At 45.3% G+C, this 101,104-nt stretch overlaps 1 protein-coding gene and 2 long non-coding RNA genes across 4 annotated transcripts; all 3 read right to left on the reverse strand.

Moving 5' to 3' along the window:
• Window positions 1-28,147: 28,147 nt before the first annotated feature.
• On the reverse strand, window positions 28,148-86,937 carry notch1b (notch receptor 1b). Of its 2 annotated transcripts, none has more exons than XM_060064529.1 (35): window positions 86,727-86,937; window positions 85,714-85,795; window positions 77,026-77,285; window positions 75,534-75,872; window positions 73,925-74,047; window positions 73,208-73,438; window positions 72,414-72,572; window positions 70,888-71,073; window positions 69,976-70,089; window positions 58,930-59,043; window positions 58,213-58,446; window positions 57,845-57,955; window positions 54,534-54,726; window positions 54,072-54,217; window positions 53,757-53,870; window positions 52,847-52,966; window positions 52,440-52,592; window positions 51,528-51,756; window positions 49,763-49,964; window positions 47,798-47,951; window positions 47,455-47,639; window positions 46,807-46,939; window positions 45,550-45,807; window positions 44,851-44,963; window positions 44,259-44,609; window positions 43,657-43,883; window positions 37,606-38,049; window positions 36,922-37,070; window positions 35,030-35,243; window positions 34,645-34,735; window positions 34,030-34,192; window positions 32,499-32,797; window positions 31,982-32,129; window positions 31,790-31,887; window positions 28,148-30,885 (listed from the first exon to the last, which is right to left on the reverse strand). In XM_060064529.1, the coding sequence occupies exons 1-35, from the start codon at window positions 86,782-86,784 to the stop codon at window positions 29,497-29,499; spliced, it is 7,584 nt and encodes a 2,527-aa protein (XP_059920512.1). In that variant the 5' UTR covers window positions 86,785-86,937; the 3' UTR covers window positions 28,148-29,496. The 2 variants fall into 2 exon arrangements, with proteins under 2 accessions (XP_059920512.1, XP_059920511.1); XM_060064528.1 differs by having other exon boundaries at window positions 34,030-34,195; window positions 86,727-86,936.
• Window positions 38,932-42,641, reverse strand: LOC132467336 (uncharacterized). Its single transcript, XR_009528001.1, has 3 exons — window positions 42,486-42,641; window positions 39,975-41,366; window positions 38,932-39,420 (listed from the first exon to the last, which is right to left on the reverse strand). It is a non-coding gene; the product is annotated as an uncharacterized LOC132467336 (long non-coding RNA).
• Window positions 60,499-68,696, reverse strand: LOC132467340 (uncharacterized). Its single transcript, XR_009528004.1, has 2 exons — window positions 67,689-68,696; window positions 60,499-61,640 (listed from the first exon to the last, which is right to left on the reverse strand). It is a non-coding gene; the product is annotated as an uncharacterized LOC132467340 (long non-coding RNA).
• Window positions 86,938-101,104: the final 14,167 nt, after the last annotated feature.

Genomic DNA, 101,104 nt, shown 5'->3' on the forward strand with positions numbered 1-101,104 from the left:
TAGGGCTGCACTTATTTAGACAAGAGCCTAACCTGGCAATAGCAACTTTTGCTGATTCAGAATTGTTTCCCCCCCCCAAAGAACAATGATATTAATATCTATATCTGTATATTGTTTATCTATACACATAATTATTGTAATAATGATAAACATTTTTAGAACATTTCCTTTTAATTAAAACCAAACTTTATACATTGAACACAGCCTATTCAATTAATTTGTATACATATTTCTACAATTTAGGATAAATTAAATAGGTTGCTGTGAATGTTTTTGGAGTAGTTCTTCCATGGCTTATTTCAAAATGTGTCTATAGGCTACTGTTGACTGCTCTCAGCTCTCTGCAGCTGAAGGACAAGATGTGTCCAGCCAAAGTGGCGGGTGGACTCAATAACTTAAGACTACTTTACCCAGTTTGGCGAGAGTTAATTTTGAGCCCTCTAAGCAGTGTTGTGCATCACTTATGGAAGTAAATCTGTGCCATCGGATTTTGAAAATAAAAACCCATTGAATTCTAAGCAATGCATATTTATGCATTGAAATAACGTGACTCAAAATAAAGTGTTTGTATTATTGGATATTTTGAATAATTATGAGCTATTGCATATATAAACCCACACATGCATAATCCCATTCACAAATATATAGAAGTTTTAACAATACTTGCTACACTTTTGTAGTTGAAGTTATTTATTTAGTTTAATTGATTATTTATGTTTTTTCTTTCAGTGCTATTTTTTTTACATTACATACATTGCACATACTGCACCCCTGAAATCTTCAATATATACATTATTAAACAGCATAAACAATGTTCATGGGGTGAGTAGTGCTGTAACATCACGTGATTCTGCAGTGGGAGCATTATTTGATAGAGGCAATTGGTCGTCTATCCACATACTGTGTAACGTGCGATGGTGTAGGTCTGGGTTAGCATGAAGGAGGCAACATGCAAGATTCTCCTCACGGTACTTTTAGTATACTATAAGCTTTTGACCATACCACGCCAGGTCTCCATGGCACTATATATATTTAACACACAGGTGGAAAGTCCGGGATTCCTGCCTACAACAAATTAGTTACTAAATAACTCATATTAAAAAGGGAGACTTCGATCGTATAGAGTGGCGAAGTCACGCCCCTTCCGGTAGAGCTCATGGGACCTATGAGATCGAAAAATATGAATGGGTGTCAATGGAGAGAAAATAATTATTTTCTGGTCCCAGTCTTTATATGCCCTGAATTACACATATGATGTTTGGGGATTTAAATGATAATTTTTAATGCAAAGAAAACAAAAAATCTTCGTGAAGAAGTTTGATAATTTTAGGTTTTATGTGAGGCCGCTTTAATAATAATAATAATAATACATTTAATTTAGAGGCGCCTTTCAAGACACCCAAGGTCACCTTACAGAGCATATAGTCATCATGCTCAGAGCTTTGTGAACTACAGCTCTTCGCTGCTCTCGACGCATATGAAAATAATTATTTTCTCTCCATTGACACCCATTCATATTTTTCGATCTCATAGGTCCCATGAGCTCTACCGGAAGGGGCGTCACGCCTCTTCCGGTAGAGCTCATGGGACCTATGAGATCGAAAAATATGAATGGGTGTCAATGGAGAGAAAATAATTATTTTCTGGTCCCAGTCTTTATATGCCCTGGATTACACATATGTTGTTTGTGGATCTAAAGGATAATTTTTCATGCAAAGAGTTCAACCGTTTATTGTGCAATTGTTCAGATAAAGGGTGTAGAGAAAACACAACGAGAAAGACTACACGGCTCGTATGTGACGTCACGCTCCCTGCGACTGGCGTGGAGAAGACCGACAATCTTCCCATCGGCCTAACTGAAACTCTGCACGTGCCCCGACTTATAGTGGTTTTCACCTCTTTCGATGCTTTTATCCTCCCCATGGAAAAAGTGGTGAAGTGGAGCAGAGTGATCGCCATCTCTGTGCCGAGTTCCAAGTGCGAGTGTGGTGACGTTTATCATGCGTCGAGAGCAGCGAAGAGCTGTAGTTCACAAAGCGGCCTCACATAAAAGCTAAAATTATCAAACTTCTTCACGAAAATCTTTAGTTTTCTTTGCATGAAAAATTATCATTTAAATCCACAAACAACATATGTGTAATCCAGGGCATATAAAGACTGGGACCAGAAAATAATTATTTTCTCTCCATTGACCTCCATTCATATTTTTCGATCTCATAGGTCCCATGAGCCCTACCGGAAGGGGCGTGACTTCGCCACTCTATACTGCTGTTTATTCTATTCGAGCGGAAGAGCACGCACTTCTTCACTCCACGTTATCTCGTATAACCAAACAAAAGAGGGAGGCGGCTACATATTATAAACCTGACTGTTACAACTGTACCCCTGAAATCTTCAATAAAGACGTTATAAACCAGCATCAAAATATGCCTGTTGACTTGCGCTAGCCTAGTCTCCAATGATAAGAACACCAAGGCTAACTTGGGAATCAGGGGCCTCATTACAGAAACTTCCTAACTCTGAAATCCTATCCTATCTTGAGATAGGAAGGCATTTAGGAGTTTTGATATTACAGAAGGAGGTGTCCTAACTTAACTTAGGAAGAAATCCTATCTTATCTTTAGTTAGGAATTTAGCCATTACAGAACTATCCTAAGTTAGGAATTTCTTAAGTTAGGATCCCTAAGTTAGGTGGCCATACACCCTGTCCTAAATTCAAAATAACTATCAATAACAGAAGAAAATGGTAGCTGCTAGTAGGTCTGTATGACAATGAAGACGAGGAAGATCACAACAGAAATGTGATGGCTAAAAGGGTACAGAGACCGCATAATGATTTGTTACATTTGTATTTTAATTTCATTTTATCGCCTGCAAAGACATTTAATTTTGAATTTGGTGGAAGAATTACTTTACTACTTTATTACTACTTCTTCTTGTTCTCTGTGCCAATACCCGCCATGACGTAGTACTAATGCTACTAGCTTGCCGTCATTAACAAAGATCCTCAACAGTCTCTTTTAACGTTAAAAGTAACTCATTCTATCAATCTCATGCACACTCTGAGTGCAGAAACAGACATAACCTGACGATTGCCGATCGAAAAATCTGTTGAAAGAACAGTTAGGACTACCTAAATTAAGATAAGATAGGATGCCAAAAATAAGATAGGAAACGGCCAACAGGTTAGGAACTGCTTCTTTAGTAGGAAATTAGGATTTTTCCTATCTTTGAGTCCCTAACTTAAGTTAGGATGAGAAGTTAGGATTCTTTCTGTAATGAGGCCCCAGGCCCTATGTCCAAAATTCCGAACTACCCTTATTTTTCAATTCGACGTGCTTCTTATGTACAAGTGTCCGTTAGTATTGTCCATTGCTGAATCTTACAGAAACAACCCATACTAATGGCATATATATATAGAAAAATGTACTCACCGAAGCTGCTGTTGCTGTTGGACATGGCTAAATCTGTTTTGCCTTCCCGCGTGAGAGAGTCAGGTATCCAACGACGCGCCCACTCGTTTGACCGCGATCTAGGATCGATTGCTCTTTCTTGGGTCCCCGGATGTTAACACTGAATTTCGTACATTGAATTTTGATGGTGACTTTGGCGGACTGAATTTTGGGACATTGAAACTATTTGAGTTCAATATTTTAACGTTGAATATTTTAACGTTGAATTTTTTAACGTTGAATTTTTTAACATTGAATAATAAAGGTGAATATGATATATTGAAAATGTAAAGAGTTAAATTCAGAGGCAAAAAATTCAGATAGGTTATTTCAATGCATAAATATTCAGTGCTTATAATTCAATGTGTTTTTATTTTCAAAACCCGATGGCACAGATTTACTTCCATACGTTTCTTGTTGTAAAAAAATTATATTGCATAGGGTAGGCTACCTTATTTCATACCTGATTCAAACAGAGCTGTTATTGCACACATGAGATCGTCATGTGTGCAAAGTCCCTGTATAAATTATCGAAGGTCTGATAGCTTGATGGATGACTTCTCATAAGCTATGTTCGTTGGTTTGACTTTGCCAAATGCGTTCTGTATAGGCCTGGCTATAGTAGCCTATCTACGTTTTATTTCTACTTTTCATTAATGTATTTGCAATGCACTTGCTAAGCCATGTTGTCTATTGACAGAAAAAAGGCGTTCGGACATTCGGATGGAATTGTTAAGGCATTGTAGCCTATATATATATTTTTTCAGCAGGTATTTGTATGTTCTTCAGCTGATTGTTAAAATAAAATATGGAGTAATAACTTCCCTATAATGTCGAATTTGTCATTTGAAATTTTTGACTTTGCAGACCTAGTTGGTGTTTCCATTGCACATATATATAAGCGTCTTAGAGTACCATATTAAGCACTATATACATTTCATTTATTAATATTATTATTCTAATTAGCCCGACATATGACGAGTGTTCCGGATGGCACTTCCAAAGCGCGCAGTAACATTAGGCTATTCGTTTATTCTTAATTCTTACTCACAATTAGTTTAGTTAACATGTAGCTCAAAATATACATGTTAAAAATATATATTATATATATATATATTATATATATATATATACATTGTGGGTGTGGTCATACGCCAGTAGTTTCTGTATGGAGCCAGTTTCCTGTCATAATTCAAACCTTAAAAAAAAAGTTTCAAAGGCTTGTAAGTCTGTTATTGATAACTCAACACCTTGTAAAAAATGTTTAGCAACACTGAAAAAAAAGTTTCAAATCTGGCACTGTTCTAACAGCGTATTACTTTGTTTCCCGGTTTTGAAACCATGTAAATGGGATTCTGCAAACACGTTCATGCATTGAGAAATACGTTTTGAAAGGTTGACTATTTATTTTTAAAAACTTGTAAAGGTGTTAATTTACACCATTTCTATGGCGACACATTAGTGCCATAATTCACTAATGTGATAAAAGATGCATTCGGGCGTATTATATTATTCCACACGCGTAGATATTAACTGCGAGCGCGCAAATTATCTCTGCGCGCGCGCAAATTACCTCTGCGCGCGCAAAACAGCCTCTCGCGCACGCAAATTACCTCTGCGCGTGCAAAACAGCCTCTCGCGCGTAACAGCCTCTCGCGAATGATGTTCTGCTCTCGCGCGCAAATTTAGTTTTGGCACTATGGGGGAGGGAACCAAGGCAGGGCGGGCTTTCCTATGATTGGCCGTTTCTGAAGCGCGATATTTGATTGACAGCCCTCCTCAGCCCTCCTCTCATTCAATTCTGAATTGTACATCGTCTGAAACGATAGTTACGTATTGTAACTCTAGATTCTATGAGTATAGGCGCAGCCTTTTAAGTGTCGGCCTCATTGTCCTTTAAATAGCTGAAGAAACGCTGTTTATTGGGAGCAGAAGGTGAGCCGGCGCCCGACTATATCTGCGAAATGCGGACGTCGTTGAGGCACGCCGCACGCGGACGTAATTGAGGCCCACGCTGTTGGTGGGCGGGGATTACAAATTTCAGTGCTACGGCTCACGCTTAGGGATAACCCAATAGCGATAACGCAATAGCGATAGCCTTAAAAGGCTGCGCCTGTACTCATAGAATCTAGAGTTACAATACGTAACTATCGATTCAGCCATTTACTGTACAATTCAGAATTGAATGAGAGGAGGGCTGAGGAGGGCTGTCAATCAAATATCGCGCTTCAGAAACGGCTAATCATAGGAAAGCCCGCCCTGCCTTGGTTCCCTCCCCCATGGTGCCAAAACTAAATTTGCGCGCGAGAGCAGAACATCATTCGCGAGAGGCTGTTACGCGCGAGAGGCTGTTTTTGCGTGCGCAGAGGTAATTTGCGTGCGCGAGAGGCTGTTTTGCGCGCGCAGAGGTAATTTAAGCGCACGCAGAGATCATTTGCGCGCTCGCAGTTAATATCTACGCGTGTGGAATAATATAATACTCCCGAATGCATCTTTTATCACATTAGTGAATTATGGCACTAATGTGTCGCCATACATTTCAATGTATTTTTTCAGAACTGACTTTTCAGCGCTGACTTTTCAGAGATTTGACCACACAAGCACAAGCTTGTGAGTCACGTGATTATTGGCCGCATTCTGTTGCTGTTTCGTTATATATAACTCATATTAAAAAGGGAGACTTCGATCGTATAGAGTGGCGAAGTCACGCCCCTTCCGGTAGAGCTCATGGGACCTATGAGATCGAAAAATATGAATGGGTGTCAATGGAGAGAAAATAATTATTTTCTGGTCCCAGTCTTTATATGCCCTGGATTACACATATGTTGTTTGTGGATTTAAATGATAATTTTTCATGCAAAGAAAACTAAAACAATTCGTGAAGAAGTTTGATAATTTTAGGTTTTATGTGAGGCCGCTTTGTGAACTACAGCTCTTCGCTGCTCTCGACGCATATGATATACGTCACCACACCCGCACTTGGAACTCGGCACAGAGATGGCGATCTCTCTGCTCCACTTCACCACTTTTTTTCAAGGCGAGGATAAAATCATAGAAAGAGGTGAAAACCACTATAAGTCGGGGCATGTGGAGAGTTTTAGTTATGTGCCATCTCTATGTGCCATCTCTGTGCTTTGTTGGGGTTGATCGAATCGTCTTTATTAAAAATAAATCCATTAATTTTTTGAAAAACAAAGTGAAATTGTCTGAGAACTTAATTTATGCATCACATTTACAGTATGGTTGATTACTATTATGCAGGGGAAAAAAGACAAAGTGTTGATAAACATGTATTTATTTGGATAGATTATTTAACTGAACTTATACCATCCTTCATTCATTCACGCCTCTCAACCAAACGCTCAAGGAGAGAGAAGAAGCGGTCAAACCGCTCCCTTGACTCCACTTCTGTGATCTGCCTGCCGCTGGTAAAGGATGTCCTCCCTCACCAGAAGCAGGAAGGGATCCTCCCTCCCTCTTCTCCCTGCTCCGGCCACTGCTTCACCTGCTCCAACTGCCCCTGCTGCAACTGCCCCTGTTGCGCCCGCTGCTCCTGCCCCTGCTGCGCCTGCTGCAACTGCCCCTGCTGCTGCGTTTGCTCCTGCTGTGGCTGTCGCTGTGCTGGCTCCTGCGCCTTACCCCACTCCTCTCACCTCCACCTCATCCTCCTCCTCCACTCTGACCCTAACCTGGCCTGGTTGGGAGGGAGCCCACTACCACTGGCGGTGACAACGGCTGCTGACCTGCCAATTAGCTCATCCATCAAGCCAAACCAGCGCTATGTCCCTGCTGTTGGACTGCCATCCTCTGTGCCTTGACCTGAGGCAGGGCACTTGCAATCCTGACAATAAAAATATAATAAACAACTAGGCTACTAGCAATCTAATATTTCCCTGTTGTACCTACCTATGGCACAACAAGAAGGCAGTTGTCAAAAAAATATTGCTGTCATCTTGCTCTTCACTTTATATTTACTTTTACGGTTATCCCACTTTTTTTTGGCATGCACTGGGGTCAGCCGTCCTGTTAACTCCATTTGTTCAATCAAAGTGCCACACACACACACACACACACACACACACACACACACACACACACACACACACACACACACACACACACACACACACACACACACACACATATTATTGTCTCACTCATTGTTAAATAAAAAAACTACTATTTCATTCATCCAAGCGTAATGCTTTGTTATTCTTTAATATATTTGATACTTTGTGTATGGCTTAGTCTTAAAAGCATCATGGTTGTGTGTTCAGCTCCTGCCTCATCAGAAGAAGTTGCCTGGAAACTAAAGGCTAAATGGACTGTTGCTACTCTGCTTTCTCAATCGCTCTCTGACCACGGGTAAGTCGTGAATCGGAATTACAAGCAAAATCAAGGAAATCCAATGGTGAAGTTGCACAAAAATGAACATCTTGTATCGTCTTTGATTTCAGAACAGATGTAGTAAGGTTAAGGTTAAGCCACTAAAGTCAGTAGCCTAGTGCTACCCATGCTAACATGAACGTGAAGCTTTCCCTCAGACTTAAAAACGTATCTAAGTAGCTTTCAGTTGTCACCCTACCACTCCAAATGTAAAACTGACATTTACAAATATGCAACGATATTCAGAAAAAGTACTTGGGAATGTTTTTTAATTTATATTTACCATTCAATATTGCAATCGCTGCTGTCAGTCCCATAAAAGAACATGACAGCGCGGCGTGTTTTGGAACTATACAGACTCACATGAACCATGACCACCCTGCCGGCGAGATCAGAGTGTCGCAACTCTTCTCTCTCTATGGCTCTGATTGAAACGTATCCCAGATATGTTCAATGTCAACATATAACACATTGTCATTAAGGCATATTTCCCTTTCGGGGAAAGTTTCATTTAACGTATTTTGTCCATGATTACGTTTTATTGAACGTATCGCCAATACGTTCGTTCTCAGCCTTTTTTGCCATTTATTTACCTCTAGGATTATTTTTAGTTGAAACGTAGCCCAGATATGTTAAATGTCAACATATAATGTTACGCCCCTGTAAGGGGGGTATAGAAAGAACCACGAGGACGCAGTGTTGTAGTCAAAGTCCAAAGTTGTAATGACGTTCACAATATTCAACAAAGTGCATTTCTTATGCAATTTCAAATATTAGATATACCTATTTTTTTTTTCACAATATGCAAAACTAAACAACTTTCAAAATAACATGTAAATAAGCAGCATATTAAAGTGTGCTTTGTTTGAGTACTAAGTACTACATTTTAAAGCTTTTCACCATGAGACATTTTTCCATAGCTATTAAAAAAAAAAAAAAAGATAAACCTCTCAAAAGTATTTTTAAACTTTAACACATTTTTCAATAAAGTATTGTGTAACGGGTCAATGTAGCGCTGGACACAGGTTCTTGCTTCTTCCACCAGGAAGTTCTTTTATTGTCTTTTCAAACGTGTAACCAAAGACAATTGGATCAAGTGTAAATTATATTTTGCTCGACGCGATCTCCGTTGGCGATCGGCTCCTTTCGGCTGCCAATCCTTCCTGGATTCCCCTCCCACTACAAGACAAAAGCAGGCACATAAATACAAACACTCCCTGATTGGCCTGAGTGCCGACACCTGCCCGCACTCAGGTCCAATCCCCCCAGCCAATCCGGTGCTCTCCCAACCTGCCCATACTCCCCCTGCAGGCCAGACGTCGCACGTCCCCCCACATATTGTTTCAGCTAAAACACACTGACAATACTGTCTAACAACACTTAAACAGAATACTGTGCCAGCTTATTCACACATTGGCATATATTTTACACGGTAAATTAACACAGCGCCAACACGCATTGTCAGGAAATGGTGGAAACTTTCTTACCACGCACCTGCCCGTGTGATGCCAAGATGCACGCTACGGCAGAGCGACTCCTCCGTGTTCAAGCCAACTACTTTTTCAAACAATCCATGCATGGCTATAATCTTTTCAGCATGTTCCCTAGCATTAAAACGTAAATACATAAACAATTACACAACCACCTGTAAGGATATCCCGCAAGACAGTATTATGTTCCTAAGAGGCCACCGTAGCTGGAGACTGTGACGTAACGAAATGTTTAATAAAGTTAGTTGAATACTTACCCGCTTAGATGTCAGTCGCATATCATTACATGGTACCAGGTGTAAAAGTATTAAATAGTTAATGTCTGTGTGAGAAAGACGGAATGGATGTCATAAAACCACCAGAACCATTGAAGCTCACGGGAAATATTGATTATGCTGGGAAACAGTTTAAACAGGCGTTTCAACTTTATTTGACTGCAACTGGCGCCAACGACAAGAGCGGTGAGAGGCAAGTAGCATTGTTACTTACGATAGCAGGGACACAAGCGATTGAGATATTCAATTCTGGAAGTTTGATGCATACTGTAGTCCGAAGAAGAATGAAGTATACGAGAGACATGTTTTTCGTTGCCGCGTGCAGCAGTAAGATGAATCGTTTGACTCGTATGTGACTGAGCTAAGGCTGAAAGTGAAATCCTGTAACTATAGCGACATGCAGTCCTCCATGCTACGCGATCAGATAGTCTGATCAGATGGTCAGATAGTCCCATCTAAATGAGGCTGTCCCACCAGGTTTTTCTTTTATTAGTAAACCCCGGGTTAATGGGAGGGGGGGTGGCCTCGCTCCCCTCCATCGTGATAACATCAAAGTCACCACTGTCACAGTCCCCCTTCACTCCTCCTTTGAATGTCTAGCTGTAAAACTCTCAGGCCCCAAACCCACTATCATTGTCACCATTTACAGACCACCAAAACCCTCCGCCGTTTTCCTCAATGAATTCTCATCACTACTTACATCTGTATGTGCAATGTACCCCACTGTTATCCTCCTTGGTGATTTCAACATCCACATTGACAACCCATCCTGTACTTTTGCTAATGACTTCACATCACTTCTGGACTGTCTTGGCATCACACAACATGTCAACCTCCCAACCCATAACAAAGGTCACATTCTGGATTTAATCTGCTGCACTGACATCACTCCCACTAACCTTGATGTCATTGATTTCCCCATCTCCGACCACAAAGCTGTACTTTTTGACATTCATACCCAACTACACAAAACCAAGGAACAACGGACCATCTCCTTCAGAAACATCAAACTTATCAACACCACAGACCTCTCCACCATGATCAGCTCCTACTCCAACCCTCCCCCAGCTTCCTCCCTGACTGACCTGGTGACTCACTACAATAACTGCCTCTCCTCCTCCCTCACCACCCTGGCACCCCAGTCTCATTCACCCACACTGCTCCCTGGTTCACTCCTCATCTGCGCCAGCTCAAAGCCACTGGTCGTCGACTCTACAATAAGACTCAACTCACTGTACACCGCCAAATGTATTCGGACCACCTCCATCATTACAAGAATGCCCTCACCACTGCCAAAACCTCATACTACGCCAACCTCATCAACACTGGTACAGGCAACAGCAGAGTCCTCTTCTCAACAGTCAGCCACTTACTTCAGCCTCCTAAATCCCTCCCTCCAGACATTTCCACCACCCAATGCACTGCGTTCCTGGACTTCTTCAGCTCTAAAATCAACACCATTCACCAACAACTGGCCTCATCTCGCACCCCCTCTGATGACCCACCCTGGATGATCACCTCTGGCCAACCTCTCATCAGCTCCCTCTCTGACTTCACCCCAGTAACAGAACAGACCGTTTCAGAACTCATCCGCAAAGCCAAAACCACCACCTGTCAGCTCGATCCTCTTCCCACCTCCCTTGTCAAAGCATGTCTTCCGTCCATCTCCCCCATGATCACCAACATAATTAACTCCTCCCTCACTACTGGTACTGTACCCCCCACTCTCAAGCTGGCTGCCATCACTCCCATCCTGAAAAAACCTGGTGCTGACCCAACTGACCTTAACCATTACCGGCCCATCTCCAATCTCCCTTTCATCTCCAAAACACTTGAAAGGGTGGTTGCCGCACAACTACAGTCCCACCTCGACACAAACAATCTCCACGAACCGTTCCAATCTGGCTTCCGTCCAAAACACAGCACTGAAACAGCCCTAGTCAAAATCACCAACGACCTCCTCCTTGCAGCCGACTCTGGATTACTCACCATTCTCATCCTCCTCGATCTCAGCGCAGCATTCGACACCATCTCCCACCCTCTGCTCCTGGACCGCCTGGCTGGCATTGGGATCACTGGTGCTGCACTCTCCTGGTTTACATCCTACCTCACCGGCCGTCAACAATTTGTTCAACTAAGCAACCACAAGTCTGGGTGTTCAGGTGTCTCACTGGGTGTCCCCCAGGGGGGTCAGTCTTGGGTCCACTCCTGTTCACCACTTACCTCCTCCCGCTGGGCACACTCCTCCGTCACCATGGGCTCCATTTTCACTGCTACGCTGACGACACACAGGTCTACATCTCCACCAAACCCACCGCTGCGATCCCCCCCACCTCCCTCATAACGTGCCTGGAAGAGATCCGGAGCTGGTTGAGCAGGAACTTCCTGAAACTCAATGGAAACAAGACCGAGGCCCTGCTCATCGGATCCAAATCCACCCTCACTAAATCACAACACACCCCAGCTCCACTCATAATCATCGATGGATTCCCAGTACCCTTCTCCTCCAAAGTCAAGAGCCTCGGCGTCATCCTGGACAACACCCTCTCATTCGCACCCCATATTCACAACATCACCCGGACTGCATTCTTCCACCTCCGCAACATCGCCAGACTCCGCCCATCACTGACCCAATCCAGCACTGAAATCCTAGTTCACTCATCTGACCACATCACCCATGTCCTCATCCAACTTCACTGGCTCCCAGTACACTACCGCATCCAATACAAAACCCTACTCCTCACCTACAAAGCTCTCCACAACCTAGCCCCCAGTTACCTCTGCGACCTTCTCCAAGAATACACTCCCTCCCGCTTCCTCCGCTCAACCTCTGCTGGACTACTATGTATCCCCACATCAAGACTCACTACAATGGGTGCCCGGTCATTCAGCTGTTCAGCACCCAGGCTCTGGAACTCCCTCCCCCCACACATAAAACAGACACCATTACAACCTTCAAGTCACAACTCAAAACTCACCTGTTCAAACACGCACACAACGTCTAACTGATCACTGTTTTGATTGTTTGTTTGTTTTGTTTTGTCTTGTTTTTGTTTTATTTATCTTTTATTTATTATGTTTATTTATTTATTTTTTCCCACAATGTCTTTGTAATGGGTCAATGGAGCGCTGGACACAGGTTTTGCTGTTTCCCCAAGGAAGTTCTTTTATTGCTTTCCATAAACGTATAAACCAAGGGCAATAAGACAGAACGTAAATCAAATTCTGTTTGGCGCGATCTCTGGTGGCGATCCGCTCCTTTCTCCTCCCAATCCTTCCTGGATTCCCCCCCTCACTACAAGACAAAAGCAGGCACATAAATACAAACACTCCCTGATTGGCCTGAGTGCCGACACCTGCCCGCACTCAGGTCCAATCCCCCCAGCCAATCCGGTGCTCTCCCAACCTGCCCATACTCCCCCTGCAGGCCAGACGTCGCACGTCCCCCCACACACCCCCACCGCCCGACACAGGCCGGGGTCACATCCGGCCGCCAACTCACTCCCCCTCCCCAGAGCGGGAGAGGAAGTCCGCCACGGCCATCTGCGCCCCAGGCCTGTGCACGACCTGAAAATTAAAGGGCTGCAACGCGAGGTACCACCGGGTGATCCTCGCGTTGACGTCCTTCATGCGGTGGAGCCACTGGAGGGGGGCGTGGTCGGAGTAGAGGGTGAACGCGCGTCCCAGCAGGTAGTAGCGGAGGGCGCCGACCGCCCACCGGATGGCGAGGCACTCCTTCTCCACCGTGCTGTACCGACCCTCCCGGTCTGATAATTTCCGGCTCAGGTACAGCACCGGGCGGTCGACCCCCTCCACCTGCTGGGTCAGGACCGCGCCTAACCCCCTATCCGATGCGTCCGTCTGCAGGGAAAAAGGGAGATCAAAGTTAGGAGCACACAGGACCGACTTTCCACAGAGGGCTGTTTTAATAGCCTCAAACGACACCTGACATGGCTCCGACCACTGGACTGTATCTGGGGCTCTCTTACGGGTGAGGTCGGTCAAGGGGCTGGCCAGGTCGGAGAAGTTCGGCACGAACTGCCGATAGTAGCCCGCCAGTCCCAGGAACCGCCTCACCTCCTTTTTGGTCCTGGGCCGAGCGGAGGCCGCGACCGCCGCCGTCTTACCGACCTGCGGCCGGACCTTCCCCCGCCCCAGGTGGAACCCCAGATATTGAATCTCCCTCCGCCCGATCACGCACTTCTTCGGGTTGGCCGTGAGCCCCGCCCGTCTCAGCGACTGAAGGACGGCCGCCACCTGCCGCACATGCTGCTCCCACGTTCCGCTATAGATAACGATGTCGTCGATGTAGGCAGCAGCATACGCGGCGTGGGGCCGTAACACCCGGTCCATCAGCCGCTGAAACGTGGCCGGGGCCCCGAACAACCCGAACGGAAGCACCTTAAACTGGTAGAGACCGAGCGGAGTGGAGAAGGCTGTTTTTTCCCGGGCTGCTGGAGACAACGGAATCTGCCAGTAGCCCTTTGTGCAGTCCAGGGTCGTATAATATTTGGCCATGCCAAGCCGGTCCACTAGCTCGTCGATCCGAGGCATTGGGTAGGCATCGAACTTTGACACCGCATTCACCCTACGGTAATCTACACAGAACCGGACAGACCCGTCCGGCTTCCCCACCAGCACGACAGGACTGCACCAGTCACTGTGAGACTCCTCGACGACGCCCAACTCCAACATGGTTGCCAATTCGCGCCGTACCACATCTTGTTTGTGGACGGGCAGCCTGTAGGGGCGTGTCCGCACCGTTAAACCTGGCTGCGTCTCGATGTTGTGAGTAATCAGAGGGGTGCAACCGGGCAGGGGCGAAAATACGTCGGCGAACCGGAGTTGTAGACCGGCAACGTCCCGTGCCTGACTCTCTACGAGACCCTCGCCCTGACCGACCGGGGGGGTGGGGCCTAGGCTAGCTAGGCTAGGGACGTCCGGCCCCAACTCCTCCTTCTCCGGTAACGTCGACGCAAACGCGACAGGGACCTCATCGTTCCACCTCTTTAGGAGGTTGATGTGGTAGACCTGCTTGCTTTCGCCCCTGTCCGTGCGCGCCACCTCGTAATCCACGTCCCCAACCCGCCGTGTGACCACAAAGGGCCCTTGCCACTTCGCGAGTAATTTGGTGCTAGAGGTGGGCAACAGAACGAGGACCTTATCCCCCGGTGCAAGATCGCGTAATCTAGTCCCTCTGTCGTACAGGCGTTTCTGATTCTCCTGGGCTTGGTGCAAATGCTCACGTGACATTACCCCGAGTGAGTGGAGCTTTGCACGCAAGTCCATGACGTACTGGATTTCGTTTTTACTGTCGCTGGACCCCTCCTCCCAGGTTTAATGAGGTCCAGGACGCCCCTGGGCCTGCGCCCATAGAGCAACTTGAATGGGGAAAACCCAGTGGAAGCCTGAGGAACTTCCCGCACCGCAAACAACAGAGGGTCTAGCCATTGATGCCAATTTCGAGCATCCTCCAGTACAAACTTCCGGATCATGGACTTTAACGTCCGGTTAAACCTCTCGCACAAGCCGTCAGTGGCTGGGTGATAGACGCTCGTGCGGATGGCCTTCACCTTCAACAACCCGTAAAGTTCCTTCATCGTGCGTGACATGAAATTGGTGCCCTGGTCAGTGAGAATCTCTTTCGGGATTCCCACCCGCGATATGACATGAAACAACGCCTGCGCAACACTCTTCGCAGAGATGTTGCGCAATGGAATCGCTTCCGGGTATCGGGTTGCGTAGTCGATCAGGACCAACACAAATCGATACCCTTGTGAGGAACGTTCTAATGGCCCGATAATGTCCATGCCCACGCGGTCGAATGGGGCCTCCACCAGAGGAAGGGGCCGCAAGGGAGCCCTGGGAATAGCGGGGGGATTCACCAGCTGGCACTCGGGGCAGGAGGCGCACCACCTACGCACTTCCGCCCGAATCCCCGGCCAATAGAATCGAGCCATTATCCGGTTTACTGTTTTCTCGTACCCCTAATGGCCCGCCATTGGGTTGTAATGCGCCGCCTGGAAAATCATTTCCCGGCGGCTCCTGGGTACCAGCAACTGGGTAAAAATCTCCTCACTCTCGGTGTCACGCCAGCGCCCGAAACCGCCGGCGATGTTCCTCCGGGTAGAGGCCCAGCCGGTCTCGGATGGCCCTGGTGATGGCGTCGTAGTCCCGCTGGGCCCCAGCCGGCAGACTGTGGGCCGCAAGCTGCGCCTCTCCTGTTAGGAGCGGCAGGAGACGGTGCGCCCACTCCGGGCGGGGCCACCCTGAGACCTCGGCCACCCCCTGGAAGGTCTCGAGGAAGGCTTCCGCGTCGTCCGCCTCCCCCATCTTCGGGACGTGTATGTTCGTTGCGGGTCCCGCCCCCCGGGGTCCTTCGCCGCGTCCGCCGGAGGCGAGGAGCTCCCGGAGCATGGCCCGATCGGCGGCCAAGGATTGTGCCAAGTCCGTGAGCGCCTCGTTCTGCGCCTGGTGGAGCTGGCCTTGTCTCTCCGCCATCTGGGCTAGGTGCCCGAGCACGTTTCCCAATGGGGAATGGTCCATTTTCTGTACGCTCGCCCCACTTTGGGCTCCACTGTAATGGGTCAATGGAGCGCTGGACACAGGTTTTGCTGTTTCCCCAAGGAAGTTCTTTTATTGCTTTCCATAAACGTATAAACCAAGGGCAATAAGACAGAACGTAAATCAAATTCTGTTTGGCGCAATCTCTGGTGGCGATCCGCTCCTTTCTCCTCCCAATCCTTCCTGGATTCCCCCCCTCACTACAAGACAAAAGCAGGCACATAAATACAAACACTCCCTGATTGGCCTGAGTGCCGACACCTGCCCGCACTCAGGTCCAATCCCCCCAGCCAATCCGGTGCTCTCCCAACCTGCCCATACTCCCCCTGCAGGCCAGACGTCGCACGTTGTTTTTTTAAACGATTTATGATGACTATATGCTCTGTAAGGTGACCTTGGGTGTCTTGAAAGGCGCCTCTAAATTAAATGTATTATTATTATTATTATTATAGTCTTTGGAATACACAATAAAAAGGTGCGGGAACGCCTGCTAAGGGAGGACAGTCTGACGTTAGAAGATGCAATCCGAATGTGCAGAGCTAGCGAACGGACTGAGAAGCAGATGAAGATTTTTGAGAAGCCATATGTTGCTACTGAAGCACCAGTGGGTGTAGACAGGGTGGTCAGAGCTCGCGCACCTCGCTCAGAGGGGGAACGTTCGAGTAATGCACGTGAAGCAGGATCAGACTACGTCATGAACTGTAGGCGCTGTGGTGGGAAACATCGCTTCAGGCAATGCCCCGCATATGGGAAAGTTTGCTTGAAGTGCAGGGGAAAAAATCATTTTGCATCTGCTAGTGAAAAGAAACAAATTTATATGATGGAAGAGAGTGAAGGCTATGATGAGGATGACATATTCTATACTGACATAGGGCTCGATTAATTCGAGTGTGTAGCTCACGCCGACTTTAGTTCCCGTAGTTCGGAATGGGCTCAGCCCTCCCCCCGCACAGAGCGCGCATTTACCAAAGTGATACACAAACATGGCAGCGAGTGTGACAAGTTGTATACAACAATTTATTCATATATGTATAATCTATTTTGAGGTAAACATAATTCATTTGAAATATATCTGTGTGGTTTAATAATTCGTCGATCTGTTGGTCATTCGTCGATCTGTTGGTAATGCCTCGGGGCTCCAGTAGGGGGTTTGTGCTCCTCTTCCTCATTCAATACAGATGAGTGAAGGAAAGAGCTGCCTGTGTGTTTTTCCTCATTCTTGTCCTGTTACTATTCCCTTTTTTAAGGTAATTACCGTTTGCAAAACACTGTATATTTATGACCAGTGTTGAAAGTTTGAATGTTATGTTGGCACTTTATCAGAAGTCCTCTTATCATTAGTAATATTTTATGTTTACAGAAATATTTTATTTTATATTTCATATATTTTACATTTTATGTTATGTTACAGGTTACACTGTTTACAATGGCAGCGCCTGCCATAATGCTTTTTTATGCATATCGATTTAAATCGGATATCAGATTTTTTGTGAAAAAATCTTCAACGTTGGAAGTTAGTGTGAACACAATAAATGCAGACAAGTGGATTGCGCCACTTACAGTGAATGGCACAGAGATTCACATGAAACTTGACACAGGAGCTATGGCAAATCTCATCACATTGAAAGACTTCAAAGCTCTGCACCACAAGCCGGTCATAAAAAACACAAAAGTGGGATTGAGAGCTTACAATGGACAAATGATTGAAACACAGGGTGTCTGCAGGTTACAAGTCCAGAATAAGCACATCAAGAGAAATCTACCGTTTGTGATAGTCAAGGGCGTCAGTTTGTTTTTAGAAGTGGTGGGGACAATAACCATAAGCTTGAGTGTGGTTTGAAAAGTGCTGGGTACCCTTATGTAAGCTATTCATCCATTCAACGCTGCATTACAATATGCTCTACTACAGTGTATAGTCAGGTGTTGAAAATCCTATTCGAACAATAAGTTGAAAACACAGTTTGTGTTTTGGCTTGTTTTGCAAAACTGCGTTGGAAACACCATGGTATTGGCTCGGGATATGTAATACTAATACACACAGGACAAAGAACAGTGTTGGCAATTTAACACTTATCTTGACATCAACAAAGTTTACCAGACAAACAATGCCAGACTGTAAAGGGGGTACGAAATGAAACGAGGTACTGAGCATCAGCCTTTTGAAGACGAGCAAGGGCTGCTGGTAGCATATGTTATGCTGCATTAAAAAAAATAAAAAAAAACAAGCGCCCAGAGGAGAATTGCATGTAGACTTCACTCATTGCAACATCATTAGCAAATTGCCCGCAGATAAAATCCCCTACAGTTTAGGATAATCACACAGGTTATGCGAGAACATATTTATGTCAGGATAGGCCTACCAGGCTCCAAGTCGTCACATATCTCAATCAGACAAAACAACTATAACCACATTGGCATAGCAATCGCACCGTGTGTAGCTGCTACTAGCTGCAATCTATACAATGCATACTAGCTGGAGCCCCAACCAGAATCAGATCACAATTGCTTAGGACCGTGGGTAACCTTTGGCCAGGTCATCACGAGCAAACAGAACCAGCAGCAAAGTTTACGTAAACCAATTTCTTACCTTATGTGGCCCTCCACATGCAGGCTAAATGAAGTATCCATATCGTGTCACAAACATGCTTTTTACAGGAAGCAAAAGGACCGGCTATTTTCTGAATAAAAATGTCAATTTTGGCTGTCTATCTTGAAACTTCTCCAGTGCGTTCACACCAAACGCGACGGGGCAACAAGATCCCATACAAAGTGAACGTATAGACGCGTATCGGGCGAATTTTTTGGATTTGTTTTGATTTGTCGCGCCACACTTTCGCCGTGCACAGGCGAACGCGTTCACGAGGATTTGTGGCGCGACAAATTCGCTCGAGTTGAAATATTTGAACTTTGACACGAATTTCGCGTGATGACAGCCAATCAGCGTTCAACAGCGTGGCCACTGAGTGACATGTGTCACTCAGTGGCCAATCAGCGTTCAACCGTCAAACTCAGTGCAGTGCAGTCCGGGGTGAACTGCAGCATGGAGGAGAAAGTGATTGTTGCCGTTTGCGACTCTCGGAGCTCTATATATAATAGTATATCATATAATATAATTGTATATATAACATCATGGCAAAAAGCTCTGTGCGCCTCCGGATGGCCGTAGCGCGGGGAGCTCATAGGGATTGGGCTTCTCGGGAGTCTGGGTTTGTTTACCGGCGTTGCTATGGGTTCCGGTCGTGTGTGTTCCAACGGTTTATTAGGTAGGTCTATCTAATAAATGATGTCTTCGTGCGCGCCTATCACATGATTTTAGACTCGACGAATTCGGTTGAGTATGTGGGGATTTTTTCAGTCGCAATTGGTTTGCACATTTTTAAAAGTGGTGGGGACAAAATTCATATTTCAAATAGTGGGGGGGACATGTCCCCCCCGTCCCCCCCGTAATCGACGCCTATGGTGATAGTACCAAAAGGGAAGGACTCCCTACTGGGTGATCAAGCTTGTGAGGAAATGGGACTTGTTAAGCGTGTTCTAAACATTGCCGAGACAGAGAGAAAAGTACAGTCACCGCCGCTGAAAAATACAAGAGTCACCACATCACAAGCAGAAAGCTGGGAAGCGCAGTATCCAAACATTTTTGATGGCATAGGGGTGCTGCCATTCACATACAGCATTAAACTAAAGGATAATGCTAGACCTGTGGTGCATGCTCAACGTCGAATTCCGGTTCCACTGAGACAAGATCTTCGCAAAGAACTGGACAGAATGGTGTCATTAAATGTCATTCAACCCACCAAGGGAGCCACGGAGTGGGTGAACTCAATGGTCTGCGTAAGAAAGCCTAATGGTGCTCTCAGAATATGCATGGACCCAAAAGACCTCAATGAAAACATCCTCAGAGAACAATATCAAATTCCCAAGAGGGAAGAGATCCTGAGTGAGATGGCTGGGGCACAGTGGTTCACAAAGTTTGACACGTCACATGGATTTTGGAAGTTGCAAATTGACAGTGCACCTATGCACCTTCATCACGCCCTTTGGGCGCTACAGTTATCAGAGACTCCCCTTTGGTAATTCCTCAGCACCAGACATTTTTCACTGTGCAATGGAGAATGTGTTTGAAGGACTGGAGGGGGTCAGGGTTTATATTGATGATGTCATAATATGGGCGGAGACCCCAGGACAGCTTAACAGCAGAGTGCACAGTGCGCTTCAGAGAGTCCACAAGTACGGGCTCAGATTGAACAAGGCGAAATGTCAGTTCAGCAAACAAGAAGTCACGTTTCTTGGGGATCGACTGACACCGGCAGGAGTACAGCCGGACATGAACAAAATCAAAGCAGTGACGGACATGCCCCAGCCAACGGACAAGAAGGCGGTACAAAGAGCATTAGGGATGGTCAACTACATGGGAAGATTCGTGCCTAATCTGGCCGCAAAGAATGTTGCTCTCCGCCAGCTCCTGCAGTCAAACAAAGAGTAGTCCTGGCACCAAACACATGACAAAGAGTGGAAAGAAATCAAGGACATTTTAAGCACAGAGCCAGTGTTGGTGTTTTTTGATCCAAGTAAGAAGACGCGAATCTCCACGGACACCTCAAAAGATGGACTGGGGGCCGTCTTGCTGCAGGATCACGATGGAGATTGGAAACCAGTGGCTTATGCTGCACGATCCATGACAGAAACAGAACAAAGATATGCGCAGATAGAAAAAGAGTGTCTGGGGATCTTCTTTGGCTGTGACAAATTCCACTCTTATGTCTTTGGCTTGCCACACATTGAACTTGAGACCGATCACAAGCCACTCATAACTATCAGCAAGAAGCACTTAAATGAGATGACACCACGCATCCAGCGTATGGTGATGCGTCTACAGAAGTATACCTATGAATTGTCATACAAGCCGGGAAAATACCTGGTAGTGGCTGATGCTCTGTCAAGGGCCAATCCAGCACAAGGACTGAACACAGACGGCACAGAGGAATATGAAGCCATACGAGGCCACTTGGATGCTGTGGTGGAGGCTCTACCTGTGAGCTCTACCCTGAAAGAAAAAATAGTTATGGAGAAGGCAGTTGACCGCCAGCTCCATAAAGTGATATGGCACATGCAAAATGAGTGGCAAAAGCAAGCGTGCCAGCAGTACTACTCATTCCAGGATGTATTGGTGGTAGCTGGTTGCCTGCTGCTGAAAGGTGATCAAATAGTCATCCCAACAAAGCTGCGGAAGAAGGTCCTCCAAATACTGCATAAAGGGCACTTGGGCATAGAGAAAACAAGGAGACTAGCCAGACAGACTGTTTACTGGCCAGGCATGAATTGTGACATAGCAGAGATGATCAATGACTGTGCCACTTGCCTTACTTACCATAACAGACAGCAAAGAGAACCGCTGCTCACAGACATGAGGGCAGAGCACCCCTGGGAAAAAATTGGGACAGACCCGTCCCACTTCAAAGGGAGAGAGTATCTACTGATGATCGACTACTACTCCAACTATCCTGAGATGGCTCTGCTCACGAGCACAACAGCAACGGGAGTAGTTAAGCATATGAAGTCCAGCTTTGCACGACATGGCATTCCAGGAACTGTTGTCTCGGACAATGGGCCTCAGTATGCCAGTCAGGAGTTCAAGCAGTTTGCCAGAGAGTTTGTTTTTTACACGTCACAATAAGCCCACACTTCCCACAGGCAAATGGCAAGGCTGAGAAGGGTGTTCAAATAGTGAAAAGTCTTCTGACAAAGGCAACAGAGAATGATGAGGATCCTTATTTAGCTCTGCTCGCTTATAGAGCAGCACCTCTGGTATGCGGGAAGTCTCCGGCTGAACTACTCATGGGCAGACGACTACAGACACAGATCCCAACAGTGAAGAAACAAGTCTCCACACCTGTGCTGGAGGCCATGAAAAAACTACCAAAAAAAACAAAAGAGATACTTTGATCGCACAGCAAAAGCAATGCAACCTCTGCAGGCGGGCAACAGAGTCAGAGTTTTCAACACAGAAAGACAGAACTGGCAGCGTGCTGGAACTAGGGCTGGGACGACGCGTCGACGTAATCGATGACGTCGACGCATAAATTACGAAAAATGCGCGTCGATAAAAAAAAAGAAAAAAAGATGCGCGGCGCCGGAGCGTAGTTGCAACGCGAGTGGCTCCTCAGACTTTCATATGTGCAAGGCGCCACTCACTCGTTCCTCTAAAGTATGGGAATTCTTTAATGTGAAAGGAAACGATTCCGTGATATGTCGTCTTTGCAAAATGGAGATGACTTTCCATTCTAGCACCACGGCAATTCACCAGCACCTGAAGAGGCGCCACCCGGTAGAAGCTGCAGATGACCGAGCACCGTAAAATTCTAAGAATGCATTACTTTGCACTTTTATTTTGGAATTTAAAGGAAATAAACATGTATTGAAATGTTAAGGAATTCATATTTTTTTCATTCAGATATGTAAATCAACATGTATAAATTGCTATTAGTCAATTAATGGGGAGATAATCGAGAATCGAATCGAATCGAAATCGAATTGGACTGAAAAAATGAATCGTTAGATGAATCGATGCATCGAAAAAATAATTGCTAGATTAATCGTTTAAAAAATAATCGTTTATCCCAGCCCTAAATGGAACAGTGCTAAATGAAGTGGCTCCGAGGTCCTACGCAGTCCAGACGGACGCAGGGGCTGTGGTCAGACGAAACCAACACATTCTCACTCCAAACGCGTCGATTTTTGACGAACGGTCAGTGACTTTGGCTTCAGTTTCTGACGCAAAAGGGTACCCTTGCGCTTCTTTTTTCGACGCAGGGGGTTTTCCACTCATTGCAATGTAATCCCTCCACGGCAATATATGAAGCTATGAGCATTCATCCCATTGGCTAACGGAAGAGCCGATGGCTGCACATAGAGACGCTATGAGCATTCATCCCATTGGCTAACGGAGGACCATGTGCTTCTTTTTTCGACGCAGGGGGTTTTCCACTCATTGCAATGTAATCCCTCCGCGGCAATATATGAAGTTATGAGCATTCATCCCATTGGCTAACGGAAGACCCGGTGGCTGCACATTAACGGCGAAGTTACAGTGAAATCTGTGACATTCCTCAACACAACTACACCAACGTGTCCTTGTTAATTACAAAACATGTATGGGTTAAATTTATGGGCATCAGTTGTCCTGTTTTGTGTTTTGATTGAGAGAAACAATCGTTTTTTTGATCAGTGTTGGGTAGCTGAGGTCGTTGCTATAGAGGCCACATCCGTGCGCTTTTTTTGACAACTGACAGAGCAACCCTTTCTCATCAAAATTAAGTTCCCAGAGAACTATTCGGCATTCTCAATTACGTTTGTCTAAAAAACGTATTTTGTCTGTGATTACGTTTTATTGAACATATTGTAATGACCTCGCCGGTGACATAACGATGTCGAGTCATTAGTAATTGAAGGAACTTTTAATGAACCAAAACCAGGTCACTGAAACCCGTAACCAACGGCAGAAATCCCACCCAAAACAAACCCCGGTTACCCCGGCAACCCCCAACACGGTCTCACTCACGTGCAGGCCCCCACCGTCGTGTTCTTCCAAGGCCCTCCCCCAGCTGACCTAATGATTCGCCCCCACACTGATTGACAAGAAGAACATTACAATACATGCACACAGAACAACTGGCATAACGGACAACGAAATACAATGCAACACAAAACACATAAACTATTTAACTGTCCCAGGGTCGCTACAATATCGTAAATACGAATTCGTTCTCAGCCTATTTTTGCCATTTATTTACCGTGTTACTATGGCAGAATAAAGAATAAATTCATGCATTATCATTCAACTTGAACATGTGTTTTTACAGTATAGAGTGGTGGAGAGGGATGACGTATGTTGGCAAACCCGGAAGTGAGCGTCGCCCTCGGTTCCCTTGACAAAAAGCCAACGGGTTTTCCATTGGATTTTGGATTATTGCAGAAAAATCCTCAACTCCTCAAAAACGGAAAATAAATAAATAAATAAAAATAACCGTGCTCCAAAGAACGAAGTGTAAACCAATGCATTCTGAATGGGAGTGTTTCTCCGATTTTTCCATGCTACACAACGAAATGTAAACCCATGCAAATAAAGACTTCATGGTCATAATAATTTAAATATCATTAATCTACTACTGAGTGTGTAGGGAGGTATTCTATTTTTTTCAACGGGGCTGAATCCAGTCACTTGACCGTCATGGTTGCTATGGTGGTTGCTATCGAACGCCCCCTCTGATACTCGTGGCTCTAAAAACCACGCGGCAAAGAAGCTGCCGTCAATTGGGTTGTTTTTGTCGTAAACTAGGGTCCGATGGTTGAAAAATAGACAGATATTCCAAGGTATCCTTAAAAGGCAGCTTGGATGTGTTTATTTTCTGCAGTTTAGACTTCTTCTATAACTAATTTTTGAAAGCAAAACACCAAGCTCATTGATTTAACGAGGGAGGGTTATTTGAAACAATTTATTAAATAAATATTTGTGAGAGGTCATTCCTTCTCCTGATTTTACTTCCTATTTATGTCTAGGGTAAACCCCTACTGTCCACAAGCATCCCCCCCCCTCCCCATATGGATTTGGAGAATTGTTGCCACGTCCCAGTGGTGGAGGTATCATGAAAGAGGGCATTCAATTATAGCCTACTACAATGATCAATGAGGAGGCCTAAGCCCTAAAGGAAGTGATGCAATAGGTGACTGAGTCGACAACATTTAAGTAAGCTGTATAGGGTCTCTTATATATCAAAGGGGGTCTCAAAGGACGCATACGCTTCAACCTGTGGCTCCAGCACTACAGGAAATGACTCAGCAAGTGCTCCATCTCGTTGCAACTCACCCAGCGGCTCGCTTGCAAGATTTTGGCCTGAAGTTCTTCCCAGACCTACACCCTAGCCATCCAACATGCATATCTGAGAATCAGGCCTCTCTTTAATAATGACAAAAAGTTATGAGAGAAACACACATTAACTTTTTGTTATCTCATAAGCGGCGTGGTGCCGGCTCCTTTTGACCTTTTGACCACCGACTTCAAAAACGTGGCCACAGGCCAGCTGTGTCTACACACCTTTAGCCACAAATGTACACCTCCATCACACAAAAAATGGGGACTAGAAACTAACCTCTGTCTTATGTACATTTACTGTACTGTTGGAGGTCACGCCCCTTTGCCGACCTTTCCGAGATAGCTAGGGATGCTAAAATGTTTACACACATTTCCCGGGGCCCCGTGAACGACATATCCGAGATTTGGAGTTCTAGCCCTTAGAGAAAAAAAGTTTTCCCAAATGGAGTGTCATTTGGACAAAGCCCCTCAGAAGTGTAGCCTGCAAGACCTAATGGTTCAGAATGTGGTGGAAAAACTTTTTTTGGGATAGGAAGGTCCTACCGCCCTGAAATTTTAATACCTTATTCTAGTGCCTAACTGGGACCTCCGCACCGAAACTTGGCCCGGTCGGACCCCGAGGGCAGGAAGGGGGGGCCCTTCCTGCCCGAAACTTGGCCCGGTCAGACCCCGAGGGCAGGCCCCCCCTTCCTGCCCTCGGGGTCCGACCGGGCTTACTGTATAAGGGAGATGTAAGGATATCCCGCGAGACAGTATTATGTTCCTAAGAGGCCACCGTAGCTGGAGACTGTGACGTAACGAAATGTTTAATAAAGTTAGTTTAATACTTACCCGCTAAGATGTCAGTCGCATATCATTACACCAACGTTCTTACCTGTAAGGGGGGTATAGAAAGAACGAGGACGCAGTGTTGTAGTCAAAGTCCAAAGTTGTAATGGCCGAGAAGACGGCAAGCACACTATTCCCCCTACAGGCTGAATGAGGCAAAACAAAAGCAATCGAACACAGACCATCGAGAGATTGAACTCAAAATGAGGTGGAATAAAGAAACACTGCAACAATTTTCCTAATTTAGATCTTCAGAATAATGTTGTAGCCAATAAACAATAATGCATTTTTTAGATAAACATGGAAATAAACAAAAACATATTTTACCAGCATCACATTATAACTGAAAAGGGCAGAGCAATGGGTAACAGATAAAAATAGTGAGAAAAGTCAGTTTTTGCATTTTAAAGCATTTTTTTAGTTATTTACTGCATTAAGCATTTTAAACATTTTACTACAACACATATTTATAACCATAACAATAACACATTATTGTCATTAAGGCATATTTCTCTTTTGGGGAACATTTCATTCAACGTGTTTTGTCCCTGATTACGTCTTATTGAACATATGATATTGCAATGGTTCGTTCGCAACATATTTTTTGTTATTTATTCAGGCTACCTCTTGGATAATTTATATTTAATTGAACCCTGTCCTAAATAGGCTACGTTAAATATCGATAACACATTATTGTCATTAAGGTCTGCTATTTAGCGTAAATGCCCTCAATGTAAATGTAAGGTATAGCCTATAGGCCTACCTCTCAGAGTAGCCTACGTTTGATTGTAATGTTAATACACATTAGAGGAGGAATTAGCTGCTGGCGGAGGAACTGTAGGAGCGGGGGTTTCTTCATTGATTTTTTTATCTAGGCCTATAGCTGTAGTCAAAGCGGGAAGTGTGAGTTGTCTGGGCGGCTGCCTGAACTATACAGCGCTGCAGGAAATTAATATGTTCACATGTTTCTTCATTCATTCATGAAGGCTATGCCGCCGAGGCGAACAGTGACGTCAGACTCATGCCCATCTACAAACCAATCAATGTCCAGTATCAGCCTGTCTGTCCTCTCAGAAAATACGACCACGTAGGTCGTTACGACCCATTGGAACTTATCCAAAACAAGCAAACGAGGGCCCTACAGGTTGCGAGAGGTTAGGGATATTTTTCTGTGAAAATGGCGGACATACGTTTTATTCTCGGTGGAAAATATGATATTATAGTATAGTTACGCCATTAAAAGTTTTAATGTAAACATTTTTGCGAGAAATTTGCATTTTACTTCCATAATCATCGCTCGGTGAATGTGAACGATGTTGGGTTTGATAGTTATGACGAAGAATATTTCAGGTCTCGACAGAAATACATGGTTGCTATGATGGTTGCTATGGACGCTGAAACCAGCAGCTCGCATGCCATTTAAACCATGGCTATAAAACCATTGTTTTTGCTGATTATGTTATTTTATGTAACCGCGTAATGATGTTAACAACTTAAAAAAAAAAACTGTGGTTCGGAAAAATACATGAATGATATCGAAAATCTGTTTCGATATAGTTGATTAGTCACATTTTTGAAGTTATGAAGTCTTAAGTAGTTGAAGTGTCATAGAAGGGGTTGACGGCTTCAATGTCTTCCCATTGACTTCCATTGTAAAACATATAAAAGTAGAATATCTTAAAGTTTAAAATATTTAAAAATGTAATGGAAGCGCGTGATTTCAAGCTAATCTGAACATTTTATAATTGTAATAGGAACATTTTGGAAGGAGATGGGTCCCAAAGTTGTAGAGAATAAGAAAGAAAAAGAAAGAAAGAAAGAAAGAAAGAAAGAAAGAAAGAAAGAAAGAAAGAAAGAAAGAAAGAAAGAAAGAAAGAAAGAATAAAACTTAAGAAGAACAATAGTTGAGCGCAGCATGCAGCACTCACCTAATCATTTAATTATTTTGGAAAGGTTTTTATTTGCGCATGAAATACATTTTACCAGCAGTCGAGGCCAATTTGTTACCCTAAATTATAGTTATGGACACATGTCAAGGACCTAGCTTAAGACTCGAGTTTTGATCCACTTACCACAGATTGATTCGTTTTATACAAAACAGTATAGAAAAATAGTTGGTCTCAATCAAAATAATAATATGAAGTGATTTCTTAATTGGTGATCAACTCATACTTTGATGGTTCAAAACGAATGATTCCATGTTATATTACCAAAAGCCTCTTGATAATCAATTGATACTAAATGTATTTTAAAAAGGGTTTATACAAATTCATACAGAAGTTTATATCAGACACCTGAGGTGCCCTTTATTATAACAAGGAAAATCCTCAATTTACAATACAGATGAACATGAGAAGAAAAATATTTCTTGCAAATCAACAGGAGGAAAACAAAAGTATAGTCACTATAAGCTACAGGTAACTTAATTAACATTTTACAAACTTGAGAAAAAAATAACACTTAATGTATTTAATGTAGACCAAATTGCTTCATTACAGAAAATAAAATGTATTCATTTTACCATTCATTTCAGAATAAATGTCTGGAAAAGGCATGTTTTAAATGATATAATTCATGTATACTTTTCATATGTCTAGCTCTGCAGTAGTTAGAGAATCAAAATATACACTATGTAGAAGTACGGCTGTTTACTGCTGTCTCCATCAGAAGGGCATGCCTAACACATAGATTTCTGAAACAAAATCCTGTTTACAATGTTAATGCTTAACCTATTTACAAAAGGATGTTGTTCCTTTTGTAAGTTCTGCCATAGGCTTGAACTTAGTGGAGAAAATGTGAAAGTGAATTTTCCCTCTCAACAATAAACTAACATTTCCCCAACAATAACGTTTTGAACAAAGACCACAGGACTTACAAAAAGACTAAGTCTGTCTTCAAATGCCAGTCTCCAAGATGGCAGCGTAATATTCAACTTGTCACATCCCCATTCCGCAATGTTGCATGCGTGGGAATAATCAATTTGAAGGATAAACATTTATTAAATGTGAAAATGTATAAAACATCTTTACCCAAATTCTATTTTTTTTCCTTATAAATGGGCTGAGGAAGAAATGAAAAGGAAAAAAATAGCTAATATATGATACAAGACATGTGTGAAGTATACAACATATTTTATTATGAACATCATTCAGAAATTATTCGTAATAATAATAAAAAAAACACTACAATATTACCCTTAAGTTGAAGTATCACTGGGACTTAAAATCTTCTCTGTAAAAATGCTCTTTAAAAAGAAAATCACTATAATGATTACAAACAAAGATTACACAAAAAAATATGGAAATATAAACTAAGATTGAGAGCTCATAAAAAGGGCTAAGTCCTTAAACAAATAAATACCCAGTGTGTTAACTGTCTACTCAGGGCAGAAAAGAACGATGCAAAATAACATACAGAGGGCTCCTGCTAAGCAGGTGATGAAGGTATAAATAAGGCATTAATAAATAAGGAGACGAAGGAAGCACGGGGAACCTTGCTGTTAGTATAAAACATGAACAAAGATAAAGGTTGCCTTTCTGTCGTCTGCCGCCAAATTTAAGAGTGCCATTCTCGTAAAAAACACAAATATTCAGCAGTTCTCATGGGTGTCGTAGATAAACACAAGCTTGTTATTTGAACTGTTCGGGTATAAGCCCTATATGGGACTGCATGCTAGTGGGCGGGCTGGATATTCCTTCAGACCAATCAGACATGTTGGAATGTGGAGAGGAGCTTGACCACTGGTCTGGGGAGCCCGGCGAGGGGGTCAGAAAGGGGTGGTCGGGGACCTGCAGCTGGTGGTTGGGGGTGTTGTCCATGGGCCCAGTATAACTATGTTGTGAAGGAGGGGTCAGAAACTGGGCACTAGGCATGGACTGGCTGAGGGAGGTGGGCATGAGGGAGGCGTCCTGGGGCAGGATGGTGTGGATCGGCATATTGGAGCCGCCGGTGCCCTGCTGCAGCTCCGGGGAACCCAGGTCCCCGCCGATGAACGTCTGACCGCCGCCGCTGCCGTTCGAGTTCTGATGCGTCAGCTGAATGCTCTGCTGCTGCTGCTGTAGAGGCTGCTGCTGCTGCTGATGCAACTGCTGCAGGTTCTGCAGCTGCTGCATCTGCTGCGCCTGCTGCTGCATGAGGTGGGGCTGGGGACCCAGCCGGCCGCCCTGCATCCCCTGGAAGGCCAGAATGTGGGACACGGGGTGGCCGTTGTGAAGGGCGCTCATCATGGCGTGCTGCCCCCCTTGGTGCAAGGCCCCCTGCCCCCCAGGAGAGCCCCTCAGGTGGTTGAAGTGGCCCCCCTGACTCAGGCTGCTCTGCATCCTGGAGAGCCACTCACACTGGCCGTTCATGGGGGGCTGGCCCCCCACACCGGACACAGGCAGGTGGGTGAGGCGCGGGGGGATGGTGGGGTCGAACTGCATGCGCACCAGCTCCTGCTTGTTGGCAAGGCCCATGTGGCCGACGGCCATGTGGGCGTCGGCCAGGCCCTGCATGTGGCCCAGAGACACAGAGGGGGACTGCTGGAAAGGTGAGGTCATCATGGGCGGCGAGGCCACGTCCGAGACGTAGCCGTGCGGGGACTCCAGCGAGTCGACGGGCGACAGCACGGCCGAGCTTTCCAGCAGGCCTGCCGGCGGCTTCCCGTCGGGGCTGCACTTCTTCTTGTTCTTCATGTCCATGCCGTCCTTGCAGCCGATGCCCTTGGCACTGGGCTTGCGGGCCTTCTTTCCCGGGCCGTGGGCCCCCTGAGGGCCCTTCATTCCCCCCAGGTAGTTGTTGGGAGAGCAGAGCTGGGGGGGAAGCGAGGGCCCAATGGAGCCACCGTGCATCGGCGGGCTGCGCACCAGGTTGTACTCGTCCAGCAGGCGCACAATGTCGTGGTGCATCCTCTCCCCGGCGATATCCCGGGGCAGCCGATCCATGTGGTCTGTGATGTCCCGGTTGGCAAAGTGCTCCAGCAGGATCTTGGCCGACTCGTAGCTTCCTTCCCTGGCAGCCAGGAACAAGGGTGTCTCCTCCTGAGGACAGACAGACAGACAGACAGACAGATGTTCAGAGCTCCACCCTGAGACATTTAAGTGGATATTCCTCTATCTGCATATTGTTTTAATGCTCTCATAACTTAGTTAACTTAGTTTTAGTAATTACAATCCCTGCTTAATTTTATAAAATTCTTTTATACTATTATTTATTTCAATCATTAAAAGTTGTTTTTGTTGGTATTTCCCTGCTGTGCCCTCCGCTGCGCGTGGGGCCGAACAACGCCTATTAACAGTGGTATAATGAGCACATACCACAGCCTGTCGTGATCTATTGCTTTTATACAACGGTTACTATCATGGCAAAACGAAAGTCATAGACACACTACATAAAAAAAAAAAAAAAAAGAAAGTCAAGTTTTATTAAAGAATACAAAAAAGTAGACGGTCGCTATGCAACACACTTTAGCGGGCAATTTATCCTATGGAGCAGTTCACTCGCCGTGTGCCTAAGCTTTCGTTAGTCTCTCCATCGCCTTGCTCACTCCCGGAGGAACAACATTTACACCCTCTCCATCATTCAACATATTTTTTACTTTGTAACTGTTTCTACTTCCAGGCGTGGAGTCATATGCAAACTTTCACAAAATGATTGGGCGTCATAGCAGTTATGTATATTATGTACATTAGTTATGTACATTATACAACAGTTAGGAACCAATCAGATCGCTGGATTTAAGCCACCCATTGTATCATTCTCTTTAATTCCATATTCTACTTGCCTAAAGATTGGTATTCTGGTTCTATATATAATATCTTTACTTCATGTCATTACCCTTTGGCCTACAAATCTCTGTGTTTAAGCCATATGTTCCCTACACAGGGCCACATGATGGACCATTGAGTCATATAAAGATTGTGTCTCTGTTGCCCTGGTTGTTACCTTGTTATTCTGCATGTCCTTGTTCCCACCGTTCTTCAACAGAACAATGGCCGCCTCCACGTTGTTCACAGCCGCTGCCCAGTGCAGAGCGGATTTACCTGAGCGCCAAATCAAAGACCAACGTTAGAGATGAACAGTGTGTCAAAAACCCAGTTAAGCCGATGTCAGCGCGAGGAGGGAGGAGGGAGTTACCGAAGTCGTCGATGGCGTTTACGTCGGCGTGACAGTTGATCAGCTCCTCCACCATGCCCTCTACCGCCAGTCGCGCGGCCAGGATCAGAGGGGTGGTGCCGTCGTGCATGCGGGAGTCCAGGTCTGTGGCGCGGTTCCGGATGAGGATCTATAGAATCAACAGGCAATCATCAATACTAGAACGGGACGAGCGCCTTAACGTTTGAGAACACTCAGTGAACCCCTGGTTTCAGCTCCAGGTCCAACCCTATGAAAAAAAAAAAATTCTCAGAAGGAGAAGCCGTAACCAAGCCGTCCTTGGTTTCGGCTTTTCTGAAAGACGCTATTATTTCAGTAAGAGTCCCACAGTAGCATATATTCTGATGTCTAGATTCATAGAACACATCCGAACACGTTAGGAACTGGTGTAACTGGCACTGTGTGGCCTTGGAGCGAGGAGGGCCGCGGACGACCCTCCAAACCCCCCTGCAAATGCGTGAAATGTATCAGCCAATGGAGAGAGAGACGGGCGGCCCACCTGGAACACGCCCTGGGCGTCGGCAGCCACGGCCGCGTGCAGCGCCGTGCGGCCCATGTTGTCCTGGACGTTGGCGTCGGCGCTGGCCTCCAGCAGGCGCTTGGCGGCGTCGGAGCGGGCGTAGCGCGCGGCCAGGTGCAGCGCTGTCTCCCCCGTGCGGTCTGTCTGATTGTGGAGGTTGGCGCCCTGGAAGATGAAGTCGTTGATGACACTCGCCGAGACGTCCTCCTCCTCCTCGCTGATACCCGTCTCCAGACCGCCGCCGCTGCATGACGCGATCATCAGGGGTGTGAAGCCGTCTGGAGGGAGGGAAAGAGGGGGAGGACTTTGTTCATTCAATGTTTTGTTATTTAACTGCTGTTATTTAACAGCGTTTTAAATGTTTATTCTCCATATAGAAATGGAGATGGAAAAAAGTGTGAGAGAGACAGAGAGCAAAGGTCAGGGGAATGATGGAGGCTTTGGGTTGCAGGCAGTAAGGCCGTAGCTGGATCTCCGTGGCCGGTCTCAAAGAAACAGAGAAGGCATCACCAGGCTCGAGCGAGACCGACAGCAGCACAGACTTGGGGAAATCAAAACAAAGCAAACAACTGATCGAACAGAGGATTTGACGCCCGCGCCTGGCTCCAATCACTGCAGCTCTCAAACTCTCCAGATAACGGATTCACATCAACGCCCGGTACCTTAAAGAGGGGCTTCAGGGGGCCGGTGGAGCCAGGGAGGGGGAAGGATCGCTAAAGCTATGCGGATGGAAAACGAGGCATAATCATCTATCAGCAGGAGGCGCCCAGTCGCTCCACGTGCACAGGCTTTCTCCTCTTCAAAAGAAAAGCAAACCCAGGCGGCTCCAGTCGATTGAAGCACATTGATCCACCATGGGGGAGGTGGGGGGGGGGGGGGGGGGGAGAGGCAGAGGAGAGTGGGGTTAGAGTTTCTAGTTTTTAAACTCCTGTTACTTTTGATTTCAGTTGGATTTTCTAAAGAGGATTTGGCACTTGAGTTATGTTTTCTTCAGGTTTCGTTTATGGTATTTGATGCCTTTATTGGTCGCATGGAGTACAGCAGCAGCCATTAATGGTTGAAATGGGGAATGTGGGCAGGAATCAATGCTTCCGCCCTCAGGCGACCGGCTTCCAAAGGGCTGCTTTGAAGAGGATACCTCCCCCCAGGGCACAGCATTAGCTACTCCTACACTCTCTGACGCACCCGTGCTCCCCCGCACGCACACACTAACGCGCATACGCGCAAACACAGACACACACTCAAATATAAAATAACAAATAAATTAAATAGTTTTTATTGTTGTGTATAGTTGAGTATTTTTAATTAATTCAGCTTTCTAAATACGATCATATTATATAACGGTCTTCAGTTGGATGTTAAAGAGCCGCTATCGATTCACCACAGATTAATACATTATCCTTCATTCACTCATACATCCAAAACCAAAAAAACACAACCAACTCCAACCCGTTTGGCAACAATAGGAATGTAAATCATTATTTTTTAACAAGCATGGTGAGACACCCACCTGGGCCCCGCACGTTGACGTCCATGCAGTCGCCCTCCAGTTCGCCCTGTGGGGGGGTGGGGGCGATGGAGGGGACTCGCAGGTCTGCGGCGTCCAGGTGCTGCTGGGTCCACTGCCGGTGGTCCGTTTTGTCCTCTAGATCCAGAATGGCCTGCTCCTCAAACTGCTGCAGGACATATCCACAACATACCTTTTAGCTTTGGGAATATATATATATATGTATATATATATATATATATATATATTGAATTGAATAAAGCCATTTAAAATGTACCAATATTTTATTTTTTTTCTTATTTTTGTTTTTGTAGTTTTATTTTATATTATACAATTCTCATATACATGATGATTATCTTATCTTAACTGAACAGGCGATATATATATGGCCTGTTAACCCCTTTGAGACTGTAACTGTGATTAAGGGCTTTACAAATAGACTATATATCAATTCAAAATTAATTGAAAATCGGAGCAGCGATAACATAAAAAAAAATTATATTTCTTTATTTTTTACAATTTTATAAAATTATGTTTTATAAAATTATGTACAAATGCTTGAGATAATTGTTTGGAGGATTCTCTAATTGAAGGTAAATGCGGCGGCGGTCCACTCACCCTGAAGTGCTTGGGGTCGTGGGGCTCCTCCGTGCCCCAGTCGTTGTGGGGGTCCTCCATCAGGGACAGTTCCGACGTGTTCTTCAGCGTCCTGTGGTCAACCATACATCTCAATGAAAACTCTGAACCCTCTCACAAACACACACATCCCAGCCAGTGGCCCCTCGGTGGTGAGCCACAAACCAAAACCCAAAATCTGAATTGATTCTGTGATCTTAGCAGAGCCCACTGTCCCATTTACCTCCAGTGGAGGATCGTTACCATTAGTGATCTATAAAATCCCCAAAACCTGCGCCCCCAATTCCTTATCCAATCTCCCCCACACCCCGACCTCATCCACAACAACAGCCAACTGCCACACAAACAGCCAGCCAACTAGACCTACCTGAGTCCGACGGCGTCCTCCCCGACGGGTTCCCGTCTCTTCTTCTTGCCCGGCTCTCCTGTCTTGAAGCCCTCCGGGAGCCAGAGTCGTCCATGCTCGTGGCGGCGTTTCCGGGAGACCATAACGCCGACGCCGAAGGCGGCCAGCAGCGTGACCACACCCAGGGCGGCGTACACGGTGTAGTGCTTGCTCCCAGGCTGGGGGTCCAGGTCACCTGGGTGGAAGACAGCCGGCATGGTCAGGACCACAGGGGGATAGGACTCAGAGGGAGGGTGTGCAGGTGGTGCAGCTGGCGGTGACACCACCCTAGAGCGCGCCCGGCCCTTCCTAGCCGCGGCCGATGGCTCTCCAGGATCGCCACCCCTGGACGGTCCAACACCAGCCAGTGCCAGAGAGGAAGTGAGCCTCCTTGGGCGTTTGGGAAGCTAGCTACCTCTATCTGCTCGCTAATAATCCCCAATGCTAACCACCTCTCATCATGAAAAAAAAAAGAGGCGAAAAAGGGGATGGGGCTTGATAAGAACAGAAAAAAAGGAAAAGCCAGAACATCAGCAGCTTCCATCTCCTTCACAAGCCAAGGTGTCAGGAGACACCCTCCCCATGCCTTCTTTAAGAAGGGGGAGGGAGGGGGGGGGGGGAGGGATTAATGAACTTCAAATTACTGCACGCCCTTTAAGCTCTAAAGACGAAGGATTTATTAGGATTTTCAAGATAACAAAGACTCCCAACTTCTAGCACACTCCCGATCAATTTTTACCCCTTCTCTTTTATTTTTTTCCCTCCACTAACGATTTTGAAATGATAAACTCCCCCAAGCCGGACCCATAGAGATGCATTAAGTCCCGGTGTTACATCCAGCAGGGTGAAGGTTGCGGCAGCCACTCACACTGGGAGGAAAAGGGTGTGCGCGTATGAGCGAGTGTGTGTATTCGTGTGTGTGAGCGTCTGTGTAGCCTTTTGAATATGTTTTAATGTGGCCTCTCTGTGACTGTGAAGCTTACAGACGGACGGAGTGAGACAGTGATGGTGTTCCGTGAGTAGGGAGAGGGTGCTTGTGGTGGGGGAGGGGGAGGAGTTGATTTACGGCAATTAACCATTTTGAAGCCCGAAGCGGATGGATTTACACACAGAGGAAAGAATTGATTGTTTAGGCCTTGAGATCCCCAACTGCATTTGTTTAGCGCTGAATTAAAAACACACAATCACATACACCGGGGTTAGGACCTGACCGCAGGGCGGGGCCCCTGGTTGGCGTGAATCTGGAGGAACACGTGTCGTTGGTTTTCTGCTTCTGTACGTGTGTGTGCATGTGTCTGTGTGTATTTATAGGCATGTCTATGTGCGTGTGAATGTGTGAGCCGGTGTGTGTGTCTGGGTGCATGTGTGTATGTGTGTGGTCATGCCTGTCTGTGCGTGTGTGCTAGGTTCTGTGGCTGTATGTGTGTTTATGTGTGTGTGTGTGTGTGTGTGTGTGTGTGTGTGTGTGTGTGTGTGTGTGTGTGTGTGTGTGATTGTGCTCGTTCCTGTGTGTGTGTGGGTTTGTGTGTGTTTGTGTGTATGTGTGTGTGTGGGTTTGTGTGTGTTTGTGTGTATGTGTGTGTATGTGTGTGTGCTTGTTCCTGTATGTGTGTGTGTGTGTGTATGTGTGGGCTTGTTCTTGTGTGTGTGTGTATGTGTGTGTGTGTGTGTGTGTGTGTGCTGTGCAAGGGCGTTTTCATGCATTTAGCCCAGACCTTGTTTCTTCAAGAATTACACCATCCAGTTTCTTTGTCAGACATAGGTGTTGTGTATCTGCATCTGTTTCAGCGTGAGTGTGTTTGTATCTGTTAAATAATGATTGGGCATTGGGGGTTACGCGCACGTGTGTTGATCTCAGCCGAGTGTGAACTCACTGTGCACAGCTTCGATGACGTAGGGCATGTTCAGCTTGCCGCTGGAGGCCAGAGCCCCCAGGAAGGCGGCCACGTCCGCAGTGCTCTGGAAGCACTCGCTGGACTGCAGGAAACACTGGCGGTTATCCACCTCCAGGTACACAATGGAGCTGAGGGAGGGACACAGCCGGGGTGAGACCGTTGGTCAACAACACACCAAAGTCCAGAACAGGGACAAAAACACACCTTTCGTCATTGTTTAACAGAGGCCAAGGGAAAAGGAATTGTTAATTCTTCAATGGATGGAATCGACTGATCGTTTAGCATTGAGTCAATTAGCAAACGCTTTTAACCAAATTCAACTTACAAAAACAAAACATGTCATATCGGAGCAGTAAATATCGGTGCTCAACTGGCTAGTCTACAGAGGTAGTCTGTCATCAACAGACCAAAGCTCTCGGCTGGGACGCCCTAACCCTAACCCCTGTTCCATGGTCGAGATCTTTCTGAAACATCTCATCCATTCACACTGATAACATGAACTACACGGATCCCATCACTCTGTCATCTACCCAGCGGCTGACCCAGTGGATGTCCTTTAAGAGCATGTAAGGGATGAGGCTCGATCCAGGAAGCCTACAGAGGGAGCTAATTTCATGTTAAACTCTTTATCGCATAGGCCACATGGACCACATGAACCCTCACCCTTTGATCTGCACGTGGTCCAGCTCCCTGCGCGTGCGGCCAGCTGCAAGGAGGCCTGGTCTGAGCGCCCGGTCCAGGCTCCTCCTCACCAGGTTCAGCACCTCTCCAGGGTCAGCCCACGGCTCCAGGGACCGCTTCATGTTGTGCTTCCTGAGCTCCTGTTCGCTGCCGTAGTACGGGAACACCATCACCTGGCCCTGCTCGTCCCTGCGGAACGCCACGTTGGTGTGCAGCACGTGGCTGAGCTCACGCAGGAAGCCGAAGGAGTTGTTGAGGAGCTGGTCGGGCAGGATGTGGACCACCAACAACAGCTGGCCCATCGCCAGCTTCTCCGGCACGCTGACGGCGCAGTCCAGGCCATCCCACTCGCACTCAGCGTTGTTGCAGCCCTGGTCGCAGTGGCCGTCCGCATAGTGGTCCTTGCAGTACTGATCGTACAGTGGGCTGGGGAGGGGAGGGGGGAGGGTCACAGTGGGGAGGGGGAAAGGGAGAGGGGGAGGGTCACAGTGGGGAGGGGGCAGGTGGTGGGGGGGTAGGGGGAGGGTCACAGTGGGGTGAGAGGGAGTCATTCAAGGTTTTGCTAACTATTTTTTTGCTAACTTGTTTTGCTAGCTATTTAATAGTTTTTTTCATGTAAACATGAACATACAAGTTGATCTATTGACAATGTAGATATAATTATTGTGGCTACAATTGAATCTGTTGTATGTTATAACCAGGGCAGGAATTTCCCCGGCGGCCACGAAGGCCATGGCTGTCATTGCCCCGCTATCTGGCCGTGATGCCCTTCTGAAAATCGTATGCCCATCGGCCACTTTGGCCTTTGTGCCCCACGCTCTGACCGTTTTTTTTTTGCTTTTCCCCCTGCCTCTCTGCCCTCTCCTATCAAGTCCGCTCCGGCCTCGGAATGTTAGTACATGTACTTGATTAGTCAACCTAACAGTAACCTTATCAACAAGTGTGTCCAATAAAAAGTGTTAAAGAGCTCTCGTTGACCGGCTACCCGAGCCATTGTGAGTACCAGATGTGTTCGGCTGCCAGATCGGCTCTGGGTCCTACGCTTACAGATGACGTATCGACACTTGACGTATTGACACAAGCCAACGGACAAAACCCGGAAGGGTTGTTTATAAACGGTGCTCAATTAGTTTTGATTTCATTGAACGGAGCCCGTTCTCTCACAAAGCCATTGGAAACAAGTTTAAAGGCACTGATGAATGCATATTTTTATTTTCATTTTCACATATGTTAAAGTAAGGATTGGCATTGTTAAATTGAGATATTAAGACAGTATTTTCTAGTTTCTATTAACTGAAAATTAAGAACTTTGACAGTCATATGATTGATGAGATTTTATTTGCTCATACAAAACAGAATAAATAAGACAATACATTGATACAACTGAGGAACAGCTAAATGTAAATCCATAAAAAACGGCATGTTTAGATCCCATGATGAATTGAGGATGAATTCATGAATGTGTTCATATTAGATATTCATCCTATTTCTTGAAAATTGATTTTTTTTATGATTTACCAGATGTTCAATGAATTGTATCCTTGCCTATACAACTAATAACAATAAAAAATTTAACATTTTCCTCGTTTCCACCAGGGGTATCTTTGCTCTATAATTTAAAAAACATCTGTAAAATAGTAAAAATTTCAAGGTAGGCCTATAAGAATGTATATAATGTGTTACCACATTCAGCTGTATGTGTGTATGTGAATTGCAGTGTACGTGTTTGGATACACACACAGGCACACACACTGACTTAAGAGCGGAAAAACGCTGACACACCTGCTACTGATGCCCCTTTCACACCGCCGCAAAATCGGGGCCGGTTCCGGGCCAGTTCGGAGCTAGGGCCAGGGCTTTGGTTTCACACCGCCAAAGAACCGGCTCCGGCCCCTAAAAACCGGTTCAACTCTGGCCCCACTTTAGAGCTGGGCTAGAACGAGAACCGCTTTTACGCAGGGGGCAGGGGGCGGGGTTATCCCAGGAAGACCAACGAAGGGCGGCATTTTTAAATCACCGAAGTGAACGATGGACGCTAAGACAAAATCACAGTGGACCGTGGAGGAGACAACCTGTCTCCTTGGATTTTGGTCTTCTGCCGAGGTCCAGAAAAAGTTCCACCATTGTTCTTGTTGTTTGAAACTGCGAGGGTTGCTGGTAAAGCGGAGACGTAAGCAAACGTTTGCAGTGACGTCATGACGTTGCTCTCTCCGACTCCGTGGCTGGCTCTCGCCGGTGTGAAACCAACCGGTTCTTAACTGGGGTAAGGCTGGAACCAGTTTGGAACTGGCCCTAGCACCAGCCCGGAACTGGCTCTCGGTACTTTTTGGTGTGAAAGCGGCATGAGTGACGCGCATGCACATTTAATGACATCGTTTACAGGAAGTGCGTCATTATTGCACATCTAGGACCCCCGAGCCGATCTGGCAGCCGAACACATCTGGTACTCACACCGGTCCGATTCACTTGTTCAAGTTTCCGGGATTTATCTACATAGAACAATCCGGATTTTCCATGTATGGTAATGCTGCAACATGCTCTTCCTGAAGGTAACCAATCACAACGGAGTGGGTTTGGCAGGAGGGGGGAGAGGTGGCAGAGAAGGATGAAGCCGAGTGTTGACAAAGAATGCTGAAAGTGCCCAGATGAGAGGAAGAGTTTCCCGAAAATCTACATCGTTTTTTTGTGCTGTGATTCATGTCAGGTTGCTCTATAGGAGTCATTAATAAGAAATGAAGACCAGAAAAGTAGTATAATAGGAGATCTTTAAAAAGAATAACGGCCAGATTTTCTTGCTACTTCCTGCTTGCTATTGCAAAATGGATCCAGTAGTCACGTGGAGTTATTTGCATAACCGCGATCTGATTGGCCGACGGATCCTGCCGTCGCTGCCTGAAAAGTTTAACATTTCTCAACTTTTTGACGCAGGCAACGGAGCCGACAAAATGGACGGACCCTCAAAGCATTTTGAGAGCATCCCATTCAAAGTCAATGAGATCCGTCGACAGATGGAGGTTGTGTGAATGTACCCTATGTGACGCCTCCGCCAGATGCGGCCAGATTTCCCGCCCGATCTGGCATCACTGGCAACCAGTGTTGCCACAGTTACCTTGAAAAAGTAATCTGATTACTGATTACTAGTTACTCCTTAAAATAGTAACTTAGTTACTTTACTGATTACTTGATTTTAAAAGTAACTAAGTTAGATTACAAGTTACTTTATTAGGTATATTTAGCTGCGAAAACACCCCCTGCCGCCTCAAAATAAAAAATTACCACCGGTTTTGCCGAAACTAACTTTTTTTTCGTTGGTTAACTTAAAGTTGTTTATTTAACCCGGAGCTTGGTGTAATCAATTAAACACTAACAGAGGAGGCAAAACTACAAAAGGAAAAGGACCATTGGGTGCTGTCCAAATCAAAGAAATGAATCTAACCAAAGAGAAGCTCCCAAAATACACGTGCGCCTAGTGTTTCTTAACAAAGGTGTAACTGCGTGTCGGTTTTCGATAACCTTCAACAACCTTACCCTGGCCCAGTTCCCTGGTAGCTAACAAGAGCCTCAATCAAGTAACAAACTAAGCTTTTGAAGACCTAAATGGCAAGCTGCAAATCCGAGACAAGGTGCCGCCCGTATTTTGTCTTCCTGGATCCTCGGCTTTCCGATGCAGTAACCAATCACGTCCGGGGACAGGCACATCAAAACTAACATAATTGTAAACAAATCACATGCATGGAAAAACACTAGAGCCCGACCGATATAGGATTTTTAAGGCCGATACCGATACGAATATTTTGTGATTAAAAAATCTGATATGCCGATATATCGGCCGATATATATATAAAAAAAAAAAATCCAGAAACGTGCAACAAAACAAACAGATTTCCCTAACATTGGTTATTTGTAGTTATCCTTTAAATCCTTTTCACTCTCAACTAACACGTAACAACAGCAAAACTGGACATGGTAGTCATGAATTAAGTCATGCTTATCGACTTTAGAGAATTGATGGGGATGTTCTTTTAATTGTTATTCAAGCAATGTATGTCTTGTGACAGTTGCCAACTTACCATGAACACACTTGCACACATGAGCTGTGTTGGAAATCATTCCCTATTCACTCCCTCACTATTCCCTATATAGTGTTTATGATATAGTGCACTATATAGGGAACGAACAAACGAGAATTCGGACACTACGCTGAACATTTCTAAGCGTCATTTGCGTCAGTAAATGCGCCGGGTATTTGTGTGACGCAGACAGATGCTCCCACATCATGTAAACAAACCGGGCAATCCCGAGGAAAGCTGGAGCTTGTATTGATGTTGAATGCAACATTTCCTTGATCAAGTTTTTTTTATTAATTTTGAATATTACATTTTCTATGTTAACTCCCAATTAAATTGTTGACATCTCTAAACGAAAGCCGGAGACTCCATCATTAAATGTATTAGTTTTCGCGGTTATTCAGCTTCTTCTTCTCCTCCGGAAGAACACTACCGCATTGCATTGTGGTATACGGAGAAACAAGTAGGGAACATCGTATGTACACTCAAATTTTAGTGCATGAAATTAACCACTGAGAATTCGAACACCACTGCAAAATGGCGAGCACCCTATATAGTGCACTATATCCGTGATAGGGAATGATTTCGAACACAGCTATGAACAACACCGATGATCTCCGTCGATCTCCGTCATTCACTCTGCCTGAATCAGCGGGTTTGGGGCGTTACTTTTTTTTTTTTTTTTTATATTCATTTATCGGCCATTATAATGCCGATACCAAATATTTTGAAAAATGCCTAATATCGGCCGATAATATCGGCCTGCCGATATATCGGTCGGGCTCTAAAAAACACATGGTCATTTGCATGGCCATTGACAAACGGAGGGTTTTACCCATGAGGGCGGGGTGTCGGTCCGCAACCGTAACAGAGACTTACACTTCACACGCACACGCACTCTCACGTAAACAGGCAGACAGACAGACAGACGGACAGATACACGCTCCCAATCCAATCGGCGATCCGGTAAAAAAATTGTAACGCACAGTGTCTTTGATGAGTGTCTAACTTTAATCTGATTACTGGTTTGGAAATAGTAACGCGTTAGATTACTCGTTACTGAAAAAAGTGGTCCGAGGCCAGTAACGCGTTACTAATTAATGCGTTACTGGCATCACTGCTGGCGACCCCCATGACGGCAGAGGAAGGGTTATTGTCATTTTTAAATAAACGTAATTTTAATGTGTAATTAAAAAATATATATTTCTTATGGTAAATTCTAATCTTATAGACATAATACAGTTTTAACATTTAACGAAATTCAACAAATTCACTAAACATTATTTCCTTTTGAAAAAGAAGTGGAGAATTATCGCAAAAGGGCCCTTCAAGATGCAGATAAAAACTGCAAAACAATGAACAATTTCTATAGAAGTGTAATGAACACTGTTCATTAGAAAGGCGTTAATGCTTTTAGATATGGATTAGTCTATTTAAGTGAAATTATGTTCATGTTGTGTGTGTGTGTGCTGTGCAAGGGCGTTTTTTCCTGCATTTAGCCCAGACCTTGTTTCTTCAAGAATTACACCATCCAGTTTCTTTGTCAGACATAGGTGTTGTGTATCTGCATCTGTTTCAGCGTGAGTGTGTTTGTATCTGTTAACTAATGATTGGGCATTAGGGGTTACGTGCATGCGTGTTGATCTCAGCCGAGTGTGAACTCAATGTGCACAGCTTCGATGACGTAGGGCATGTTTTTTAACTAATGGCCTTGATGCCCTTGCATATGGCCTCGATGCCCTCAAATGTGTGCCCCTTAAATCACGAATTCCAGGCCTGGTTATAACTTTTGCCTGTTTATGGTGATAGATTATTTGTGATATAATAAAGTAATCTTCTTGCATTGTCCCCAGCTTGCTTAGGACTAAATCCGGGGGTTTATTTTGGATCTATTCGTCTGGTCTTAAATGAGAGGAAACCCCCAAAAAGAAGGAAGCAATCTGGGCCGGTTCAACTTTTGACTTACTTGCAGTGTCCCTCCAGGTTCTGGCAGTCGAAGCCATCGTAGAGGCAACCGGCGCTGTCACAATGGGAGTCACACTTGCCGTCGTTGAAGTAGCGCCAGCACTGCAGGGCGGCCGAGCAGTTCTTCCAGGGGTCGTTGAAGTTCAGCGAGCAGTCGCCGCCGTCCCATCCGCACGCGTGGTTGTTGCACAGGAGGTCACAGAACTTGTTGCCCCGGCGCTCCCCGCACTGCAAGGCAAGGCAAGGTCATCCACTGTTCGAACCCAAGGTCATCCATATTCATGTTCAGCACTTTACGTAGTAAAGGGTGATGGACAATAACTAAAGGACAATAAAGCCATCAGGTCGTTTATGTGTGGATTAAAATCATGAATAATTATGACGATGTAAAATCTATTTTACAGTAGGTAGATGACCTATGATTTAAATGAGAAATGTCAAATTATAGTAGAAGTAGGTCAAATAATAAAAACAAAGTGCTGATTATATACTGTACATTTAAACTCAGAGTTGCATCTGACCGAGATGCTGTCTAAACGGAGGGTCGAGGCGGACAGTTTGCTCCAGACTGAACCTTCTGGGAAGCGAGAGGCGGCTCCTCACCTGTGGGATCTCACAGCTGACGTCCACGTCGGCGGGCGGGGGCGAGATGTCGCGGCCGAAGCCCCCCACGAACACGTGGTCCAGGATTTGGCAGCGCAGCCCGTTGAAGCTGGCGGGGCAGACACAGTTGTAGTAGGGGGCCTCTGAGGTGTACTCGCAGGTCCCGCCGTTGTAGCAGGGGCCCGAGTTACAGGGGCTGTCGGTGGGGAACTGGCACTCGGGCCCGGTGAAGGCCACCGTGCAAAGACACTGGGGGGGGCTCTTCTGGCCCGAGACGCACGTGCCACCATTGCGACACTGGAGGTTGCCGCACACCCGCGCGTCGTTCTCACATGAGGCACCACTGAATCCCTGAAACACAGCAATACGAAGGGATAAAGACCACCAGGTAACAACACAAAAGACCAACAGGACACATCACTGATCTCAATGCAGACAAAGTGTCCACTGACAAACGGTTAGCACCTCTTTCTTCTCGTTGACAGCATGTGATGCTAATAAATCGTAGAGATAGTGTGGGGTGTGTAGTGTAGTGTGAGTAGTGTCGTGTGTGAAGTGTAGTGTAGTGTAGTGGGGGATGTAGTGAACTCACAGGGGGGCACTTGCAGATGAAGCCGTGTGGCGTGTTGCTGGCCACGGCGCAGGAGCCTCCATTGCGACAGGGCTTCCCCTTGCAGCCGTCAAACACTGTTTCGCACCGCTGGCCTGGGGAGCAGGGAGATGTAAGGGCTGGAGACTGGAGGGCCTTTTGGAAGGCCTCGAACAAATAAATAATGCTTAAAAAATATATATATTAAACACTCCAATCCACATGTTATTAACTTAACATAAATTATATTTGTTTGGCCCAATAAAACCAAAGGGGGCCACTGCTATTTTTTTTATTTTATTGAAGTAAATTGTTGCATATTGCTGTGGTTTTATTCGGTGATGATGTACAGTGTGAGCCATGTATGTCTCAAGATGATGTTATGTCAACGCTTGCCTTAGACAATAAAGATATCTGAATCTGGATCCAATGAGACAGCTTATCACCTGCAACAACCCCCTTAACACAACAGCCCCCTGGTCCTCCTCCACACGTAAAGGGATTAATGCAGCTGCTCTATCAGTGCAGTGTGTTCACTGATCTCAGCTCACCAGTGTATTCCTCCTCCTCACATTAAAGGGATAATGCAGCTGCTCTATCAGTGCAGTGTGTTCACTGATCTCAGCTTACCAGTGTATTCCTCTTCCTCACTGTAAAGGGATAATGCAGCTGCTCTATCAGTGCACACTGATCTCAGCTCACCAGTGTAGCCCGTGCGGCAGTCGCAGTGGTAGTTGTTGGTGAGCTGGATGCAGTTGTGCGTGCCCCGCGGGTCGCAGGGGTTGGAAAGACACTCATTGACATCCCCCTCGCATCGCTCTCCAACGTATCCGGCATGGCAGTGGCAGTGGTACCCCCCGACACGGTCCACACATGTGCCCTGGTTGAAGCACTTGGGCTCGTGGGTGATGGGGTCGGTGCCCGGGATACAGTCATCCAGGTTGATCTCGCAGTGCACGCCTGGCCGGTGAAAAGGACACACTGATCAATATGCCCTCCCTGGAAAAGCTGGCCAACTCCCGCTGCCGAAACAGGACCAGTTCCATTCTAAAAGACGCTGCGCACCCTGCTCACCACCTGTTCAATCTGCTTCCCTCTGGCAGGCGATACAGGTCAATGAAACCACGCACCACCAGACTTACCAACAGCTTCTTCCCCTGAGCCATACGTAACTAAACAAACAATAACCCCTGTGCAATACATAAACAACCACATGAACAATCTCCACTACCACTGGACATTCTTCATTATGCTTACCTTCCTGGACCTGCTGCTATTTAGACATATGTGGGCGGGAGGGTTGTTGTCTGGGAGGGAGGGGAGGGTGTCGGACACTTAAATGTGCCTTAACTGGAAGGTAGGGGGAGGGGTTATTGTTGTTATATATTTATTAATATTTCATACTGTATTCTATTCTATTTTTTTTTTTTTTTTTTTTTAAGTACTGAACAAGATCTGCACCTTAATTTTGTTGTGTAAATACACTGTATTTAACCCAATGACAAATAAAGCTTTTAATTCTAATTCTACATAATTTCAACTCTTGGTTAAAGGTGGACGTTTTATGAGATGCATGTTAGATTGTTTGCTCACACATCTATCAAACTATCAAAACTACCAACCCAGCAACATATCAGATATGGGTCAGACGCACATGCACATCCAACTCTATTGATACTTTTGCTGACCTACACGACCCCCCCCCCCCCCCCCCCCACAGTCACACACAACTTAATATACGAGCGAAGTAGACAAATGTATTGAATTGGAAGAAGAGGAAACACTAAATTCATTCTTCTTTTGACACGCTGCCCAAGAGAGGACGCAGAGAACAAGCGTCGAGAGAGAGTTGTTTTCAGATGCCTCGGATGCAGCTAAGCCCTAATTAATTAAGTGTGGAGGATGAGGAAGCAGAGGAGGGCGTAGAGGAGGGGTGTGTGCGGGGTCCAGGGGGCTGACCTTGGGTTCCTCGGGGACAGGAGCATTTGTAGGTATTGATCAGGTCAATGCAGGTGCCCCCGTTCTGGCACGGCTGGGAAAGACACTCGTTGATCTCGTCCGAGCAGTTGGTGCCTACGTAGCCGGGAATACACTGAGAGAGAGAGAGAGAGAGAGAGAGAGAGAGAGAGAGAGAGAGAGAGAGAGAGAGAGAGAGAGAGAGAGAGACTCAATCAATGTCCGAAATGAACAAGGCAGTGTGTTTTTGTTTACCAAGCGGTTTTCTGTGAGGCAGATTTTTTATTCCAGCGGAGATTAACATAAATGATCTCTTTCTCTGCTGTCCACTAACAAACCTCTTCATTAGTCCACCCACTGATGTTGTAAGGAGACGAAGGATAAAGCTCATAAAGCACTAAAGCCTTCTGTATGTTTGTTCATGTGCTACGAGTCGTCCGGTCGTTAGACCATCTTAATAAAAATACACACAGGCAAATGATCTCACGCATAGCAGAGAACAATCCCACTTTGCAACATAGATTACACAAATTAGGACAGATTCAGACTGGTGAGCGATTATCTTTGGTTAATTTTCTTGCAGTACAATGTCTCTGCAACACTGAGGAGTCTGATCAACGGACCGTGTTCAGCTTCCCTTGGGGCCCTCACCTTGCAGGAGTAGCCTCCAAGGGAGTCGTTGCAGGCGGCTCCGTTCTGGCAGGGGTTGGGCGTGCATTCATCCACCTGCTGCTCGCAGTAGCTGCCCGTGTAGCCCACCTGGCAATGGCAGTAGTGGGTGTTGCCCGCGTCCAGACACGAGCCTGAGTTACGACACAACTGAGCCACGTCTACACCTGGACACACAAGGAGAGCATTGAGACATGTTTAATTTATTGACCAGTGATTTGACTTAGGCTGGCTAAGAGGAAGGAATGTTCAAATATGAAATGCATACGATCAAAGACACAACAATCTCCCCCATACGACTGACCCCCACACACACACATGCTACCTCTCTGCTTGGCCGCCACCTCACAGGAAACACTGGGCACGTCGCAGTACAGGCCGGTCCAGCCCGTCTTGCACTGACAGCGGTACGATGTCCCGGTCTGCCAGCAGCTGCCTCCGTTCTTACAGGGCGACGACACACACCACCGCACCAGGTTCTACACACACACACACACACACACACACACACACACACACACACACACACACACACACACACACACACACACACACACACACACACACACACACACACACACACACACAGACATTATGTTATTGCTCAATGTGGATGTCAGCCAGTAAAAAGTTGACTTTGTGGTGGGAAAATTATTCCACTTAATACATATTAACAATCGAAACTATGTGAATGATGTAATCCTTATGGGTCATATTTTAACACTTTTCAATTCAACATTTAAATTTCTTGTCCACAAACAATAATAATCTTTATAATAATGAATTCCATTTATAAAGCACTTTTAAAAGCCCTCAAAGTGCTTTACATAGTGAGTGTCTAGGAGAGTGTTGAGGGGAGGATATATCTACTATTAGTACTATACTACTAACGGGGGGCCTAAATCCAGCGATCTGATTGGTTCCTAACTGTTGTATATGAGCGTATACATAACTGCTATGACGCCCGATCATTTTGTGAAAGTTTGCATATCACTCCGCGCCTGGAAGTAGAAACAGTTACAAAGTAAAACATATGTTGGAAGATGGAGAGGGTGTAAATGTTGTTACTCCGGGAGTGAGCAAGGCGATGGAGAGACTAACGAAAGCTTAGGCACACGGCGAGTGAACTGCTCCATAGGATAAATTGCCGGCGAACCGCTCTAGCCGAGCCTTCTCTCGGAGGGACGCTAAAGTGTGTTGCATAGCGACCGTCGTGCATTTTGAAGGCAGCCAGGAGGGACTACTTTTTTGTATTCTTTAATAAAACGGCTACTTTGACTTTCTTGGTTTCTTTTTAAATGTAGTGTGTCTATGACTTTCGTTTCGCCATAATTATAACCGTTGTATAAAAGCAATAGATCACTTCAGTCAGTGGTATGTGCTCATTATACCACTGTGAAGGGGGTCGCCGGCCCTCCGCTGCACGTCGGGGCCGGACAACAGTGGTATAATGAGCACATACCACAGCCTGTCGTGATCTATTGCTTAAGTGACCAGCAGCTGGTTGCACCAGCAGAACGTAAGGTCCCACTTAGGCTACATTGAACGTAAATCACCCAAACGTTCCGACTTTACATTCTACAAAAAAAATAGCAGTTGCACCAAGCAGATAGTTTCAACGTAACACTAAGTTATAACTTATATTTTACACCTCCCCTCTAGCTGGTGTAAGTTCCATACTAACGATAAAGAACCGTTAAAAGAAAAAAACGTAAAAAGATTTCAACACTAACGCAGGGTAAAGATGGCTATTCGTTTTGAGCAATGGGAAGAGGAGTTTCAACGCGGTTTGCGCCGGGAACGGATGTCCGTGACCATATCGATCAATTTCTTTATTATGATGATGTTGAATTATATGCGCGATTTCGGTTTTGCCGGGCGGAATATTATATTTATTTATTTATTATGAAATCCGCCATCAAATAGCTTAACCTCACGCCTATACCGTCCAAGCAAATTTTAGAGAATAAATGACTGAAACTGTTTTGTTTGCATTTGGGTGCTAACGCGTCTTCACTCGGATAGAAACTTGCCGGTATTTCCTGTTTACATTGTTAGCTGTCAATGATTGGCTTGAAATTATCTAAACGTCATTAAAAGCGACACTGGTACAATTTATGCACTACAAGTAACGTTACAACTTAAGTTATGGTGGTGAAACCAACATTTAGAAGACCTTTAGTTTGACACTAGCTACGTCGAGCGTAGGGTTAAGGCGGACTTTACACCCAAACTTATGATCGGCTTTACGTTCTGCTGGTGCAACCGACTGCAGAGGAGGAGGGGCTACCTGACAGTTGAGCCCGTTGTAACCATGGGGACAGGTGCACTTGTAGGTGCCATAGCTGTCCTGGCAGGTTCCTCCATTCAGGCAGGGCCTGGAGTCACACTCATTGATGTCGTGCTGGCAGTAGCTGCCGGTGAAGCCCGGAGGACACAAGCAGGTGAAGGTGTTGATGCCGTCCACGCAGGTACCCCCGTTGAAGCAGGAGCTACACCGGGGAGACGGGGAGGAGGTGAGTTAAAAGTGGACAGATCCAGCCAAACATCTTTCTCAAAAACAGCATCTTCCCCACTGCGATATGGAAGCTGAACTGACAACATCTTCTTTCATCATTATGACAACTACATTTCCAAAAGAATACACTGCACATCATAAAGTTATGATCTATTTCACACCAAAGGAGGGCAGAACAAGTGAACAACCCTTAGTTGTTAACCGTGGTGAAGCTGGGCAGTGCTTACCATGATGACCGATAACACTCTGGGCCCTATCTTGCATCCGGCGCAATTGACTTAATCACTGGCGCATGTGTCGTTGCTAGTTTGCAACTGCCGCAGAGCGTTCTTTTTCCTCCTGCGCCACGCGTCGGTAAATTAGGGAATGCACCCCATGGGCCGTTCGGCGAAAGGAGGAGGTGTGTTCTGGCGCAAACGTTCCCTGGTGCTATTTTGCAGTTTCAGACACCACTTGCGCCACAAACCAGGAAATACCTGGTTTAAAGTCAGTGGCGCGTTGTTCAGATGCTATTTTAAGGGCGCATGCATAATGTTGCTTGTGCACCTCGCGCATACACTTTGCTTCTCTCATTGAGTCATATACCTAGCCACACATTCTTGGTAAATTATTTGGGAAAGAACAGCTGATACAGCGGTAATAAGTTGTACTTTTAAATCAATGCATCTGCAAACACCGCACAGAAAACACATATTTTCTGGACACAGACATTGTGTACATGCCCATAACTTTTAGGATTGATGAGTATTTGATTGTGAGAAAACATTGTTTTACCGCGAGTGAGTGTTCAAAAGAATGAATATTTAAATGATGTTTAAACACACGCAAACTAAACACGTAACGCATAATACAGTCCATGGCAATGTATATTAACGGGGGGAAACATATTAGGAACACAAGTCGATAACGATAATGCATACAATACTGATAAGAAACGATGTTTATAATGCATTGCGTATATCATTAAATAGAACCACAGTTACCGCACATCATATGTTATATCATATAAGTTTTCTTTGCCGAAATTTATTTGAGGACTCAGTATTTCTGAAGTTGTGGAAGAAAACCTTATTCCATGTGTGAATTAGGCCATATTATTTGGCCATAAACTGAGCCATTTGAAGTTTGAAATTCATGTGCATCTGTCTCATGGGAGACTGCAGACGCGCTGTCAAAATATGAACTTGGTTTATTGCACGTTACGCCCAAACCACACCTACGGGTAATTAGGCTACTTCAGACCAACCCTTTTTAGATATGCGCCAGGCGCTAGAGTAATTTTTTCGCGCCGGTAAACTAGCGACATCGCCGTAGAACCGCCCACAAAGCTACTTGCGCTTGGTGCTTCTCACTTGCGTTTCAGACCGTTAAAATAGGGCCCTCTGTATCAGCTTCACTATAGACCAACAACACAGATTTATAGTTGTTGAAAGACTTGTAGAATTACAACTTGTTCAAGATGTTTACTTTGCTCCAGTATGGATCTTGAACCACACTCCAAAATGGCAGATGATGAACACAACAAGATGTCTGGTACCTCTCTGTGCAGTCGGGGGTGTTGTTCTCGCAGTTGATCCCGCTGAATCCCAATGGGCAGGTACAGGTGTAGCTGTTAACACAGTCGGTGCAGTTGGCTCCGTTCTTGCACGGGTTGCTCTCACACTCGTTGGTGTCCTGCGCACACTTGATGCCCCTGAAGCCTGGCAGGCAGGTGCACAGGAAGCCGTTGACCTCATCCCGACAGAGGCCTCCGTTGCTGCAGGGGTCTGGGAGAGAAGGAAATGAGTTTAGCGTCCACTGTGTCTTCCTCTGGAGCTGATGCTTGCAGCCTAGCGTTGTTGCCCCCTGGGTGGAGGAAACCACTCAGATTCTCCACCTTGAAGCTGCATTCAAAGCTCATACCATCTAATGACCCGGGTGACACTGACCTCTCGAGGCACGTCCAATCAGATCACAGCTCATTTGACTGTCCAGGACCGACAGATCTAAATGACAACTACCATCTTAATTTCTGAACCTTTTTTTCGAGGCCAAACCGCTGAACTCCCATCTGTTGTTTGGCTCATAACACCAAACCAAAAATCCAGCCCACTCTGTGTGGACCACTTCAGGCCTTAACTAGGCTCAAAACCTGGCTTTCACACATAGGAGCTGAGACCAGCAGGTAGCTTAATCTTTAGTCTATTAAAGATATTGAGTAATATTGATAATCTTATCCTATATAAAGTGATCTCAAATTTGACCAGACTGAAGGGAATATATAAGTTAAGCCTTATATGAAACTTTTTAAATGTTGTTAGATTAAACGTCTCAGTGCAGCTGGTTAAGTCCCATCCATGGAAACTAAGTGTAGTCAGAGAGTCGGGCACGGCCCTAATTTACGACGACAGAACCCCCCTCCCGTCAGCTGAAAGTTCTTTGCCGGTTGAGGCAGTAATATAAAACCTACTGGGCCTGCACTCGTCCACGTCGGTCTGGCAGTTGCGTCCGTTGTAGCCTGGTGTGCAATCGCAGCGGTAGGTCCCCATGGTGTTGTGGCACGCGGCGGCATTGCGACAGGGGCTTTTCACACACTCGTCGATGTCCATCTCACACGACTGACCTGAAAGAGGTAGAGTGTGCAGAAATGAATTCAAACGTCTTTCCTCAAACGTTGACACACTACTTGATGGAAGCATTTTGGAAATGTGTGTTTTAGTAGTTTTTTGTTTCTTTTGGGTTACCTTATAACCCTTTGACTCAAGAAAAAAGAAGTGTTCCCATGTGAATACAATCATTACAAGATAGTTTGAAAAGTTACAAGGTCTGGCGGGTGAGTGATGTAACATCATGAAAGTGTGGTCGGTGCGTCTTTACCCTGCCACCCCTCGGGACACACACACGAGTAGCTCTCGTAATCCTCAGACTCCTTGCAGACACCAGCATTTTTACACGGCTTCTGACCGCAGGGGGCCAGCAGAGTCTCACAGTTTTCTCCTGCAAGACACACACACACACACACACACACACACACACACACACACACACACACACACACACACACACACACACACACACACACACACACACACAACACACACACAATATAACTATGCAAGCTCTACAAAAAAAGATGAACCCAATATTTGTTTTCCACTGTTGAGGAAGTCATGAGGTAACCAAAAAACAGTGCTTAAATTTTTCCAATCAGTGCTATCAGAGGTCTCTGTACATGCTAGGGACACACACAAACGCTCCATATCTCTTTGCACAACACACAGCTCTTTCAGGAAGTCTGCTCCGGCTTCCTGCCATTGTCAACCCATTTGCTTTTCTGTGAGACAGGAAGTGCCCAAACAGGATATGTGTCAAACTCCCGTTCCTTCTCCCAGTCACAAGTAAAAAACTTTAATACTGGGAAAGCTGGACGTTTTTGTGTTGAATTAAATCAAAAAGGTTTAGCCCCTGAGGCGCTCCAACATGATCTGTTCGCAATGATAGCAGCATAACCCACCAGAGAGGGGTTATTGTCTTTCTCTGGTTATCAGTGATACCTGACATTAAACAGAGGCCAGCAGCCGCGGGGCAGGGGGCCAGAGGGGCAGGGGCCATAGAGACCCCAGGAAGTCATGCAGCTGAACTTTAATCAAGAGCAACGTCTACCAGCGCACGCTTTTCCTCTCGGCTCGCAAACACAGAACCAACCAGAGGCCTGGGAAGTGTCCCCCCCCTCCCGGCCAAGCGGACATAACAAGAACGTCCAATACTTGTCCTAATATTTCCCTACCGGTGTACGGTAGGACGCAGATGCACTTGTAGCCTGCGACGTCATCGATGCAGGTGCCCTGGTTCAGGCAGGGGTTGGACGCACACTCATTGATGTTGGTCTGGCAGCTGGGTCCTTTGGGTCCACACAGACACACACACAAGCACAGGCGTGTTGGTACTACTGATGAATACAATGATAATACGATATTAAAGAGTCAAATTATTCAATGTACTGCATTTGGTGCAAGTACGCACATGCACGTAAACACACTTACACACACACACACACACACACACTTACACACACACACAAACACACACACACAGGTCTCACCGGTGAAGCCCATGAGGCAGGTGCAGATGTAGCCGCTGGTCATGTCTTTGCAGGCCCCTCCGTTCATACAAGGGTTGGACTCACACTCGTTGGTGTTGAAGTCACAGTTCTTCCCACTCCAGCCAGAGTCACAAAGACACTTGTAACTGAGGATGACAATGGTACGGAAAGCAAATTTTCATTCAGGCATTTGTTTATATGTCAGCTCTGTAAATTTGCATGCAATTCCTGCTAACTAATGTGTATACTAATTAAATCCTAAAAGCTATGCTTGCCTCATATAAATTGTGAATAACTCTTTATTCTACTACAACTAATAGTAGTACTACTATACTTTACTAATTATACTTTTTTACTAATTATAGTAAAAAAGATTATAATCATAAAAATAAATCAACGTGATATTAAGGTGAACGGGACGAGTCTGAGAGGCTCTCCCCCCCGGTGGACGGGTCCACTCACCCATTGATCTTGTCGCCACAGCGGCCGTGGATACAAGGGCTGCTCAGACACTCGTTGATCTGCGAGGAGCAGGTATCGTCGTGGTAACCCTCCGGGCACACACATGTGAAGCTGTTGATGCCGTCAATGCAGGTGCCGCCGCTGTGGCACGGATTGATGGCGCACTCATCCACATTGATGTTGCACATGGTGTCTGAGGAGCATTACGGACAAACGTTACTGCTGACCCCTAACACGACCCACATCTTCACCACCACTGTGTTCGCGTGGCTTTCTAACATCAGGAGAATTACAACTGGCACAGCGCAAGAGAGCCAATGTGAATATCAGAAATATTAGCATGATACATTTGGCATGGAAATAGTTGTTCTTCTAGAATAACTTCCTGTGTCCAAATGAATACCCTGGAGCACTAGGCTTCATCAAGTAGAAAAACTCATTAAACTCTATTCAGTTGATTGCAACAGATATCAAAAGTTCAACGTCAACTGACACATTAGCAACAGAGGGCTGAGTTTGATTCTGGGTTCTCTGTAAACGGATCCATTTTCAGAAAGATTGTGGTGAGTTTGAGTGGCCCTTCGTCGGCCCCTTAAAGCCTTGTCTCCATTCAACCAGAAGAGACGAGAGGAGAGACGAGGGGAGAGGACGGCTCCTAACCTCTTAAAGGATCAACTTTCAGGATATTTTAGGCAATCCTTTCTCTTGATGAACTCCCTGGTGTCTCGATTTGTGGTGTGTGTGTGTGTGTGTGTGTGTGTGTGTGTGTGTGTGTGTGTGTGTGTGTGTGTGTGTGTGTGTGTGTGTGTGTGTGTGTGTGTGTGTGTGTGTGTGTGTGTGTGTGTGTTTGTGTGTGTGTGTGTGTGTGTGTGTGTGTGTGTGTGAGTCAGTGTGTGTGTGTGTGTATGTATGTGTGTATACAGGAGGGCAGCTTGTGTCCTAACAGTGGCAGGTCAGGACAGGGAGGGGCAGGAAAGTGACAACGGGCGAGGCCCAGAGGAGTGTGCTGCTCACTCGCCAGCCATCTGTCCCCCACCACCCATCATCTCTCCCCACGCCTCCATCTCTCTGTCCTGCCTCCACACCTCATCTCTTCCCCCTGCTCCCCTTCCCCCCTTCAAGAGGAAAAAGTAGACGAAGACCAGAATCAGATTCTACTTTCTGAGAAGGTAGTGTAGAAATGAGAAAGAAACAGAAAAACAGGCTGAGACAGAGAGAGAGAGCGAGAGCGAGAGCGAGAGCGAGACAGAGACAGAGACAGAGACAGAGACAGAGACAGAGACAGAGAGGGACGGAGACAGAGAAAGATAGACAGAGAGAGAGACAGAGAAACGGAGAGAGAGAGACACAGAGAGATAAAACGTTTTTACACTGCCAAATATGCCCGTCTTATGCCCGCCTTTTTCCCGGCATGGTCTGCGCATTTTCACTGACCGAGGTAATATTCCGGCCAGAGTTCACATCGTGATCGCATTGACGTAAATGCGATTAGACGGCTCCGCGGTTCAAGGGTAGAGGTGGTGTCTTTAAAACAGAGACAGTGCAGCGATATCAACATGAGTAGTTCTAAGTGGAGAGACGGTGAAATCCGCGAGTTGCTGATCATGTGAGAGAAGGTGATGCAGTCGCATTAAACAAAGCCGGGGAAAGATGGTGCGATCTACGAGAAAGACACAGAGGTACTTTCCTTACGAGGCTTTTGTCGGGGTAAAAATAAGTGGTCAGTAAAATAAAGAATATGCTGGTGTTTTTGCACTTGTAAATATTTACAGTTTTTCTCAGTCGCTTTGGTTCATTTCTCAGATCAGAATTGAAATTCTCAAAACTACCTGTTCAATCTTCACATCAGTGTGTCACTTGTGCACATGAAAAAAACAGTTTCTCATTTATTTGAACACGTTGCAAATGCTTTGGTACATCCATGCACATGATTATGTACAATTCTCTGCTCTTTCCTACATTATCAATTGCTTATGTCTTGTTGATCAAAATGTATTGTAATGGTCTCTATGGAATAGTCTCACCCCCACAACATTTAGGTATCAGTTCATTGCATAAGTCTTTACATGCAAAATGGTTGAACAAGTTGTCATAATATGTCAAGCATATTTCTATACATTTCTATACACTGGCATTAGACTCTTTTTTTTGTTCTTTTTTCTAAATCTGTCCTGAATTGGTCAATTGCTACCAGGTGAATCTTGACTTTCTCTAAAGAAGGGAAATGTGTGAAGTGTTAGATCAACCAACGATCAACCAATAGCTCAAAGGTGCATCTCCTGAACCATGAACTGGCAAGTATACATATAGCTGGAGCACAACACAATGTTACAGTAAATTGTCTGAGAATTTGAGGCCCAACAGACAGGAACGTCAGGAGTTGTAGGATGACTGCACTGTAATTCCGACAGCAATGCATGTACAGTTTACCCTAAGGAGATTTTCCTATGATCACATTTCTAGCAATGACATGGTCTGTCAACAAATTACAGTACAAACAGTCAAAGCGTAAATGTGAATCTTGTCCAGTCTCTTGCAATCAATCTCCCACATACACTAAGGTGTAACTTACAATTTACAATAATGTCTACAAAACTTTAGCCATAGTTTACATCAGAACATCCCTCCTGAGTACACTGTTATATTGACAACATGACTAAGCAATTTGACTGTCTTATACGTAGACAATGACACAAGGACTTGTCATTCTGATGGCACTGACATGTTCATTGAAACAGATATTTACTTTTGAGAGATGAACTAAGGATTTTGAGCAAGAGACTGGCTTTTGCAGGTCATCCATGGTGTTTTGCTATTTGAACACATTGTTTTGAGAAATGCACTAACTGCTTTGCAAATTTAAATTCTGATCTGAGAAATGTACCAAAGCAACTGAGAAAAACTGTAAACACATTTTTTGTATACTCATTCTTTCATGCGAGTCTCTTGAATCATAAAAAAATAAAAACATTTGTAGTATGCAAATTAGACCGAGGGGGATTTGACCCCCTCGGTTTTACACAGGCAAGACAGTGAAATTGCCGGGCGTGCCATTGTAAAAATGCCTAAAGAGAGCCACAGCCAGATACAGAGAGAGAGAGAGAGACAGAGACAGAGACAGAGACAGAGACAGAGACAGACAGACAGACAGACAGACAGACAGACAGACAGACAGACAGACAGACAGACAGACAGACAGACAGACAGACAGACAGACAGACAGAGAGAGAGGGGGGCCATTGCAGCAGAGGCCAACAGTTGAATTCTGCCAGGTTTAAACCTCTCTGGATGTTACAGGGTCAGTCACCCACCAGTGTAGCCGGGCTCACAGGCACACTCATAGCCGTTGATCTTGTCGATGCAGGTCCCCGAGTCACAGGGATTGCTTTTGCAGTCGTCTATGTTCACCTCACAGTTGACTCCTGTGAAGAGATCCGGACAAGCAGGCAACACATGAACTCAATGGTTTTCAATGTGAGTTGTGTCATCATGTGTGTGTTTGTAGGTCTGCACGTTATGTCATATTTTTCATTTGGGCCTATAAGTATTGTTGAGTTTTTGTTGGTTTGTTGTTCATGTGACTTATGTATTTGTGTGTGCAGCATACATGTACGTGCATGTCTGCATATGATTGTGTGAGCATAGCGCTGTGAGCTTCATAGACATAGCGGCCACTTACCCGTGGTGCCCTCGGGACAGTTGCACATATAGGCGTTCTCCCTGTCCTGGCAGGTGCCTCCGTTCCGGCAGGGCTGGCTCAGGCACTCGTTGATGTTGCTGTCACACACGCGGCCCGTGTAGCCGGGAAGACAGTTGCAGGTGTAGGTGGCAAGACCGTCCTGACAGGTGCCATAGTGGCAAGGCCCCGAGAAGCACTCGTCGATGTCCGTCTCGCAGTGCCTCCCGCTGTAACCTGGAGGATCAACCACATGCTTGGTTTCTGTATCTTCTCAAACCAAGATCACGTCTGTTTAAAGCTGCACTATGTCACTTCTCTACTGAAGCTGTTTACTCTATTAAAGAAACATCTAAGCTAAGATGTTTCTCGAGGATAAAACACATGCCATCCGTGAGTCAACCCAAAATAAGTTATTAGTTATCAGAGGATGATAACGCTATATCTGCATCTACAACTCAAGCCACTAGAGGCCACTACTGGGAAAACGCACAACATGCAGGTTTTAAGATCCGAAAAAAACTGGGAAGGTTTGACGCAAAGATTATTTTCTAACTATTAAGGGGTATGAATATTTGTTAAAAAACTTGTGATAAATGCTATGAATCAGATCAATGGTATTTTATCATTTTTTCAATGGGATTAATGTGAGTACTTCTACCTCTTCAAATAAGGTGCGAAAACATTTTGTTTCCCATTTTGCCGCTCTCTTCTCGTTACCTTCAGTGCACTCGCAGGTATAGCGGTTGGGCCCATCGCTGCAGCGGGCGCCGTTCTGACACGGCGTACTGGCACACTCATCCACGTCGTTCTGGCACACGTTCCCAGTAAAACCTGTTCACAGAAAAGGTTTGGATCGACTGGTGTGACTTCAGTATCAAGAGTTAGGGTTAGGGTTTGATGGCCTGCCAGTATACAGGTGTGGGTTTGTCTAGGAAATGGCAAGTTTGTGTGTGTGTGTGTGTGTGTGTGTGTGTGTGTGTGTGTGTGTGTGTGTGTGTGTGTGTGTGTGTGTGTGTGTGTGTGTGTGTGTTTGTTTTTGTGTTTGTGTCATATCCAGGAATCTCGTCAGTGTGGGTGACGCATGTTAATTAACAACTGCATCACGAGTTCCATTTTCCCTTTCACTCTTTTCAGCTCTAAATATAGAACACACATATGTGTTGTGTGTGTGGGAGTGCGCTCGCGCATGTGTATGTGTTCTCAGAGGGAGGGGAATAAATATGGAGAATGAAAGTTGTGAGGCCTCCACTCCTGACAGAGGGGGGTGGGGGTGTGTATGCGTGCGTGTCGGTTCAATGCAAAGCTGAGCCTGCTGCCTCCTTTGTCCCCTCAAACTTCTCCATCACAATGTGCATTCTCCTGCCCTGAAAGCACACTGCTTGACCTTGGGACCCTGTGCTATTCAAACTCCATGTTATTCAAAACAATGAGCGCGCTCGCTCGCTCTCTCTCTCTCTCTCTCTCTCTCTCTCTCTCTCTCTCTCTCTCTCTCTCTCTCTCTCTCTCTCTCTCTCTCTCTCTCTCTCTCTCTCTATATATATATTACTTTCACCAAATTCTCCACAATATCTCAACTGCTGAGATGGGAAGATGTAATTAAATATAAAAACATCTGCCTGGTTTTCAAAATTCTGCATAACACCGCTCCTCCTCCTTTAAAGTAATTCATAATCCAACGTAACAGCAGCAATCAGATCACCAGAAGCGCCACACGGGGTGGCGATGATGATATACATACATATTCCACCTTTACAGCACACCGTAAAACATGGCTGTCCGACAACTATAATTGCACACATTAACTTCTGTCAGACGTGATTTGTGTGTTTGATGTGACATAGTCTTAGTCATTGTTGCTGCCGCTCCATCTCTGCTACCTGCCTGCATGTTCTGCCCTATGTGCTTTTAATGTGATCTTTGTGGCCTATTTTCCCTTGTCTCCTGTGTGTTTGTGTTGTTGTTGCATGAACTGCCTTGATATCTTTGCCATCATCTGTGCTTGCCTGTTTGTTCTTGCTCCAACTGTGTGCAATATGTTTGCATGCTTTTTCCCCTTTTTGCTCAGGCCTGCTGTAATTATAAATGTAATGTATTTTTTTCTAATTTGTTTTACTGTTATGTATTGTAGGTTGCCTACTGACAACTGGCTGGGGACTACAGCTGGAAATTAGCCAAATAGGCTAAAGCTGTTCCTTCTCAAAGGGGACTGTCCACAAAACTATAAACAAATAAACTAAACTAAACTTCTCGTTGGCATTCAGCCCTTGAGGATCCTAATCAGAGGAAGTGTGTGTGTGTGTGTGTGTGGGTGTGTGTGTGTGTGTGTGTGTGTGTGTGTGTGTGTGTGTGTGTGTGTGTGTGTGTGTGTGTGTGTGTGTGTGTGTGTGTGTGTGTGTTTTAGTGTGTGTGACGTGCGTGTGTGGAGTGGTAGGGGTTTGATGAAGAGATAGAGCTTCAGGGCCCCCCACCCCCCCTCTACGGGAACACACAGGTGGTTGGAGCCGGTCTCCGTTGTCACTAAGCCTGTGAGGAAACGTCTGTGTGTTTGATGCTAAGCTAACGTGGCTCTCGGGGAGGTTTAGTCGCGCAGATCACTGTTCAGGTGGCCAGGAAGGTACGCAGACATACACCTCTATGTATACCATCTGTATCTTCTCTTATGTCTCAGTCATGGACCCTACAGAGGTACACCTCTCTGTACACCATCTGTATCTTCTCTTATGTCTCCGTCATGGACCCATTGCTTGCTAAATGTTGCCAGTGTGTCTTATTATGGTTGTTTTCCATTAAACCAGATTCCGCAAAAAAGTGTCAATTTTCCTTAAAGTACATAAGCGCACAACACCACACACACACACACACACACCAATAACAACATAACACACACACAAATATCAACACACCAGTAACACACATACATGCTCAGACACCATGCACACCAGCAACACAACACACACAAAGACATGTCATTGTCTTTGTGACTACACAACCCTAAATGTCTACACAACCCTACATGGTCTACACAACCCTACAGGGTTTACACAACCGTACAGGGTTTACACAACCGTACAGGGTTTACACAACCGTACAGGGTCTACACAACCCTACAGGGTCTACACAACCCTAAATGTCTATACAACCCTACATGGTCTACACAACCCTAAATATCTACACAACCCTAAATGGTTTACACATCCATACATGGTCAATACAACCCTACAGGGTCTACACAACCCTACATGGTCTTCACAACCCTACATGGTCTACACAACCCTGCATGGTCTTGACAACCCTAAAGGGTCTACTCAATCCTACAAGGTCTACACAAACCTACAGGATCTACACAACCCTACAGGGTCGTCTCAACCCTACAGGATCTACACAACCCTATATGTCTACACAAACCTACATGGTCTACACCAGGGGTTCTCAACTGGTCTCTGGGACCGAAATTTTCCCATGGTCATTAAGTCGCGACCCACTTTTATAGTCCTTCAAACCAAGGAAATGTATTTTTTTAAAGGCTTTGAAAACTCAAGTCTTTAACATGTATACTCTTTTTTATTGAGCAAAGTGCATTTCAGAGCACCAGAGAACCATGACAACTACGTACAGAAGTGAATGAAATAAGTATCAAACATGAAGTAACAAAATGGAGACCAACAAAATGAGATATTTGACTTCCATCTCTGCATTCAAAGCACATTCAGAAGAACCTGAGGAGGACCATGCAACAGCATGCAGACAAAAGTGAATATCAAATTGCACAAAATAAAGACCCACAAAATAAAACAAGGTCATTTCACTGCATTCAGGCCACATTAATAAGAAACTGAGGAGTACCATGACAAGTGAATGAAATAATCAAAGGTGTACAAAGTAATTATGGACACTGAATTATATATTTCACTTCTATGTAGGCCTATTCAGAAATAATAAGGAACTTAGGAGGACCACTGCATGGACAAAAAGTATAATAAAATAAATAACAAAAACAATTAAAGATCTACAAAACAGATATGTTCACCTAACCTGTCATTTGGGGAAGTCAGTGAGACAGCTGGGCATGTGGTTTGTTCTTAATGAGAGTTTCAAAGTCTGGGAGGACAGTAGACAGAGCTACCCTCAGATCATGCTCAGTGTCCAGTCTGTTTCTCTGCTTTGACTTGAGCTGCAACAAGGTGGAAAAGCCACTTTCACACAGATAGGTTGTGCTGAATGGTAGGAGCGTTTTGACTGCAAGAGTCGCGAGGGATGGATACTCACTCATCACATCGCTGCACCAGAAGTGGGAAAGGGCTACCTCGCCAAATCTCTTTTTCATTGTCTGGTCACATGACAGCTCCACCAGCTGATGCTCTTCGTTGCTCGGCAACGTGATGCTTTCCATGTCGATGCGGAAGGGGTCGCGTATTTCTCAGGGAAGTAGTGTTTTTTTTTTAAGTCACTTGTGGCGGCGGTGTCCAGCTGCTGTACTTCATAGCAAGCATTGGGAAACATGTCCAGTCTGTCTTTGGATAAGTGATTTACCCAGTGTGATTTTTTTCTTCAACGCAGCGATTTTGTCGGACTGTTAAAATATTTTGTCTTCTTCCTTGCATAGACACGTTTAATGCGTTGAGGTGCTCAAACACATCAGCAAGATATGCAACTCGTGCCAGCCAGATTTCGTTGTCAAACAGTTCAGCATATGGGGAGTTATTCTCTGAGAGGAAGGTGGCGATTTCTGTTTCAAGTTCATAAAAACGTGACAACACCTTACCCCGCGATAGCCAGCGGACTTCTGAGTGATACAACACTTGCATGTGCTCGGAGCCCAAATCTTTACACAGCTTTGAGAAGCAGCGGCTGTTTTTTGCACTACGTTTTATGTGTTTCACCACTTTGATTACATCTTTCATGGCCTCGTCGAGCACCGGCACCATATCCTTGGCCGCCAGCGCTTCACGGTGCAAAAAACAGTGGTTCCACGTCGCATCAGGTGCTCGGACTTGCTTGGACGCGGGCTGTGGTCTGTTCTTTAATATTACAAGACATGTAATAATAATAATAATAATAATAAATTTTATTTATAATGCACTTTATATTCAAGAATCTCAAAGTGCTTCAGAGAAAAAAAAAAAAAAAAATATTAAAAGGGGAACCTCAAAGAAAGTTTAGCTAAATGCTCTTTTAAAGAGATGGGTTTTGAGGTTCCGTTTAAAAAGAGCTGTAGTCTTTGGAGCCCTCAGGTGGTCAGGGAGGGCGTTCCATAGTCTAGGGGCAGCAGCAGAAAAGGCCCGATCACCCATGGTGCACAGCTTCGTATGTCGGGTTTGGAGGGTGTGAGTGGATCCTGAACGGAGTGTACGTGAGTTTGTCGGGGGGGTGAGGAGTTCCTGAAGGTAGAGGGGGGAAAGTCCGTGAAGGCACTGGTGGGTGAGGAGGGAGACCTTGTACTCAATTCTGAGTGGGACAGGGAGCCAGTGCAGTGATTTCAGGATGGGGGTGATGTGGTCACGCTTGCGCACCCTCATCAGGACCCTGGCAGCACTGTTTTGAATGTATTGGAGCCTCTGGATGCTCTTGCCAGGGATCCCAATGAGGAGTGCATTGCAGTAGTCCAACCTGGAGGAGACAAAGGCATGGACGAGCTTCTCTGCATCAGCCAGGGTGAGTGATTGGCGGAGTTTGGCGATGTTCCTGAGGTGGTATAAAGCTGTCTTACAGAGGTGTTTGATGTGGGTGTCAAAATTAAGTTGTGGGTCCATTTTAACACCGAGGTTGGTGACGGATGTGGAAAGGGGGATGTTTTTGCCAGAGAAGGTGATATTGGTGATGGTGGGGGAGCGGAGCTGATGTGGCGTGCCAACAAGGATGGCTTCGGTTTTATGGCTGTTAAGTTGTAGGAAGTTGAGCTTCATCCACGCCTCTATCTCCTCCAGGCAGGTGGTCAGTGTGGATATTGGCAGAGGGGCAGAAGAAGTGGGGGTTGTCCTGATGTAGAGCTGTGTATCATCAGCATAGCAGTGGTAAGATAAGCCATGCCTGCTAATGACACTACCCAGGGGGAGCATGTACAGTGAGAACAGTGTGGGGCCCAACACCGAGCCCTGGGGGACACCGCAGGTGACGTTGTTGGTGTGTGATTTTGCTTTGCCCAGGGCAACGTGCTCAGTTCTGTCAGTGAGGTACGAGGTGAACCAGTTCTTTACATTTCCTGATAGTCCAATGGTGTATTGCAGGCGGTGAAGGAGAATATTGTGGTCAACTGTATCAAAAGCAGCTGTTAAGTCCAGGAGGATGAGGAGAGATGGGGAGCCGGTGTCTGCTGCCATCAGGAGGTCATTTGTGACCCTGACCAAGGCTGTTTCTGTACTGTGGCCATAGCGGAAACCAGACTGGAATTTTTCAAACAAGTGATGTTGTATGAGGTGATCCTGGAGTTGTGCTGCAACTGTTTTTTCCAGAACTTTTGACAGAAATGGGAGATTTGAGATGGGCCTGTAGTTGGAGAGGACTTCTGGATCAAGGGTAGTTTTTTTTAATGTTGGTCTGATGACAGCAGTTTTTAATGCAGATGGGATATGGCTGGCCAGGAGGGAGTGGTTAATGATATTGGTGATGAGTGGAGAGACAGCAGAGATGTTGGCCTTCAGCAGAGCTGTAGGGAAGGGGTCTAGTGCACAGGTGGATGGCTTCATTTTCCTGATGACGTTCTCCACCTCTTCCTTTGTGATGCTGGAGAAGGAGCAGAGGGTCTGGACAGAGTCAATCGGTGGGTCAGCAGTTGGAAGGGGCAGGGCAGTAGTGGTGGAGAGGTGTGAGCGGATGTTATTCACTTTTTGTTTAAAAAAGTTGATGTGCATGTTGCACCTCATGTTGGTGACATCAGATTGGGATGGTAAAGGGGGTTTGAGAAGGTGATGGATAGTTGAAAAGAGCTGTTTGGAGTTACCAGGGCTATTGTTGATTATTGTGGAATAGAACCTGGACCGTGCATTATTCAGGGCTTCAGCATATGCCCTCCTGTGTTCCCTGTATGCCTGTTTGTAAACGGTCAGACCAGAGGCCTTGAGTCGCCGCTCAAGGACACGCCCAGCAGCCTTCATTGTACGTAGTTCACTGGTGTACCAGGGTGCGGAGCGCGAGAAGGAGACTGACCTCGATGTTAAGGAGGCGTGGAGATCCAAGAGACTGCTCAGGGACTGGTTGTATAAGTCCACTGAGTCAGCAACAGAGAGGGAGTCAGTTGAGCCAGAGGAGAGATGTTGAAGGTCCAGGGCCAGGGCATCCATGTTGATATTTTTCACATTCCTGAAGTGGATCTGCCGCTTTGGTTTGGTGTGGGAGGAAGGAAAAGGGAGCTCCATTGACACAACTCTGTGATCCGAGACGCCAAGATCATAGACCTGTAGGTTGCTGATGGGGGCGGAGTTTGAGATGACCAGGTCAATTGTGTGTCCTCTGGAGTGTGTGGGGGCATCAACATGTTGTTGCAGGTTGAGGGAGTCTAGCAGCTGACGAAAATCAGCAGCGGGCTGGCATGAGGGGGTGTCAACATGAATATTTAAATCACCCAGAATGATGGTATTGGCAGAGGTAGTACAGAGTGTTGTGAGGAGATCAGACATTTCCGGGATGAAAGCAGAGTTGGGTTTTGGGGGCCTGTATATGAGTAGAACAGTCATGGGATGGGGGGGCTTGCATGTGAATGCAAGACATTCAAAGGAGGAAGTTGTAGGCAGCACCATGGGGGACAAGTCCAGGTCCTGTTTGTGGATGACAGCTAGGCCACCACCGCGTCCAGTTCTGTGGGCCGCCTCCAAGTAACTGTAGCCTGGGGGACAGGCTTCGTTTAGGGCAGAGTAAACCTCTGGCTGGTGCCAGGTTTCTGTTAGACACATGAAGTCAAGTCCTTTTTCCCTGATATGCTCTTCAATCAAGCTGGATTTATTATTTAAGGATTGAGTGTTGAAAAGTTTAAATTTAACCAGTGACTGTGGAGTTATTCTCTGTACAGGTCGCAGAGCCTTAAAATCCACTCCGCGCAGGTTGGAATCCACTCCATGAAATCTATCCAGCCGGGAGTGCGGGGATCTCGCGATGTTACGTCTTTTGCCCTCAGCCGTCTCAGCGGACCTAATGGATGTGATGAAGCCGGCAGGCTGACCATAAATAAAGTGTCTCCCTGAGCCTCTGTGGATATATCGAGGTCTACGCAATAGTCCTAGCTGCTTAATGGTGGAAATACAGGGTGGGATGGAGCGATTGTTGTACTTCAGCAGCTGTGGGGCGAAGTACGTCAACATCGAACCTGATGTTGAGTGACGTTTGCCTGTTTGTAGCTAGGTACGGACCCGACGCATCTGGGGAAGAGCTGGGAGGCAGTGCAGAAAATCCACGAGACAGTAGAGACAGCTTAGCAGGTTGACCAGGGCATATTCCTCACCAGGATCACCGAGAAAAAAAAAACGCCAGCAGTGACCAGGAAAATGTCACATCAGCTACTTGTTTTAGCCGTTGTTATTAGCCGTTACTAGGGACGCCAAAATAACAAGTGAGCAACACGGCTCTTCACAATAACACAATAACACTGGAACAACTAAAGACAGTCCATAAGCTTGCTTTTCGTCGCTGATGTAGCTTGCAGGGAACCAAGTAGAGATTATATGTCAACAAAAAATCACTTTTTAAAGTAAAATTGGCCAAAATTGGCCCAAAAATTGCTTGGAGAAGCGGCGAACAGACAGCGCCAGCGTCCTCTCCGTTTGTTGCCTGTCAAACACTTACATGTCCTGAATACGTCGAGCTACAGTATCATTGGACAGCGGTATGGTTTTCAACCTGTCTGCCACTGATTGACCCAGCACCTCTCTCACCATATCCATGGCTGCAGGTAAAATAAGCTCTTCGGCTATTGTGTGGGGTTTCTTCGCCTTCGCAATACGGTGAGCTACGTGGTAAGAGGCACGGAGAGCTTCCTCTTGTTTGGAGCAAGACGCTGTCAGACACTTCTGTGAACTCAGCTTCTGGAGGTGTCTTTGAAAAAACTCCACCGGCTTGTCTTTACATGCAGGATGTTTAGTATCCAAATGGCGCTTCAGTTTTGATGGTTTCATGCTCTCATTTGCAAGCACTTCACTACATATAACACACTGGGGTTTCTGTCCCTTATTATCCTCAATGAAGGAAAATCCGCATTTTAAAAACACCAGGTCATATTTACGCTTCGCCATCGCAACACAAATTTAAAGTGAGCGTCAATCAAATGGCAGTTACCATGGCTACCGCGCCTAAGCGGCTGCACGTGTCTGACGCGGGCCTTTCAAAATAAATCATTTTTTTCAAAATAAAAGACATGTCAAACATCAGATGCGCGTTAAATATTATTTACTTTTTTTGACCAGCTGTCCGCGACCCATCCAGAACGGGTCTGCGACCCACTTTTGGGTCACGACCCACCAGTTGAGAACCACTGGTCTACACAACACTACATGGTCTACAGGGTCTAAAGCCGTCCAACCCGGCCACCAAAGCGGACTTTAGCCTCCACCTCTCTGAAGCATTTCAATAAATCCCAGCAGGGATTCCATGGCGATGCCGCATACAGACATAAAAAGCACGGGAGCCGAATCTCAAACCTTGACAACAGTGACCAACAGAATTTACATCTCAAGAAAAAAGCAATGAGGGGACACCAACAACACTGCCTTTTCAACACACACACACACACACACACACACACACACACACACACACACACACACACACACACACACACACACACACACACACACACACACACACACACACACACACACACACACACACACACACACACACAATATACCCCCCCACCCACCCACTCACAAAAGGTTTTTACACTGCCAAATATGCCCCTCTTATGCACGATATTTTCCCGGCATGGTCCCCGCGTTTACACTAGTAAATTGCCGGCTTGAAGTAGAACCCCAATCTACCCTCCTGGACCCTACACACATTGGCGGTTAGACAGCTCCGTGGTTCCAGGAGTGGGACTTGGGTAGAGGTTGCTGCGTTGCCTAGACAGAGACAATGCAGCGATATCAACTAGAGTAGTTCTAACTGGAGAGACTGAAGAATATGTTGACGTTTTTGTACTTGTAAATAGTTAATTGCGTTTGTAGCCTACACTCAGATCATGTATACTCATTCTTGCATGCAAGTCTCTTCAATCATAAGGAAATAAAAACATTCATAGCATGCAAGTTATTCTAAAGAGGTCTACTCTCTCCGTGCATAGCCCCGCAATCTCCAGTGAACCAAGAAAGCCGGCTCTGTGATGACGGGGGATTTTACCCCTCGGTTTTACACAAGCAAGAAGGGGAAATTGCCGGGCGTGCCAAGCTGCGACCTAACTGGCTTGGCAGTGTAAAATGCCTACACACATACAAACCCAAACCATACACACACACCCTTACTTTTCCTTTGCAAGAACCATCTGTGCTCCTCCAAAACCCCCCCTCCCCCCTCCCCCCTCCACACACACACACACACACACACACACACACACACACACACACACACACACACACACACACACACACACGTCCCTCATTCCACAACTTTCCCTCCAAAAACTACTTTCAGCGCCATGGCCCCCCTCAGGTCTCCTCTAAAGGACACACACACTTGGGTGTTCAGGGGGTGCTACTAGTCTGTTATGTTGCGTCTTGTAGCACCCTTCATCCCCTCTGCATTAATCCCTCCCTCAACAGGGTTAAGGCTGCCTTGCTTCACCCGCATGCTTTGATCCGCCCTAACTCTGAGCTGCACTATTTTCCTATACAAAAAAAGAAAAAGAACACAATCTTTTTCTTCCTCTCCTTCATATCAACCATTCAGTTGAGAGCAACAGTAGTCCCTGATGTGATGAGGTGATGAGTGTTCCTTCTCTGTTGGTTCATTCATTCTCGGAATGTTCCCGCTCTATTCACTGGCTACATTCCACCATCCCAACAAAGCATTAACACCATGTCTTTCCTACAAACGGTGTAATTCCAGAGGAATCTCTCGTAGAAAAGACCCAAAGAAAAAGAAAACTACAACAAAATCAACTCACAGATCATTTTAGGCCTGAGCCAGGGAGAATCACACCACAAGAACACATGCACCAACTTAGATCACTGCCATACATTTATATGATACTAGTGGTATCATGAAACAAAAGTATACATACAATACCCAACTTTACTAAAGTGCACTCTCATCAGACTGGAGAAGGGATGAGAGAAAGGTGTTTAAAGTCCAAAGTCGTCTAAGCTTTACCGTATAGATTTATTTTTCCTTTTCTTGCTAACGCTGTCTTCATTCTGGGCAAGCCTGGCCTGCACGAACCTGCCTCAGGCTAGGATTAACCATCAGCCCACTGGGATAGCTGAGGGTGTGTGTGTGTGTGTGTGTGTGTGTGTGTGTGTGTGTGTGTGTGTGTGTGTGTGTGTGTGTGTGTGTGTGTGTGTGTGTGTGTGTGTGTGTGTGTGTACATGTGTCTGTGGGTATCACTGTGTGTCTGTGTATATGCGTGTGCACAATCACATGGCACACTTTCGTCTGCTTCTGGCAAAGACAAATAGAAAGACAGACAGACCAAAAGAGGAGAAACTAAGAGAGAATAGCAAAAAGAAAGAAAGATAGCAAGAAAGAAACTACTGCTCCCCTTTGGCCTCCACCTCCCAACCACCACCTCCTCCCCAGCCACTACCAGCCCTCCCTCCCTCTCCCATACCAAAGTGTGTGGCTCACCAGTGGGGCACTGGCATTGGAAGGCATTGATCTTGTCGATGCAGAGGCCGTTGTTGTAGCAGGGGTTGTTGGCACACTCGTCTATATTGATCTGGCAGAACGGGCCTTCGTAGCCTGTTTGCCAATTAGCCATCGTCAAGGAGACAGAGGAGACAGAGGAGCAGCGGTTAAGCTAACAAAACAACCATTCAACCAAGATAAGACAGTTGTAATTACACGGCAGTAATGGATATATATTTTTTAAAAGACTAAAAACTACGAAAAAAGGCCTGAAGAGCGAACACTGGGATTGGAGGCGCTGTCATGCCAAATTTGTACCGGGCGCGTCATCCATACGTAATCCATTCCAAACCTGCATGGCAGCAGATGATCGCGTTGTCCGTTGCCGGGCAGGTTTCAAAAAACATTTGCGCTCATGTTGCCAAAGGCGAAATAACATAATACAGTTAACGGATCGCTAGATAACACTTGTTTTTACTTTATATTTGTATTGTATTTAATTGTTTAATCAAATTGAGCTAGTAAACTGAGTGTTTAAAGCGGGTTTCAAAAAACATTCACGCTCATGTTGCCAAAGACGAAATAACATAATACAGAAAACGGATCGCTAGATAACACTTGTTTTTACTTTATCTTTGTATTGTATTTAATTGTTTAATCCAATTTAGCAAGTAAACTGAGTGTTTAAAGCAGGTCAAGGACGAAATAGCACAATACAGATAACGGATCGCTAGATAGAAGGTTTGCGAATGTTCGTGAACCTTTCACGTCATTCGACACGATCGTCCGTTGCCAGGCAACGGACGACGCGATCATCTGTTGCCAGGCAGGTTTGGAATGGATTACGTATGGATGACGCACCCGGTACAAATTTGGCAGCCGGTACAAATTTGGCATGACAGCGCCACCTACCTGGCATGCAGATGCAGTGAAAGTAGCCGATCTGGTCCAGGCAGGTGGCCTCGTTCAGGCAGGGGTTGGACATGCACTCGTTGATGTCCAGCTCGCAGCGTGCGCCCACGTAGCCCGGCTGGCACTTGCACTCGAAGGATCCTTTGGTGTTCAGGCACTTCCCAGCGTGCTCACACGGGTTGGAGCCTGGAGGAACACACTGAGTAATGAGGACTCAATAGATACCATAAGCGTAAAAGTGTAAATTTAAAGTGTAATTTATAGTTTTAGTATATTCTGACATTTCCATGGGAAGTGATTTACTTAAAGGTCCCATGGCATGAAAATGTCACTTTATGAGGTTTTCTAACATTAATATGAGTTCCCATAGCCTGCCTATGGTCCCCCAGTAGCTAGAAATGGCATTAGGTGTAAAACGAGCACTAGGTATCATGCTCTGCCTTTGAAAAAACAAAGCTCAGACGGGCCGATTTGGAATTTTCCCTGTATGCCGTCATACGGGGACATGTTAGCTCCCCTTTTCTCTGCTTTACACGCCCAGAGAAATTGGACCGCCAAAGAGACAATGAGCTACGACAGTGCGAGCGCCACATGTGTGTGTGTGTTAATACACACACTGTAAGACAAGTGTTGGAAACTTCTTTGTTATTTGGATAACCGTTCTGCTGTTGGTGTTATGGCGCATAACACGTCTGGTTCTCTGACGTCTCTGGTATTTCCAAAACGAGACTAGTGGGGGTTATCTCAGCCATGGTTGAGAAGGAATTGGGGGAAAGGAACTTTGGCTTTGACTCCCTGAAGTACATGAACCGCGACATGGAGGAGAAAGGGATTGTTGCCCGCCATTGTCTTCCGCCGGAGCCTCGCTGCCCGCTGCCCGCTGCTGAGGCACCACCGCCGTGAGGCAACACCGCCGCAGGGAGTGGTGCCTCACCGCTGCCTGTTGCCCGCTGCCAAGGCGGTGGTGCCTCGGCAGCGGGCAGCTGGGCTCCGGCGGGAAATAATCGCGGCCAACAATCGTGGGCAACAATCCCTTTCTCCTCCATGTCGCGGTTCAGTTTACTTCAGATTGATGTGGAACCAGAGAAGTCGGAGAACCCGACTCACTCCTTTGAGATTCATAATATCGTCTGGAGGCGCACACAGCTTTTGGCCATGATAATATCTATTATATGATATAGATATCTATTCATAATATGATATTATTTAGATAAAGAGCTCCAACTCTCCCGCTGGAGCATCCTGAGTGTTCTAGAATATTAACAGAACAAGGCCAAAGCTGTGTGCGCCTCGCCATTGCGATACATTCACTGTAAAAACGAGCGCATGGTACCGTGGTCACAAGCTGCTCAGGGCATGTCAAACTTTCTATTATTAATGACATTTTCTAGACTAAACGATTAATCTGTAGATAATCAATTATGAAAATAATATATTCTTTATAAAATATATATATAAAAAAATAATAATATCTGATGTATCAATGGCCATTGTTTCGGATTTGATTGGCTCCAGGTGAATTGTACCTAGGGCACACTCATCCACGTCCCGGTCACAGGAGGCGCCCACGTAGCCCGGGGGACACGTGCACACGTGGTTCCCGTTGACCGGGTTGGTGTCACAGTTAGAACCCTTCTGGCACGGGTTACTGATGCAGGCGTCATCCAGCTGACACAGCAGGCCTGGTACCCGGGAGGAGGAGGGAGGGAGGGAGACAGAGGGAGAGGGAGATGGTAGAAAGGAGAGAGGGATGGAGAGGGACAGGGAAAGAGACATAGATGGTGAGGGAGAGGGATATGGGGAGGGAGAATGAGAGGGAGAGATACAGAGGGAGTGGGAGAGATACAGAGGGAGAGGGAGAGAGGGAAGAAGAGAGAGATGGAGAGGGAGAGATACAGAGGGAGAGGGAGATGGAGAGAGGGAAGGAGAGAGATGGAGAGGGAGAGGGAGAGGGAGAGGGAGACACAGTAGGTGAGGGAGAGAAGGAGGGAGAGATACATAGGGATAGGGAGAGGGCGAGAGAGATGGAGAGGGCAAAGGAGAGAGAGAGGGAGATGGAGAGAGGGAAGGAGAGAAACGGAGATAAGGGAGATACAGAGGGTGAGGGAGAGAGGGAGGGAGAGATACATATGGAGAGGGAGGGGCAAGAGAGAAGGAGAGGGTGAGAGAGAGAGAGAGAGGGAGACGGAGAGGGAGGGAGAGAATAACATATTTATATAAAGTACTTTAATATTTTACTCTTTAGAAGCTGTTAGGAGAATGAGATGCTTCCTAATAAAGTCCAAATATAGAAAGTAGAAACCAGACTGGTTCCTACCAGTGCGTCCCAGCAGACACTCGCAGTAGAAGGAGGCGACCCGGTCGTGGCAGGTGGAGCCCTGGTGGCACGCGGCGCTCGCACAGTCGTCAATGTTGTCGCTGCAGTCATCCCCGGTCCAGCCGTTCACGCACACACACTGGTAGCTGCCGTAGGTGTTGTGGCATGTGCCTCCGTTCTGGCACGCGTTGGGCATCAGCTGGCACTCGTCAACATCTTCTGTGCACTGCTGGCCTGCAGCACAGAGGCAAGAGGGTAGTCAGACTCCATCCAAAACATGGACATTATGGAAATAGAAAGGTTTTAGACCATGTATAGAACCATGCCTTTAAACAGTGTACACCAAAAGTGAGTTCATTAGTACGATTTCTACAAATGATTTAACTACTAAAATTGGTCACTTAGTGTGAGATGGTGTTGAAATGATGCGTGTGGAAGCAAAGAAGTTGATCCTGCAAGGATTTTCATGTTTTCATTTTCTGAATATTGCATTAAAAATGTGTCTAAGGGGTGAGGGTTTTCAAGGGGAGCACGTTTTTAAGGAGAGAGGGTTCCTAATGGGAGGTAACAAAGGGAAGAGGGTTTCTAAGGGGAGAGGGTTCCTAAGGGTAGAGTAACAAAGGGAATAGGGTTTCTAAGGGGAGAGGGTTCCTAAGGGGAGAGGGTTTCTAAGGGTAGCGTTACAAAGGGAAGAGGGTTTCTAAGATGAGAGGTACATACCGGTGAACTCTGGTTTGCATTGGCAGTTGTAGGTGTTGACTCCATCCACACACAATCCATCATTAAGGCACTGATGGCCGGGGCAATCGTCGATATTTTGGTCGCAATGCTTTCCAGAAAAACCTGGTTGAGGAAAGAAACAGCGATGCTTCTTAAACGTATGTCAAACGGCATTGTGGGTAGTAATATTGGATTATTTCGGGTACATTCACAATACAGGGTTAGACAAAGTGTCGGCAGGCACAGGTTTGTGTGGCGCCCCTCTCAAGCAGATGATAACATTCATGACCTAAGATATGAAGAAATCTTGCCCAAGATATTCAGTAGGGCTGCTCGATTATGCAAAAAATCATAATCACGATTATTTTGGTCAATATTGCAATCACGATTATTCTAACGATTATTTTTGAGTTAAAAAACATGAAGTATTTATTCTCTCCCAAAAAACACTTTGTAACTGAGAACTTTGAAATTTGGCCTTAAAAAAATACACAAAATGGTAAAATAGAAAATGTTCAAACCTAAAATAATGTACCGATATGTATCCAGCTGTTCCATAAACATTTAATGTAAAAAGTAATAAGAAAAGAAAAATCGTTATGATCGTTTGATGATAAAATCAAAATCGCGATCAAAATTTGATTAATCGCCCAGCTCTACTATACAGTCACATAAAGAGTCTAGGCACTTGTAACCTTCAAGCCGGAACTAAACCAGCCCATTGGGGTATTATGTGAAGGTACCACAGACACACTAACAAACCATCTCTTATGGTTTCAGCAAAACACTTTCCATAGTAAGAGCAAGGAAGTGAAACTACTCCACAGTTGGGTATGTTTTAACCGTTGAGTTCTTACCCTGGGAAGAAGGGGTCCCTACTATCTTGTGGTAACATTTACACACTTTCTAAGGTTAAGTAACCTTGAAACGCCTTCCTGAGCTTCACAACTGCCAACCACTATGCTACATTGTGTGGCATAATGTGAAATGTCAATTTAAATTCATAACTGAATAACTACATTAAAGATGAGAAAGAAAACCCCTGGGTTAGGTAAGACAAGGGTGTGAGTAAGATGGTATGAGGTCATAAAGAAACAATCACATTATAGTTATTACATTAATTGATTTCTACTCTATTCTCTGCAAATACATACAGCTTGCTGCAATGTAACTAACAGCAGGACGCAGACACCAAAGAACTAGCGAGGGAGCTGGAAGGGGATGTTGTCTTTTGACCATTTCCTTACGATAAGACCTCTTATTCTCACACGCAGGCATACAACACACGTCCCCCCCCCCGTCCCCCACACCCACACACACACACACACACACACACACACACACACACACACACACACACACACACACACACACACACACACACACACAAATCCAGGAGAAGCCTAGCTTATGACATCGTATGGAAACTCGGACCAGTGTTTCTGCTCGAACATCTAGGGTGATGTTTATTTCTGACATGTATATGAGATTTTACTATATGTTCACAGATAACATATCCAAAAAAAAAGCATCATACATTATACAAAAAGGTCAAGGTTTTGCGACAGATATATCATTGATACTCCATGATGGAGGGTCCTTGACGTACCTGGAACACAAGTGCACTGGTAGCTGGCATCCCCCTTCTGGACGCAGGTGCCCCCGTTGTGGCAGGGCGAGGGGCTGCAGGGCATGTAGCGTCTCTCACAGCGCGCGCCTGTGTACTCGGCGGGACACTGGCAGCGGTACGTGCCAACCTCGTTGACGCACACACCCCCGTGGTGGCAGGGCGGTGGGCTCTGGGCGCACTCGTTGAAGTCCTTCTGGCAGGTCTGGCCGTAGAAGGACGGGGTGCAGGTGCACGAGTACTGGGACTGGAAGGGAAGGCACTGCCCGCCGTTAGAGCAGGGGTTGGAGGCACAGGGGTTGGCCTGCTGGCACACCACACCTGGAGAAGATTAAACATCCTTCATCCTCTGTTGTGAAATATAAGACTGAATGGCTCTTAGCTCTCTGTGTGTCTCTCTCTCACTCCGATCCTCTCTCACTCTTATCCCTCTTTTCTCCCTTATTCTGTCTTATCGTCCTTCTTATCCATCATCTAACTTTAGAAAGTCTTCCGGAGCCCTTGGGCTATGTTTCCATAGATCACATCTTAAAACAACCTACTGTAATGTTTAGATTGATCTGATTATTTCCTCTGGTTGTAAGCTGTATCAAGTCAAGGACTATGCCAACCCATGCTTTCTGTATCATACAAGATTTAATCTTCTATGTTTTTTGTTCACATATAGGTCAGGCAATATGGACTGTAGTTGTCTCCACATTTAAGAGAAGGTCCACAATGTAAATTCATATGCCAAAGCAATTGGCACAATATCTGCCGAAACAAAGCTTAAAGCGATAGCTCTTATAAAATAAAGTACCAAATTCATAAGAACAATTTGAAACAGGGCAACCTGCATCAAAAGCAACCTTCATTCATGGCCACTTTTGCTGCACAATTCCGCACAAATAAATGTCATTAATGTTTTGGTTCCATAGGGAACCAACTTCACACAGGTGACATTTCGAACCCTGCGCTATTTAAGTTTGTCTATTAGAAACCTCTGCTGAGCTGTAGAGTACAGTACAGTTAATGCTTTATCAGTTTGTTAATTTCGTTCTACACAGAGGGACAGAGGACTTGTGGATGGGGACGTTGACTTCTTGAGAGACCGTCTAGTTCAGATATGTGTTAATGGAGTCTCTGTATTAAGAAACTTGGACTGATGAGATGATCCTAAAGCCACTGACGGGATACTGATGTTTTGCCATTTTGCGTTATTTAAATACCACATTTGTTTTTACCATTTAAACCACTTTTAAAACAATCAGTTGATAAAAACTCGATCCTGCAGCAGTTACCTCCACCTGCTACGTTTACAGGCAGTAACATTTTTGCACTGAATATTGAATGGACTTTTTCTCTTCACCGAATATCAATATAATTAATATATAATTAATTTGGAAACCTAAGGAATATCCGAAGTTTGACATGATGTATTGGTGCCAGCCCTAGTATCAACAGGTACTCCTAGCGATACCTAATGATCTCTTACCGGACCACCCTGGGGCGCAGCGGCAGCGGTACGTCCGGAGGCCGTCGGGCTCGCAGGTTGCTCCATTCTGGCACGGCGAGCTGGAGCAGGCGTCGGTCGGCGTGGTGCAGTGACGGTCGGCCCAGCCCGGCCTGCAGGCACAGCTGAAGTCCACCGTGTTTCCGTGCGGCACAGAGCGGCACACGCCTCCGTTCATGCATGGCCCCGTGGTGCAGGGGTTGCGGACCTGGCAGTGGCTACCCACGTATCCCTCGCTGCACCTGAGAGGAACAGGGAAGGTTTGGTCAGACAGCCCAAGGATGGAGCGACTAAACTGTTACATTGAGCCATTTAGCAGATGTTTCTATCCAGGGTCCAGAATTCACTTACTAACTAACCAGAGAGGAAAATCAGCGGGCCAAGGAAACTATTTCAAAATTATGTGTTACCCATATACTTACATGTTATGTCGTAAACAATCCCTATTTGTAACTGCCAAATGGTCAACTCTATCCACCATTGGCTGGTGGTAGGTGTTCATTTTGGACAAGGCTTTTCTTTATCCAAAAGCCACTTGAAAGTGATTTGATTTTGAGCTGCTCTAAAGGAGGTTGCTCTAAATGTGCTGCACAAATGCTACTGATTTGAGTTTGTAGCATTTTCCGGTCGTCGGGTCATACATAACAAGGATGTTGCAGCTTTGTTATCACATTACTTAAAAGGGGGAGGATAAAGGAAAATGAGATAGCTGTCTCTTTTGGCCTGGCTTACACATGAACAGAGTCAGACCCATGGAGGATGAAGGGTCTTCAGAGGACACAATGGTCAGCCTGTGATAGCTCCATTGCATGGGAAACACAGGGCCTGTGCTAACCAATGGTAGCCTAGCTAACTGGTGGTTGGTCTGAAAGCGCCTCCAGGGTCAGTAGGCTGTGTCTCTCTGTGTTTGTTTTACAACCAGCAACACAGCCATGAGAAACTATGCAGCCAGGGGGGCATTCATCCCTCCAGTGACCCCATCCTGACAAAATGTGTCCCGGGCCGTAAAACACAAGAGAGGCTGGGATAGATGGAAGGATTAGATGGGAGCATGAGGATGGGGCAAGCACTCTTGTGATGTTTCTCACAGGTTGTGTTTTAGCCATAAACACTGACGCCCCCAGCAAGAGCTTCCCAGAGAGACAGAGACAGAGACATAGAGACAGACACACACATAAGCACACACACACATAAGCACACACACACACACACACACACACACACACACACACACACACACACACACACACACACACACACACACACACACACACACAGGAAGACAGGCAGGCCAGTAGGTTGGTCAGGTTTGAGAGTGGATGGGGAAACCACCTTGAAGCATGTCAGGGGAACCCCCCCCACTCTCTTTCTGTCAAATTCCCATATTCCACATTTTAGAAAAAAAAAAGGCTGTCACCACAGCAACGCTGGGTGGCCGACAATGTTTTTTCAGTACAAAACAAAAGAAGGCAACAAATCCACCTCTGTTTACAGCGTTTTAAACCCAACCGAAAACATATCAGCCACGAATTCCTGTCAGTAATTCAGTAATCCCGTTTTTCTCCAAAATTAGAAAGAAAAAAAAGGTTAAACAGGAGTAGCCAGCTACAATAAGCCCCCCCCCCCCCCCCCCCAGCTTTAAGGCCTGAGACCGTCCCCCTCTGGTCCCTTTGTCACTGCTCATTCATCCACAGGACAAGGCTGTGTCTGTCCCATGTCTGAGCTGCAAGCTAACATTGTGGCGGCTTCAAAGCGCCGCGGCTCACAGCCTCCGCTGTGAGCCACTGCTGTGAGGCCCGTTATTCTGAACTACTGGAGAGGCTGCCTCAGACACAGGAGCCTGGGACTGTGTGTGAACACCCCAGAATTCCCATGAGGAGCTTCAGAACTGTGTTTATTGTATGGGTACCATATGGGAGCATGCGTTTATATTCCCATTTATTTACTTCATCTTTTGGTATATTTGTTTCCTATTATTTAGACTTAATGTTTAGCCTTTTTTATTTTTCCATCTTTTCGTCACTTTTGTTTTTGTGCTTTATATTTGTTTCTTATTAATTTACTCTTTATTCAGTTTTCTATGATCTTGTGAAGGGATCAATGTTAAAAGAAACAATTTTCGGGTTGGTATCAATAAAGTAATCGAATCTGAGGGGATGATGAAGTCTTAACATGAACCCCTCCGTATGGCCCCCACACCAGAACCCCTCCGTATGGCCCCCACATCCCCCCACCCGGGACCAGAACCCCTCCCTACGTCCCCCACCCCAGAACCCCTCCGTACGGCCCCCCCACACCCCCAAACCCCTCCGTACGGCCCCCACTCCAAAACCCCTCCGTACGGCCCCCACCCGGGACCAGAACAACGTAGTGAACAACCTTCTCTGAACCTCAAATAAAAAGCGGTGGTGTACTTTTGTGGTTTCACCAGCCCAGCTGTTCTGTGAAGTAGCACCACACACACACACACACACACCCCACACAACCGAACAAGGCTTGTTTGTTTAATGCATTAAGTTTAAATAAATAAGACCTGATCGTTGAAGCGTGTGGCAGCGTTGAATCCTGATATGCATAAGGTGAAGGAATTCACTTCCCACTGCATTCCTGAACCCTGGAGATCATCCTCATTCTCTGACAGGAGAGCAGGAGCATGCTGGGTGGTGACGATGTCAATGGTGGAGGTGCATCGTAATGTTTTCAGTGTAGCAATGTTGACAGGGAGAGGAAGGGGGGTCCAGTGAGGACCCCTCGGTGGTGGCGGTGACGGCTGGGCCCGTGAGGGGGTGCAAGAGTGTGCTGGAAAAAGGCCAGGGACCAGGTGTGCATGTTAATGAGTCGGCTATGGCAGCTGCTGCCCTCCTCCCTCCCTCCCCCCTCCTCCTCTCTTCCTCCAGTCTACTCCTCACTCACTGCCCCCCCCTCCCTCCCCCACCAGCAAATTTAGAGGGGCAAAATAATTCATTTTGATGAAATTTTGTTTTATAAGTATAGTTTTATAAGAGATTTGTCTGATCTGGGGACAGCACGAGAGTTATCAACAGGCCAGAAGTGAAGGGGACAGAGAGCGAGGATATGATAGCTAGAGAGAGGGGGAGAGAGAGAAAGACAACTAGAAAGAGAGAAGGGGCGAGAGACAGAGAGATACCCACAGAGATACAGAGAAACAAAAAGAGAGAGAGCAAGAGACAGAAAAAGGGGGAGACAGACAGAGATTTTTTTCCTTTCGAGGCGGAGGGCAGTAGCCCCTCCCCTTCCCTCTCCTCCCATCCTGTGTCCACTCTTCCTCTTTATCTTCCTCTTCGTCTTTTACCTCGTTGCCCACTTATCATCCAATTTCTCCTCATTATTTGTTGAGTATTTTACATAACTTTTTATTTGGTGGACAACCATCACCCACCCACCCACCCACCCACCCACCCACACACACACACACACACACACACACACACACACACACACACACACACACACACACAGAGGGGTATAGTACTAGAGAAACTTTAGGTGGAGTACAGTACATTAGAGTAGACGAGGAGTAAGGTAGGGTACAGTAGAGTAGAGGAAGAGTAATGTAGAGTACAGTGGAGTGAGGGCCTAATGATTCAGAAGGAATGTTGGTGTTTGTCTCAAACTGAACCCCCTCCTCGTCTCCCACCCTTACCCCCTCCCATTCTCTCTACACAAAGAAAACATCAATGGAGCGGGCTGACTGCCGCTTTACAGCTCCGCCATAAAAGTAACACCAGGTTTTCCACCGCACTCAGGGCACCTCACCCACCTAGCCCTCTAGATCCGAAAGACAAACACAAAGTCTAGATTGCCCCCCCCCCGCAGGTCCACGTGAAGGCTCTCTGCAAACAAGCTCACGTGAAAGTGAGGCTCTATGTCCACCACAGCTCGCGCTTCACAAGGTTATAGTTGGCACTTTGACCTGTATGGAGCCCAAAGAATAAAGGGTGGTCGCCAGGCAGCCCAGCGCACGCAGACGCTTTTATAGGGCATTTAATCGCCTGTATATACCTCAGACCCCTTTAAATAGGGGGGATTAAGACAAAAGGCATTCATTAAGGCTTTTTTTCTTTTCCTTTTTTTATTTAAAGAGACGTGACTTTGCGCAGAACAAATAAGCATAGCAGCTGCTCCAACAAGAGAGAGCTCAGAGCAGGCCGGGGATAATCTCAGCAGTGTAGGGTTAGAGCAGCAGCAGCAGGTAAACTGAACGGCCAGCAAGATAATCAGTGTGGGACAAATCAGGAGCTGAGCAAACATCAGGTGTGAGGAGGAGGGGGGTTCATCCGACTGTGTGTGAGACAATCATCTACTGATACTAAACTGTTATGATCTGTCATCTCCTCAGAGTGCGGCCCCACTACTATTGTTCTCCAGTATGTTTTCTCTAGCTCCGCGCTGCGCTGGGACTGCCGCTGCGGCGCGCGGCGGCCTCTGTTACCCGTGGCAACAGGTCGGCACGATGGGGAGCCCCTCAGCAGATTTGTGGTGACATATGACCCCGAGCCAGGCCTAGCTCAGGGAAAATAAATATAAGGGGGGCTTTCCGCCGTATTGGGCCAATCTGCCATCTGCCTCTTCATGGGGTCACACGACACGCAGAAAGAGATAGGGCTCTTTGAAGCAGATCTAGGTTACATATGTTACACTGTAGATAAACAAACTGGGAGAACCATTCCTGTAGCCCAGTAAGAGGCTTTGTGAATTAAGTTGTCTATAGGTTTTTATTCCATTACTATTGTGAGAAGCACACTTAAGCACTGTGGGACAATAAAAGCAGGGCTATTATGGATCCATTGCAAATAGGTTTATTGGTCGGTTTTTTTTGGGGGGATTTTTAAATCATGACTATTGTCCCTTTATTTGAAGCAGAAACGACCTGCTGCTGTTTGGTCTTTCTTTCCATGGCAGTGACCAGAATTCATCATGTTGGTTTTGTGTCTATATAAACGGTATCAAACTGTCCAAGCTGATAAGGTGAACGTGTTTTTTCACCCTTTGTCTGGTGCGTTTGTGTTTTTCTTATTTTCTATCTGTGGGCCCCACTGCTCCCCCATTTTCCTTCTCATTTCCTGGCTGTTGGCCGCCCGACCCTACACAAATTTTCCTTTGGTCTAGTCTGAACTTTAAAAGGTATGGCCTGAGGGAGTTAAAAGGGGAGGAAGTTTATCTTTTTGTTTTTCTCATACCTAAACTTCCCAGCAAGTCTTCTTAAGGTTGGGCTCTTTCTTAACATTGACGCAAATCTGTACCGCAATGCAAGAAAACTAAAGGCTGAAAAATACCTCGAACATACACAAACAACCCTGGGCTTGGGGAATTAGATTGCTGAAAAACAAAATAGGTTGTTAAATTAAGGGTTTTGTGCCAAAACCCTTGGTACACACGGACCAGAGCAGAGAACCAAACTCAAATTATAGGGGGCGACCTAGCCCCCCTGGTCTCTCCCTGCCTCCGTCCATCCGACCGTCCTCCTCTCTTCCTCTAATCATCCATGGGAGCTGACCGGTCTTCAATCCATCTGGACACAGCACAGCTCATTAGGGACACTGTTTATTTACTACCATTACCAAGTCAAACCATGGGAACAAGCACTCCCCCAGGGACCTGTGTGTGTGTGTGTTTGTGACAATGTCTGTAATGAGCAGTACTACTGCATGCTTTGAGGGGCTGGGAACAGGTCACAGGCTTGATGGGACTCTCAAAAGGCTGTAACATAATGGAGAGACTGAAGTTTCTAAAGTATAGGACTTAACTGTCACCTTGTTTAGAACTGGAGTTTAGCCTGAGAGCAGCACAGTATGTGTGCATGTGTGTGTGTCTGTGTATGTTCTAGTAACTATATCGGTCTTATGATCTGCACAGCTGCCTCGGCTCCTTGATTGTGCTGTCTTGATACCTTGAAAATTGGGACCATTTTGTTAAAGAAAATGCAGAATTTCTGTGTGTGTGTGTGTGTGTGTGTGTGTGTGTGTGTGTGTGTGTGTGTGTGTGTATTCTAGCAGTGAGAGTGACTGAGCTCTGAAAGGGCAGCTGGCTGACAAGCGGGGTAAAGCTGTCTTTGTTTGCAGCTGAATGGGGCAGAAGCCACAGGTAATAGTGGGTATAATGTGTTGCACAACTACTGCTGTAGGAGTATGTGGTCACTACACTGCGCTCCAAAGACAGGTGCTCCACAAACAGGTGGTCTGGCTCAATGACGCAGGGAAGTGTGCGTGTTTGTTTGTCTGTGACTCTGACAAATACACAAACACCCATTGAATACAAAAAACTATATCCCCGACGTACCAACCAGTATGATTGAAATCTGTGTGATTTCTCGTGGCAGCTTCACTGCTGAGAGGGTCAGATACCACTAATCCACAGAGCTGATGTTCCACACTTACTAGACTTTCTCCTTCTGTAGCTCTCCTACAGTAAGCAGTCCATAAAGAGATAGCTCACGCAGTCTGTCTCGTATGATAAACTTCAGATGATGATATCAGATACGGCACCTTTTCTTCCCCCCTGGGCCGCTTGGAGGCGGGTTTATGAATCTGAATGGAACGAGGTGGAGGGAAAGAGGGGGAGTAGGATGGACTCATCAGTCCCCAGAACATAGGTACATTGTAATGATCCCCCAACCTGGGAGAAGGGCCCACTTTCATTGATGCCAGGGGGAATGTTTGCTGTAGCAGTCAGCCATCACTACACATGCCAGACTGGGTGAAGGAATGGGGCTGCTTGTTATCCGACTAGTGATGCACAAGGATGCACATCCATGCAAGGCATGCACACAAGCAAGCACACAAACAAGCGTTTTATAGTTATATTAAAACAAGTCTCTCATCATCATCATCATCATGGGAAATCATAAATAAGCCAACATTGTCAAGGCATGGGATGAACAACATTAAAAAATGGAGAATTAATTATCTTGACTTGCTCATCTCTTTGGCCGGGAGCAGGTTTGGTCCTTTAAATATCTTTTATATTTATATAAAGAAAATGGTCTGCATTAGCTTAACTAGTCCTTGCCATGTTGTCTGCGGACTTGCAGCCGGCTTCAGCGATTACAAAGAGGCAATAATCTAATTTATTTGGAGATTAAACAGTCAACATCTTTATGGCCTATGCCAAAGGCGAGGAAATGGAATTCCTTGCATGCCATTTGAAGATCCTTCTCTTGCGGTACGATATAAAACGGATGCATTCTATAGCACTTACTTGACCTGCAAAGGAACAATCAAAACCTGCCGCCTAAAGAGCGGCATGTTTTGATTGGAGGCGATGTGTGATGGAAGACGCCACTGTGTTGAGTGGCGTAATATAGACCTGTTTCTTCTATCATTATATTTGTAAGTATTTTAAGCCCATCCGCTTTACGGCATTAGAACATTAGCTGTACAGTTAAAACATTGAACTATTGACAATTTTCTTTTTATTGTTCAAACCTTTACCTCCTCTCGGCACTTGGTTGGGTTTGGTAATTCCATAAACCAAAGCATGTTTTCTGTTTTGACTACGTGGTCATACAATAGTAGGTGGGCCTTAGTGTCCAGATAAGCATTCCCTTTAACAGAAGGTGATCTGGTCCGGTAGTGTAGGATGTCGAAATAATGTGTAATAAATTCATCCTGAATGCATGATAAAAAGACAAACAAATTCCACACTACATATATCTAAACTGACAATTGTCAAATATCACCTCATAATCTCACTGTAATGCGGCATTAAAAAATATCAATCTGAATGAGAGCGTTGTTGTGGCAATGGAGCCCAATAGAAGCTCAACAAAAACACACCCAGCAGAGTGGACAAAAACAAAGAGCCTGCTTCTCCCGCTCATCTCTTCACAAAGCGCAGGGCTGAAGAAAGCTACTTAACCCAATCACCATGTTTAATAGGACGTTGTGGTGGCTTACGTCTCACTTTGCCCGACCATCGGTCAGAGGGAATGGGAGGTTGACAGGGAGGTACAAGAGAGAGTGAGAGAGAGATGGACAGAGTGACAGACATGGAGAGAGTGAGCCAGACAGGGAGAGAGTGAGAGACAGAGAGAGACAGAGAGAGAAAGAGAGTGAGATAGAGACCAGGAAAGAGAGTGAGAGAGAGACAGGGGCTGAGAGTGAGAGAGAGGGACGGGGTGAGGATTTTTATAATAGAGGGGAGTGTTGAGGGCTGTTGAAGTGGGGACAAAATCCCAGGAGAGGAAGGGAAGGATGTGTGTGTGTGTGTGTGTGTGTGTGCGCGCGCATGTGCGTGTGTGTGCGTGTGTGGGGAGGGGGGGCGGCGGGGCGAGGCTGTGAGGGTCTCTCTGGGAAGCCTCACCCAGATTAGTCACACAGAATTAATGGCAGGAGAGAACAATGACCACCAAGCTTCTGGCAACCCCAGCTGTCGCTCCGTGAAAGAAAAGAAAACGAGATTTAAGGCAGAGAGAGAGGGAGAGAGGGAGAGAGAGCGAGAGCGAGAGAGAGACGGTTGTCGGAGAGGGGTGAAGGCAGGCAGACACAGACAACCACAAACAGACACATACACACAAACACATGCATTGATCCCTGTCCTCCAGACGTTTCGACTAGTTCTGGAACTTATGCTTTCAAGGACCATGAGTCGAAATGTTCATGACAAATTGTTGCAAACTGTTTAGTGTTCAAATTCAGATGTTAAACTTACTTGCACTCCCCGTTGCCGTCCGGTGTCCCCTCACACTTCCCATCGTTCAGACACGCCTCGGTGGGATTGAAGCATTTTAGGCCTAAGAATTAAAAGTAATTACAGGGCTGCTATTTCACGACTAGAGCTTTAATAAACGATTCATGTGACGTAAAAGTAGTTTCAGGTAAAAAAAAATACCGAGTTTGGAAAGTTTATTTTACGTATCCACAAAAGGAAAACACATTTAGGCCAGGTCTAAATGGTCTTTCACCTGAAGCAATGTGTTGTCAATGCAAAGAGATATGCTTCCAGTGGGCAGCTGTCTCAAATAATGGGCCTTATCTGGCTAGTAAGTTAACACAGCATTGCAAAAAATAGTTCTGACTCAAAGCTGCATGACTTTAAACAGTTACATCACTTTACAGAGTGGTGAAGCAATCACTAGTCCGCTGGCAGCACTAACCAGCGTGTAACAGATGTATGTCTCTGGACGTTTGGCATGGAGGAAAACACTGATCATTTGATAAGATATCTTATCGATCTCAACAGATGTCTCAAAAGTGACGAATCAAGATAGAGTAACGAGTTCAAATAAAGTAGCGAATTAAATTAAAATAGCAAAAAATAAATCCCAATGATAAAGTGCTGGCGCGCGATTCGAAATGTGAAGTAGACCTAATCAAAGTCGGACCGTTCGTGTGGGACCATGTCTCAAATATTATATATATATATATATATATATATATATATATATGTATATATATATATATATATATATATATATATATATGTATATGTATATATATATATATATATATATATATATATATATATATATATATATATATATATATATATATATATATATATATATATATAGGGTTAACAACTATATAACCACTACTTCGACCGGAATGGATACAATAAAATACCTTAGCTTAGTTTCCGTCACATTAAGATATCTCCTTCATGTTAAAATATATAATGTATGTTAAGATAAAGCCATCATGGCAGGGTCGCGTGTCGCTTACCTTGTGCCAGTGCTATCAGCGACAACAACAATATAAGTTTCCCAAAGAAAATATGCATTCCTTCTATTTTAAAATGTTATAATTCCACGTGAGTAAGAGTCATAGATCCGATATTGCAAATCATCCTCGAATAGCGGTAGATCCACAGAAAGTCCCTCTGGTGTCCGTGTCGTCCCTGCTCCAGAGTTAGAGTGAGTTCTGAAGCTGCTCTCCATTCGATGTCCTCCTCTGGGGGCGTCATCTTCCTCCTCCTCCTCCCACACCATCAACAAGTGCTTCACTCATATTCTTTACTTTACTTTGGTACCAATTTAGAAACATTTTGGCAAAGCATGATGACTTATTAAACTTCCTAAAGGGAAACGTACAACATTATTTTAGCCATGTTAACTTTATCAGTGAACTTTCAAACTACCTATCTACTTAATTATATTCGTACATTTAATTTGTGAAATGTTTAGTATACCTATAAATAGCTCAGTTTGGCTGATCAATTATATTCAGTAGGCCTAACATTGAGTCTCCTACAGAAGTAGAGAGAAAGCAATGAAACAGTTGAATTGTGCCACACTACAGTGCTTCTAGACACCTTAGGCACCTTATAATAGCATTAAAATCAATGTATATAAATACTCAAACAGAGATATCTACTTCTCATCTACGTGCAGTGGGAAAATGTAATATGATTAGCCTGTGTCAACAAGTCTTCGTGCTGAATCAGGTTGTGGCCGTTTCCCACCCAGAGACTTCTCAGGCTCCTGCTGTATAAACCAGTCGATACCAGTGTGTTTGGACACGTGACCCTATTTTTCAGTCAGAAAATTCTTGCGATCCGTCGAGAAAGTTTTACATTTTTGTTTTGCATCTGCTATAACCGCATAACCATTTGCCTGTAATATCAACAGATCCCAGTGAAGTTAGCTCCTTGGTTTGTTTATAATGACTGCTGGTATCTTATGGTCTTGCTTTGACACTAAAAAGTAAGAAATATTGCATGTCTACACCTTATAGGTCAGTAACCTCCCTTGACCCTATATCTGGACCCCCATGATGGGGGGGAAAAAGCAGACCACAATTGAACATCTATATCCTATTTAATATTTTCCTATTATAGAATAGGAAGCAGAATGGAGAAGTTATGACCTTTTCAATTGACTAGAAATGTAAAGGCGTGTAGCTTCGCTGTTTATGTCGAGTTAACCGACAAGAAAATGAATCATGTCAGAACGGCACAATGTTTTTTTGTGTTTTTAATTTTTTTTGGTGGAAGAATTTGGAGGTGATTTAAGTGTCCTTAATGTAATGGGTCAAACACACCTGCACAAAGTTAAACACTGACACAAACACACACACACACACACACATACACACATACATACACACACACTGATATTGCTGTGATATGGACTATTAGACTGTGGGACACACATAGATACAGAGATGTTTTTGGATAATAAGAAGCCGTTGTTAATACATAACAAATGCAAATCTATAAATATGTGACAGGGAGGCTGAGGGGGATTCTGATGTTGAAAATCCTGTTGGAAAAATAAAATAGTTTGTCCATTGGGGGGACATACTTTATTGTGTCACAATGTTAACCTAACCTAAGATTGGTGTTGTTTATCCTTTGCATTGTGCTAACCTGGTGGGGTAGCGAGCCCCCCCCCCCCCCGCATACTAGTAGCACAGATGCAGCAGCCCATTCCACTTTCACCGACTTCAACCAACGCACCTGTTGTCCCCTGTCCAACTCCTCCTCTACCTCCTCTCATTTACACATGGCCTTTATCCTCTGAGATACATCTTCTCCCTCTTTCTCCTCCTCCGCCTCCCCTTCCTCTACCTACTCCTCTGAGTTACACGTGTGCTTCCTGCTACTCCTCCTCGCTTCCGAGTAACAGATGTGCTCTCTCATCCTCCTCCTTCTCCTTTTCCTCCTCCTCCTCCCTTTGGGGTGTAATTACGTGCGGGCGTTATTGGTTATGGCGATAGGATCACCACAGCCTCATGTGGTTATTTGACGTGGACACAGCGCAGCACTAATTCTGCTACAAGGTTAAAGAGGGCTTTCTAAAATTATATCAACACATGGCAGGGGAGCTGTTCTGTATAGAAAAACACTACCACCAAATGTTTCAACATGGGATATCCACAAAGAAAACAATAGAAACTGTTCTTCAATCCCTCCATCGAAAACCTACAATAGGAGCCATTATCTATGATGCATCTTTGTGGGCAACATGGGTCATGCTGTAGCTCACCTGCTCTGGGGCCCCAGCTTGTTCCTAGTGCAGAAATGGTCACTTCAGGGATTTCTTCCATAGGAAGTGGGTGGTTTATCTCAGGGAAGGGCTCTAACAGAGTTTGTTTTAGCTGGAGCTTAGCTCCTGGGGGGGTAATCCTTCAGCGATCATTGCCTTACCAAACGTATACACTACATTCACTTACCGGTCAAGTAAATCCCACCGACAGGCCCCTGAGGACACCTGACACAGACACCCACCGGCATGGTTGATGAACATTGTGTGGATGGGTGTGGTTGAGGCATGGCTAGGGAGATATGATTGGACATTTATCATAAAGTGTTCAAATATGGGCAAACAAGGCTTAACAATTGATAGCTGAGAGATCTAAAAAGAAATTAACAAAATCATCTCCATCTATGTCTATCACTTTGCGTCAAGTCTTTAAGATATGTTCCATGAGTTTTGGTACTCTCTAAGAAACACTATGCACTATATCTTATGCCCATTTTGCCCATTGCAACATTCCCGGTTGGAGCATCAGGGAGTTCAGTCATCTGGCTGAGTTCTCTGCCAATCTGTCATCGTAAAGTGACTTCTCTGAGACCGTCTGCTGAGAAAGACGAGGTCTGTTCATGGCCAACAGGTGTGAGCGGGCAGTGGCAGCTTGCCACTCCAGATGGGGAGCCTAAAGGACGTGTTAGGGCATGTTTCAGGATCAGTTCTCTTCGATCAATTTATCATAATTTGCCATTGAGCATCTGGCTCAGCTCTGATGACTAAAAAGACAATTCATACTTCACACATGCCCACTAATGTTTACAGATCTAGGAGTCAGACCTTTGTAAGGACTTTGGGTTTTCTCTGTCAACAATGTGGCAACAAGTGACAGCTGAAGGCGGGAGACAGGTGTTGGCACTTCAAAAGAAGGGAGTAACAGATAATGGATGAGGATGGTGTTGATAAATTTCCCCTCTGCATTTACAGTCCTACAGATCACTACTTTATTGACGTGTTGAGCCTCTATAGGTTATTTCCTTTAATATCCGCGACTGACGTAATTTCCGACACGCACGCAAGCCCAGAGATGGAGAGAGAGAATGGTGGTAGTGAGGTAGAAACATAGATGCAGCAGGTATTGTTTTTCCACTCATGTCGCTTTTCCCGTTGAGCAGCCGGAGTGGCCCTGATCTTGTTCCTAGGGCAGGCGTTCTCAGCTCACAAGAAAACGTCTGGAAGAGGGGTGCCTCAAAGGTGCTCTCTTGGTGAGGGGGAGTGAGGGAGGGACTTCAAAGTGAGTGATATCTGTTTCCTTTAAAAGGTTTCAGATATTGCTTCATCAATTTCTTTCTTCAACACTTTCTTCTCCTCTTCTTCTTCTTCTTGCTTCTGGGGAGCGTTGTCTGACACAGCTTATATGAAGTAAGAAATGTAGAATGTGTCTTTGTAGTGGTAGGGACTCGACCAGATGTAGCCTGTAATACCAATTTGCCCCATCTCCCAGCCAACCTTACCACTTGAGCCGCACTGTGCGTTCAGACCAAACGCCACATTTGTCGCCTGGTCACGGTTTTTGAGTTTGGTCGCGCGATAAGTCATAATCGTAATTTTTTTATTATGTATGAGGAAGTTGAGTTGTTGTTGAAGTACGGAAAGATTTGGCATGTGACGCGGCATGAACGCCCTGGTGTGGGCGAGCGCGTTCACAAGGATTTAGTAGCACTACACGACGCAACACGTTGCTCGAGTTGAAATATTTGAACTTTTGCCGCGACAGTCGCGTGATGACAACCAATCAGCGTTCACTCCCTGAGTGACGTAACGTAACAGCCAATCAGCATTCAACCGGCCGACCGTTCCCTGCAGTGCAGTCCGGAGTGAACCGCAGCATGGAGGAGAAAGTGGTGGTTGCCGTTTGCGAGTCCCGGACCTCTATATTCATACGGTTCACCTAGCCTACATCACGTTTTCTGGAACACCGCCATTTGCACGACCGATCTCGCCAAGTATGGCCGCCTACACCGCTCATCTGAATGTTAGAGAGAGACAGAGATATTATCGATTTTAGGCTCCGATCCTTATTTGTTATCCCTATTTTTTTTTTTGTCCATTAGTATGCTTGCCTCAAATCAATCTTCATGACTTATATATTTATTTAGTCCACAACCCCTCCCCATACAGTGGAGATATCTTGAAAGCGTTCAAGAGCACTGATGCCTACCAATATGCTGTGGCTGGATGGGTGAAGGACGCTAAAGTGATGCACTTGGCCACCAATAATCTTTATCTGATAAGGGCAAAGTTAAGTACTATATATTTGTTACTTCTTGTGAACAGTTTGTGGTGGGTTACTATCATTGATCGTTGAAATCAGTCATTAAATCATAGACGATAATTTCGCCGGGGACGCTTAGGACGAGTTTTCTTCAAGATTCATTTTGTACCCACAACAAAACCCGATTTGAATTATTATGGATTATTTTGGACAATGAATGAGGTATTAATACCAATACTCTTTGGCTGGGACGATGTCAACATTGGGTATATGGAGCAGAACAAAGTGGGTCATATGTCAACGTTTTTTGTATGCATTTTATTCATTAGTAAGCTACATGGATATGCCATCTTTCAGAATCTTTCATTACCTGCACTAAAGAGAATAAAAGAGCGCATCCTCATTGTTTGATTGTGGTCGTAGGTGTTGTTGTTGGTGCTGAGTTACCACTGAAATCAGTGGGTCAGTGGGTGGGATCGGTCGTCAAGATGGCGGCGCAAAGCTACAGTGACATCACGTGAACCTTATGAACATAATAGAATATAATATATAAATATCTACATAGTATAATATATAATATCACGGCCAAAAGCTGTGTTCGCCTTCGGATGATATTATGAATAGACTGCGTCGGGTCTCCGACGTCTCTGGTACACAACAACGTGTGTACTGTGGCGTTGGTGTGAACGCACATTAATAATAATAAAAATAATAATAGATCGTTTTATTACAGCATTTTTCTTGGTACTTTCCTGTGTCTGGCCCCTGGGGGCCGGTCCTCTCACCCTGTCTACTTACATTGCCCTGCGTGGATATCTTTCTGTGTTTATGTCTGTTTCTGATACATTTTGTTTTATGGTGTGTTTAGACAAAAAGTGTCGGCACATCAAATGAAAAGAAACAACCCTGCCACCTACCTCTCTCTCACACACAAAAACACACAAACACACACAGACGCATGTGCAAAGGGTTTACTCTCACCCTAAAAAGATCCCTTAGTTTTTCTGTGACGGGTCATTAAGGGGCCTCTGCTCTTAATGACAGCCTTGTGGCAGCCTGCCTGTCAGGACTATAAAGCAGTAGCTCCTCCTGCCTCCTTCTCATTACCCAGACCTATACTTCATTCATAGCCTCAACATACGGATCACTGGAGGTCAGATCGCCAATTCATTCCTACGTCTCCTATTAGTCTCTCACTACAATAAAGGATCATATATTGTACCACTGCAGGCCATAATTCCTATAATAGACCAGGTTAACAGATGAATATTTGGATGCATTGGACAGCGGATGTGGATAGTGGAGTTTAATGATAGAAGTGTTTTCCTGCTCATCTGCAGGGCATCTTGAAACCTGGTTCTGAACGGCTTAAAGGCATCAATCATTGGACTGAATTGAGCAATACAGGTTGGACAACCCTTGTACCCGTGAGGAAAAACACAAATTACTAGACTGCAAGACTATTGGGATTCAGGTCCACTCAAACAAGGGGAAGGATCGGGTCATCTGTGATGATTATCTATCAATCAATCACTTGCACATTCTATTCACCATGCAAATTACTTTACTTAAAGAAATTCAAAAAAAGAGACCAGAATTCAGGTGCATTTCCAAAATGCTAAATTGATCATTACATTTTTTAATCATTTTAGGATTAAATGATCAATTAACCATTTTGGAAAATGCACTTGATTCAGTTGTTTGCCGCATTAAAGTTTAATGCGACAATCCACTGGGTAGAAACCCATTAAAGAGCCATGAGTTTCTCACTATTCATGTCGTTCTGTAGATTTACTGGAGCATTGGGGGGCATCTTGCATTGTGAAGGTTAGCCTCTCCTCACCCCCAAGACAATACACACATTCAAAAAAGCGGATGCGCCAAACACACTTGGGAGCAGGAAGAACACTCCATTGTATTCAAGACAAATAATTTCCTTTGCATATCAAACAGAGGTACGCATCCTGTGCAATCTGTGTATTGTTCTCAGAGGGCTTTCTTGGTCTTAATAGTTGCATCATTGGGTATTCTACCTAATATAAGGAAATCCAGGCCAGAGTCCTTGGCTCCTGGTTTCCTGTAATGCAGGGTAAGAGGAGAGGGGAGTGCTAAAGGGAGTGCTAAAGGGCTTGTGCGAAATGAGCTATCGAATAGTAGATGACAGGCTATGCAAACATATCAGCCCAGGGCTACTCTGATGACCCTGTATTCTCTCAGTCTCTAGTCATCATTCTTTAGGAGTTTCCACTTAATATATTTATCTTTAGAAATACAAGTGGGGCTGTGCTATCAGAAGGGTTTTTAGCTAAGTATTTCAAAACCGTTTCTATGCTTTTACATAAGAGTAAAAGAGTGATGATATTCAACCCGGTATCACGCGATTTCGTTCTCATGCGCACAAACGTTAATCTATTGAAGCGTGTTCCAGAGCACGATAGTCCGACTTTTTTCGTGCTACACAGAACGAAATGTAAACCAATGCATTCTGAATGGGAGCTCCATGAACATTAGCTCCCATTCAATTGAAACATGGTCAGGGACACGTAGGCCTATTTTCTAAATTTTGTATTTCAATTGGAAGTAGGCTATTTGTCGTGTCACTATAAGCACGACTTCCAAACTAAGGAAAATAGGCCTACGTGTCCCTGACCACGTTTCAATAGATTAAATAACGTGACAGTGTCACGTATTTTCGTGAGACCAGGTTCGAGCGTGTGCATGGGTTGAATTGCGTGTGTCTCACGCCGAATGCATGAGACATGAGAGCCCTGTACTTACGTGACACAAACCAGCACCGCAAACGTTCTCTCCCGCTTGAGATGACGTCTTTCTTTATAGGTTCATGGGTCTAATGCGCCGATTTCCCATGCTAATATCTCTCCGGAGATTCTCGGGCAACCACCGACAATTTGGCTATAGATTGTCTCATTACACGCTAAATAATATAATTATAGCCTAATTATATATATAGCCTATATGTATATATATAGGCAATATATATATATATATATATAGCATTTGTGGTTTTGGCATAAACATAACTAGGGTGCACTGTACTATCTGAGAACACCCTTTCTGAAGCCTCTCTCTCGCTCTCTCTCTCTGTCCCTCCCTCTCTCTCTTTCTCTCTCTCTCGTACCGTTTTGTGGAGCACGTTAATTGTCTGAGAACACTCCCATTCAGAATGCATTGGTTTACATTTCATTCTGTGTAGCACGAAAAAAGTCGGACTATCGTGCTCTGGAACAAGCTTCAATAGATTGACGTTTGTGCGCATGAGCACGAAATCGCGTGATACCGGGTTGTGATATTACTGGTTAGCCAGTTTGGTAAATGTGAATTTTACCTTAAGGTGTATGGATTCAAATCATTTATCTTTGTTTTATATCTTTACATCTTTTAAAAGATTCAAACTAGGGTTTGATTCGTTTTTTCTTTAATCAGATAGCCACTGCTCTGTGCCATGTAAACACCCTATAGAGCCAACATAACTAAATCTAAACAGTAACAATGCAGAAATGGGTTTAAGCCTTAAACCTCCTCAAGAACTTTCATGTTTGTGATCTTCTTATTAGCACCATCACATTTTTGATGTGTGTATGTGTATGTGTGGGCTACACATGGGCTACCTGTTTTTGTTTTTTAACCCAACATTGTGGTGGCAGTGTCTTTACGTCTGTGTGCACACAAGCACACAGCCCTGCCACGAAGGTTAAGGTCCATAGCAGGACGGTGTCGGGGTGGGGCGGGGGGCGTGGGACACTGCAGAAGCCCAGGGTCTGTTTTTGGATGCATGGTAGCAAACAGGAAGTCCCCGCAAGCACAGTCAAGCAAAGGACACTTCCTGCCTTTGTCTGCCAGGGTTTGGGGCTGGGTTCAGCTCTGCTCTCCCACAGGTCCCTCTTGTCGGACCCACATCTGCTACTAACTACAGGTCCCTCTCCCCGGACCACCATCTGGTACCACCACACGTCCCTCTGGTCGTACCCAGGCCCCATCATTAAACACCCTTTGATTAAACCTTAATCAGTTTAATCCTAAATGTCCAATGGGTGACTTCTTGGAGGCCTTTTTATAGCGATGGGTACTGCGGCTGGATCCTTGATTTTAAAATTATTTTGAAGTGAACATTTAACCTTTCATATAAACAAAGGTAAGCTATGATGAATGGAATAAGAAACTCTGTCTCATGTGCTATAGCCAGACTGCTCTCAGTGTTGAGCTCACCCCATTGTCGTTAAATGCTGAGTTGACCATCTGAGTTTACAGGCAACATATGACCTCACATCTCAGCCCAGTGCCCACCTCAAAAGTGTCAGGGACAGAAGAGGAGGATGTGAACTCATTAGTTTGCTAGTTAGTGCTCGAAGACACTAAATCCATTAAAACCACATTCATTCCAATAGACAATGCATGAAATGTTAGATTGAAAAGAATATCCAACAATGACCATGGCTCAAAATAGTTATATATATTTCTAGTAATAATGTATGGTGTTTCCATTTGTACAACAAATGAACACTGACTGTCTTATATTTTGTTTACCTACTCATACGCAATGCCTAAAACGTTGAATGGAGTTGTGGGAATACATTTTTTGTGATATTTCAATACCAAGTACACAGTCAAGTTCCCATGCATGTCCCAAAAAATGAATGGTGGTTTTTTGATCAAATATCCCAACTCTTTTAGCTGTTGAAGTTCACTTGCATCACTGGGGAAATTCTGGAGCCTTCTCTTGTAGGCTCATGTGTTTTGAAATGTTTCCTAACTCTTAAATAGAAGTATTCTTGCCCGAGAGAGAAACCAAGGGAAAAGGGCTGGAGAGTTTGGGAAATAAGTGGCATTTCCATAATAAAATAGTTCCAAAGAGACTATTTGGACTTTGGTTCCTTGATTGCTGTACATTTTCCTTCCACTACATTTAAAACAGAAAATAAAAAATAATGTTCAACCTACATCTCCATCTCCCCATGTATATATATATATATATATATATATATATATATATATATATATATATATATATATATATATACACAGTATATTATATATATATTATTATATATACTATACATGCCTCATTTTGTAAGTCATCCACAACCCCCACCAAATCACCTATTTGGTAGGGGTTGGTTAGGGTTAGGGTTGGCCTAGTCTGGCTGAACGGAAGTGGATAGCGTCTAAACTATTGCCTAGCGTCGGATTTCACCGCTACTCCTCCCCTTCCAGTTGCTGGCATTTCCCCCCGGCACTATTTTGCATGGACACCGCTGCTGCTTCCCGGGCTTAGCCCCGCCCTAGACGATTGTGATTGGTTTAAAGAAATAAAAACCGGCCCGCCCAATTTCCCCACGGATAGACGGCTCGAGGTAGCGTGGTTCCAGACCATTCTACTTGCTGTAGTTTGGTCTGGCTTTGCGAGACTAGGGTTGGCCTGGTTAGGGTTACCAGGCCAATTTATTTATATCGTATGTTAGAAGTTAGAAGTATGCATTCCTTAATTAGTCATGACAAAACCATGATTCAGTGTTCCTGTTACATTGTCGGTGGTATCCAGAATCCTCAATAGAAAAATAATTAGGTTGGAAGCAGTGTCCCCGCTGTCCAGCAGTTGGAGGACACTGAGACCATTGTACAGGACCCTCCATCTCATGTTTGAAAAAACTTAAACTGGAGTGGATTACGTTTTGAGAAGGAGCCAAGAGGTCATTTAAATCATGAAATCAACTCAAACAAACAGGATTTAAGCGTTCTGTGTGATGTCATGGGCTGGATTCAATGTTAACTTCCTGGCGAAAAAGAAACAGCGCCAACTTTTTCCCAGTCTCAGATTGTTTGGATAAATTCGGTGGCCTTCCGTCCTTTTTTTAAAGATTCCCCTCCCCTTGACCAAGAGAGTCGAGAGCCAATCACCTCTGTTGGTGTGTGTTGGTGTGTGCGGCGTCACGCTGCGAGGCTGGACAGGCAATGAAGCTTCTGAAAAGAACATCAGCAGACTCTGGGTCCGGGAATAGAGGGTAGTTATGGAGGCGGACTTCAGACGTGGCTGCTGGACCACGAGGACATCAGCTCTTCAATGTCCTTTATTTTGAGTTATATGCTGCTGCTGGTTTCATGCAATCCAGTCCTCGATTTACAAGTCGACAAGTTTGAAAGACTTTAATCTTACAAGGGTCTGCTGTACTGGATAACAACCAAAATAAACACTATGAGCTATTAAATGTGTGGCAAATAGGATGAAGCCCATTCGGACTCCAACAAGTCATTCATTTATGTATTATGAGTATTGATCCAAGAGTTTGTGACAGCCTGCACACACACACACACACACACACACACACACACACACACACACACACACACACACACACACACACACACACACACACACACACACACACACGCAGACACACTGATGTTGCTGTGATAAGGGCGATGGGACTGTGAGGACAAGGTCATGTCTAGTTGTTGGTTCAGGAGTAGTGACACTGGCTTCAAAAGGCAAGATCATTACTGGGAAAGACCCTCTCTCTCTGTCTTTATGTCTCTCTTCCAGCTCCTGTCTATCACATCTCTCACCCTCTCTTTGTCTTCATGTCTCTCTTCCAGCTCTTGTCAATCACATCTCTCTCTCCCTGTCTATTTATGTCTCTCTGGCTGCTGATATCTGCCCCGTGGGTTAGGGTAACCCTAACCCACGGGCCACTCAAACAGGACATGTATGTACGTAGACATATACATATGTTTAGAATATATTAGAGCTGTCAAGCGATTAAAATATTTAATCATGATTAATCGCATTAATGTCATAGTTAACTCACGATTAATCGCAAATTATTTTTCTATGCTAAATATCCCTTGATTTTTTTGATCATTTTAATATTTATTTATTTTTGTAATAAAATAATTACGTTAATCCCGCGATAAAATTTTTAACGCCGTTAAATTTGGTTTGCGTTAACACCGTTAATAACGCGTTTAACTGACAGCTCTAGAATATATACATGTGTTTACTCTGTACTTATCTCATGAGAGACAGTAAGAGTGTGCTTATTGCATCAGTGATGCTTTCTAAAGGCTTTCATGTTTTGTGGTTTATTATTGAAGGATCTAGTGACACTATGCATTCTTGCATCTGTGTGTGTGTGTGTGTGTGTGTGTGTGTGTGTGTGTGTGTGTGTGTGTGTGTGTGTGTGTGTGTGTGTGTGTGTGTGTGTGTGTGTATGTGTGTGTGTGTAGTTGTGTGTGTGTGCGTGTGTGTGTGTGTGTATGTGTGTGCTCGTGTAGGTGCACGTGTGTGCGTGTGTTTGTGTGTGTATGTGTGTGTGTGTGTGCGTGTGTGTGCGTGTGTGTGCGTGTGTGTGCGTGTGTGTGTGTGTGTGTGTGTGCACATGTATGTTTAAGCAAAATGGAAAACTCAACATCAAGGCTGCCGGATTCGGAGTGTGCTCCGACTGGCTAGATCTCAACGATCTCTGCCACTGCAACGGATTACATCTTTCCTGCCAAGGCCCTGACGGAGCGACAGCTCCCCTCTATTTATGATCCTTAAAGACCAGAACTCAGCCCAACATCTACAGATCAAACACGCAAGAGCCTCTCTACTCCAGCACAGACTAACGTCAACTAACGTCACTAACTTTGGTCAAGCCTTAAATTGTTACTGAAGTTACTGCCTTACGCAGAGCATTCTGTTTCTCTAATTACTAATTATTCCATTTCAGAGGACATCTTAATCTTTATGGTTAAAGCGCGACTGCAATGTCTTGCAACAAAATACAAACCTAGCAATATGGTACCCATCCAGAGCTGTCAGTTAAACGCATTATTAACGGCGTTAACGCAAACCAATTTTAACGGCGTACATTTTTTTAACGCGCGATTAATGCAAATTATTTATTTTTTTTAAATAAAGTTTCTTTTGTTTTTTTTGGGGTCAAAACAAAGAAGCAGTAGCCTGACTGCTATGTTCAAGGCATATCTTTGTATTTTCATCGTTTGATTGCATTATAGGCATTTTTTTTGTACTGTCCTGTTTTGATCAGTATATGCCAATGTTGTTATCAATAAAAAAACATTTGCACAAGGCAAGCCGATGCACTTCTCCATGTTGATAAGAGCATTCAAATTAGTCACGATTAATCGTGAGTTAACTATGGCATTAATGCGATTAATCGTGATTAAATATTTTAATCGCTTGACAGCCCTAGTCAAAACACAACCATACTGCATATTCCACCAAAATTAACAGGAGAATGAAACAGTTGCGCACATTCTGATTGGATGTCATCATTACAAAGGACTGTATGTGGCCAGGCATGACTGATTGGTTGACGTGGTTGTAAAGGATCTAGAAATAATAAATCTGACTAAAGGTCTGACATGACTGTAAGACCTTTAAACATAGTGCTGTTAAAATGAATTGGTTCCATTATAATGTACCTGACAATGATTACTTTAAAAGCACTCCAGTCATTGTAATTGTAAACTAGACTCTGAAAACTCTCTTATTATTGAGGTGGGCTGTTGCTTCGATTTGTATATGGACACCTGCTACTACTCTAAATTAGGCTACTGAAATACCAGCCACTGGTAAGTCATATATGCCATCTAGGTTACCAATGCAAACTTATATCTTTAATCTTCGGAAGCTTAGGTCCTATCCACAAAGATTTGGTTAGAGGACTGCGGTTGGGGGGGTTACATAAGAAGGAAGCCAAAAGATTGGCAACATTTTGCTCTGTTTAAGCTACCATAGGTAGTATGCAAATCTGGAGACAAAGATGTTTTGTTCGGTCTAATATCTTATTAACTTATCATGGAGGTCTTGTAAATGCACGTAAGCTTGATGAACTTGTTACATTATCAATATTTCTTTTGATAATGTTAATTTGTAATAATCGTTCTTTGTAAATTTGGATCCAAATAAAAGCATTTAAATGTGTGTGTGCACATGCATTTGTGTGTGCCTGTGTGTGCATGTACTGGTTTGTGAGGGTAATCGGGTAATTGTAGTTTGGAAGTGCGGAGGAAGGGCCAGGATTAGCAGCGCTGTGTGCTTTGTAATGTCTCTATGAGAACACTGGGAATTCAGCCACCCACCTGGCCTCCTCCTACGTACTACTACCTTTTACCTTCCAGCGCTCCCACCTCCCACCTCACCTCCATACCGCTCCACCCCCCACCTCCCCTCCCAGCCCCCACCTCCCACTTCCCCCCCTTACCTCCCACCTAACCTCCTACCCCCCCCCCCCCCCCACAACCCCACCTCACCCCCCACCTCCCGACCCATCCCCTTACCTCCCCCCCCCCACCTCACACCTCACCTCACACCCCCACCCCTCCCCCCAAGACAAAATTAAATAAACACAAAGAAGCATTAGTACATGTTGTTCAGAGGATGGAATGCGCACAATCACAAAGGCCATGTTTCCTCCTCGGTGGCCAGTAATGACACTCATTTCCCAGGAGCCTGTACTACATAGATGGGGGTTGTTTTCTGCAATTAAGTCCTTCTACTGGCTTACTGTACTCAACAGCTCACATTTGACTTCTTCGCTTTCTGTCCCGGGACTCACACATAAACGACTTGATCAAAGGATTGTCGCCAACTACTGTTTGTCTTGCTTCAGAATTTCCCTTCTAGAGAATTCCAGAGGCCCCTTCCATAATGTTTAGCCTCACTCGCTGTTTCTCTAATGTTGTCAATTCTGTTTTTAGCATCAAAACAGCTATTAGCGGCTTCAGCTACAGTGAGGGTGTTTAGATAACACACACACCCAACCGCCCACCTCATCAAAACACGGCTGAAAAAACGGTTGTTTAACTATTTGTCTCTCAACTGCTTTGTTTTC

This window comes from Gadus macrocephalus, chromosome 11, assembly GCF_031168955.1.
Source record: "Gadus macrocephalus chromosome 11, ASM3116895v1".
In the NCBI taxonomy this organism is placed as follows: domain Eukaryota; kingdom Metazoa; phylum Chordata; class Actinopteri; order Gadiformes; family Gadidae; genus Gadus; species Gadus macrocephalus.

Excerpts from the sequence above, each read along its gene's own strand:
- notch1b (XM_060064528.1), bottom strand. The coding sequence starts at position 86,784 with ATGCATATTTTCTTTGGGAAACTTATATTGTTGTTGTCGCTGATAGCA. Across the intron at positions 73,439-73,924 it reads ATGCAAACCAGAGTTCACCG|GCCAGCAGTGCACAGAAGAT; the intron begins GTATGTACCTCT and ends TCTGTGCTGCAG. Across the intron at positions 71,074-72,413 it reads CGTGGATGAGTGTGCCCTAG|GCTCCAACCCGTGTGAGCAC; the intron begins GTACAATTCACC and ends GTGTTCCTCCAG.